Here is a 122,690-nt window from a genome sequence, read left to right on the forward strand (position 1 = left end):
TGTTGCTGAAGCGACACCGCCGGGCCCCTCTACTGCAGCTGTGACTGGGGCTCGGTGAAGATGGTGGGCCTGGCTGGCCAGGGGCTACAAAAAGCTAAGTGATTAACCGGCTAAGTAAGTAACCAGCGGCGGTTACAGTGAACACGCAGTGCTGGGACCGGTGGAGCCAGGACATTTCCGACTTCTTACCTCTTTGCTGCGCCCACCCTGAAGCATGGCCGTCGGCGCCCTGTGCGACCGCACAGGTCGAACATGCCTAAAGCCGGCCATGATTACACCTACAGATGGCCCAGCTTGGACCAATGGACGCCTCCTCTCTTCCTTCAATCGCCGTTTCATGTGGATGACGCATCCTACGTCATACACACACTGTCCCTCAATCGTGCTTCAGTGCAAGCGCACTTCTCTTTGCCCTGCTGAGGACAGTGTAAAGTACTGTAATGCACATGCACCAGGAAAGGCTAAAGAACGCCGAAGACCTGGATGTAAAGCTGGCAAATGCGTACTATAGTGTTTGTTTCTGCTCTCGGTAGGGCAGAGAGAAGTGCGTTCTCATTGCACCCATAAAGTATTAGGCCAACAAAAGTGTATGACAAACACTGTATGATGGCCCCACAGTGAATTTTTCCACAGTAGCCTCCACACGCACAGTATAATGACCCTACTGAACTAGCCTGCCAAAGTATGGTGACCCCAACACATTATAATCCCCTCTTCAACTCATGCCGATTACAACTCAAAAACATCTCCCGGATCCGTGCTTTCCTTAACCAAGAATCAGCAAAAACATTAGTGCATGCCCTCATCATCTCCCGCCTCGACTACTGCAACCTCCTGCTCTCTGGCCTCCCTTCCAACACTCTTGCACCCCTCCAATCTATCCTAAACTCTGCGGCTCGCCTAATTCACCTCTCCCCTCGCTACTCCCCAGCCTCGCCACTCTGCCAATCCCTTCACTGGCTTCCCATCACCCAACGACTCCAGTTCAAAACATTAACAATGACATACAAAGCCATGCACAACCTGTCTCCCCCCTACATCTGTGACCTAGTCTCCCGGTACCTACCTGCACGCAACCTCAGATCCTCACAAGATCTCCTTCTCTGCTCCTCTCTTATCTCCTCTTCCCAGAATCGCGTACAAGATTTCTCCCATGCATCCCCCATACTCTGGAATGCTCTACGTCAGTACATCAGACTCTCACCTACTGTGGAAAGCTTCAAGAGGAACCTCAAGACCCACCTCTTCCACCAAGCCTACAACCTACAATCCAGTAGACCACTGCGCAACCAGCTCTATCCTCACCTATTGTACCATTACCCATTCCCTGTAGACTGTGAGCCCTCGCGGGCAGGGTCCTCTCTCCTCCTATACCAGTCTGTTTTGTACTGTTAATGATTGTTGTACGTATACCCTCTTTCACTTGTAAAGCGCCATGGAATAAATGGCGCAATAATAATAAATAATAATAATAATAATAATAATAACTGTGACCTCCACACAGCCCTCCATGCAGTATAATAGGTCTACATACAGTATGACGGCCCCCATACCTCTTCACATTGTATAATCCCCCCACTAGCTCTCCAAACAGTATAATGGCTGCCGCACAGTATGATGGACCCACATCAAACCTTCATACTGTATGAGTGCCCTCAAATAGCCCTCTGTAAAGTATAAAAACTCTCTCACATCCCTCCAAATATTATAATCGCCCCTCATAGCCCTTCAAATTTTATAATGGCCCTCAAATAGACTTCCATGTAGTATGATGGCTCCTTCATAGCCTTCCATATAGTATAAATCAGCCCCCCACTGTAATATTATGGGCCCCTGCAGTAATTCTTTAAAGCCTGCTTTACATGTTACGATTCTGCATACGATATCGTATGCGATCGTAACCGCCCCCATCGTATGTGCGGCACGTTCAATTTGTTGAATGTGCCACACATACGAGTAACCCCCCGTCACACGTACTTACCCGTCCAAACGACCTCGATGTGGGCGGCGAACATCCACTTCCTGAAGTGGGAGGGACGTTCGGCGTCATAGCGACGTCACGCGGCAGCCGGCCATTAGAAGCGGAGGGGCGAAGCTGAGCGGGACGTAAACATCCCACCCACCTCCTTCATTCCGCATTACCGGCCGGGAGCAGCAGGACGCAGGTAAGATCTGTTCATCGTTCCCGGGGTGTCACACGCTGCGATGTATGCTACCCCGGGTACGATGAACAATCTGACGTTCAATCCATGAGGAATGAACGACGTGCGTGCGATGAACGTTTTACCGTTCAATCGCAATCGCACGTAGCTGTTACACACTGCAATGTACCTTACGATGCCGGATGTGTGTCACTTACGACGTGACCCCGCCGACACATTGTAAGATACATTGCAGCGTGTAAAGCGGGCTTAACACTGAATGTATAGGAGAAACTTTATAATTTCACTTTTTATATCCATACTGGAAAAACGTGCATGGCATACAGATGACACACATTTTGAAAAAGATACACTTTGGATGAAAAAATAAAAATGGATGGTTAAAATGGATTGTGCCACATGTACATGTTTTTATACTGATGTGTGAAAGGAGTCTAAGGGTGCACTTGTACTGTATGTAGTGAGTTCATGAGATGAACCTGCTCCATGCCAAGCAAATGTTAGCTGTTATACATAGCCAGTATCTACAGCAGTGATCAAAGCTCACCTCGGTTGCAGCTGTCTAAAAGGGAATGTTTGGGACTTTGTTAAAAAAAAAGAAAAAAAATTGTGCCTAAGCACCAACAAGCATGTGGGTGCTACCTACCTGTTTGTTGTGCCCGCCAGCAAAGAGTGGTCAAAGACGCCTCCTGCTGGTGATTCAGCTGCTTCTGCTGACGTCACATCAACAGAACAGTGGCTTCTATCCTCTCTGTTCTGTTGATAGGGGGACTGCAGACGTCGTGCTGATTGACAGCCGACTCTCTGCTGCCAAACTGGGGGAGCTGGCTGTCAATCAGCATGACATCGCCAGTTCTGGACTATCAACAGAGCAAAGAGGAAAAAGTGCCGCTGCTCTTTTGATGGTACTGTGATGCCCTGGGCAAGCCAGGGGTCACAGGTCATTGCACCACCACACCCTACACCCCAGTTAGGAACACCAAGGCTACCAAAATCCTTGTTGCCTTCCTCCAGGGGCTGATGTTCACACCAGGGGGTGGGCCAGGCGGTTGGCTCCGCCCACCGAGGAGTTCACAGCCCTGGAGGCAGGAGGAACCAGGCAGTTAGAGTTTGGAGGGAGAAGTGGACTGAACAGAGTTTAGCTCAGGCAGAGCTTGAGTGAGGAACAGTAGAGAACAGTGAGTGAAGTGAAGTGGAAGAAAGTAGTAGTAAAGCTAAAGAGAAAAGCTGAAGTGACAGTAGTAAAGCCTGAAGTTGGTCCGGCTGTGTGCCCGGACAGTGACAGCAAGGTCAGCAGACAGCGGTGATAGTCCGCAGGGGTGACTGCTCGGAGGTTGCTGGAAGGACCGCGGACGGGTAGTGGCCCGGCGGTCTGGAGCAGTATACGAAGAACAGTCAGCACCAGGGCAGGGGCCTCTCGGATCCCGGCAAGGCTAGGAGTCGCCATAATTTGCCAAATCCGTCAGTGAAGGGGACGTCTGTCTCCAAACAACCAAGTCCCGATTGAAGGCAACAGTCCGACCGTTACGGAGAGACACCGCCACCGCCAGGGCACCAGTTTCTCAGGGCCAGCGCCTGCGGGCAAAGTAGGGCTCCTCCGGCCCATATCCAAGCCGGGGAGCGGGTTACCGGTGGGAACCCATCGCTACCAACACAGGAACATTAGGTGCAGGAAAAGGGACATCACCGTCACCTACTGGGGAAAGCAAGTGCAGCCGTCCGTGGGAACCGTCTTTCCAGCCGTGTGTTTTACCAAGAACTGTGTCATCGTCTCAGGCTGAGTGAGTACCACAGTGCCGCAAGGCACAGCGCTGCCCCCGCGTCCCTGCGCCCACCAAGCCCTGCATCTTCCACCTCATCACTGGGCCCCGGGATCACCAACCCCTACCCACAGAGGGGCAACACAACAACTGGCTGCTCCATACCATCCCTCCCGGGATCCCCATACAGAGCAGTGGTGGTGTCAACAAATCACCACAACCGTGGGTGGCGTCACGGACAATAAACAATCCCCACACCCAAAAACCCCCTTTCACTCACGGGCGAGGAGCGCCGCTCGAGTCCCCGGGATCCGGCCCATCGCTCGAGCCACCGAGCAGCGGCAGCAGCAGCCGCAGCGGCAGCCGGACCCGAGCAGCAGTGGGAGAGCGCGGTATCCCCTCCTCCGCCCGCGACAGTACATCAGCAGAAGCAGCTGAATAGCAGTCAAGAGAGGTCTGTGACGGCTCTGTGCTGGCGAAGAACTGTGCCAGGCACAACAGGCAGGTAGGTAGCAACTTCCCGCCTGCTAGTGCTTAACCGCTTTTTCTTTTTTTTACAAAGTCCCGGATATCTCCTTTAAGTTTTTAAAACACATTGCCAGTTGCTGACAATTATTGCGATGGCCAGTGCATGCATTTATCAGCTCCCATTAGCCCCACTGTAAAGCAGTTGCAGGCTGCTGATTGTTTGCCATGTGTTGCCACCAATGTGGTCATTCTATTAAGCCCAACCGGAGGCTAGAGCTCATAGGAAGACGTCACAATCAAAGGGCTTGAACATTTTTACAGCACGCCCACTTTGTAGTGAACGCTGACTGGAACAGCCCCTAAACTGCCACTTGGTATGGAAGCGAGTAGTGGCAGGGAGATTAAAACATCATTTTCTCCCTGTAGCCAACACTTTTCCAGTAAGCCGGCTAACCAGGCTTTAAACTCTATTTACCTCTATATTGAGCTTTCATCAAGAGATAACGGTGACAAGTTAATTTTAAAGAAATGCATATAACATTTGTAGAACTTCACTCTGAATCTTAATATTGTGTAATGTACTATTAGGCTATGTGCCCACGGGGACAGTGTCCTACGGATATATCCGCAGGACATTCCGCAGGTGCTCCCAGGAAACCGCACCACAACTTTTGTCTGTTTCCATGCTGTGGAATGTCCTCCGGATATCCTGTGGGCATTCTGCATTGAGGATACAGTACCATGGCTTCGGCACTGCATCCTCAATGCGGAACAAGTGCTGCAGTGATCGGGTGTTCATACTTACCTCCATCATGCAGCACCTCGCTTTCCGGCAGCCGGGTCACTCTCTCAGCGTCTGCAGGAGAAGGTGGGCGGGCCTGAACTAGCTCCGTCTGTCACATGACCTGAGCTCGTGCAGGCTCCGCCCACCTCTTCCTTCCTGTACCTGGATTCACCGCGCTCCTGTACACCGGACGGAGAAAGTGACTCTGGTGAGGCAGGTAAGTATATGGGACCCTGCGGAGAAATCCGCAACAATAACTGACATGCTGCAGATTTTTCCGCACGAAAATCCGCACGATTTCCGCTGCGGAAAAATCCGCAGCGTGGGCACAGCATTTCCCAAATGCCATAGAAATGGCTGGGGAGTAGCTGTGCTGCAGATTTCTGGAAAATCCACGGCTTTTCCACGAGAAATCCTCGGCAAAATCCGCGCATTTTCCGCAGCGTGGGCATATAGCCTTAAAGTAGTACGAGTCTGTTTTTACACTCTTAGCGTTCCTCGCATCACCGCACCATATGCATTTTTATAGAGAAAAGCACTTGCCAAGCACTTTCTCTTCTGCTTCTCCCATTGTTCATTTGGGCTTATCAAAGAGAAAGAGGTTGGCATGTGATTGTCTCTATGCAAAATGCAGGTGGAGCAGTAATGTGATGAGCGCAGAGTATATAAACAGCCGCCTCATAACACAGAATCTGAAAATATTTTTGAAGGTGAAAATAAAAGGTATTTTCTTTTTTATAGATGGTGTTCAAATGGGCCTCACTAGGTACCTTTTTTATATTTAGTGAGCTGGGTTATTGTACTGTATCATCTATGCAGTAAGCTTGGTTATGTTCCCATATCCATATAGTAAGCTCAGTTATATTACTATATCTAAACAGTAAGCTTGGTTCTGGTACCATATCTATGCAGTAAGCTTGTCTCTCTTACCGTATCTATGAAGTATTCTGAAAAATGATACCATATGTATGCAGTAAGCTTGGTTCTGTTCCCATATCTATGTAGAAGGTTTGGTTCTGTTGCTGTATCTAGGGAGTAGACTTATTAAGAGTGATTCTGTTCCCATATTGATATAGTAAACTCAGTTCTGTTCCTGTATCTTTGTATTAAGCTTGTTTTTGTTCCCGTATCTATGTAGTAAACTTGGTTCTGCTCCCTTATCTATGTAGTAAGCTCCTATTAGTTTATGTATCTTTGTAGTATTTTTGGCTCTGTTCTCATGACGATGAAGTCAGTTAGCTTAGTTCCTATATCTATGCAGTCAGGTTGCTTCTGTTACAGTAGCTAAGTAAGCAGTAAGCTCAGTTCTGCTCCCGTATCTATTCAGCAAACTCCGTTGTATCTATTTACCAGCTTGTTTTTAAAGCCTGTTATCTTTGATGTTTTTATACATCGGCCAGAGATGAGCAGGCTAAAGATGTGCTGAAGCAACTAGAAGGCCACAGCCTTGTGATATCACCCCAGGATGAAATGTGCCAGCCATCCCCTGGTCCTCCATATAGTATAATGCAATCCATAGTTCTTCACATAGTATAAGGCGCTCCATTGTCCACCACATAGTGTAATGCACAACCAGTAGTCCTCCATATAGTATAATGAACCCCCTGCAGACATGCTAACATGCTTAGAGGGTGGACTAGTCAGGGGAAATAACGCTCTTGCGACTAGTCCCTGCGCTCATTAGCATATCATAAAGGATCTTTACAAATAGTTTTTCTAAACATCTTTTTATGTATGCGTTAGGAAGGGTTAGAGATATGCACCCAGCACTGCACATGGTTCTAGGTGGATATTGGACCTGACAGGTTCCCTTTAACAGTGAAACTGGACCATGCAAGCAAAATGAATAATAATTATTGTCTGTGACAAAATGACATTTTCATACCTTATAGCTATTGGTCCCATCTTGTCTAAAAGTGAAACTCTGACCATATCAACACCTTATATACACAGTACACACCGGCAATGGAAGAGATTTGTATTATAGAGAAGTAACATAATCTATCATTTCTGCAGGAACGAAGACTTCCTGTACAGGAACAGCAGGAAAGTTCAACCAGCCAGATGCTTTATAAGTGATGAACTAGATGATATTTCGAGTCTGCATTAAAGATGAGAAAACTGACAGCATGTCTTATTCACATTTCTTTAGTTGGCTTTAAATAGAATGTGACTTGTAACATACGGTAGGCCAATATTACATGACCATAATATGTAAGCATTGTAGCAGTCATATTTCTAAAACACACAGACCAATACTGATGCCAGTGGACCAAACTTAAACTATCATAGTGTTCTACAGAAATTTAGATGGATTGCCCACCTTCAACCAACTTTAGCCCGTAGGCTTAATGATGTGTAAAAATAAAACAACGGAACTTACCTTACCCTCCATGAGTCTAGTGCTGTGTCAGACTCAGCCCAGTGTCGACATTGCTGCAGCCAGATACATGGGAAGAGACACTGAGCCCAGGGATTGTCTTCAGTGCTGTTGAAGTGATGTCATCACTGCAACTGATCAACAAGACGGTGAGAGCGCCTGAGACAATGCTGGATCCGGGGGGGTGGGGGGGATGTGGGATTTAAATTCAATTTGTTTTTATGCACATAATTGAGTGTTACTGCTTTTTTAATTCTTCCAATGTGCGTGATACATCTGAAGGTGGGGAGAGTGAAGCAGTTTGCTTGCTGCAGAACCAGTTCTCTAGTGGTGGGTACATACCATATTTAAAAAAAGGTTTAAATTATTGCTTTAATGTATTATTTATTATTCTGTATGTATTGCTAAGTTTACACCCAAAATAAAGTAAACACCAACTAAAAGAATTATACTTTCCAGACCCCAAACAATTAGAGTTGGCAAGTGAATGGGCTCTCGAATACAAATCTTGGTCGCGGTCAGGTCCCCCTGTATTCTACATCGATTGGCTTCCCCTCTTGACATACGTGGAGTGATACTAGTACCCGATCTGTTTGTGAGAGCTGCATTGCAATGCAGCTGGAACGACGAGGGACTAGACAGTGATGCACATCTCTGTGTGAGAGCCCATCCACATCAGCACCTGCTAACAGTAATTGTTTGGGATATGATGAGTGCGTTTATTTTTTTGTGTGTGTGCTTTCTTTTGGGGGTGTCTGCTTTCTTTTGTGGGTGGCTGCTCTCTTTGATGAAGAATCCTGCTTTATTTTTTTTTAGCTGCATGCACACTTACTATAGGACCACAAACCGTGTTAGGGAAGGGATCCCTAACTGCAGATTGTCTTCCCCCCCCCCCTTTGTTTCTGTATTTACTCCCTTAGGTTGTTTTAAATAAATAAATTAATTAATTAAATGACTTATGACACGCAGGAAGAAAGGGCATGGGCCATGAAGGGTCTTGGAATAGTGTAATGGGGTTTATCCTGGAGGTTTTGTATACCGCCCTTTTGTGGCTCCTCATTGCGCCCTTCCCCTTCCACCCTGTAGGGTTTTTATAGGATGGTTCCTTCATGAGCCTTATATGCTGCAATCTGTGTGGTGCTCTCTCTTTTTACAGCACCTACTGACCGAACCTCCCGCCATCCCTCCTCTTTTAAATGTTTATATAATTTGGTTGACATGGTTTTTCTTTTCTTTAGAGTGCAAGTCACAGCTGGCGGTATTGAGCAAAAAGATGGAGAGTGTGGTTCTGGGGACGGACTTGTCCTCCTGGAGATGGGAGTGCATACCGTTCTGGACTCCGGTGTTTGCTGTTTTAAATAAAGTTAAATTGGTTAAGCTTTCATGGAGATGAAAAGCAAAATAAAGCTGTGGCCGTCTAACAAAGAATTATGGTCTCATGTCGTTTTTTGCAGGATCACCTAAGGAAAGCGAGCAATTTGGTAAAAGGTGTTTGGTATATCTGCAGTCTTAAAGACCCGCAACTAGGGCTTATTTTTGGAGAAGGCCTTTTAATTTACGCAAACTCAAAAAAGCCCCCAAAATCCTACTATATCTTATTTTCAAGGTAGATCTTATTTTCATGGAAACAGGGTAGTACATAACCCTTTTAAGGGCTACAGTTAGTTGAACCACAGGGGTACTGATTGTGCCATTGTGGTACAGAAATAAAATGTGGCTAAAATATGACCATATGTAACCGGCCATAGGTGTGTGAATTAATATTGCCTCACTGTATTCAAAACCACATATTTTTTGCAAAATCGAATAAAAAAATGTGATATTATTCCTCTGTAAACACAGACTCGAAAAGCAGGTCAATAGCAGTAGGATCCCTCCTTTGTGCCTGTAGTATGTACATGCAGGGTGCAGGAGCAGGGTTATTCCAGGCATCATCATCTCACATTTCAATGCTCTCATCTGTGCCAGTAATGATACATGTGCCAGAGTTTATGCGACTGAGTGAGCCGGGAAATTTCGCCAATATACTAGCGGCTAAAAATGTTGCTGTACCAGTGCAATACCAAATCACAGCACTAACAGTATATAGACTATAACAATAAAGTATAGTGGTTTGCATAGCTGCAGAGAACTGCAATAGATTCATATTTGGGCTTATTATCAGTCTGAACTCTGCTGTAATTTAGCAGGAAACACTTGTACAGTTTTGTTTTATAACGGATTGGACTGACCCTTTATTAGCAATGGTGTGGGGCCAAGCTTCTAATATTCATGTTGGCTAAAATTACACTCCCCTCAAAAAAACAAAAAAAAACAAAAACAAATGTGCAACTAATCAATGGTGCAATTCAAATCCCCGGCGACCATTACTGAAGCATATCATGATCCTCTCCCTTTGGAAACAGGCCTGCAGGTCAGTATTTCAACATGATAAAGACCCCAAACACACCTCCAAAATAACTACTGCCTTGCTATAGAAACTGAAGGTAAAGGTGCTGGACTGGCCAAGCAAGTTTCCAGACCTAAACCTTATTGAGCATCTGTGGGGCATCCTGAAACGGAAGGTGGAGGAGCACAAGGTCTCTAACCCACCAGATCCGTGATGCAGTCATGGAGGATAGGAGAGGATTCAGTTGCTCCTGTGAAGCTCTAGTGACCTCCATGCCCCAAGAGAGTTAAGTCAGTGCTTGAAAATAATGGTGCCCACACAAAATATTGCCAACTTGGGCCCAATTTGGAAGTCTTCACTTAGGGGTGAACTCACTTTTGTTGCCAGCGGTTTAGATATTAACCCGTACCCCAGAACATGGTTTCACCTTCATGACCATGTTATTGTTTGCAATTCTGACCAGTGTCACTTTGACAGGCTATAACTTTGGAACGCTTCAATGGATCCCGGTGATTCTGCGATTCTTTTTTCATGACATATTGTACTTCATGTTAATGGTAAACTTAAGACAATAATTTTTTCATTTATTTGTGAAAATTCTGGAAATGTTTTTAAAATTTTGAAAATTTAGCAATTTTCAAACTTTGAATTTTTATGCTCTTAAATCTAATAGTTATGTCACACAAAATAGTTAATAAATAATATTTCCCACATGCGCTTTACATCAGCATAATTTTTTAAACATAAGATTTTTGTTAGGATGTTAGAAGGGTTCAAAGTTTAGCAGCAATTTCTCATATTTCTAACAAAATTTACAAAACTATTTTGTTAGGGTCCACATCACCTTTGAAGTGACTTTGAGAAGCCAAGGTGACAGAAAATACCCAAAAGTGACACCATTCTAAAAACTGCTCAAAGTACTCAAAACCACATCCAAGAAGTTCATTAAGCCTTCACATGCATCACAGGAACTAAAGCAATGTGGAAGTAAACATGGAAATTGTTACTCTTTCCCACAAAAATGTTACTTTAGCCCCAAATTTTGGATTTTCACAAAATAATAACAAAAATGCACCATAAAATTTGTTATGCATTTTTTCTTGAGTACGCCAATACCTCACATATGGTGGAAATCTACTGTTCAGGAGCACAGCAGGGTTCAGAAGGGAAGGAGCAACATTTGAATTTTTGAAAGCAAAATTAGCTGGAACCATGTCGCGTTTGTAAAGCCCCTAATGTGCCTAAACAGTGGAGATCCCCCACAAATGACCCCAATTTGGAACAATATCCCTCAAGGAATTTATCTAGATGTTTGATGAGCACCTTGAACCCCCAGATGCTTCACAGAATTTTGCAATGTTGAGCCGTGAAAATGAAAAAAAACATTTTTACCACAGAAATGTTGCTTTAACTGCAAATCTTTAGTTTTTACAATGGCAATAGGAGAAAATGCACCATACAATTTGTTGTGCAATTTCTCTCGAGTATGCCAGTACCCCATATGTGGTTTAAAACTACTTTTGAGGGACAGTGCAAAGTGAAGAAGGGAAGGAGCTAGTGATGAGCGAGCATGCTTGTAACTACTCGGTACTCGCACGAGTATCGCTGTACTCGGGCTGCTCGGCGGGGACCGAGTAATCTCGCGATACTCGTGCTGTACTCGTGGTCTTCATTTCTGCATGTTGGCGCTCTTTTGAGAGCCAGCCCTCATGCAGGGATTGGCTGGCAGACCACTGCAATGCCACAGCCCTGTTAGTTGTGGAATTGCAGTGATTGGCCGGCCTGCACAGCGTGACCGAGCCTTTATATCGGCCGGCGCGCTGTGCTCTGCTCACAGCTATCCAGACTGTCAGTGCAGGGAGAGTGTCGCTGATTCAGGGAAAGCTTTGCGGCCCTTTATAGCTTTTTCAGTTGCAGGGCTGCAAACAGTGTGACCAAAAGTCCTTCTCAGGACTATTCTAGTTGTATACAGGCAGGCAGGGTATAGCCAGGTCGGAGTACAGTAGCAGAGTCCTTCTCAGGACTATTGTTGCTATATACAGGCAGGGTATAGCCAGGTCTGAATACAGGCTAGTGACCAAAAGAGTCCTTGTCAGGACTATTGTACCAGTATACAGGCAGGCAGGCAGGCAGGGTAGTGGTGACCGTATACCAGCCTTCATCATATCTGGGGCTGGTGTACACAGTGTAAAACAGTCCAGATAGTGTCTGACTTGTCTGTAATTGTCGCTCCCCAAAAAAACCTGTTAGGTTCTTATTGCGTCCGTGCTTGGTTTTTAAAACCGCACGTGTGTGCCTGTTGGTGGCAGCGTACAGGTGCACTTGTGTGCAATTTCCACAAACTTTGATATAACGCACAAGTAGTGAATATACACGTCAGCAGTGCACAGCATTGCAAAATGCGCAAGGGCATTGGCAAGGAACAAGGAAGTGGACGTGATGGTGGTGCAGGCAGAGGCCGAGATCGTGGGCAAGCTCTAATTTCGCCACAACAAAGGGCCACATCTAGTCGCTCGCACGTCCTGTCCCAAATTCTTGGGGACCGCAGCAGTACACCGCTCTTGAACCAAGACCAGTGTCAACAGGTTGTTAGTTGGATAGCAGATAATGCTTCCAGTCAGATTGGCACCACCACAAACACTCTGTCTTCCACACGGTCAAGTGTCAGTAGCCGTGATACTGCACCGCACATTTCTGAACCTGATCCTCCTTCCTACCACCAGGCTGAGTACACGTCCTCCTCGGACATTAATGATCCCACACTTGGACACTCGGAAGAGCTGTTCACGTTTCCATTCACACATTCTGGCCTCTCGCCAGCTCATATTGAAGTGGGTCATGAGGAGATCGTCTGTACAGATGGCCAAATATTTGAGCAGCCACGTTCTCACGAAGTTGGCAACGTGTCTCAACAAGTGGTGGACGATGATGAGACACAATTGTCAGCAAGTCAGGAGGAGGAGCAGGGTGCGGAAGAGGAAGACGACGTGGTGGATGATCCAGTAACTGACCCAACCTGGCAGGAGGATATGCAGAGCGAGGACAGCAGTGCACAGGGGGAGGGAGGCGTAGCATCACAACAGGCAGTAAGAAGCAGGGTGGTGGCCCCAGGCAGAAGTCAGGCAACCGTTCCCCAGAACAACACGACGACACAAGGTGCCTGTACAAATGTTAGGTCTTCCCGAGTCTGGCAGTTTTTTAAGTTGGATCCAGATGATTCAAAAAAGGCCATTTGCAACACCTGCCGTGCCAGCATCAGCAGGGGTACCAAAACTAGCAGCCTGACCACCACCAGCATGATCAGGCACATGTCAGCCAAGCACCCGACTTTGTGGGAAGTACAACAGAGTCGAGGAGCAGTGCTTGCTGATGTCACTGCTACGTCTTCGCTGGTTGTGCATGCGAGCCAATCCCCTGTCCATGCTGCCTGCGAACAAGCCTCCTCCACTCCTGCACCTGCAGTTGCCTACGCAGAAAGAACACCATCATCAAGCACGTCCTTGTCCCAGCGCAGCGTTCAGTTATCCATTCAGCAAACCTTTGAACGCAGGCGCAAATACACTGCCAACACCCCACATGCCACAGTTCTAAATGCTAACATTTCGCGACTGCTTGCGCTGGAAATGTTGCCTTTTAGGCTGGTGGAGACAGAAGCATTCCGTGACCTGATGGCGGCAGCTGTCCCACGTTACTCGGTCCCCAGCCGCCACTATTTCTCCCGGTGTGCCGTCCCCGCGTTGCATAACCACGTGTCACAAAACATCACACGTGCCCTGAACAACGCTGTTTCACCCAAGGTCCACCTAACCACAGACACGTGGACAAGTGCTTGTGGGCAAGGCCGCTACATCTCGTTGACGGCACACTGGGTTAATATTGTGGAAGCTGGGACCCAGTCTGAGCGAGGGACGGAACACGTCCTTCCCACACCAAGGTTTGCAGGCCCTACCTCAGTCAGTGTTTCACCCACACTCTACAGCTCCGGAATGTCATGCTCTTCAGCCTCCTCCTCCTCCTGCGCATCCTCATCCACTGTACCCTCCACACCAGTCCCAAGCTGGAAGCACTGCAGCACTGCCTCGGCGAAGCGGCAACAGGCTGTGCTGAAGCTAATCTGCATAGGTGACAAACCCCACAATGCAGAAGAGCTGTGGACAGCTCTGAAACAGCAGGCAGATCACTGGCTCACACCTCTGAACCTAAAGCCAGGAAAGGTCGTGTGTGACAATGGCCGGAACCTGGTGGCGGCTTTGAGGCGAGGCCAGCTGACACATGTTCCATGCGTGGCCCATGTGCTCAACCTCGTGGTTCAGCGGTTTCTAAAGTCATACCCAGAGCTGTCTGATCTGCTGGTAAAAGTTCGCCGCCTGTCTGCACATTTTCGAAAGTCACCTACTGCTTCAGCCGGCCTTGCCGGCTTTCAGCGCCGTTTGCATCTTCCGGCTCACAGACTGGTGTGTGATGTCCCCACGCGTTGGAATTCAACTCTGCACATGTTGGTCAGGATATGTGAGCAGAAGAGGGCAGTTGTTGAGTACCTGCATCACCTAAGCCGTCGGGAAATGGGTCAAACTCCACACATAACACCTGAGGAGTGGAGATGGATGTCAGACCTATGTACCATCCTCCAAAACTTTGAGGACTCCACCAAGATGGTGAGTGGTGATGACGCCATTATTAGCGTCACCATACCGCTACTCTGCCTTCTAAAACGGTCTCTGCTGAAAAACAAACATGATGCATTGCAGGCGGAGCGCGATGAGTTGCAGCAAGAAACAGTAGTGGGTGTGGGTGATAACACACAGCCCAGCCTCGTCTCATCACAACGTGCAGTGGAGGACTATGACGAGGAGGAGGATGAAGACATGGAGCAACTCTCCGGCCAAATTGAGGATATGACATGCACACCAGTCATATCCTCGGTTCAGCGTGGCTGGCCAGAGGACAGGGTAGATGAGGAGGAGGAGGAGGGGGAGGAGGAGGAGGAGGACAGCATGTTCAGTCATCTTGTTGGTCAGGCTACTGAAGTCCTGGCTGTTAAGAGTCTGGCGCACATGGCTGACTTTATGGTAAGCTGCCTGTCTCGTGACCCTCGCGTTAAGAACATCTTGGCCGACAATCATTACTGGTTGGTAACACTGTTAGACCCACGCTACAAGGAGAACTTTTTGTCTCTTATTCCCGTGGAGGAGAGGTCAACCAAAATGCAGCAGTTCCGGAAGGCCATAGTCACGGAAGTAGGCAAAGCATTCCCCTCACAAAACGCTAGCGGCATAGGTCAGGAATCAGTGGACAACCGAGGCGTACAGCCGAGAGAGGCACAAGTCCAATCCGCCAGAGGTAGGGGAACAGTCTTTAAGATGTGGGACAGTTTTCTCAGCCCCTCACGTACCACAGCCCCTGAGGTGCGGGGTAGTGCCACAAGAAATCCTAAGTTTGCCCAGATGCTGAAGGAGTACCTTGCAGATCGAACAACTGTACTCCGACATTCCTCTGTGCCTTACAATTATTGGGTATCCAAGCTGGACACGTGGCATGAATTGGCTCTCTACGCCTTGGAAGTCCTGGCCTGCCCTGCTGCTAGCGTTTTGTCAGAGCGTGTTTTTAGTGCCGCAGGTGGAATCATTACAGATAAACGCACCCGCCTGTCAACTGAAAATGCTGACAGGCTGACTCTGATCAAGATGAACAAGGGTTGGATTGGGCCAGACTTCACCACACCACCAGCAAATGAGAGCGGAATTTAAAGTTTGCCATGTACCTCCACTCACCCATGGGTACACACTTCTGGACTTTGGATAATAGCTGGACTGCTCCTCCTTCTCCTCATGCGCCACCATGATGATGACCGTTACAAATTGTAATACTTAGGCCTTTGTTTCAGGTATACCCCCAGTGGTAAATTTTTTCGCCCATTCTTTGCAGAATGGACATTACAACGACAGGAGACCCGCTCCTTTGCAATGGGAACAATGTTTTGAGACCCTCATGCACGTCTCTACCCAGGGACAACGTGGAGCCTCCCAATTTTTGGCTGCCCTGCCTAAGGGCTATACTATAATACACCCACTTCCTGACACTGGACACTTAATGCTTTGAGGCCCTCATGCACGTCTCTACCCAGGGACAACGTGGAGCCTCCCAATTTTTGGCTGCCCTGCCTAAGGGCTATACTATAATACACCCACTTCCTGACAATGGACACTTAATGTTTTGAGGCCCTCATGCACGTCTCTACCCAGGGACAACGTGGAGCCTCCCAATTTTTGGCTGCCCTGCCTAAGGGCTATACTATAATACACCCATTTCCTGACAATGGACACTTAATGTTTTGAGGCCCTCATGCACGTCTCTACCCAGGGACAACGTGGAGCCTCCCAATTTTTGGCTGCCCTGCCTAAGGGCTATACTATAATACACCCACTTCCTGACAATGGACACTTAATGTTTTGAGGCCCTCATGCACGTCTCTACCCAGGGACAACGTGGAGCCTCCCAATTTTTGGCTGCCCTGCCTAAGGGCTATACTATAATACACCCACTTCCTGACAATGGACACTTAATGTTTTGAGGCCCTCATGCACGTCTCTACCCAGGGACAACGTGGAGCCTCCCAATTTTTGGCTGCCCTGCCTAAGGGCTATACTATAATACACCCACTTCCTGACAATGGACACTTAATGTTTTGAGGCCCTCATGCACGTCTCTACCCAGGGACAACGTGGAGCCTCCCAATTTTTGGCTGCCCTGCCTAAGGGCTATACTATAATACACCCACTTCCTGACAATGGACACTTAATGTTTTGAGGCCCTCATGCACGTCTCTACCCAGGGACAACGTGGAGCCTCCCAATTTTTGGCTGCCCTGCCTAAGGGCTATACTATAATACACCCACTTCCTGACAATGGACACTTAATGTTTTGAGGCCCTCATGCACGTCTCTACCCAGGGACAACGTGGAGCCTCCCAATTTTTGGCTGCCCTGCCTAAGGGCTATACTATAATACACCCACTTCCTGACAATGGACACTTAATGTTTTGAGGCCCTCATGCACGTCTCTACCCAGGGACAACGTGGAGCCTCCCAATTTTTGGCTGCCCTGCCTAAGGGCTATACTATAATACACCCACTTCCTGACAATGGACACTTAATGTTTTGAGGCCCTCATGCACGTCTCTACCCAGGGACAACGTGGAGCCTCCCAATTTTTGGCTGCCCTGCCTAAGGGCTATACTATAATACACCCACTTCCTGACAATGGACACTTAATGTTTTGAGGCCCTCATGCACGTCTCTACCCAGGGACAACGTGGAGCCTCCCAATTTTTGGCTGCCCTGCCTAAGGGCTATACTATAATACACCCACTTCCTGACAATGGACACTTAATGTTTTGAGGCCCTCATGCACGTCTCTACCCAGGGACAACGTGGAGCCTCCCAATTTTTGGCTGCCCTGCCTAAGGGCTATACTATAATACACCCACTTCCTGACAATGGACACTTAATGTTTTGAGGCCCTCATGCACGTCTCTACCCAGGGACAACGTGGAGCCTCCCAATTTTTGGCTGCCCTGCCTAAGGGCTATACTATAATACACCCACTTCCTGACAATGGACACTTAATGTTTTGAGGCCCTCATGCACGTCTCTACCCAGGGACAACGTGGAGCCTCCCAATTTTTGGCTGCCCTGCCTAAGGGCTATACTATAATACACCCACTTCCTTACAATGGGCACTTCAGGTTTACAGGCCATCATGCACGTCTCTATCCAGGGACAACGTGGAGCCTCCCAATTTTTGGCTGCCCTGGCAAAGGGCTATACTAAAATAGACCCACTTCCTTACAATGGGCACTTCAGGTTTACAGGCCATCATGCACGTCTCTATCCAGGGACAATGTGGAGCCTCCCAATTTTTGGCTGCCCTGCCTAAGGGCTATACTAAAATAGACCCACTTCCTTACAATCGGCACTTCAGGTTTACAGGCCATCATGCACGTCTCTATCCAGGGACAACGTGGAGCCTCCCAATTTTTGGCTGCCCTGGCAAAGGGCTATACTAAAATAGACCCACTTCCTTACAATGGGCACTTCAGGTTTACAGGCCATCATGCACGTCTCTATCCAGGGACAATGTGGAGCCTCCCAATTTTTGGCTGCCCTGCCTAAGGGCTATACTAAAATAGACCCACTTCCTTACAATGGGCACTTCAGGTTTAGAGGCCATCATGCACGTCTCTATCCAGGGACAATGTGGAGCCTCCCAATTTTTGGCTGCCCTGCCTAAGGGCTATACTACAATAGACCCACTTCCTTACAATGGGCACTTCAGGTTTACAGGCCATCATGCACGTCTCTATCCAGGGACAACGTGGAGCCTCCCAATTTTTGGCTGCCCTGGCAAAGGGCTATACTAAAATAGACCCACTTCCTTACAATGGGCACTTCAGGTTTACAGGCCATCATGCACGTCTCTATCCAGGGACAATGTGGAGCCTCCCAATTTTTGGCTGCCCTGCCTAAGGGCTATACTAGCAAAAACTGTGGAAAGAAAGCGCACATAGGGTTTTAACCGATAGATATAGGTGCAGGGAATAGGACAGGTACTCACCTGCTTCAGTTGTGACAGGCACAACTCCTTGTCAGCATGGAATAAATGAATACAAAAGTGGTCAGCTGCAGCCCCGATATTGCAACAGGATGGGGGATGATCAAAAAGAAATCGGGTTAAATGCTGCGCTAAAAACCACAATCCAAAGATATATCGTGAATTCCTTTTCTTTATTTTCACAGGTCAACGCGTTTCAAAGGCATCTCCACCTTCTTCATCAGGACAAAAGTCAGAAAGAAAGGAACAGCATCTCAGGACAAAAGTCAGAAAGAAAGGAACAGCAACTGCAGCTGTTTCTTTCTGACTTTTGTCCTGATGAAGAAGGTGGAGATGCCTTTGAAACGCGTTGACCTGTGAAAATAAAGAAAAGGTGGTTTTTAGCGCAGCATTTAACCCGATTTCTTTTTGATCATCCCCCATCCTAAGGGCTATACTAAAATAGACCCACTTCCTTACAATGGGCACTTCAGGTTTACAGGCCCTCATGCACGTCTGTATGCAGGGGCATTGGTGAACCTCACAATTTTGGACTGCCCTGGCAAAGGAAAATACTACAAAGACTCACTTCCTCAAAATGGGCACATTAGACTCAAGAGGCCTTCATGTACGTCTCTTCTCAGGGACATCGGAGTGCCACACAATGTTTTCACGTAAAATCTTTCATGTATTAATCTCAAAAAGTAACATACACCAGCTCTATCTCACTATTGCGTATGTGCCCTTAACATTTCTGCCATGAAAAATCATTTTGGGGTCATTTTGGAAGGTTTTCTGGCGAGTCCGTAAAAATGGCGTGAAACGCGGACAAAATTGTTCACAGCTGTGACTTTTGAGTGATAAATGCTTCAAGGGGTCTTCCCCATGCTGTTGCCATGTCATTTGAGCACTCTTCTGAGACTTTTGTGACATTTTTAGGGTTTCTCCATGCTGCCGGGGGGTCATTTCACAAAAATACTCGGGTCTCCCATAGGATAACATTGGGCTCGTTGCTCGGCCCGAGTACACGAGTATCTTGGGAGGCTCGGCCCGAGCTTCGAGCACCCGAGCTTTTTAGTACTCGCTCATCACTAGAAGGAGCGCCATATTTGAGTTCAGCTTTTAGTTAGAATGGTTTGCGGGTGCCATGTCACATTGGCAGAGCCCTTGAGGTGCCTAAACAGCTAAGCGCCCCCACACATGAGCCCATTTTGGAAACTAAACCCCTCAAGGAAGTTATCTAGCTGCTTGGTGAGCACCTCGAACCCCCAGGTGATACACAAAAAGTTCGATGGTTGAGCAGTAAAAATGAAAAAATACATTTTTAACCACAAAAATGTTTTAACCACAAATTTTTCATTTTCACTAGGGTTACAGGACATATTGGACCATACAATTTGTTGTGCAAAGTCTCTTGAGTACGTCAATACCCCATATATGTCAAAAAATATTTTTGAGGCACAGTGCAAAGTGAAGAAGGGAAGGAGCATCATATTTGACATCAGATTTACAGTGCCTACAAGTAGTATTCAACCCCCTGCAGATTTAGCAGGTTTACACATTCGGAATTAACTTGGCATTGTGACATTTGGACTGTAGATCAGCCTGGAAGTGTGAAATGCACTGCAGCAAAAAAGAATGTTATTTCTTTTTTATTTTATTTTTTTTTTTAAATTGTGAAAAGTTTATTCAGAGAGTCATTTATTATTCAACCCCTCAAACCACAAGAATTCTTTTTGGTTCCCCTAAAGTATTTAGAAGTATTTCAGGCACAAAGAACAATGAGCTTCACATGTTTGGATTAATTATCTCTTTTTCCAGCCTTTTCTGACTAATTAAGACCCTCCCCAAACTTGTGAACAGCACTCATACCTGGTCAACATGGGAAAGACAAAGGAGCATTCCAAGGCCATCAGAGACAAGATCGTGGAGGGTCACAAGGCTGGCAAGGGGTACAAAACCCTTTCCAAGGAGTTGGGCCTACCTGTCTTCACTGTTGGGAGCATCATCCGGAAGTGGAAGGCTTATGGAACTACTGTTAGCCTTCCACGGCCTGGACAGCCTTTGAAAGTTTCCACCCGTGCTGAGGCCAGGCTTGTCCGAAGAGTCAAGGCTAACCCAAGGACAACAAGGAAGGAGCTCCGGGAAGATCTCATGGCAGTGGGGACATTGGTTTCAGTCAATACCATAAGTAACGTACTCCACCGCAATGGTCTCCGTTCCAGACGAGCCCGTAAGGTACCTTTACTTTCAAAGCGTCATGTCAAGGCTCGTCTACAGTTTGCTCATGATCACTTGGAGGACTCTGAGACAGACTGGTTCAAGGTTCTCTGGTCTGATGAGACTAAAATCGAGATCTTTGGTGCCAACCACACACGTGACGTTTGGAGACTGGATGGCACTGCATACGACCCCAAGAATACCATCCCTACAGTCAAGCATGATGGTGGCAGCATCATGCTGTGGGGCTGTTTCTCAGCCAAGGGGCCTGGCCATCTGGTCCACATCCATGGGAAGATGGATAGCACGGCCTACCTGGAGATTTTGGCCAAGAACCTCCGCTCCTCCATCAAGGATCTTAAGATGGGTCGTCATTTCATCTTCCAACAAGACAACGACCCAAAGCACACAGCCAAGAAAACCAAGGCCTGGTTCAAGAGGGAAAAAATCAAGGTGTTGCAGTGGCCTAGTCAGTCTCCTGACCTTAACCCAATTGAAAACTTGTGGAAAGAGCTCAAGATTAAAGTCCACATGAGACACCCAAAGAACCTAGATAACTTGGAGAAGATCTGCATGGAGGAGTGGGCGAAGATAACTCCAGAGACCTGTGCCGGCCTGATCAGGTCTTATAAAAGACGATTATTAGCTGTAATTGCAAACAAGGGTTATTCCACAAAATATTAAACCTAGGGGTTGAATAATAATTGACCCACACTTTTATGTTGAAAATTTATTAAAATTTAACTGAGCAACATAACTTGTTGGTTTGTAAGATTTATGCATCTGTTAATAAATCCTGCTCTTGTTTGAAGTTTGCAGGCTCTAACTTATTTGCATCTTATCAAACCTGCTAAATCTGCAGGGGGTTGAATGCTACTTGTAGGCACTGTAGGTGGAATGGTTTGCTGGTGCCATGTCACATTGGCAAAACCCCTGAGGTGCCTAAGCAATGGAGCTCTCCCACAAGTGACCCCATTTTACAAATTTTATCCCTCAATGAATTCATCTAGGGGTGCAGTGAGTATATTGACAATACGGGTGCATCACAAAGTGTTACACTATTGGGTGGTGAAGAAAAAAAATTACTTTTTTAACACTAAAATGTTGTTTTAACCCTAGATTTCCAATTTTCACATGGTTAATAGGTAAATTAAAAAAAGGTCCCAAAATGTACAACTTCTCCTGAACGTGCAATACCCCACACGTGACTGTTCAGTACTGTTTGGCCGCACCACAGAGGAAGGAGGGCTTGGAAGGGAAGGAGCGCTATTTTATTTTTGAAGCACAGATTTTCCTAGAATAGTTAGCAGACTCCATTTGCAGAGTTCCTAAGTGGCAGAACAGAAGAGATCCCCTTAAGGGACCAAATTTGGAAATTATACCCTTGTGGGAATTAATTTATGAGTGTAATGACAATTTAGACTCTGGAAAACACCAATGGTGTCAAACGCAGTTAATGTTGCCGAATTATAACTTGCAAATAAGCCCTTGTCATGCCCAGTACATTGTGTGCAGCTCGTGCTTCTGGAGACCTGCACTCCATAAGTTAAGCAGGCTCTCCTTACTTCAACGATGCCAAACATATGGATGTTAACTGTGGTCTAGGCACATTGTGGGGCTCAGAAGGAAGTGGGCATTTGGATTTTGGAGAGCAGATTCTGCTGGGTTTCTTTTTTGAGGTGTTATTATAGTGTTATTCCAGAGCCTTTGTGCTACCAGTAATTTGAAAGTCCCCTATATTTTCATTAACAGATGACGGCCCTGAGTGGGGACTTGTGTTTTTGTGGGTTTAGTTGAATGCTATTTGGTGGTGATTTGGGTAAAGAACATTTTGAATCAGGTCACACTTATCCCATGCCCTATGCTTAGCACTTACATCAGTTTTCCATCTACATATCCGAAATATGTGATTCAGATGAAACCCCTGACAGATCCATTCATTAGTGAGGTAGCAGAGTTACTTCGGACTCTGTTCAGCCTCTTTTCTGCAACATTCGTCGTTTCAAAGGTGAACAAAATTGTTGATGACTGCACTTTTGTGCAAGTGTCGCGGGCGGAGGGGACGCGCTCGCCACGCTCGGGTCTGGGGCTTTTACTGCTGCTGCTCGGTGGCTCGAGCGGTGGACCGGACCCGGGGACTCGAGCCGCGCTCCTCACCCGTGAGTGAAAAGGGGTAGTTTGTTTAGGGAGATTGTTCGTGATGCCACCCACGGGACGTGGTGATGATGGCACCACCGCTGCTGATAACGGGGATCCCGGGAGAGATGGTAGGGTGCAGATGAGATGTTGTCCGTGGGTAGGGGGGTTGGTGATCCCGGAGCCCAGTGGTAGTAACGGGGAGGCCGGATGGCTGGGGTGCAGGGTGCAAGGGCGCAAGGGCAGCGCGGTGCCGGATGGCTCTGGTATACTCACTCAGATAGACAATGACAGAGTCTCTGGTAAACCAAACGGCTGGATGGACGGGTCCCGCAGCCGGCTGCAGTGTTGTTGTTGTGCTCTCCCCGGACGGCTGATGGTGGCTGTCTTTTCCTGCACCTTTTAGTAAGTTCTTCACTCCTGTGGTTGCCCACCAGCAGTCTGCTCCCCGGCGTATAGGTGCCGTAGGAGCCCGTGTTGCCCGCAGGCGTTGGCCCTTGGATCTCTAGCCTGTGGCGGTGGCTGTATATCCTCTCTGGGTGGACGATTGCCTTCAATCGGGACTTGGTAGTTGGGGAACCCTTGGGGTTCCTGTCAAATTCGGATTTGACTATTGACGGCGGCTCCAAGTCTGGTCTGGGTCCGATGGCCCTGCCTGTGTGCTTAGCTTCACTCCTCTCCCCGGTCCGGTACCGGCGGGCCGACGCCCGACCCCGGTCCTTACGGCTCTGCGGAGTTCCACTAACTCCTGTAGACGGCCACCACCGTCTGCCAACCTTGCTGTTAGTGTCCGGGCTCCAACCCAGACACCCAAGTGTTCACTCCTCTCACTTCCTTCTCCAAAACTAAACTGTCACTTTTCCCGCCTCCAGGCCTGTGAACTCCTCGGTGGGTGGGGCCAACCGCCTGGCTCCGCCCCACCTGGTGTGGACATCAGACCCTGGAGGGAGGCAACAAGGGTTTTGTGTTTGGCTGGTGTATCTGCCTAGGGTGGGGGTGTGTGTGTTGGTATGTTTGTGACTACCTGGCTAGTCCAGAGCATCACACAAGCCTAAAGACACATAAAAAGATAGATGTAGCGCCCCTGAGGCCCTGAGGGCACTACAGGGAACTGCATCCTCTTGGGGATGCAGGACCTACCCCCTGGGACCTAGAGTACCAGTGCCTTTTCCACCAATACACAATCTAAATCCTAGTTCTCCTCTCCACACTGGGCATAAAGGGTTAATCATGTAAGGGGATGGTTGCCATGGGAATGAGTCCCTGGGTATGTATAATCAGCCTGGTGGGAGGGGTCAGCAGTGAGGAGAGAGTCGAGTAGCACACAGGAGAGGTGTGCGGACGTGCCTGAGCTGGGTCCGTGTAACGGTGACCCCGGGGACACAGGATAGAAGTCGCCAGGACGGCTACCGGAGATACCGCTGGGACCGGAACACACACAGGGCACAGGGCCCTAGGTCAAGAGCAAGTTTTAGACTGTTTGGCAGATACCTGCCCAGTGAGGACACCTTCACGGACTTCACCGAACCAAATAATCCGGGGGCATCAGCAGTAAACTAGGATTGGGGTTCGGTCACTAACCTCCCCGCAGGGTCCGCACTGCCCGCCGTACGGACTAGGAGACTGTACCCCACAAGGGACAGTCGGGGTCCCCAAACGCTCCACGCTATGGGGACTCAATCTACAGAGAGTGCTGTGGACAGAGCAACCTGGGTCACTACATTGGCACTGGTCCTCCGGGGACCTGAACCAGCAACCCCTGGGTCCACAGTGAGTAGAGACTGTTAAAGACAATCTGGTGTGGTCTCCATTATTGCCCCTCTACATCTCCCAGGCACAGCCCTACCTGCAGAGGGCCTACCATCACAGCTGCTACTACCACCAGCCCTGGGAGTACCTACATTATGCAGCAGTGGTTCTCCATCCCTAACCGCAACCCACAAGTGGCTTCACATGACAAAAACTCTTATCTCCCCTGTAAATACCCCCCATTAACAAAAGGGACCCAGAGCACGGGACCGGGCAACGGCCACTAGAGTGACATTCCCATTTGTTACCGCCCAGGACCGAGTACCCCCTTCTCTGGGCGCTACATAGACACCACCGGATAACAGGCCACTTAGTGATTTTTCCTTTGGGAATTATGTCTGAATCACATTTTTCAGAGATTTACATTTAATCCCCACTTTAAACCACTCAGAATAGAGCGCAGTGCAAATATGAGCCGCACCATATTGCAATCTTTGGGAGGCAGAATAAACAAATCAACAGCAGTTGAAGAATTGGCTTTGTTTATTTATGTTTTACGTGGTTACTGTGAGGTATAAAAGATTAGGTGCCTTTATTTCTCCAGTCAGTACGATTACAGCGATACCAGGTTTATATACTTTTTTTAGGTTTGGCTACTATCACACTAAAAACACGCTTTTTTACAACATAAAGGTGTTTTGCATCAGTTTTTTATTTTTCCACCGACAAAGTCATGTAAGGGCTTATTTTTGCAGGATGAGTTGGAGATGTTATTGGTACAATTTTGGACCACATAATATTTTTTGATTGCTTATTATTCCGGTTTCTGTGAGGCAGAATCATGAAGAAACAGTAATTCAGGAATCGTTTTTTGTTTGTTTTTTGTATTTTTTTTTACGCCATTCACTGTGCTATCAAGGTGATAAAACAGCATTATTCATCGGATCACTGCAATTATAGTGATACTAAATTTACTGTATATAATTTTTTTATGTTTTGCCGCTTTTACACCATAAAACTATTTTATAGAAAAAAATATATACGGTAGTTTTTACATTGCTGTATTCTGCAAGCTATAACTCTTATTTTTTGCTGACAGAACTATGTGGCAGCTCTTTTTTTGCAGGACAAGATGATGTTTTCAGCTGTACCATTTTCATTAATATATGATTTTTTGATTGTGTTTTATTCTACTCTTTTTGTTAGCTGTGTGAAGAAAAGACATACCTTTTGCTGTATTTTTGTTTGTTTTTTTAAACCGTGTTCACCTAAGGGTTTATTGCTTGGGTTATTACGAAAGTGGCAATACCAAATATGTGTACTTTTTGGTTTATTTTTTTAACATAAATATACATATTATTACATATTATTTTTTTTATTTTCAGATTTATTTTTTTTATACTTTTTCCATTTTTTTTAGTTTGTGTTTAACTTTTTTACTGAGTCCCTTTATGGGACATCATCTTTCAGTGGTCTGATCACTGATCTAATCCACTGTAGTGCTTGGTCACTGTAGTGTATTATATCTGTCAGTGCTACACTTGCCGCGCAGACACTTTGCCTCACACACCATACTCCTGGCATTGTGTGTGAGGCTCTCTGTAGCAGGGTGACCCTTCCTCTGATAAGCAGCTCACTGTCTATAGACATTGTGGTGTATATGTGCCGCCCCCGTGCTAGTAGCCAGCGCTGCTCAGATTCGGGGCCTACGGTACGGCTCGAGGGGTTCTCCGGACCCGGGGGTCTCGTGGTCACTCCGAATAAAGGGGGGGGGACGTATTTGTATGTGGTTCATTGTAGAATGTCTGTGACGCCACCCACGGTGTGTGGTGAAGTGGGACACCACCGCTGCGGTTGTGGGATACCCGGGGAAGATGTAATGGCAGCCGGATGTTACTCCCTCCGTGGATAGGGATGGTTGCCCCGGGGCCCAGTGTCTCTGTGCAGGGTATGGTGATGGCAGGGGCCCGCACACAAAGATGAACCAGGAGATAGTTGGTTACTCACTATTGAATGAATCACACGAGTCTTTTGGTAAACCAAGGTGCTGGTGGCCGGCCACCGCGGCCGGTTGTACTCTGGTTCTCTCACCTGGGCTGGTGGTCACTGTCCTTTCCTCTGCACTGTCTTTGTGTATTGTGGGCTGCCTGGTTTGGAACTCAGGAGTCCGCTCCCGGCTTGCTGTGTGCCTAAGGAGCCGTGCCCACAGACGCTGACCCATGGGATCTATGGGCCCTGGCGGTTGCCCTATCCCTATCTGTGGGTGGTTGTCTTCTTTCTGGACTTTGGTTGGGACATGACCTATAATCCTGTTCTCAATCAGTTAATTAGCTAGGCCACTGGTTTCGGTCCTGGCTTCAGGGTCCGAGTACTCCCTCTGTGCACGGTTTCCGGTGTCGGTACCAGTGGGCTCCAACCCTTCTCCGGTCCTCCTCGGATCTGCCGAGCCGTCTTCCCATCTCCTGCTGATGGAGACCACTGTCTGCCACCTAGCCAAGGTACCAGGGCTCCGACCCTGGCACCGTTCAACTTGAACTTCCTCTACTGGAGCTACACCTAGCTCCAGCCCACACTCCTCTCCACTTGAACTACAAGCTTAAACTCTTTTCTCAACTAACTGTTTTCCCGCCCCGGACTGTCTAGACCCCTAGGTGGGCGTTTCCTTACCACCTGGTCCCGCCCACTGGTGTGCCTGTCTTGCCCTAAGGGGGGGTGACTAGGGTTTCAGGTCAGCTATATGTCACCTAGGTGAGAGAAGGTGTTATGCGGGGGCCTATGTGTGACTACCTGGTTTTGCCAGGGCGTCACATATAGACAATAAGCTGTCCTGTGGGTGGAGTTAGCTTTCTGAGCTCTGTTACATACTACATCTAAAACCTCTGATTGTGTCACTACTGCTGCACCCTGTAAACTAGGTGACACATTGTTGGATTCAGGGTCTCTTTTCCTGTACTGTGCTGCTCTCAGATGAGATAGCATAAACCTGGTGACAGATTCCCTTTAAACAAGAATGTATGAATGAGGCCTAAACTATGACTGAGATTACTATCTCCTTGTGGCACCTTAGGTTGTTTTGTAATGCAATAGGTGTGTTGTGATATTTTCCCTACTCAGTCTTATTAATACTCTATCAAGCCACAGCACTGAAGGTGCATTTAAGCGAGCTGACAATTGACGAACAAGTTTGCATAAGAACGCTCTTCTTTTATTATCATCCCATATAAACAAACTAACAATCACCCAAAGAAGGAGCACAACACTCATTCGTTGGATGATTGGATTGCTTACACCAGCAAACAAATTATCTTTACCAGCAGCACATCATCCCGTGTAAACAGGAGATGGAGATATGCTGTTAATAATAGGATTCTGTATGGAGATAGAACAATCATCAATACGTTGTCTGTCTTTGTGAATATGTCAGTAAATGAGCACTGATCAATTTGTATATAGTCGATTATTGCTCATTAATGGAATAAGATTGGCTCATATAAATATACCTCTATATCCTGTTTACATCTCACTGATATGGAATCAATTGCTCAACTCTGCATTCCTGCCTGAATTAAGCTCAATACTCCCGCAGAGACTATAAAATACTGTTTCCATGCTCTCCTCTACTAATTCTACAGTTTCTCTTCTTTCCACATAGTTACGCAAGTTGAAGAGTTTTTACATTATATTACACTATATAATACAATATCCACTATAGCATCCATGTTCTATTACTGATGACTGCAGATTAGAGACTTGGTTATATTAAATAATAAACAAAGTCTATCCTATTATTCTATAGTCTTCAGAACTATATGCTTCTCAAGGGAAGATCCAAGTTAGTCATTCTGCCTACAGGCTATAGGAAATGTTGCAACCATTCTAAAGCAGCTCTCTAATAGAAGCTAGTAACCCATCAAAAAATGTAAGGAATAAGCATACTATACCTTCCAGGACAGATTTTACCATCAAATTCCTCCTCAATCCGAGATTGTGATGAACCTCCGAGCCAAATGTTGGACCAGATGGAGATTCTTACCATACACTAAAGCAAGTCTAGGGCAAACTCCTGGCAGCTAAAACAATCAGCACAACGACGCTCACTGAGATACTAGAGGAGCAAAAGGTGGACATCATTTTTTTGGGACATGATCTGAAGATTTAAGAAATAAACTGACATATTTAGGAATGAGTTTATGGTTTAGATGATCTGTGGAGTCCTTATGCTCTTTAATAGTCGTTTATACTGTATGTCACACTGGTGACTCGCACAGGTGGTAAGCGGCGCTCTACTCACTGCGGTCACCGCTCTGCTCTCCTCAACCTCAGATTGTATCTCTGAGCTGCCCCCTGTAGCATTGTCAGACTGCAGCATCCTCCAGCTGCTGGGAAGCCCCACCTGCCTATAGGCTTCAGCTGGTGTTTAACCCCCTGTGTCCTTCAGAGTAGTGATGGGCGAACCCCCCGATGTTCGGGATCGGGAGCCTAGCCCGGACCTTTTGTAAAGTCCATATTCGAGTTCGGACTTGCATCTGAACCCCGAGCTTGGACTTTACAGTTACGGGAGGGGTGTGGGGGTCTGTAAAATAAATTATATAGTTAATAATAAATATTATGATTATACTTACAAGTCCCACGACACGTCCTGCAGACTCTGTTTCCCAGCCGCTTCTGCTTCCAGGTCCGATCATTAACTTCCAATGGTATTCACTCCACTACTCATCACTTGGCAGTCTTCGACTGTTTTCGGCCACGTTCTTGGTGACATCAGGGTTCACCCGAGTCCATGGCTTAGTCATGTATTCGATTGAACGTTGATTGTCACTGTGCAAGTCTCACATCGGTATCACCCGGCACAGCGCACATTCTTCTTACAGGTTGGCTGCATGTATTTCCAAGGAGTTGAGGCGTCCTGTCAGGAGAGAGTGTGCACAGTGTCGGGTGATACCGATGTGTGACTCTTAGGAGTCATATGCAAGTGGAATCATACCCTCACTGTCAGCCTGCTTCTCGCTCTGTAGAGACACTTGTCTGTACAGAGTGATGACTCAAAACTGACATTGCTCTACCTGCTTCTTGCTCTGTATAGATGCTTGTCTGTACTGAGCGATGAAGCAGAGCTGACATTGCTCTCCCTGTGGACTACATCGGACTAAGACATTTTTTTTATTACAAATAAAACAAAATAAAATCCTGTGTTGTGTTTTTTTTACTGTTTACTAGATATTTATGGTAGCCATGTCTAATTTGGCGTGACGTCATGAATATTTGGGCTTAGTACCAGCTGAGAATACAAAGCTGGTATTAACCCTTTTATTACCCAGCGTGCCACCGCCATCAGGGCCGCTGGATGAGCCGGGTAAAGCACCTGGAAATGGCACTAAGAAACAATGCACTATTTCCAGGGGTGGCTGGGGGCTGCGATTCATAGCTTAGCGGGCCCAGAACACTTGGGGCTTACCACACTGAATACCAGCCCCCAGCTGCCTGGTTTTACCTGACTGGCGATGAAAATATGGTGGGAGCCCACACCTTTTTTTTAATAATTTTTTGCTGCCTGTCTTGACCCTGGATTGTCTGAGTATACCTTTTGCCCTCATTCTTCTGTACCTTTAACTCATGTCTCTGACCTTCTGGTCACCTGCTGCTGGTCCGGGGACTTCCCTGGAGTGGTATCTGGTGACTACTGCTGCCACTACCTATCTAACTACCAGATGCTCTAGTGAACACCAAATAGTCACTTAGTTACGCCCCTCCATGGTAAGTCCGACCCATGGAGCAGTGAATCCACACCCACTATCGTTACATTGCAATAATCAATGAATTTGTGACGCCCTGACAAAACCGGGTGGTCACAGAAGTAGTCCACCCTCCTTGATTCCACCAAAAACCCACTCCCAGGTACAACACACAGCCATTAAAGCCTAGCCACCCCCTCATGATAATAGGGACACATCAGTGGGCGGGACCAGGTGGATGGGAGCGCCCACCTAGGGGTCCTGAGGTGTCAGGGGCGGGAACACGACAGTCAAGTCAAGTCTGCAACAGAGGAACAGTGGAGGAGTTGAAGTCTGAGTAAAGTGCAGACTGTGAAGTGGAGTCAGGGGTAGGGGCCCCTGACGACCTGACTAGGTGGCAGACAGCAAACAGGGCCACAGGCGATGGAGATCCGGTCTCGGGAGACCTTAAGTGGACCGGAGCAGGGTTATAGCCCACCGGTGCCGACAGCAGGAATCCGGTCCGGAGGCCATGCACAGACGAGGTGCCTGGACCCTAGGACGAGGAAGGTTGCATGCCCCTTGTTAATTAACCAGCAGAGGACGAGGCTTCAGGCCTTGTTCTCCAGAAGCCCAGAGAGCGAAACGGAAGCCCAACGCGGGGGATAGGGTATCCGTCAGAACCCACAGAAATGCCAAGGGTCAGATTTCACGGGCCACAGCTCCCAACATACACAGTACTGGGAGTGGACTTCGCCGTTCCATGCAGAGTTGTCCCACAGAAGACACAGACGTTGAGCACAGGAGGAAGGGACCCCTGTTTGCTACACTCGGGTGTGGGACCCGAATACACCCGCCAAAGGCGACCGGTCACTGGCAACTTGGTTTACCACTGGACTTGTGTGTGATTCTTTGAACAGTGAGTACAGCATTGATCCCCGGTCTAACCCGACACGCCACCTCCAGCAGCCATTACTTCCGTGTACCTGGGCCCCGGGACCCTGCCTCCCTTACCCATGGAGGGGATCCCATCTTGCTGCACCGCTCCATCAGCCCCGGGCGCCCCATCACCAGGCAGCGGCGGTGTCACCATCTCTCACCGCAACCCATGGGTGGCGTCACCGACACATCAATCCCCTGTAAATATGCCCTTCCTATGGTTGTGAGGACGGACGGCCGTGCGAGCCCAGATCCGGGCACCACTTGAGCCGCAGCAGCGAACCCAGATCCGAGCGGCCCCTGCATCAACAGCAGCCCCCGCCCGCAACACATTATCAGAATAACATAGAGCACTGAGAGACAACATCCTGATGAATTAATTGAGAAATGGATTAAAGTTTGCTTTTGGATGCATCTGTATCCATCACATTCAGAGTAATATGCACACTGTAGGGATTTAAGCTCTTTAGTAGCAAGTAGCGCATACACAGGCAATGTCTCTGATCCACTAAGAGGAGGTTTATTAACTCCATAAACTCCCCAAGGATTCCAAGCAAAGAAAACAGCCTTTTCTCCAGCAAAATGGTTAAACAAAATAAATAGTCCCTTAGATGTACGGGCTCATCTGTTTAAAAAAGGTCTCAACTCAGGTCTGCCCAGGGTCACAAGTCTTCTCACCTTCCTTCAGACTATAAATGGTTGTGGCCAACTTTAACATTGACACCCGGCACCCCTACTGATCCTAGTGTTCTCAGTGCTGGCAGCAGCAACAGGTGGCCAAAAATGCTCAGTTCCAGGGCTGCTCTGTCAACTGACAGTGGCCGCAGCAAGGTACTGCACATCCACCTCCCATTCAAATCAATAAGAGGCGGATGTGCAGTACCAGGCCGCGAGCGCTAGCAAAAGATGGGGCAGCACCGGAACTGACCATTTCCAGCTGCCTGTTGCTGTTGCTGGCATAGAGAACAGGTGATCGGAGGGGATGCTAGGTTTCGGACCCCAGCCAATCCTAAGGATAGGCCATCATTGTTAAAGTATTGGTCAACATCTCTAAGATCAAGAGGTGTTTTCACCACCACTCCCAGACAGTAAATGTAACAGGTGAACTCCCTTTTATCACTTGTTCCAAATCCTGGAACTGTAGGTAAGGGAACGGCCAGGCCCACCTATGTGGCCATTGCTAGAACCGAAACCCAAAATCCGAGCCCGTTAAAAAACACCTCACAAAACTATGCATGCTGGAGTCTGTGTCTCCGGGAACTACATTACCGAGACTTGCCACCTCAGTGACAAATACCTCCTGTCCGGGACCTCTCCTGCTGCCACCTTACGACACACAGAGTGCTAGCAAAATCTCCTCGACTTGGATTCAGGGATACTATGGTTTCAATATTCCCTGACTAATTAAAGGAAGTACAAAAATAGAAAGTGTCATTGATCAGTTTGATAAAATGACTACAAGAACTTCCATGCCATATTCCACTAGATTGCAGGCAGTTTATGGAGAATGTGTCCACCTCGTCACATTGCTGTAGCTGATGACTGGCTGACAAAGCACAGAACTACATGGTGGATTGTGTGGTTACGTGAATGAGTTCTGAACAATAGTCTGTACATTAATAGTTAAAGGGATTTCACAAGTTCTAAACAAATTTCTAGTCACTCCATGTGACGCATGCATTGCGCATTTCATCTGTACTGTCTGCGCGAGTGAGCAGTCACATTCCAACCAGCTTCTTTCAATGTTCTATTGAAGAAAGTGGATGAATCAGACAGAATACAGGGGTATCATGACAGGGAAAAAGGGAGATTCCAGCTCACCACATGGAGATATGAGGTAGACGGTGCAAGGAGGTAGGCAGTTTTTAAACCCTCAATGTATATGATGTGAGTAGATGATTAAGAACACTCCTGCGTTCGAAACGTGTCTTTCTTGAGCATTGATCTTATGGAATTTTAAAGAAATTTTGCAATAAAGACCAAGTTTTATTTTATACTGACATGGATGCTGGGTATCATGACAGTGTGAGCATTAAGCACTATCAAGATTCATTAATTTATTGTCACGTGGAATGAGTGCAGAATTTATTTTTTTTTCGCCTGGCTAACTCTTTAAGGTAATAATAGTGATGATTCCCTGAGAAGTTAAAGAGGCATTCCCATCAAATTGGCATGGCAAATATGCACAACTGTATGACTTCCAGATGTAAATACTGAGGAGGGAGCCAATCCCCTAACACATCTGTTAAAGAAGCACTCTGTAAAATGGCTGCAGGACACATCATGGACGGGAGATATGTATCACAGAGGTGGTTATCCTCAGTGATGTAAGCTCGGAGGCATGATCTAGTTTATATAGTGCTGTGAGGATTCATCATAGTATCATAGTTTTTAAGGTTCAAGGGAGACTCTAAGTCCAACTAGTTCAACCCGTAGCCTAACATGTTGATCCAGAGGAAGGCAAAAAAAAAACAAAAAACACCAATGTGGCAAACAAGCTCAAATAGGGAAAAAAAATTCCTTCCTGACTCCACATCCGGCAATCAGACTAGTTCCCTGGATCAGCACCCTGTCATAAAATCTAATATACATAACTGGTAATATTAAATTTTTCAAGAAAGGCGTCCAGGCTCTGCTTAAATGTTAGTAGTGAATCACTCATTACAACATCATGCGGCAGAGAGCTCCATAGTCTCACTGCTCGTACAGTAAAGAATCCTCGTCTGTGATTATGATTAAACCTTCTTTCCTCAAAACGTAGCAGATGCCCCCGTGTCCCAGTCGCAGGCCTAGGTGTAAAAAGATCTTTGGAAAGGTCTCTGTACTGTCCCCTCATATATTTATACATTGTGATTAGATCCCCCCTAAGCCTTCGTTTTTCCAAACTAAATAACCCCAAGTTTAATAACCTGTCTTGGTATTGCAGCCCACCCATTCCTCTAATAATCTTGGTTGCTCTTCTCTGCACCCTCTCCAGTTCAGCTATGTCCTTCTTATATATCGGTGACCAGAATTGTACACAGTATTCTAAGTGCGGTCGCACTAGTGACTTGTACAGAGGTAGAACTATATTTTTTTCATGAACACTTATACCTCTTTTAATACATCCCATTATTTTATTAGCCCTGGCAGCAGCTGCCTGACACTGTCCACTAAAGTTAAGTTTACCATCCACCCATACACCCAAGTCTTTTTCTGTGTCTGTTTTACCCAGTGTTCTACAATTAAGTACATAATCATAAATGTTATTTCCTCTACCCAAGTGCATGACCTTACATTTATCTACATTAAACTTCAATTGCCACTTCTCAGCCCAATCCTCCAATTTACATAAATCTCCCTGTAATATAAACTTATCCTCCTCTGTATTGATTACCCTGCAGAGTTTAGTATCATCTGCAAATATTGAAATTCTACTCCGCATGCCCCCAACAAGGTCATTAATTAATGGAGCTGACAAGGTCCGGGTTTACGAGCAGTCAGAGAGAGGGGTGGGTCTAGATGCTCACATATCCCCACACCCTGGGGCGTGGGATGGTGGACATAAGGAAGTCCAGGTGATTCATTAGCGGTCTGTGTGAGGAGGTGAGAAGTCCTCCTGTGTGAAATCTCCATGCTTGTACTTGTGTGTTGAATTAACATTGTAGTGGCTTTGCTAGGACTGTGTACCCTGTTTATTTAAATTACATTTCTACTGTGAGCAATCATGGATGAAATATTTCTGCTGCAGCCAAGCACTTTATTTCATGTCATAACTGACAGATTTCAACCTTTCAGGTGTTAAGTATTGAGAAAATGAATGGACGTCCAAGAGGTGGTGATCTCAAAAGACGTTTACTAACCAGGGAAGCATTTTAGATTTTTAATTTGGACTCTAGATTCCTTAAGAGATTGAGATGACGTAAAGAAACTATGATTCATTATTACGGTTAAAGGTTAGTTTTGTATATAATGTATATGTATTTTGTATTTCCACAAGTTTTAATTATGCACAGGTGTATTTTTAAATTTTCGTTGGTTGTTTGAAATATTTAGAGATATTGGGAAATCTTCCTCCCATGAGGCTTTGATAAAGAATGCAGCCAACATTCAAAAGGCATCGCCGTATCTCCTATCCCCCATGTAGTCTCTTCATGTCATTTTAAATTAAAAATGGTCAAGGTCTCCGGCGGATGCAGCGGCTGTGCGGTGTCTGCGCGGGGTCTCCAGCGGCTGGACTGGCACTGCGGGTCTAGGGGTGACTTCAAAATAATGCCACCCAGAGTCGGCGCATGCGCAGATGGAGCTCTCGTCTGCACAGGCGCCGCCTCCGGTCCATTGATCTCCCTCCAGCAAACTTCAGGAAAATGGCGTCCGGAGGTGCCCCTTTTGGGGCGCCTCTGCAGCCTCAGGCGCCACAGGGTACTGCACCCCCATTAGGGTGTAGTAGTTATCCCGGGTCCAAGGGAGGTCGGTACCAGTTTCCACCAACATCCACACACAGTAACAGTGGTTGCCCTCCCCAATGGGGATCGGGCCAGGGTCGGGTCACAGTAGGGGGTCACTACAGTGGTGGGTTTACAGCACGCCATCGCACCAGGGGCTCCCCAATCCACTGGAACTGAGGACTCAGGGTCAGGGAGAAGCAACCACCAGGGGGGAGTGAGGAGCACACAGTGGGAAGAGCAGGTTGACTTAGTGAGAGTAGTGAACCAGCCGGTGATAGCGGCTGGGGGCAACAGCTTGGAACACACAACACAACTACAACAAGAGGAGAACAGCTTTAGACACAGAGCAGAGCGGACGTGCCTCGAGCAGCTCTGTTGGCCAAGGCGTTCAACACAGTCGCTGAGGAGAAGCAGGTGGTTGCTTCCACAGGACCAAAAAACAAAAAAAGAGGCCTAGCTCTACCGTTAGTCGGTGCTCAGGAGGAAAAAATAGAAATCACAAAAGTCCCAAACACTCCGGCACTCAAAAGGAAGAGAAACAGGATTTCTTGTGAAAAAAAAATCTTTGAGAAAAGCATATGCTACCTGGTTGATCCTGCCAGTAGCATATGCTTGTCTCAAAGATTAAGCCATGCACGTGTAAGTACACACGGACGGTACAGTGAAACTGCAAATGGCTCATTAAATCAGTTATGGTTCCTTTGACCGCTCTATAACCCAGTCCTTTGGTCTTATTTTGATTCTCTGACAAATACATCAAATTACCAAAGAGTTTTCTACAGACAGTGCATTGAAAAAGACTTATGATGTAATAAGCCGAAGCATTTGTGCAAACTGTCAGTCACTGATGACTTCAAGATTCTTTTGTTACCAATAAAAAAAAAAAATTCACAAGAAATCCTGTTTCTCTTCCTTTTTAGTGCCGGAGTGTTTGGGACTTTTGGGGCAAGACCGGCACTGTTGGGGTACAGAACCCTAGGGCAGGCATACTTCACGTTGTCTAATAACTCTGCAAGGGTCGCAGGGAACGGCTAGAACAGTCACCGGACTCATCCCACAGAGTCTGCAGCCAAATAGCATATAGGATTCGGGGCTGAGGTCCACGACCGGCCCCACATCGGACCTGCGCTATCAATACATAGAACAGGACACTTTACTGACACCGGGATCCCCAAGTGCTGCACGCCACAAGGGTCGGATACTTACCACATCAAGGAGGGAGGGCTCACAGGCTGACACACACACGCCGGACTTGAACTTTCACGGATCCGGGTTTGGCTGGAGCCCGTCGTGGTGGAGATCGGTACTCTCGGGCAACGTCTGAACTACTTGTGAGTGAAAGACCTGGAACTGCAGCCCCTGTCTCTGCCTGTCCTTTACCGGCGCTGGCGCCCAGCGCTGCGGCGCCAATGGGGACTACCACCACCCCCATCCGTACTCCATCATCCTCCCCGGGGTAATCCTGCTCCGCCTGTGGGGAGCGACACCATTCCAGCTGCGACCCTCACCATCAGCCCCGAAGAGCAGCACCTGCAGTGGTGGCCTATCCCTGGCCGCGTACCACAGGTGGCGTTACGATCTAAAAAGACTTTCCTAACCATCACTACCACCCCCAACCTCCATTCTGCCTCCTGTCCACTGGCTTTCCTCCTCTCTTGTAAGTCTCGGGGTCACGAAACCGATCCAGGCCAGCCCGTAACGACGCAGAACATCTGCATCCCGGCCCGGCGACGTGTTGGGTGACAACCTTCTTGGCCCCGGGGTGTTACACTTGCGCAATTGAGATCTCGGCTTGCCATTAAGCCTAGAGGTCAATCTGCGCTGACTCCAGGTATTATTTCTTTGAAGCACTCATCGTGCACAGCCACCGCCACAGAAGCTGCCCCAGCACGGCAGCACAAGCCTTCGCCATGGTCCCACCCTCCACCGCAATCCCAGCCTCCGCTGTGGCCCCAACACAGCCTAAAGTTTCTGGGACACCCACGATCCCTGCCTCCGGTGGCTCCTCCACCACCGCTACTGCCCCCTCCGGTAAGACACCACCGGATTACAAGACAGACCCCTTTTTTTTCACCTTATTTTGCTCTGAATATGGGGTGCGTCTTATAATCCAGTGCGTCTTATAAAATTAAAAATACGGTAGTTTATTGCAGGAAATCTATTTTCCCTGCATGAGTCATCATTAGAACTACAAGATGTTTTCAGTGACCTAGATTTGTAGTTTTAATGATGACTTATGCAGTATATATTGACTTCCTATTTCTACATAGAGCTTAGAAGGATTCAGCTATTCTATTTTTATTCATAGACCTAATCAAAAAGAGAAGAATTAAATGGGTATAAGGGCAAAATGATCAATTGTAAGTACACAGTGCTATATTACATTATGACTACAATATATTAAGAGGATAAAAACTTTGATGGGAGTGTTGCTTTAATAGCTGTGTTAGGGGATGGGCTCCCTCATCAATGTTTACATCTGGAAGTCATATAGTTGTGCATACTTTCCATGCCACATTTCCAAAGTTGCGAAATACTACTATATTCCCAAATATGTCTTTACTTTAAACTGTAGCTTGTTTGGATCCAGTATGTTTTTCTATGTTTTCTGTGAGAGCAGGTCTTGAATTATTCAACGTATTTATAGTCTTTGAGATTATGCAGTTGCCAGATGCTTCGAAATCTTGATTTTTCAGGGCACTGTATATTAGGTATAGATATTATTCAGTGTTCATTTTTATGTTGTTTACAAATGGCTAAGATACATATATTCTTTTGGAATATGAGAGCCTAAGTGCTCCATGAAAAAAACCCACAGTGTTCTCCTTTATTAAAAAAATACAACCCTCAAATCATATGCTTATAGAAGACACACAAACGAATCATCCTATAAAATGTCACTCAAGCCATGGACTCGGGAGTCCGCACATTCTTACCACCCCAATCACTTTAGAGAGGAATCTAGTGTTTATTAATATATAAAAATGTCAAGTGGGAGGTCTCCTCATTCCATTGGGTGTCTATAATCCCCCATTCTAAATGGACACACTGAAATTGGCAGTTTACACCCTTAAAGGACTTGATTTTCTAGCACAAGATGGAAAGACATTCCCAGTTGTGGAATCCTCTGCTGGCAGAGTGGCATCCTAAAAACTTCCATGGCAGGCTTTAGGCTCTGAACGCACACTTTTGACTAAATAAGAACTCTCTGCTGGAACGGACATACCATTGATGCAACCCTTCCAGTCACACAGGGCTCTGGTGGCAAGGGGACCCTTTCCACCTCCAAACCAGAAAACAGCTCATGGCACAGACACATAAATCTGTGCATTATAATTAGCTATTGGACTGCACAGGGGTCATAAACTGCCCTTGCACAGAGGCCCCGTTTGGTCTGTGCCCACCCCTGGCTCTGAGCATTATTAAAGGAGTAGTTAAGACTCGGATGAGTCGAAACGCATCAACGGTCACTCTGTGTGACATCCGATTTTACGGATTACTAAGAATAAAATGGAGGATCGAGTTTATTTTATTATTTTTTTCTATGAGTTACTGACAAGTACTGGGTATTTTATATAAGGATGAATAGCCTTCTTATTATTGTAAAAGTATCATTGTTTCTGGGAAAAAAACTCACCAGAAAATAGCCACCAGCCATACAGGTCACAATGGCAAATGCACTCGCAGGATGCAGCCGGCCCCCTATGATAAAAGGTGGGGGTAACACAGGTGCAGAATACTGATGAGACGGTCACTCTTAACCTACCAAATCATGGAGGGGTGGCTGCTGGTATTAAACATGGACACTAATGAGATTTTACATAGGTCACCAGTCACACAGGTACGTGCAATGCACAATGTCCAGCTTACAGCCTATTAATTACTCACTTCTATTAGATCAGGCGGGCTGCCCAGCACTATATAAGTGCATTTACATCTCATTAGTGTGCAGCTAAATAGGCTGCCATGTGCAGTACAAACAAGAGTTCTCTGGAATAAGAGGATCGTCCAATCACCACTGAGCATGCAAGGATGATGAGTATGATCTGTGTGTGTCTGTCTTACTGTTCCTGGCTCATATACACATCACCATAATGTATATACAGGTCTACACTATATCCTGTTATCCTGTTTTACAGTGTGTCTGTATATATTGTGGATCTGTGTATACAGTATGGTGCTGTGTATACACTATATACAATCCACAGCCTCTATTGTGTATACAGCCCATAGCCTCTATTGTATATGCAGCCTCTATTGTGTATAAAGGCCACAGCTTCCTTTGTGTATACAGCCTGTATTGTATATGCAGCCTCTATGGTGTATGCAGCCCACAGTTTTTTTGTGCATACAGCCTCTATTGTGTATACAGCCCGCAGACTCTTCTGTATGCAGCCTCTATTGTATATGCAGCCTCTATTGTATATACAGCCCACAGCTTCTATTGTGTATACATCCAGCAGACTCTATTGTGTACGCAACCTCTATTGAGTATACAGCCCACAGCCTTTGAGTATACCTTTCAGTATACAACCCACAGCTTGTATTGTGTATACAGCCTGCAGCCCCTATTGTGTATGTGACGCTCTGGGCAAGCCAGGGGTCACAGGTCACAACACCACACGCACCCCACATTCCCTGCAGGTACGCACAAGGTCTAAACTAAAATCCTTGTTGCCTTCCTCCAGGGGCTGGTGTCCACACTAGGGGGTGGGCCAGGTGGTTGGCTCCACCCACCCAGGAGTTCACAGCCCTGGAGGCGGGAAAACCAGGCAGTTGAAGTCTAGCTGAGGGCTAGAGTAGAGTTGAAGTCTAGCTGAGGGCTAGAGTAGAGTTGAGCTAGGGAAGTGAAGGAGTAAAGATAGAGTTTTGAGGAGGAGGTGGAAAGAGTTAGAAGTGGTAGAGGAGCTAAAGTAAGAGCAACAGAGAAAGTGACAGAAAGAAGCCTGAAGTTGGTCCGGGTGTGTGTCCCGGACTGAGACAGCAAGGTTGGCAGACGGCGGTGACTGTCTGCAGGCGAGACTGATTGGAGGTTGCTGAAAGGACCGTGGACGGGTGGTGACCCAACGGTACCGGAGCAGTATACGAAGAACAGTCAGCACCAGGGCAGGGGCCTTTCAGATCCCGGCAAGGCTAGGAGTCGCCATAATTTTCCAAATCCGTCAGTGAAGAGGACCTCTGTCTCCTAACAACCAAGTCCCGATTGAAGGCAACAGCCCGACCGTGAAGGGGAGACACCGCCACCGCCAGGGCACCAGTTTCCCAGGGCCAGTGCCTGCGGGCAAGAGTAGAGCTCCTTCGGCCCAGCTTGAAGCCGAGGAGTGGGTAACCAGTGGGAACCCATCGCTACCAAAAGGACTTTACATAGGTGCAGGGAAGAGACCGTCACCGCTAACTGCAGGGAACCGCAGCACCGAAACTGTCTGAGGGACCCGTCCAACCAGCCGTTTGTTTACCGAGAACTGTGTCGTGTTTACTGGCTGAGTGAGTACCTCCGTGCCGTGCGGCACAGTGCTGCCCCTGCGCCCCTGCACCTCCACAGGCCCCATACCCGCCTGTCCACCATACCAACCCCATCACTGGGCCCCGGGATCACCAAAACCCCTACCCACGGAGGGGCAAATCAACAACTGGCTGCTCCGTACCATCACTCCCGGGCTCCCCAGACAGAGCAGCGGTGGTGTCCACTTAATCACCACAACCGTGGGTGGCGTCACGGACAATAAACTATCCCAAAACCCAATCCCCTTTCACTCACGGGCGAGGAGCGCCGCTCGAGTCCCCGGGATCCGGCCCATCGCTCGAGCCACCGAGCAGCAGCAGGCCGCAGCAGCCGCGGCAGCCGGACCCGAGCAGTGGGAGAGCGCAGCGTCCCCTCCTCCGCCCGCGACATGTATACAACCCACAGACTCTGTGCGCAGTCTCAAGGGGGCCTGAAAATTTTGCTAGTATGGTGCTCTGAAACTCCTGGTGGCAGCCCTGATGCCAGGAGTTTTTATTAGTGATGAGCAAACCCGTGGAAGTTTGGGTTCGCTGTGTTCAGGCAGACTTTAGATAAAGTTTAGTTCAGACCTGAACCCCCAATGGAAGTCACTGATCGGGCAATCCGGCTCTTCGCCCACAAGCAGCCAGCCATAAACAGAGGATTTCCAGGGAAGGGCGGGGTTGTTTTTTGTTTTTTTTTTTGTACACACTACATCCAATAATGTTGTTTTTACCCTCAGTGAGAGCCATTCAGAATCTCACTGGGCAGAGCACTGAGTGTACCAGAGCAATCAAGTGTTTATCATATGTAAAGCACCAGAACTCCAAACTCTAACACTAATTTATTTGTATTTGTGTAAGTCTGTATTAGATACGATCACTTTACTGTTCGGGTTCGCTCATCTCTGCAAAGGGAGCTGCCAGCAGCGGATCCTGATGATTTCCATGCCCAAGTGCATTCAGCGTGGCAGAACATTTCACAGACAACCATTAAAACCTCAGTGATGGGTGGCCAAGACGTGTAAGTATCGGGATTTCTGCACATAGGGCTCATACTGAATACTGAATAAATTGAGATGTTTTAAAAAAAATGTTGTTCCCATTCGTCTACATTTGTATATGATTAACATGTCTATCAATCCTGTGATTTCCATAATCCCACAACTTTTCCTTCATATTGTTGTAATTTTAATGTTGAGGATTGTATCTTTAAAAAGCATCACAATGACAATGCTCCTCCTTGTGGACAGTTATAGTATTACATTTACTATGTATCATTCATTTTTTTTTAAAGTGTTCTGTTGTTGCTAAGTGTTAGATGAAAACAACAAAATGTTAGTTCAATTAAATAAACATTATGTAACTAAAGAACTTGTGTATGTGTAAAAAAATAATACTTTGTAACAAAACTATTTTTTAAAACATATCGCTCAAAACGAAAAGTAAATTTTCATTCATGTACTTGTAAAGACTTGCTTAATTAATCAAACATGCTACAATTATGAACAGTGTAAAACAATAGCTGAATTGTCTTTGAAATGCACTAAAAGGCAGGTAGTTACTAACCTACCTGACTGTTCTGCCCGCGCTGATCTCTGCCGCCACAGACCAGTCACAGATTGGTGATTCTGTGGTTTCTTGCTGACGTCACTTTGACAGAGCTGTGTCTTCGCTTCCCCTCTGCTCTGTCACAGACGGCTCCTGCTGGTGATTCTGCGGCTTCTTGCTGATGTCACTTTGACAGAGCTGCGTCTTCTCTTCCGCTATGCTCTGTCACAGACGGCTCCTGCTGGTGATTCTGCGGCTTCTTGCTGATGTCACTTTGACAGAGCTGTGTCTTCGCTTCCACTCTGCTCTGCCTCAGACCGCTCCTGCTGGTGATTCTGTGGCTTCTCACTGACATCATTTTGACAGACCTGTGTCTTCTCTTCCGCTATAGTCTGTCAGATACAGCTTCTGCTGGTGATTCTGCGGCTTCTTCCTGACATCACTTTGACAGAGCTGTGTCTTCTCTTCCGCTATGGCATGTCACAGACGGCTCCTGCTAGTGATTCTGCGGCTTCTCACTGACATCATTTTGACAGAGCTGTGTCTTCTCTTCAGCTCTGCTCGGCCTCAGACGGCTCCTGCTGGTGATTCAGCTGATTCAATGTAAAAAATTAGGAACTTTCAAACTTTCAATCTTTCTACATTTAATTCAGATAAGTTATACAGCACAAAATAGTTAATAAATAAAATTCACCTTATGTCCGTCTTACATCAACATCATTTGTCAATTGTCCTTTTATTTTGCTAGGATGGAAGAAAGTTTAAATATTTCGTATATATTTTTTTATTTTTTCAAGTAAATTTACTAAACATTTTTTTTATTTTAGATACCTATTCAGTTGTAAAGTGTCTATGGGGAACTATATATCGGAAAACCCTCAAAAGTTATACCATTTTAAAAACACTACCCCTGAGCATATTCAAAACTGCTGATGGGAAGTTTGTTAACCCTTCTGGTGCTTTTTAGTAATTAATGCAAAGTGAAATGAAGGGAATGAAAAATTATATTTTTACCTCTAAAATATTGGTAACATCTGAGCAGGCCACTTTAGATGGCAGACTGTAACGTCTTGGATTGTCATGTCAATAATAAGGAAAAGGCAATCGCGATCTCATGGTGGCAATAGGGTTAAAAAGTGCCCCCTCACTCTGTTAATCATCTAGATGCTGCTGTCACTAGCGACAGCAGCATCTAGGGGTGTTAAATGGCCATGGTTGGTGCTAACACCAATCCAGTATGATGCAGAAGGGTGTCAGCTAAAGTGTACAGCTGCTGCATTTTCACCTGTCGAAGGGATGCTATTCTCTTATTCATCAGTTTAGTAAAAAGATGTATTGGTGGCCATTAATTGAGTAAATGCTGTAGCCTCTTTATTGTATACCTTGGTTCATGGTAGAAAACTTGTAGGGGTGGCACAGGGCATTTGTAGTTATGGGCGGGGATGAATCCAGGCTGCTGCTCAGCCCTGCAATGTCAGTCCGCGCCCCAGCCACCTCCATAGTGAAAGGGGACATCTTCAGGTGTGACGCCCCTGGATTAGTCAGGTCATCACAGGGTACTGCAGGCTCTTTACTCTTAGTGCAGGACTCAAACCCCCATGGTTCTGGGTTCCCATCTGCAGTACTGCCTCCACCAGCATCTACAAATCATAGTGACACGTCGCACCACACCCTGTCAGGCACACAGTGGGCTGCTAAGATGGAATAAGGCTGCCCACCTAGGGGTCAGGCAGGGAGGTGGGAGGTGACAAGTCAGTCGGCTCCAGGGGAGCAAAGTGAGAGGAAGAACAGTGGTAGAACAGACTAGGTCGCAGATGGTGATCTGGACCCGGAGGAGTCGGAGACCCAGTCACGGGAGATTGGGACTGGGTGCTTGGCTAGTCTTGGAGGATAGCCAGCAGCCGAAGTTCAATAGCCGGGCTGGAACCGAAGGCACGTCGGGGTACATGGACACTAAATCGGGGAGAAGCTTCAAGCAACCCGGTAATTAAGCTGCGGAGGACAGAGCCGATGTGAAGCCCCACAGGTGTTGTGTCGGTGCATTACCTTCAGGGACTCCACATGGAGGAACAGTCTGGTCACAGGTAGGCTGCTTCTTTAGGAGTTTCGTGACGCCACTCTCGGTATTGCGATCATGGTGACCGCCACTGCAGATTAGGGGACGCCTGGGGCTGATGTTGGATGCAGCTAGATGTAGTGGCCTCCCGAGAGTGAGGCAGGCCCCAGGGCCCTGTGTAGGTGTGTGGAACCACAGGTCGCAGAATGACTCAGGCACAGTCCAGACAGTCTTTCAGGGTTTTTACTCACAGTAGATGGCAGGGTGAGTACCCGGGCGTAGCTGGGATTAATCAGAGGAAACCAGGCACTCCGTCAGGCTGACTTTTGAGGGTGAGTACTGACTCGCCTTCTCTGGCCCTGGTGTTTTTGGGGTAACCCCGACTTGAAGTCCCTACGGGGGTCACCCCAAAGTTGCTGCTGCCTGTTCTCCCCTCTTTTCGGCCCGTTTGCTTGTAGCCTGGACCAGGTCACTCCGGCTGATTGCCTCTTGTGAGCTATGGGCCCTCTCGTTGCTTCGTGGCTGCGGACTCTGTGGTTTGGTGGTGGGGGTCTGAAGTGCCCCCTCCGGCAGGTTTGGCAGGAGAAAACTGAATGAATCTCTGCACTGGGACCTGTTACCCTTACGGGCCTGGTACCTCCCTGGCAGTCCCCTTACTCAGCCACCGTTTGCCTCCAGCCTCGGGTGGTTTTCGGGTGGCACTCCCAGGTAACCGTTCTCCCCCGTTGGTAGCCACTGCACGTGCGCTGTCAGATTGTGCCAGACTCCAGGGTCTGCTGCATGCGTCTGCTCTTCCTGAGCTGCACTCACTAACTGGCTCACTACTTCCTCCCCACTGTGCCTGCCTACGCAACTTAGCAACCAGGCTCTCTACCACACCCCTTGAGTGGAGATGGAGGCCACGCCCCCTCCTGGATTCCCCAGGGGTCCACTCAAAGGTCCATGTGGGAGATCTGATTACTATGCGCCTGTGTAATCACACCTCGGTCAGCCTTCTGGATTACCTGTATTGTACTGCCCCCAGCATGGGTGCAGTACCCAGTGGTGCCTTACCAGGTCAGGGGCGCCACACCTATATGGACTGTTCCCACGAAGCTCAGAGATCGGGGGCACTAGCGCAACGCGGGGAATAGGGCTTTCCAAGCAAAGCAGCCAACTGAAATCCCAAGCGAGAGCTCCTAAGAGCAAGCTCCTCTGCTACTCCTAGTATGGAGCGGGGCCCGGAAAGCTCCAAGCTGACGGGCCACCTGAACACTCTAAAATTTTGTGCCAGGAGGCAGGCCACAGACTACCAAGCAGTACTGCAGGGGACGGGACCCAGACGAGCTCCCCCAAGAGGGCAGCGGCATCCAGAGACTTGGTTTCCCACGTTGTCAGCATCTGCTTCCGTTCTGATTGAGTACCTGATTAACCCCTGCTACCAGCTACCCTGCGCTCCCCCTGCACTCTATTCCACCATCCAGAGTCCCGGGACCTTCCCTACCCGTGGAAGGAAAACGTCATCCAGCTGCCCCCATTGCATCAACCCCGGTACTCCTATCGGTAGCGGTGGTACTCTCCGTTACCGCACACCACGGGTGGCGTCACAAACTATCTAACTCCCCCTGTAAATAACCCTCTTCCCACATTTAAGAGTGGCTCCAAGCCCCCGGGTCCGGAGACCCTCGAGCCACGAGTAATCACCCCCGGATCCGAGCGGTTCGACCGCTGCAGGGGCGGCACACAGGGACATGTGATGTCTGACACTCACTTGTGGGGTGGAGGCCTCCACTGTCTCAATCTTCCAGACCATTCCTAGGCTGCCAATAGCAGCTGGTTCCCAGTCCCCAGTTTCAGTACAGGTCACTCAAAATTCCACGGACACCAGAGACTTCTCTTCAATTAGAACTTTACTCAGCATTTCCAATTCAACATATATCTTCACAGTATGTGAGGCATAACATCTTTCAATAACGTTACAGTGTACATTCATATTGTTCCTGCTTTACACCTGGACTTCTCCTGCTCGCTGCTTGAGGATTTCCCTGCACAATCTCTCTCTTGCTTTGGACCCCTTGTTTCTCCCACCCGGTGACTCCTGTTCTCACTTCCCCTGTAGAGAAGGGGGCTGTCAGGTGCTCTTTTAACACCAACCCTGAGTCAGAGGATCTGTATCTTCAGAGGTCTGTACACCGTGATTTTCTGGGTCCAGCCCTCCAGAAGTGAGCACGCCTGGCCTAGCCGACCAGGTCCCTACATCCTCTCTTCACTCTGTCCTCACACTGACTGACTCTTTAAAGGGAACCTGTCACCAGGATTTTAGCTATTAAACTAAAAGTATCCCCTTTTGCAGCTCCTGGGCTGCATTCTAGAAAGGTTAATCTCGCTACTGGCTCCCCTTTAAAGCCTGCTTTACTCCTTACGATCCAGCATACGATATCGTATGCGATCGTAACCGCCCTCATCGTATGTGCGGCACGTTCAATTTGTTTCATGTGCCGCACAAACGATTAACCCCCATCACACGTACTTACCCGTCCATACAACCTCGTTGTGGGCGGCGAACGTCCACTTCCTGAAGTGGGAGGGACGTTCGGTGTCACAGCGACGTCACGCGGCAGCCGGCCAATAGAAGCGGAGGGGTGGAACTGAGCGGGACGTAAACATCCCGCCCACCTCCTTCCTTCCCCATTACCGGCCGGGAGCCGCAGGACGCTGGTAAGATCTGTTCATCGTTCCCGGGGTGTCACACAATGCGATGTGTGCTACCCCGGGTACGATGAACAATCTGACGTTCAATTCTAGAGAAATGAACGATGTGCATGCGATGAACGTTTTACCGTTCAATCGCAATCGCACGTACCTGTCACACACTGCAATGTAACTTACGATGCCGGATGTGCGTCACTTACGACGTGACCCCGTCGACACATTGTAAGATACATTGCAGCGTGTAATGCGGGCTTTAGACCTAAACAACAACTATAGAAAATATTACCTTTTGCTATGGTAATGAGGTTTGCTGGCCACGGGGACGGGCTGTATTTCATCCGTTATTCCCCCTCCTGCTGCTGTTCGCCATCCCCCAGTATTCATTTACATAGATGAGGCCGCCGCCCACATATTCCACAGTGCTCCTGAAATCTCGAGCATGCACAGTGACACTATCGCGGACTGAGCGCCGTTTTCAAATCGCGAGCGCCGGTGATGTTATTGCGCAGGCGCGAGATTATAGGCGGCACTGTGAATGTCATCACCAGCGTCATCCAAGTACCCGCCCATAATCTCGTGCCCGCGCTTTTACCTCTGCCTCTACCATTATGCGCTTCGGATGTTTAGTTTTTGTTATCCTTGCATTAGTTCTATTAGGGTAACAGGTATATTCATTTACTTGTTTGCTTGCCCAATCACCTTTAGGATTTGGCTTTAAATACTTTCCCACTGCAGGTATTTCCTGCAGGTGATATTCTCATTTTGATGTTTAGCCATATTGCTGCTTGTTTAAGGCAGTTAGTGGAAGACCAACTAGAATACCTCTCTCTGCTGTTCATGTTTTTTACTCTGCAGCTATCTTCCATTTTTTGTTAGTAAGAAGCATATTCTTTAGCAATATAGACAATCTCTTGTATTTTGTTGTTTGCCTTACTCACTCTGGGGTCACTTTCTACTTCAGTTCACCTTCCCTTCTGAAGGCAATTTACACAATGCTCTGCCCTCCAGTTCTTTAGGAGGAACGTGAAGCACACGGCAACCTATGAGGCGTAATAGGTCAGAGTTGTCATTGTTTAGTCTATGGCAACGGCTATTCTACCTCACACAAACTAGGGACTGCGGGGGTTGGAACTTCTAATCTGTACAGGAACCAGCAGGGTCAATTGTTTTATTTTTAGTGTGTTACCTATATCCCTTGCAAGTTCCTACATGACCATAACAAAAACTATGTCCAAGAAACACGGTAGTGATGAGGAGTTCTAATTACCTGCATACTAAGGTGGTACACCATTGCCTGAGCTGGCCTACAAGGCCTAAACATGTAACATTATAGGATCGCAGAGGAGTAGAGGGAGGAAGCGATGATCAGCAGTCAGGACACGTGAGTAAGAGTCACGGAATCGTTTGTTTACTGGACTTAGCTAAAGTGTTGGAGAGCCAGAACCATTGATAGGCAGAAAAGATAGGGAAGAATGCTTTATATGCAGAAAATGGTGACATAAAAGACCAAAATCTTGAGAAGCAGGAAACAGTGATAGTGCGTCATCATCACTCTTGAGACAAAACCCTTGAGAAGCAGAGAACTGTGACAATGAGACCTAACCTCACAATGCTGAGAGCTGGTATATATGCTGTAAAAGAGTAGCCTTTGAGAGCAGAATATTTAGAATACTGTTTCTAGAATAAGTATTCTTTGTCCATTGTGGACTGGCTTGAATCCAGAGCTTTCAGGCAGATCTTATCTAGGCGATCAATACTTTCCTGACATCAGAGCAGCTGCAGTCACAGTTTTCAAGGATTTATTCCAATGTTCAAAGTTCAACCAAATCTATAAAAAATGTCTATGTGTAATGTAGGTCCAATGTCCAGTTCATAAGTTACTTTTCTTCTAAACTGTAAATTGTAAATAAAGCAATTATGAACTTATTCCTAATGTGATGTCCTAAAGTTTCCAAAATTGGATGGATAAATCAAGACCAGACAGTTGTATCACAGTTGTGCCCTCTGTGTAATAATAAATGTAGTAATTTGTTGTTACTCACTAGTCATGTATACATTTCTCTTTTTCATGCCACTTTTTGGTGGATGTCACTCACCCAAATATAATTTGTGGCAGAAAAAATTGCATATAGCATTAACAAATCCAGAACACATTATGATTTCCCTCAGCAAGACCCCTTTCTGTATGCATTTTAAAATTGTCAATAAGAATTAAAAAAAAAAAAAATAAATAACAGGATAAATATTAGTGCATATTCTTCAGGTTTGTTTTCCTACCCTTTTATTTACCAAAATGGAAAACCTATCATTGAAAAATAGAGGACGATTAGGTGAACATCTAACCACCCATATCCATAATCAGGCAGCTCCTCTATACTAGGCTCTAAATTGTGTAGTAAAGTAAGCACTTGCACCAAAAGCAGAACTAGGTAGAAGGCGGCGTCTGTACTTAAACATTGACCCTGCTTCATCAAGACCCTGGGTAAAATAACAGTTCAATGTGACGTCACAAGCTACAGAAAGTCCTTCTTAGCCAATAAAAATCAAGCATTTTGGAGAAAGCGTCATCTTTTGTCAAGAATTCCGGTCACTTAGCTTATTATTTATTTATAGAGCACCATTGATTCCATGGTGCTGTACATGAGAAGGGGGTTACATACAGAATACATACACAAGTTACAGTAGACAGACTAGTACAGGGGGAAGAGGGCCCTACCCTTGCGGGCTTACATTCTATAGGATTTTGGGGAGGAGACAGTAGATGGGGTGTAGATTGGGCAGCAGCTCCGCACGGTGGTCGGGCGGCAGCTCCGCACGGTGGTCGGGTGGAAGCTCCGCGCGGTGGTCGGGCGGAAGCTCCGCGCGGTGGTCGGGCGGCAGCTCCGCACGGTGGTGAAGCAGTGAGGTCATTGTAGATTATAGGCATTTCAGAACAGATAGGTTTTCAGATTCCGTTTGAAGCTTGCAAGGGTAGCAGATAGTCTGACGTGTTGAGGCAGCGAGTTCCAGAAGACTGGGGATGCTCAGGAGAAGTCTTGGAGTCGGTTGCGTGAGGAGCGAATGAGAGAGGAGGAGAGAAGGAGATCTTGGGAGGACCGGAGGTGACGTGTTGGAGTGTAGTGGGAGATTAGTTCGGAGATATACGGAGGAGACAGACTATGCACAGCTTTGTAGGTCATTGTTAGTAGTTTGAATTGGATATGGTGGAAGATTGGGAGCCAGTGGAGGGACTTGCAAAGAGGAGAAGCGGGGTGGTATTGAGGAGAGAGGTGGATCAGTCGGGCAGCAGAATTAAGGATGAACTGGAGAGGGGTGAGCGTGTTAGCAGGGAGGCCACAGAGGAGGATGTTACAGTAATCGAGGTGAGAGATTATGAGGGCATGCACTAGCATTTTTGTAGATTGCGAGTTGAGGAAAGGACGGATTCTGGAAATATTTTTGAGTTGAAGATGGCAGGAGGTGGTGAGGGATTGGATGTGTGGTATGAAGGACAAGGCGGAGTCAAAGGTCACTCCGAGGCAGCGAACTTTGGGTACTGGCGAGAGCCTGGTGTTATTTATTGTAATAGATAGATCAGGTGGAGAGTGTAGGTGAGATGGAGGAAAGATGATCAGTTCAGTTTTGGCCACATTGAGCTTTAGGAAGCGAGAAGAGAAAAAGGAGGATATAGAAGATAGACACTTCGGGATTCTGGACAGCAGAGATGTGACATCTGGGACAGAGAAGTAGATCTGAGTGTCATCGGCATATAGGTGGTACTGGAAGCCATGGGACTTTATGAGTTGTCCCAGGCCAAATGTATAGATGGAAAAAAGTATTAGTACTATTCCAGCTTAAGCAGCCCACTGGTGTGCCAGACAGGTGTGGTGCGAGGTGTAACTAGGATTTGTGAATGCTGGTGGAGGCAGTACTGCAGGTTATTTTCCCAGAACCATGGGGTTTTAGCCCTGCACGGGGAGAGAAAGATTGTGCAGAACCCTGTGACGACCTGAATAGTCCAGGGTGTCACACATTTGCAAACATTAATCTGTTTTTTTTATGTTTCTTTTGGAGTAATGGCTTCTTCCTGGAAGAGAGGTCTTTCAGCCTATGCCAATACAATGCTCGTTTCACTGTGTATATTGACCCAATCTTACCAGCTTCCACCAGCATTCTCTCAAGGTCTTTTGCTTTTGTTCTTGAGTTCTGTTCTGGACCTTCCCAGCCTTATAATACAAGCCCGAAATTCAACAAACTTATAAATATATACAGGATGAATAATACATTTTCACATTTGGATTTCTGTTTGTAAGTGGGAAATGAATCATTTTACACCACCATTTCCCTGGAGTGAAACTGGGTTAAAATATGTCCCTTTAAAAATATATGTACAAATTTATTTTTCTGGTTTTGATCACTTATATAGCATCATTATTTTCCACAGCTCTTTACCCACACATTATCATAGTTACCATTGAGGGTCACAATCTAAATTCCCCATCATTATGTCTTTGAAATGTAGGGGGGCAACTGGAGTTCCCAGATGAAACCCTCCAAAACACACAAACTCCTTGCAGATGTTGTCCTTGGTGGGATTTGAAACCAGGACTGTAAAGCAACAGTGCTACCTACTGAGATAGGGAATAATTTAATTAACACTGGGATCTGACTTCTGTGACCCCCACTGACCCCCAAGAACTGGGGCTCTGAAGATACCTATATGAATGGAGCAATGGTCAATCATGCGCACTGCCGATACACACATTCTCTATTGGGCTGGAGGTATCTCATCTTTGGCAGTCTGATAAGAATGAAGTGGTCCTATGCATGATTAGCCTCTGCGCCTTTGACACAGGGCTCCAGGTTGTTGGGGTTCCCAGCTGTCGGACCCCCAGTGATAGGGAAGTTATTATATATCCTATGGTAAAGGGATAACTTCAAAAGTTGGTACAACCCCTTAAATAATAAGTTATCAATTTACATTATGTAGAACCCTACTCTGAGTCATGATGGGCCAAAGCAATAAAAACTGCATGAATAACTGTATGTGTTTAACAGCGAATTGCTGCAGTTTTGCAATACAAGTGAACAAAATTAACTTTACCTGTTTTATTTATAAAAAAAAAGTCATGCAGCTAAAAGCACACATTGTGAAAGCGCTGCAATTTTTGTATAGATTTATGAGACACATGGAAATACATTGGTCACTTAAAACAGCTGTGTTATATATTATCCTCCTTTTGTTAGTATAGCTTTCCTCAAAGATTACACAGCATTCCTGTCCACAAAATGGCTGCTGGTGGAGGAGCATGTGACCAGAACTGCCCGTCCGCTGCCTCCAATTGTAAACAGCTTTCCCATGTGATATGTTTTACAGTTGGTAGAAACTGATGAGAGATCTGGCCACTGCTTCTCCACCAGCAGCCATTTTGTGAACAGGAGAGCTGTGCAGTCTGTGAGGAAGGTCTGTGCTAACAAGAGTAGGAGGGGCTGTAATACTTATATATTTGCCCAAATTCACACATCCGTGAATCACAGACTGTGTTTGGATCACGATATTTGGTCCAGTTCTCCTATGAGGCAGTTAGCTCCAGTCAGGAGACATCGGGTATTGTGATCTGACCACAAACGTATGAATTCGACATTGGTAAATGTCACAAAATCATGTCCCCAATTTATCCATTAACATAAGTATAAAGTCACCGATCCCTCTAAGAGGTATCAAACATGTGGCCTGCCGGACACTTTCAGTCATACCTCCCACCCATCCCGGATTCAGCAGGACTGTCTTGATTTGAGGGCTACGTCCTACTGTCCTGACAGTCAGGTCTTTTGACCCAGCTTCCTCTCATCTCTCTCACTGACATGGTAGCTTTTTCGCCTCGGGTGGCAAGGCACTGCAAAAATTAAATGAACAATTCTCCCATCAGCTGGTTTCCCCAGACAAACCCATAAACTTGTTGGCTGTAGGCAGCAGTTTTACTAATCAGCCACTGCCCAGACAGAGAAATAGAGGAGGACTGGTAATCTTGACCTGTATTGCAGGCAAGGAAGTCAGAAGCAGATTATACAGGTACATAGAGATACACCTGTACACAGCAGTGTCTCTCTATATCCCTGCTGTCACGCTGGGTGTGGGGAGAGACACTCAGCAAGTGGACTCCGGGGAATAAGGAAGGCTGTAACATAAAGAGGGGGGGACTGGGGGGCCCTGCACTTACCCTCAAACCACAGGTACCTATAATGGTTAGGAGGTGTGGCCCACCAACATGCTCCTGTCTCCTAGCCAGACCCTAGGACTAAATCCCACCACCCACCAATCTACAGGGGGAAAACAAACACATAAATAACCAGCAAAAGGGGAAAAAGAAAAAAACAACAACTTATCTTTGAGAGGAATTCTTCAGAAAACACAGTTACAGAAGTCTGAAGCAACAAGCACACCAGAGCAAACAACTTCTCCAAGTGAATCGTATAACCCACACTGGAGACGTGAGAGGTCCAAACTTATAAAGGCCCTTAATTACCAGCTGGAGGAAAAGCTCATCCAACCTGGCAAGGAACATAAACAAAACTAAAAATCCAGCCCTTAAAGGGACATCGTCCATTAATGTCTGGACAGTCACCGGGCTGTTCTGCACCTGGTCCCAGGAGCAGGACCTGAAGCTCCAGACACATCTGTGACACCTGCATTCTAAAGGTGAAGAAAAAGTCAGAATTTTTTGCTCCTCTAAAACCACTATAAAATAATTACAAAAATATAAATTTTATTTCTTCCTCCCCAAGACTCAAATCAACAACCTTCAAACATTTCAGCAGTAGCAAAGGCTTTTGAGCCACGAGCTTTGGTGATAACACAGGGATAATTTTGTATACTTGAAGCTGCAGTGCAGCCTCTGACTCCACATGCAGTTTACACTGGTACATAGAGATACTCTCCACAGAGCAGTGCATCTCTATGTCTTGTATTCTAGAGGGACAATAAGAGAGACATTTTTTTTTCTTCCTATAAATTAACTAAAAAAATTACCATAATGTAATTTATACATTTTTACAAAAAATTATAAACAGCCCAAATCAGCAAATAACATGGACATATTTGGTGTCCCTTTAGTAGTAATGACCCGCACAACACAGAGATCAGTTTATTTATGTTGATCAGTAAGTGGCATAAAGACATGGCATGATTGATTATTTTTCTCTATTAAATCCATAAAAAATGTATTAAGAACGGAACTCTGAGGCCACGTTCATATGTAGCGTAAATGCTGCTTATTTTACTCAAGGAGTCTACACCACAAAATACAATAACTACCTTCTCTGATTATTGCATGTTTGCTGCATTTTGCATGCGCTTTCCCCCTTGTTTGATGTGTTTTTGGTGCAGATGTGAATCCGGTTTTTTAATGCTTTTTTAATATGACAGAAAATCACTACAAGATGTTGACTAGAATTACTATATGGTGCTAATTGTAAGACAATGTGTCTGTATTGGCCAAATGGGGTACAAAAAAGGAAAAAAATGTAAAAATATAAAAAAAAATTTCAAAATAAAGTATGAAAAAATATTTTGCCATAAAAAAAAATGCTGTTTTATGTACAGTACAAGCTAAAGTTAACAAAAAATCTGTGCATTTGATATCGCCATATCAGTAATGACCCAAAGTATAAAAATATTACCATAACACATACCATTAATGCGATTAAAAAAAATAAATAACACCCCAAAAATATTCACAAAAATAATCGAAAGGTGTTCGAAAAATAAAAGGTATTACTAAAAGTGTAAAGAATGCAGCCCAACAAATTCAGTTTTTTTTCTGTGCGGCCCATATACCCAGTTGAGTTTGAGACCCCTGCGCTAAGGCTAATTTCACACTTGCGTTGTGCGGCATCCGTCGCATTGCGTTGTGTGACGGATGTAACGGAAGCGTTGCATATAGGGGCACAACTGATGCGACGGATACTGCCATACAACGGAATCTTTTGTAGCTTTTTTTTCCAGCAATTTACTCAACTGAGCATGCGCAGGTGTGTAAAAACGGATCCGACGGATTCCGCCACCATAGGCTTCCATTATAAAAATGACGGACGCCGACGGAATCCAGCGCATTGCATGTTTTTGACGTTCAGGGAAGCGCAGAAAAACGCTACATGCTGCGTTCTTTCCGCATGGCGGATGCAACGCGGCGTCGGCCGGCGAATGCAACGCAGGACCATCAGTCGCAATGTGTCGTCCATACAAGTCTATGGGAAGCAGCGGAATCCGTTAATGGATTTCGCTGTTTTCCAAAATGGCGGATTGCGACAGAAGGAAAAAAAATGCAAGTGTGAAACTAGCCTAAGCTGTGTCCTGTAGTTAGGGTCCATTGACAAATAGATGGTCAACTGAGTTGATGCTAGAATTTCTGTTCTTTTCCACTAGAGGGCAGTGAGGTGCTGCCATAAACCAGCTGAGCACACAGCCTAGCTGTCACCGCTGCCTCCCATCCTGTGCTTTCTACTTCCTGCTTGTATCTGTGCATTGGTCTGTGCACACACGTCTGTACAATGGCTGCCGGCCTCAGAGTCCTTGGAAGATCCCTCCATCAGCTCAGCAATGTCTGCACAGCCAGAGTGCCTGTGTGTGCCAGCGTTAGGTAAGCCTGTGCTCGGTGCACTGGGGCGGTGTGGGGCGTGTTGTGTGCACCCCTGCGTGTCTTTTGTTATGTACATGATACCTGGCCCCAAATATCAAGGTCGCTGTCGCCAAATGTATCGTGTGTCCGTGATCTGTTACACCGTAATGTTATAGAATGGAACGTTCACCTTGATCAATATTGATTTGATTACTAGATTATCCGCCAGATGCAAAAAATTATTTACATGAATCTGTAAAATAACGCGTCTGTTTTTCCTAAAATAACGCGTCTGTTTTCTGTGTATATGACCAATGTCAAAGGTGTTTACAGAGGGACCAGGTTTTCTTTGGTGAATGCGCTGGAGTTGGCTGTGAACTTTGCTCCACTTCTGTGCTGGCAAGTAATAGGATCAGACTGTATCACGCCTTAACCCTTTACCGCCAGGTGGCTATCGATCCATGTAAACATCCAGGAATACAGTTTGATTCTGATACCCAGAATAATGCTCCGGTACATGGTGTACTGCGGCTCTGTGTGGCCCCGGGCCTTCCCCTGTCCAGGAACACTTATAACCCTGCCATACAGATGGAGAACGGAGGTGCCGCAGCACAAGGGATGGAGCAAAACCTTGGACTTTTTACATGGGGCCATACAGTAAACTTTCCTCTTATATGAAACCGTCCTGCTGAGCAGAATCGTCCTAAGCCCTCATTCAGACCTGAGTCACTGACGTGTTATAGCCATGTTTTTCACGGATAGAACACGTAGTCATTGTATACTGTGCAGCTGTTCACATGTCTGTGTGTTGTTTTTTTTTTGCAGAACGTTGGCCTGATAAATCAAGAGCGGCGCTGTTCACACTGGTCTTGATGAGGAGATGGGCTGGAGTCGGACCCTCCTGATTCATGAAGTGGCACTTGCCTGTTCATGAATCGGGAGTGCTGGATGAGTGGCGTGCGCCTCTATGTGGGCCTCACCATAAATTCTACTCCAGGCCCTGCTTGCCCTTAATTTCAGCTGATAATGACATTTAAAGGGTTTGTCCTCTTTTCAGCTGATCTGTGAGTTCCGCAGCTCTTCCTGTATAGACGACACACCCCCTTCAGAACCACTGATTGGCTGCCGCACTGTCGAAATGATGCCAGTGTTGCAGCCAATACCAAACACTGGGAGCTACGGCACAGACTCAGTAGTAGACACTGGGAAGGAGATACAGTGCAGTATGTTATGTTTTAAAAAGGGGAAAAGTTTTAAAGAGGACTTTCACTTGCTCAAAAAAACATTTGAGATAAATACCTTGTAAAAATACCTGAGCTCCCCAGATTTTCACAGTTATTGCTTTTGGATCTCAATATGTGAAATTTCTGCTTTTGGTTAAACTGGGCATTTCTTCAGAGTCTTCTCTGGGGGGGGATGCTTTTACGTCACCCACCCAGTTGCTGCCAATCACAGCTCCTCAGCCTGGAGGCTGCTACATCAGCTGGCAAGGTGTGATTGCCACCATGTGGGAGGTAAGGGTGAAAGCGCAGACCTCCAGAGAAGAAACAGCCAGTTGAATTACAGGTAGAGATTTCACATATTGACTTCCAAAAACTACATACGTGAATATCTCTGCAATGGAGTGACGCAGCCCAAAACAGAAAAAAAGCAGCAGAATCAGGGGAGCACCGGGATTTTCTTAAAGGTATTTTTTAGCAAGTGGAAGGTCTTCTTTAATAAAAGCAGGCATATTCAGTATAAGATATGCATAAAGAGTTAATGAAGCAGTGGAGCTCTCCCTAGTCACCAGAACCAGAGTGTAAGGCCCTATTCAGACAATTATGTTTCACATACTTGTTCTATCTGTTTTTCACGGATAGAACACATACCCATTAGAGTCTATGGGGCTATTTACATAATTGTTTTTTATACACTGGTTGTTTGCGAAAAAAAATTAAATCACAGAGACATGTTCAATTTTGCTAAGACTTATTGGTCAAAATCTCCCATTCAAGTTTTTGGGTCCGTGACAATCACAGACAACAATGGCTCCCAAGTAATGTCTACCCACTTGCCCTGGAGTTACAGGTCTCTTCCTATGCACACACAAGCATGGAGAGGCCTGTCAGTCACTGGCAGTGGACGGGGAGAAACTGCTGAGGAGTCGCCTGTCCGACTAGTCTCTGGTATGGCTTAGTATCAGCTGTCAGGTTCACTTTAAGGGTCTATGTGCACTGGGAAAATGTGCTTGTTAAGTAAAATACGTACCCTCTGGCAGAATTCTGCACATGCGGCAAAAAAACCACACCGAAATCTGCATGCTGTTTTATCACAGTTTGTTGCGTTTTTTCCGCGGGTTGGTCCCTGCGATTTTTAACCTTTAATGGGAAAACCGCAGGTACCTGTGGAAAAGAAGCGACATGCTACTTCTTTTTGCTGCAGAAATCCTGCAGCAAAACCTGTGTGCACACAGCATTTTGAATTTCTCATAGATTTTGCTGGGGAAGGACTGTAAGAACTTTTTTGAGCAAAAAACGCACTTTTCTGCAGCAAAAGCCACAGCAAAAAACTCAGTGTGCGCACAGGGCCTAAAAGTCAGAATGTCAAATTGAAAACTGGAGTGGCATTTCTGGTGGGTGCACTCCACAGAGAAGATGCGTCGAATTTATTAAGCAGTAGTGATGAGCGAGCATGCTTGTCACTACTCGGTACTCGCACGAGTATCGCTGTACTCGGGCTGCTCGGCGGGGACCGAGTAATCTCGCGATACTCGTGCTTTACTCGTGGTCTTCATTTCTGCATGTTGGCGCTCTTTTGAGAGCCAGCCCTCATGCAGGGATTGGCTGGCAGACCACTGCAATGCCACAGCCCTGTTAGTTGTGGAATTGCAGTGATTGGCCGGCCTGCACAGCGTGACCGAGCCTTTATATCGGCCGGCGCGCTGTGCTCTGCTCACAGCTATTCAGACAGTCAGTGTAGGGAGAGTGTCGCTGATTCAGGGAAAGCTTTGCGGCCCTTTATAGCTTTTTCAGTTGCAGGGCTGCAAACAGTGTGACCAAAAGTCCTTCTCAGGACTATTCTAGTTGTATACAGGCAGGCAGGGTATAGCCAGGTCGGAGTACAGTAGCAGAGTCCTTCTCAGGACTATTGTTGCTATATACAGGCAGGGTATAGCCAGGTCTGAATACAGGCTAGTGACCAAAAGAGTCCTTGTCAGGACTATTGTACCAGTATACAGGCAGGCAGGCAGGCAGGGTAGTGGTGACCGTATACCAGCCTTCATCATATCTGGGGCTGGTGTACACAGTGTAAAACAGTCCAGATAGTGTCTGACTTGTCTGTAATTGTCGCTCCCCAAAAAAACCTGTTAGGTTATTATTGCGTCCGTGCTTGGTTTTTAAAACCGCACGTGTGTGCCTGTTGGTGGCAGCGTACAGGTGCACTTGTGTGCAATTTCCACACACTTTGATATAACGCACAAGTAGTGAATATACACGTCAGCAGTGCACAGCATTGCAAAATGCGCAAGGGCATTGGCAAGGAACAAGGAAGTGGACGTGATGGTGGTGCAGGCAGAGGCCGAGGTCGTGGGCAAGCTCTAATTTCGCCACAAGAAAGGGCCACATCTAGTCGCTCGCACGTCCTGTCCCAAATTCTTGGGGACCGCAGCAGTACACCGCTCTTGAACCAAGACCAGTGTCAACAGGTTGTTAGTTGGATAGCGGATAATGCTTCCAGTCAGATTGGCACCACCACAAACACTCTGTCTTCCACACGGTCAAGTGTCAGTAGCCGTGATACTGCACCGCACATTTCTGAACCTGATCCTCCTTCCTACCACCAGGCTGAGTACACGTCCTCCTCGGACATTAATGATCCCACACTTGGACACTCGGAAGAGCTGTTCACGTTTCCATTCACACATTCTGGCCTCTCGCCAGCTCATATTGAAGTGGGTCATGAGGAGATCGTCTGTACAGATGGCCAAATATTTGAGCAGCCACGTTCTCACGAAGTTGGCAACGTGTCTCAACAAGTGGTGGACGATGATGAGACACAATTGTCAGGAAGTCAGGAGGAGGAGCAGGGTGCGGAAGAGGAAGACGACGTGGTGGATGATCCAGTAACTGACCCAACCTGGCAGGAGGATATGCAGAGCGAGGACAGCAGTGCACAGGGGGAGGGAGGCGTAGCATCACAACAGGCAGTAAGAAGCAGGGTGGTGGCCCCAGGCAGAAGTCAGGCAACCGTTCCCCGGAACAACACGACGACACAAGGTGCCTGTACAAATGTTAGGTCTTCCCGAGTCTGGCAGTTTTTTAAGTTGGATCCAGATGATTCAAAAAAGGCCATTTGCAACACCTGCCGTGCCAGCATCAGCAGGGGTACCAAAACTAGCAGCCTGACCACCACCAGCATGATCAGGCACATGTCAGCCAAGCACCCGACTTTGTGGGAAGTACAACAGAGTCGAGGAGCAGTGCTTGCTGATGTCACTGCTACGTCTTCGCTGGTTGTGCATGCGAGCCAATCCTCTGTCCATGCTGCCTGCGAACGAGCCTCCTCCACTCCTGCACCTGCAGTTGCCTACGCAGAAAGAACACCATCATCAAGCACGTCCTTGTCCCAGCGCAGCGTTCAGTTATCCATTCAGCAAACCTTTGAACGCAGGCGCAAATACACTGCCAACACCCCACATGCCACAGTTCTAAATGCTAACATTTCGCGACTGCTTGCGCTGGAAATGTTGCCTTTTAGGCTGGTGGAGACAGAAGCATTCCGTGACCTGATGGCGGCAGCTGTCCCACGTTACTCGGTCCCCAGCCGCCACTATTTCTCCCGGTGTGCCGTCCCCGCGTTGCATAACCACGTGTCACAAAACATCACACGTGCCCTGAACAACGCTGTTTCACCCAAGGTCCACCTAACCACAGACACGTGGACAAGTGCTTGTGGGCAAGGCCGCTACATCTCGTTGACGGCACACTGGGTTAATATTGTGGAAGCTGGGACCCAGTCTGAGCGAGGGACGGAACACGTCCTTCCCACACCAAGGTTTGCAGGCCCTACCTCAGTCAGTGTTTCACCCACACTCTACAGCTCCGGAATGTCATGCTCTTCAGCCTCCTCCTCCTCCTGCGCATCCTCATCCACTGTGCCCTCCACACCAGTCACAAGCTGGAAGCACTGCAGCACTGCCTCGGCGAAGCGGCAACAGGCTGTGCTGAAGCTAATCTGCATAGGTGACAAACCCCACAATGCAGAAGAGCTGTGGACAGCTCTGAAACAGCAGGCAGATCACTGGCTCACACCTCTGAACCTAAAGCCAGGAAAGGTCGTGTGTGACAATGGCCGGAACCTGGTGGCGGCTTTGAGGCGAGGCCAGCTGACACATGTTCCATGCGTGGCCCATGTGCTCAACCTCGTGGTTCAGCGGTTTATAAAGTCATACCCAGAGCTGTCTGATCTGCTGGTAAAAGTTCGCCGCCTGTCTGCACATTTTCGAAAGTCACCTACTGCTTCAGCCGGCCTTGCCGGCTTTCAGCGCCGTTTGCATCTTCCGGCTCACAGACTGGTGTGTGATGTCCCCACGCGTTGGAATTCAACTCTGCACATGTTGGTCAGGATATGTGAGCAGAAGAGGGCAGTTGTTGAGTACCTGCATCACCTAAGCCGTCGGGAAATGGGTCAAACTCCACACATAACACCTGAGGAGTGGAGATGGATGTCAGACCTATGTACCATCCTCCAAAACTTTGAGGACTCCACCAAGATGGTGAGTGGTGATGACGCCATTATTAGCGTCACCATACCGCTACTCTGCCTTCTAAAACGGTCTCTGCTGAAAAACAAACATGATGCATTGCAGGCGGAGCGCGATGAGTTGCAGCAAGAAACAGTAGTGGGTGTGGGTGATAACACACAGCCCAGCCTCGTCTCATCACAACGTGCAGTGGAGGACTATGACGAGGAGGAGGATGAAGACATGGAGCAACTCTCCGGCCAAATTGAGGATATGACATGCACACCAGTCATATCCTCGGTTCAGCGTGGCTGGCCAGAGGACAGGGTAGATGAGGAGGAGGAGGAGGAGGAGGAGGACAGCATGTTCAGTCATCTTGTTGGTCAGGCTACTGAAGTCCTGGCTGTTAAGAGTCTGGCGCACATGGCTGACTTTATGGTAAGCTGCCTGTCTCGTGACCCTCGCGTTAAGAACATCTTGGCCGACAATCATTACTGGTTGGTAACACTGTTAGACCCACGCTACAAGGAGAACTTTTTGTCTCTTATTCCCGTGGAGGAGAGGTCAACCAAAATGCAGCAGTTTCGGAAGGCCATACTCACGGAAGTAGGCAAAGCATTCCCCTCACAAAACGCTAGCGGCATAGGTCAGGAATCAGTGGACAACCGAGGCGTACAGCCGAGAGAGGCACAAGTCCAATCCGCCAGAGGTAGGGGAACAGTCTTTAAGATGTGGGACAGTTTTCTCAGCCCCTCACGTACCACAGCCCCTGAGGTGCGGGGTAGTGCCACAAGAAATCCTAAGTTTGCCCAGATGCTGAAGGAGTACCTTGCAGATCGAACAACTGTACTCCGACATTCCTCTGTGCCTTACAATTATTGGGTATCCAAGCTGGACACGTGGCATGAATTGGCTCTCTACGCCTTGGAAGTCCTGGCCTGCCCTGCTGCTAGCGTTTTGTCAGAGCGTGTTTTTAGTGCCGCAGGTGGAATCATTACAGATAAACGCACCCGCCTGTCAACTGAAAATGCTGACAGGCTGACTCTGATAAAGATGAACAAGGGTTGGATTGGGCCAGACTTCACCACACCACCAGCAAATGAGAGCGGAATTTAAAGTTTGCCATGTACCTCCACTCACCCATGGGTACACACTTCTCGACTTTGGATAATCGCTGGACTGCTCCTCCTTCTCCTCATGCGCCACCATGATGATGACCGTTACAAATTGCAATACTTAGGCCTTTGTTTCAGGTATACCCCCAGTGGTAAATTTTTTCGCCCATTCTTTGCAGAATGGACATTACAACGACAGGAGACCCGCTCCTTTGCAATGGGAACAATGTTTTGAGGCCCTCATGCACGTCTCTACCCAGGGACAACGTGGAGCCTCCCAATTTTTGGCTGCCCTGGCAAAGGGCTATACTGAAATACACCCACTTCCTTAAAATGGACACTTAATGTTTTGAGGCCCTCATGCACGTCTCTACCCAGGGACAACGTGGAGCCTCACAATTTTTGGCTGCCCTGGCAAAGGGCTATACTGAAATACACCCACTTCCTTAAAATGGACACTTAATGTTTTGAGGCCCTCATGCACGTCTCTACCCAGGGACAACGTGGAGCCTCACAATTTTTGGCTGCCCTGCCTAAGGGCTATTCTGAAATAGACCCACTTCCTTACAATGGGCACTTCAGGTTTACAGGCCCTCATGCACGTCTCTATCCAGGGACAACGTGGAGCCTCCCAATTTTTGGCTGCCCTGCCTAAGGGCTATACTGAAATAGACCCACTTCCTTACAATGGGCACTTCAGGTTTACAGGCCCTCATGCACGTCTCTATCCAGGGACAACGTGGAGCCTCCCAATTTTTGGCTGCCCTGGCAAAGGAAAATACTACAAAGACTCACTTCCTCAAAATGGGCACATTAGACTCAAGAGGCCTTCATGTACGTCTCTTCTCAGGGACATCGGAGTGCCACACAATGTTTTCACGTAAAATCTTTCATGTATTAATCTCAAAAAGTAACATACACCAGCTCTATCTCACTATTGGGTATGTGCCCTTAACATTTCCGCCATGAAAAATCATTTTGGGGTCATTTTGGAAGGTTTTCTGGTGAGTCCGTAAAAATGGCGTAAAACGCGGACAAAATTGTTCACAGCTGTGACTTTTGAGTGATAAATGCTTCAAGGGGTCTTCCCCATGCTGTTGCCATGTCATTTGAGCACTCTTCTGAGACTTTTGTGCCATTTTTAGGGTTTCTCCATGCTGCCGGGGGGTCATTTCACAAAAATACTCGGGTCTCCCATAGGATAACATTGGGCTCGTTGCTCGGGCCGAGTACACGAGTATCTTGGGAGGCTCGGCCCGAGCTTCGAGCACCCGAGCTTTTTAGTACTCGCTCATCACTATTAAGCAGCATTAACCGCCTTAATTATTTCAGCATATCGTACAGAAGCGAGCATTTCATTAAGATTGGCGTGTGTAACGGCAGCCTTTACGAGTCTGTCCCAATAAGTACCTTTACAAAAACATTTTCTTAAATAGCTGTTCATCTATAAAAAGACTTTCTACTGCAAAGGTGACCAGCTGCCATTTCTGAATAGGCACACTATCCTGGTGGTAACATGTCATCTGTCCTCACTCATTCTTCATTGGCGACCTTGGAGATGTTGCCAGTGGTCAAAAAGAGCAGTGTCATTACCAAGCCAAATAAAGCATTATATATACTGCAGAGCTGAACTCATATTATTCAAATGTATAGGGCAGGGAATTAAGCTGTGATAATACGGTCATTTTTTTATGTTTCGTTCAGTAGAAAACTTGAGATGTCTTACTGTGATGTCTTTGAAGAGTTGTGCCTAATATCAAAATAACAAGATCTTCCGGAAAAATGCTTGAGTTTCCCATCAACTTCCATTATACTCTGTACATGAGTCGAGCCCATTAACTGCTCGTTACGAGTACCGAGCACCTGAGCATAGAAGTGCCCACTCATCACTAGTTACGAGTACTGAGCACCCGAGCATTGTAGTACTCGCTCATCACTAGTTACAAGTACCGAGCACCTGAGCATCATAGTGCTCGCTCATTGCTAGTTACGAGTACTGAGCACCCGAGCATGGTAGTGCTCGCTCATTGCTAGTTATGAGCACCCGAGCATGGTAGTGCTCGCCCATTGCTAGTTATGAGCACCCGAGCATGGTAGTGCTCGCCCATTGCTAGTTATGAGCACCCGAGCATGGTAGTGCTCGCTCATTGCTAGTTATGAGCACCCGAGCATGGTAGTGCTCGCCCATTGCTAGTTACGAGTACTGAGCATGGTAGTGCTCACTCATCACTAGTTACTAATACCGAGCACCCGAGCATGGTAGTGCTCACTCATCACTAGTTAGTTGTACTGAACATGGTAGTTCTCTCTCATTATTATTTACGAATACAGAGCACCCGAGCATGGTAGTGCTCGCTCCTTATTAAATTATGATTACCGATCACCCGAGCATGGTAGTGCTTGCTCATTGCTAGTTACAAGTACCGAGCACCTGAGCATGGTAGTGCTTGCTCATTGCTAGTTACAAGTACCGAGCACCTGAGCAATGGTAGTGCTTGCTCATTGATAGTTACAAGTACCGAGCACCTGAGCATGGTGGAGCTCGCTCAACACTAGTTACGAGTATCAAGCACCTGAGCATGGTGGAGCTCGCTCAACACTAGTTACGAGTATCAAGCACCTGAGCATGGTGGAGCTCGCTCAACACTAGTTACGAGTATCAAGCACCTGAGCATGGTGGAGCTCGCTCAACACTAGTTACGAGTATCAAGCACCTGAGCATGGTGGAGCTCGCTCAACACTAGTTACGAGTATCAAGCACCCGAGTATGGTAGTGCTTGCTCATCACTAGTTGTAAATAGTTTTGCCCAACAGAAGACGTGCATCACATATCACTAGTATCTTGCAAATTAGGTCAGGTGGAGATCATACAGCTTAGATCCCACCAATTATGAAATGGGATATGTCATCTCTTCATAAAGGTGTTGCCTCATGAGGACAACCTATGTCCATACACGCTGTTGGGGCATTGGTACCCAACAGGTTTCTTTCTCTTAGGCCTCATTCACACTTAAGATTTTTCTACGTACAAGAAAAACTGACTGATTATTCTGATCAGTGTAGTCTCTTTCATGGAGAAATAACATTGTACAGGTTTTGAAATAAAACATACGTCTGTTTTTTGTTTTTTTTTCTAGAAATGGCACCACACAGTGAACTTCAATACCAGACGCAGCCCATGAACATGTGGGGGCACTGTTTCTATTTCTGGAAATCTAATTCTTTGCTTTCCCTGGCTGTTCCTTCCCACCATCACATCTTTTCTTTTTCAATGTCTTGGTGTCTATGGAATATTTGTTTTCAGTGTATTGTCTGCCAATCTTTTGCACTCAGTTTATATTCATTTTCTGGTAATAAGAGAATGTTTTTATTTAGTACATCCTTCACTGTGCTAGTTGCATTTAAGCAATGTATTCTGGAAATTGTTTTTATTTAGGCTTGGATTATACTCTAAATAATTAAAATGTTTTTCATTCTAGGTGCCAACAAACTCAGACCAGTTCCCATGAGCAAAGTTCCAGACTAGAAACCAGCCAGGCCAAGAGCTTAATGGACATTGGTACAAGACGCGTATTCACTTCTGACCACGACATTTTCAGAGAGAGCGTCAGACGATTCTTCCAACAAGAGGTGGCACCTTACCATGCAGAGTACGTTTTGTGTATGTTCTGTATTGGAGGAGAAAACAAGAGCCTGGATATTTTTCTATAATTATGAACCACTACTCCCATTGTTCCCTAACGGCCTGTGCTTGTCAGATTATGCTGGGAGTTGTATTTTTTCAGCAGGTGGAGGGCCAAAGGTTACTCTATATGAGGGTCATCCATTGAAAACCATTTATCATCTGTGATAACTTGTTTATCATTGGGATCCAATGGCTATTACTTGAACCAGAGTGGCAAAGCATATGCCCGACCTGTGCTCCATTCATTCCCAATGGGGTTGCCGTTCCGGGAGCTCAATAAAGACTGAATGGAGCTGTGGTCTTGGGTTCAATCTACTGTGCCATTTTATAATGGGGATAAAAGGTCTCAGTCAAGGATAAAAAAAAATGTCCTGATCTAATCATCGATGTGGATCCGAGTGGTCAGACACCCACCAATCCTCAAGTTATCACCTATCCCATGAATAGGTGATAATTTCTTCTCACTGGACTACCACTTTAAAAATATTGTATTCAATACAGTTATAGAAACATATTTTTTTTTTTTTTAAAAAAACAAACCATTTATATACAAAGGAGTTTGTAAGACTTCAGACGTCACTCATTCAATAAGATGTCAATGTATTACATGTTTTATTCCTTGTCCTGTTGCTTAGGCCAGTGTCACACTTGCAATTAACTCGCGGTGCATCACCCGGCACGGACTCACACTCTCCTCACATGAGCGGGTCGGTTGCATGCATGCATGCAGCTAAGATGCTCCTGTGAGTAGAGTGTGAGTCCGTGTCGGGTTATGCACCGCGAGACTCGGCAAGGTAAACGCGAGGCAATCGCAAGTGTGACACCCGGCCTTATATTTTTGCTTTCCCTTTTTACACCTGATAGTGTATTTTAAATTTTGGAAACACTGATTCTAGTGACCTTCTGTCCGCATGTGGCAGACAAAAATGTTCCCTCAGCAGCCATTGTTCACTGCTCCGGACAGCTTATAGGGCAGCCATCATGTCAATTTGTACTATCCAACACTGCACAATCAAGTGTTGCGTAAATGGTATGTTAAAAGGAAAAGAGTTAGCTTCTAAATGCTCTCCCGTCTATGAGCAGCTTGTATAGGGTAGCTGAACAGATTAAGCTGAACAGATTAATGTATAGAAGTCGGGAAAAGATTCAGCACGTGCACTCGTTGAGGTTTTTTACCTCAGTATTTGTAGGCAAAACCAGGAGTGGAACAATCAGAAGAAAAGTATAATAGAAACACGGCACAACTTCTGTACTTATTACTCAGCCCTGGTTTTGGCTTACGAATTCTGAGGTAAAAAACTCACCAAATACACAATGTGTGCCCATGGCCTACATCCCATCCACTTTGCTGGAACTGTAAGGCCACAGACACACGTTGAATAATTGGGGTTTTTTACCTCAGTATTTGTAAGCCTAAACAAGGAGTGGGTAATAAATGCAGAAGTGGTGACGTGTTTCTGTAAGGGCAGAGTCACGCTTGCGATATGTTAATATCCCTTAGCTCAGGCTCTACTGCGAGCGTAGTCTGAGTATCTTGCAACTCTGTTCTGATCCTGAGATTGCATCACAGCTGAGGAGTAGAGGAAGGGGTTAATCCCCCATCTCCTCCATTGTCAGCCTGTGCATACATTGCACTGCACTTGTATGACATCTGAGTGCAGTCCGATGTTTCTCTCACACCCATAGACTTTTATGGGTGTGAGTGACACTGCTCTCTCAGACAATTGCAGCATGCTGCAATTTTTTTTTTTTTTTCCGCTCGTGTAGGGCTGAGAATAAACTCGCAGATCAAGCTGCAGCATTGTCTTACATGGGGCCGAGTGCAATGCGAGATTTTCTCGCATTGCACTCGTGCGAGTCATACCCAAGTGTGACTGTGACGCCCTGGCCTATCTGGTCATCACAGGGTATTGTGCAACCTGCCCTTCTGCACAGTATCCACCCTCCTTGGTTAACGGATCCTAGTCCTCAGGTGTTGTTGACAGCTAGTCCAATAAAAATCCTAGGAACACTTCCCACTTGAATCTACCAGACACACCATTGGGGGCCTGAAGGGAATAGGGCCGCCCACATGGGGTGTTGGTGAGGAGAAAGTGAGGACAGTGACAGTTGAGCGAGGGAGTTGAGTTGAGACAGTGGAGAGTGAAGGAGGTGAAGTGACTCTCTGCGAGGGAGAGGTCACGGAGCAGGGCTCCTGAGTACTAGGTAGCAGACGTTGGTCTGGGCCTCGTAGGAGCTGGAACCCCCGTCGCAGGGGACAGTGTCAAGGGGCATGGACTGCCGAGGAGGGCAGCCGGCAGCCTTGAGCTATCACCGGGCAGGGGCCAGTGCACGACGGGGTACGTGGACCCCAGGCCGGAAAGTAGCTTCACGCGTTCCGGTAATTTACCCGACGGGGGTGAAGACTTCAAGTGTCATCCGCAACCCGCTCCAAAATTGGGGTACTAGCGCACCGATGGGATAGGACTGTCCCACTACAGTCCAAAGAAATCCTACGCGTGAACCCTGAGAGCAAGCTCACTCAGTTAGCCATACGGGTGAGCGTGACCCGGAGAGTTTCATACCAATGGGTCCAAGTGAGACTAAAGTGCCAGGGATAGGAGCACAGACCAACAACAACACCGAGGGCACGGATACAGACGTACTCCCCGTGGACTACGGTGGTGCTCGGAACTTTGGTTTACAAGCTGTTGGTGTGGTTATTCCAGCACTGAGTGAGTACATTGGAAACCCCCTCTGCACCTATCCCCCAACGTCACCCAAACCCCACCATCCAACACCAATGGGCCCCGGGACACCAACCCCCTACCCATGGAGGGGTTAAACATCAGGCTGCCACACCATAGTCACCGGGCTCCCCAATAGCAGCGGTGGTCCCTCACATTACCACGCACCGTGGGTGGCGTCACGAGCTTTCCAAAATCCCCCTGTACATATATCCCCCCTCCTTTTAATCAAGTGGCCAAGCCACCGCGGATCCGAATCCGAGCAGCGGCAGCGGACAGGCTGCTCGCCCGGGGGCGGTACATGACTATAGCCTTATAGTTTCCTCTGACTGTTCCACCCCAGGTTTTGGCTACAAATACTGAGGTAAAAAACTCACCATGTACTCAACATGTGCACGTGGCCTTAAAGTTCCAGCAAAGTGGATAAGATTTAGCAGGGCTGTGGAGTCGGAGTCGGTATAAAATGCACCGACTCCGACTCCTAAAATATATAATAAATTGGGGACAGTAATGCAACGCAGAATGTGCTGAATATTTTACTAAATAATATTTAGTATAATGCTTATATTTAAGTGAAAAATGTATTGTAGTACAATGTGAACATCAGACATTTAATCATTTTTATGATACAATAATCAAGATATTTAGATAGAACATAAAATATATTTATTGGAATACAACTTTACAACACAAAAAAATTAATAAATTGTAAATATGTAATACAATATGTAATATATATTATATATAGATATATACACACACACACAAGATATATATGTAATTTACTGTATATTACATAGTGTATTACATATTTACAATTTATTACAGTTTGTGTTCTAAAGTTGTATTCCAATAAATATATTTTATGTTCTATACAAATATCTTGATTATTGTATCATAAAAATTATTAAATGTCTGATGTTCACATACACATGTTTATGTATTACAATACATTTTTCACCTAATTATAAGCAATATATGTCGGAGTCGGTGCAAGAGAAATTGAGGAGTCGCAGTCTGAGTCGAAGGTTTGGTTTACCGACTCCACAGCCCTGAGATTTAGGCCACTTTCACTCATTGAGTATCTGATGAGGTTTTTACCCTAATATTTGTAAGCCAAAACCAGGAATGGAACATTTAGAGGAAAAGTATAATAGAAACACGGGCACCACTTCTGTATTTTATGCCCACTTCTGGTTTTGGCTACAAATACTGAGGTAAAAAACTCACCAAATACTCATCATGTGCACTTGGCCTAAATCCACATTGCTGGAAACTGTAAGGCTATATTCACACAGGGCGTTTTTGCAGTGTTTTTTTTTTCCTGACCTTGTAGCAGGATGTCTCCTGGGAGTCATCTGCGGTTTTGGTATGGTTTTTGTGGCTATTTGACAGTATTTTTCTGCATTTCTGTGATATCCAGACCAGCAGGGGTTCAAAAATACCTAAGTGTAAAAGCAAGAGCCCTATACTTACCAGTATCCGACATCGCTGTACCTGTTCAGTAGATCCTAGAGTGTATGGGCTCCTTCCAGGACGTCATTTCAACAGGCCCCTATCACATGGGAAGGCAAGGGGGGGCAAAGCATGATTGTACTGGAAGGGTGAAAGCATCACCAAGCTCACTAACCAAGCCGATCACACCCACTAACCCAGCTGGTCACACCCACTAACCTGAAAGGAGCCCATACATTCTAGGCTCAACCGTACCTGCTCTCGCGGCCCCTCTTACTTCCGGTGCCTCTCATTAGCTTCATGCATATTCACTGCTCCCCCCCCCCACAGGAGTCTGGTTGCAGTCAGATGTGCCCCCAGCCTGTGTAACAGCGTCTGACTGCAACCAATCACAGACCTGGTCTGCGGGTCTATCACACAGTAAAAAATTAGTAAAACATTTTGACTTGGGGTCCCCCCATATTATGATACCCAGCACAGATAAAGCCACGGCTGCTGGCTGCAGCCCCCAGCTTTGCACTTATCTTGGCTGTGTATCAAAACAGGGACCCCATGTTGGTTTTTATTATTTAAATAATAATAATAAAAAAAAAAAACAGCGTGCGTTCCCCAACAAATTTGATACCCAGCTATGATAAAGCCCACAGCTGGGGGCTGGTATTCTCAGGCTGGGGAGACCCAGCCTAAAAATAACAGCCTGCAGCTGCCCAGGATTGTCGCATCCATTAGATACGACAATCCCAGCACTTTACCTTACTCTTCCTGTTGCCCTGGTGCAGTGGCTATCGTGGTAATATCAGGGGTTAGTCACGGCTCACAGCTGCAACTAAGCCCTAGATTAGTAATGGCAGGCGTTTGAGACACCCCCATCACCAATCTGTAATAAGTGAAAAGAAATAAACACACTGAAAAAATACTTTATTTGAAATAAAATACAAAAAAGCACCCTCTTTCATAACTTTATTAACCCCATAATCACACCTCTGCAGGTCCGATGTAATCCACACAAGGTCCCACGATGATTCAACTTTGCTACATGTGAAGATCACAGTGAGCAGCCATACACCATGACTGCCCGCTGTGAGCTCCAGAGAATGAAAGAGCCGCGTGATCACCGGTTACTTCACTCAGATGCTTTAGAGGTCACAGTTGTGATCCTAAATAGCCTGCGTGAGGTCACGGCTGAACGCGCGGCTCAATCTTTATCTCTACAATAGAGAGCAGAGCAGAGTGGGTCTATGATTGGTTGCAGTCAGACGCAACACAGGCTGGGGGCATGTCTGACTTCAACCAATCACATATGAAAGCAGTGAATATGTAATGAAGGTAATGAGCGGCCTGGGAAGTGAAGGAGGGGTCTCTGGAACATACAGCCGTGCCGATGATTCGGTATATAGGTATATATAGCGCGCCTGCTCCAATCCCTTTATCCTTTCTACCACCATGTTTAAATTACCCTGGATCAATTCTGGGCCGGAACCGAGTTTTTTATTAACCCGTTTAGACCCACAGATCCAGGGGATCTGCGACTCCACCCGTCACTAAGTTGAAAAACCGTGAAGAATTGACATGTTCATTTTGTTCATAACGCAGCAAAAACGGAGGTGGTTCACAAAACCGTCAGGAAAATCCTGGAGGTGATATTGGTGGGTATGATATTTCAGAAATGTCATAGACTTTCCTGGGATTATAAAAAGGAGCGTTTTATTAGTATGGATTTGCATAAAACCAAGGCAAATTCACAGCTAAAAAATGCCCTGTATGAACATAGCCTAAGGCCACAGAGACACGTTGAGTATTTGCTGAGTTTTTTTTTACCTCCGAGTGGGTAATAAATACAGAAGTGGTGCTCAGGTTTCTATTATACTTTTCCTCTGATTGTTCCACTCCTGGTTTTGGCTACAAATATTGAGATAAATAGACTCACCAAACACTGAAACGTGTGCACGTGGCCTGATTTGTATTTTATTTATTCAAGTATCTGCTCATTTCTGACTTAGAAACAACAAAGAGCCAGCACCAATGTGCACCAAGGCATCAAATATTCCAAACTGCATTATAAAAATTTTTTTTGAGATTTTTGGCAAAAAATTGCAATTTCTTGAGCTGCTTCGCCACGTCACGGCAAATCTCATTTGAAGCAGTCCTACACTAAAATATTTTTATAAAATGTGCCATGCGGCCTCACATATAAATAGCAGAACTGCTCTCAGCAGCACTCACCTGGTCTATTGCAGTCCCGTACCCATGACTGAGTCATGGCTGTGGGCGGGACAGGTCCAAGCAAATGCTGCATGAAGTATATATATAGCCTGTGGACAAAGCCTGATGACCCAATGTGAACAGTCACCAAACGCCAAAATCTATAAGGATGGGTCATCAGGCTTTGTCCACAGGCTATATATATACTTCATGCAGCATTTGCTTGGACCTGTCCCGCCCACAGCCATGACTCAGTCATGGGTACGGGACTGCAATAGACCAGGTGAGTGCTGCTGAGAGCAGTTCTGCTATTTATATGTGAGGCCGCATGGCACATTTTATAAAAATATTTTAGTGTAGGACTGCTTCAAATGAGATTTGCCGTGACGTGGCGAAGCAGCTCAAGAAATTGCAATTTTTTGCCAAAAAAAAAAAAAAAATTAACGTGAGAACGGCGGCAGCTATAGGCATAGAAGTGGTGTCTAGGTATAGTAAAGTAGCCATGCGCTACGCAATGAAACCACCTATAGCACCACCTGGTGAAAAACAACGGACTTAGCATTTTTCTCTTGAAAACGGAACGAGATAGAGAAAAAAGTGAATTAAAAAATTCCGTTTTCAAGATAAAGTGCTAACTATGTTGTTTTCCACCAGGTGGCGCTATAAGTGGTTTCATTGTGTAGCGCATGGCCACTTTACTATACCTATAATGAAAAGGGGGGATGCACAGCCTGAGGTGAACAAGGGAGTGCTGCCCTATGTGTGAAAACAAAATGTGTACAATGGAGAAGAATGATATGTTAGGTCATGCAATATATATATGTGTGTGTGTATATTTTATATATATATATATATATATATATATATATATATATATATATATATATATATATATATATATATATATATATATATATATATATATATATATATATATATATATATAGCTTGACCTTTCATATCATTGTTCGATGTGCGCCCAACTTATGTGTGCCTTTCTTCTCCATTGTACACTTTACTATACCTAGACACCACTTCTATTCCTATAGCTGCCGCCGTTCTCAAGTTAATGGCGGTGGACACACTGTAGAAGTGCTTTGTTTGGAAACCATCCAAAAAAATGACTGATGTCTATTTTTTTGCAGCTTGTGTACTAACTCCTCACTGCATAAAGAATTATTCTTTTACAGGACAAAACTTTATCCATATTTATATTGTTATATTGAATTTTTCAGGTGGGAGAAAGCTGGACAGGTGAGCAAGGAGTTATGGGAGAAGGCTGGTCAGCAGGGGCTTCTAGGTGCTTCCATCCCGGAAGAACATGGGGGCATTGGTGGTGATATCTTGTCTTCCGCTGTTGTATGGGAGGAACAGTAAGTTCTTCAGTCACTAATGCTCAAGCAATTCATTACTTATTGATACAGTACATTGTGTAACTTTTATATCTTGGTCCACAGAATGTATGTGAATTGCACAGGTCCAGGATTCAGTCTTCACTCCGACATAGTGATGCCTTATATCTCAAGATATGGTAGTAAGAGCCAGATACAGAAATACATCCCTCAGATGGCAGCCGGAAAGTGCATTGGGGCCATTGCAATGACTGAACCAGGAGCTGGAAGGTATTTCCGCAGATTTGGGGTTGTATATCTTGTGCCATGTGGTTTCACATCTTGATCTCATGATTTGCTGTATCTTGTTAGTGATCTGCAGGGTGTGCGTACAAATGCAAGGAAAGATGGAAGTGACTGGATCTTAAATGGCAGCAAGGTGAGATTTTAAGTTGATATACTTAATTACTTGTGGATCACTCACATCTTAAAACTTCAGGATAGTCCATAACTCTCCAAGGACGTCATGGCAGAGTCAGAAGCTGCACAGAGATTGACAGCTGCTTCCCCTGCACCTGCGCAGAGATAGCCAAACCCTCCAGAGAGAAGCCAAAGATTTATTAGCATCTCTGCTTTCCTGATCTCTGTATTCACAATGCTGGGACAGTAATTGGGACTAATATGCCAACCTCAGTTACAGGGGAACACTGCTATAAAATGAATGTATTTTAGGCCATGTGCGCACGTCTGCGTATTGCATGCATTTAAGCTGCGTGTAGCACTGCAACGTAAACGCATGCGTTCTGCGTCCCCAGCAAAGTCTATGTAACATGTGGAAATTTCATGCGCACGTTGCGTTTTAAAATACAGCGATTTGCATGCTGAAACTTGTGGACAAATCGCTGCGTTCTATAAAGCAACATGTCACTTCTTTTGTGCGTTTTGGATGTTTTTCCCACTCTGTCTAAGGCAGAGTACGCATCCAAAACACATGAATTCTGCATCCATTCCGCATTCAAAATAACTCCAAAACGCAGCTTTTTGGCTGCGTTTTGAAACACACATGCGGTGACAAAACGCTGTGGAATATTTGTCACACAGAACGCAGACGTGCATACATGGCCTTAAAGAGTAAATCTCCCCCAAAGGTCTTTTATGATATTATGGGGGGGACAACCTGTGGAATAAATAAAGAATATGCAAGACAAATAATTAAAACAAAATAAAAAAGAGAGCTGCTTCAAGTCTTTTCCACTTTTCTAACACCACCCCTGCAAGAAAAAAAAAGTGTGATATATCTAAAGTAATTCAGACAAAAAGGGGAATATAATTGTAAGATGTTTTTAATGTCCTTTTATGGCCTTTAAAAATAAATTATAAAAAATGGGAAGAACATACAGTAGGGATGAGCAAACCTCAATAGTAAAATTCGGGGTTCACACTGGACAAAGGGTGTCCGGGTCTCAAGCTTGAACACCAACTTTTTTAAAAAATTTTTTAAAAAAAAATCAGAGTTCGATTACTCATTGTATGCAGGTAGAGCAGACATATGTGGACTGTAGCCCTCAGCTGTCAGCTTTACCTTGGCTGGTTATTAAAAATAGAGGGGATCCCTCGCCGTTTTTTAAAATTATATAAATAAATATTTTCAGACTGGAAGGCCCATGGTTATTTGACACCTCCAAGCCTAATAGCAACCCGCAGCCGCTGCAGAAGTGGTGCATCCATCAGATGCGACAATTCTATCATTTTGCTCGACTCTTCCTTTATTGCCCTGGTACCGTGGCAAACTGGCTAATACTTTTGGGATTGATGTCAGCTGTGAATTGACAGCTAGCATCAAGCCCAGGGTTAGTAATGGAGAGGCGTCTATCAGACACCTCCATTACTAACCCGGTAAGTCTAGGGTAAAAAAAAACCCCACACAAACAGGGAAAAAAATGTTATTTGAATAAAGACTTCCCCACACTCCCTCATTCACAAATTTATTAATTAAAAAGAAATCCTGGAAGTTCCGATGTAGTCCAATGGTGTAATCTCCTATGATATCTATCAATTCCTATGAACGTTCTCAGAACAAGGCTGCATAGGTTTCTGCCGGTGAGCGGTCATGAGTGTGAGAAATTCCAGGCCTTCCACTGACCAGCAGTAACCTATGGAGCCTTTTTCTGAGAATGGTATCAGAACGAAGCTCCATAAGATTCGATGGGCGTCATAAGACGTTACACCATTGGATTACTTTGGAACTTTGAGGATTTCTTTGTAATTAATAAATTGGTGAATGAGAGAATGTGGTGACGTGCTGGTTTGTTTGTTTTTTTTCAAACAAATAATCTTTTTTCGTGTGTGTGTGTGTGTTTTATTTTTTTTTTTAAAACTCTATACTTACCGGGTTAGTAATGGAGGTGTCTGATAGGCGCCTATCCATTACTAACCTCTGGGCTTGATGACAGCTGTCAATTCACAACATCAAGCTCAAACGTATTACCCCAACTGCAACCGCACCAGGACAATCAAGAAGATCCGAGTATCTAATTAATACACCACTTCTGAGGAGGCTGCTACTTTTATTTTTGGAGGGGCCAAATAACCAGCTTTTCCAGCCTGATAATACCAGCCCCAACCTGTCTGGTTTACTTTGGCTGGCTTTCAGAAATCAGGTGGAGCCCACGACATTTTTTTAAATAGTTAATATAAATAATTTTAAAAATTGTGTGGGATCCCCTCTATTTTTTTTATAAAAAGCCAAGGTAAAGGCTGACAGTTGGGGGCTGTAGCCCCCAGATGTCTGCTTTGCCTCTGCTGGTTATCAAAAATAGGTGGGATGCCACTTCATTTTTTTAATTTATTCCCTACCCACATTTGTTTGCAGGTCAGTTGCTCCCATTTTGCATCCTTTAGCACTTACTACGACTATTTTAAAGCCATTTTATAGCACAGAAGTTAGGATCTCTATTGACTTATATAGGGTCCGGGTCCCAAACCAAACTTTTAACTAAAGTCCGGGTGAACCCGAAATTCGATGGGTCCACTCATCCCTAACAGACAGCATTTCCCTTTTATTTGTTTTCTTATTTTATCAATTTAAAAAAAAGGCCCCGCTTGCCACAACAAAATGTCCCAGCCCTGAACTGGTTTAATAAATCGCATAATCAGGACTCCACTTGGCAATTTCTAGTCATAGCTGAGCCTGCAGGTTTTCACAGTAGGGTATGCACTTGTTTCTGAAATAGATATGAACGGATTTTATCGTGCAAACCTAGTTCATGGTCCAGATCAATGCTCTCTGGCCCTGGAGAGAAGCTTTTCTGATATCCTGATCTTCTGATCGCTGGTGCTGCATTTGATTCAATAGCCAGGTGTGATGTCATCTGTGAGGAGCAGAGGTTATGTCATCTGTGAGGAGCAGAGGTGATGTCATCTGTGAGGAGCAGAGGTGATGTCTCGCCATTATAAGCAGAGTTTGAGATCCTGGATGGATCGAAATTTACGCAACACTTGCCCACGGCTAGAGACTACTGATCTGGACCATGGACTAGGGTCACGCACAGCGATCTGCACATCTCTAGCCTATACGCATCATTTTTTGTTTTTGTTCCGCCTATGAGATTTTTGGTTCACTATACTGCACTTCTGCTCCATATTCAGCATTGGAGCAATCGTGCTTCTCTATAAATGTGGAATATATAGGGATATATCACATGTCCAGGAACTCAACGTATAGTTGAACCTCCTAGAAAACTTCCACTATAATAAGCGTGGAGCGCGTGGGCTGGTGGAATCTTTGCAGAAGCATGGATATCTAGGGTTAACTTCGACCCAATTAACTCTGTAGGTGAAAGGTTTACCAATATTACTGTTTTCTTTAATTTATGAATGTCATTGAAATATTGATACATATCTATAAAAATACAAATGTTATTAAAGCAGTAGTACCAGGTCTACTAATGAACTTCAGACAATGGCTGTACAGAACTTTTCTTTACTTGTAGGGAGTAAATCACCAAAGAGTGACTGAAGTAAAATATATCTTTGTACCGTGTTAGCCAGTAGAGATAAAAAAAATTGTTTAAAAGAACAGAGAGTCCTCAGTGGTTGATACCTTTTAATGGCTAACTGAAAAGATGGTAATAATTGCAAGCTTTCGAGACTACTCAGGAAGACCTGAGTAGTCTCGAAAGCTTGCAATTATTACCATCTTTTCAGTTAGCCATTAAAAGGTATCAACCACTGAGGACTCTCTGTTCTTTTAAACAAAGAGTGACTGGTAACTTTAAACTCTAAACATGTCCTCAAGGCATGAGCCAACCCTTAGTGCCCCTATCTTCCCATGTTGGTACTGTGTAATGCCCGCAGCCTTCCCGGTGTTGGAGAGTCTGGTCCAGTTCAGAGTTCAGAATTATCAATGGGTGTGAGAAGAGTTTTAATGTGAGAATCTCCTTCAAAAAGTTCAAGTATTTGGTGTTTGGGAACAGTTGTACGTGGCACAAATTACTCTTAAAGAATTTCAGTTTTCAGCCAAATCAATTTTCAATGTGACCTCCCACACAGCACGTTACAGTAACTGCCTGCTTTCTATACACCGTACTGTAGCTGACAAACCTCGCTGCCCTGTGCAATCTATTTTACACTTGTATGCAATAGCTAAAGGGAATCTGTTAGCAGGTTTTTGCCCCCTAATCTGAGAACAGCATAATGTAGAGACAGAGATCCTGATTCCAGCAATGTGTCACTTACTGGGCTGTTTAGTGTAGTTTTGATAAAATCATTGATTAATCAGCAGTAGATTATCATTACAGGACTACTTGGCGTGCTGCAGGTAGTACAGCATATTCATGAGCTAGATCTGCAGCAGAGAAAAGATTGATTTTATCATAACAGCTCAGTAAGTGACAACTTGCTGGAATCAGGGTCTCTGTCTCTACATTATGCTGCTTTCAGCTGGTTAAGCAAAAACCTGGTGACAGATTCCCTTTAATTACAAAAAAGGAGAAAAAAATTGAGTTTTTGTGCAAATTTATAAACTTTATTATAACCTTAAAAATGACATAAAAAGTGCAAGTGTATATACAGGGTTCAAATGGCAAAAGTGTGCCGGTGACTCACAGCCCCCAAGCGTAAATGAATGAAAAACAGTAGGGTATCAAAAGTAGAAACCATTCGCTATGACTACTTCTAGCAGGAACACAAGAAATAGCAGAATAACAGTAGTGCACTGAGTATGTAATGTAATTACTACCAACAAAATATGGCTGGTTGTAACCGATCCATTTTTGCTGTGCACATAAGTCGTTTAGAATAATAGTAGTGCACAGACTGTTCACTGTGCCTGTTTCTACTAGAATAAATCATTAGAATAAATTGCATATATAAGTGATCAAAAAATTGCAGAATAATGAGTATGCCTACTAGAGGGGGGCTTGTGAGGAGGAAGAAATGCCGACACAGTGCTGCAAAAACCCGACGTATGTTTCACGGGTCAGATAGCCCAGAAGTAGTCATAATAATGGTTTCTGCATTACTGACACTGTTGATATCTTATTGTTTTCCATTCATATACACATGGGGGCTGTGAGTCACCGACACACTTTTGCCATCTGAACTCTGAACATCTGCATTTGCCCTTTTTATGTCATTTTTAATGTTCTAATAGTTGATCATTTTACCCAAAAACTCAATTTTTTTAAATTTAACTTGCTAGTGGAGTGTGCCTTTCCCAAATTATAATAATTAGGGATGATCGAATACTTTGATTATCCGGCTTCGCGAATAATTTCCGAATACATCACCACTATTCCCGAATATTCGATGCGCAATGTAAGTCTATGGGAAACCCGAATAACAACTATTCGGAACTATTCGGGCTTCCCATAGACTTACATTGCGCATCGAATAGTCAAATAGCGGCGAGGTATTCAGAAAATATTCGCAAACCCGGATAATGGAAGTATTCGATCATCCCTAATAATAATATAATATTCACTTTATATAGCGCCATTAATTCCACAGCGCTTTACATACATTGGCAACACTGTCCCCATTGGGGCTCACCATCTAAATTCCCTATCTGTATGTCTTTTGGAGTATGAGAGACCAGAGAACTTGGAGGAAACCCACACAAACACGTGGAGAACATACAAACTCCTTGCAGATGTTGTCCTTGGTGGGATTTGAATCCAGGACCCCAGCGCTGCAAGATTGCAGTGCTAACCACTGAGCCACCGTGCCGCCCATATAATTGAAAACTAACGGTTGCAGTATTTCTCTTTACTTCACCATGGCTCATGAGACTCAACCCTAAAGCACCAATGGATTTTTCATTACTAATTGTATAAGTTAATGTATAAACTTTTTATTTGTAGGTATTTATTACAAATGGATGGCTGAGTGACGTTGTTATTGTGGTGGCAATGACTAACCGTGAGGCCCGCACTCCAGCTCATGGGATCAGCCTCTTCCTTGTGGACAATGGCACTAAAGGTTTCATCAAGGGAAAGAAACTTGAGAAAATTGGTCTAAAAGCACAGGTGAGTGGCCTGATAGGCTGTGCCTTTACTTTACATGTAGGGCTGTTGTACAGGATGGGATTCGGTCCCTTTTAATTGAGACCAGGAACCCCTTTTCTAAAGCAAGGACATAGTGTATAACCCTTTACTGACATATGACTTAAAGTTACGTCGTATGCCAGCTCTCTGACTTTGATACGGGCTCAGTTCCTGAGCCTGCATCTTTCCCGGCACATGATGGCTATGATATTCAGCCATCATCTGCTTCTAACAGCTGCGCATGGATCCGAGCTCCACCCATGGCGTTAACCTGATAAATCTCGATACCACTCTATGATAGGGTCATTTACAGTGTGTCGGCATGGGTGTGCATTATTCCATGTGTGATGTGACCTGAATGCGGGACGCCGATGGGTTACCATGATGGGCAAGGGTCTGCTTAAGACCCCTATGCCTATCATGGTCGTACTACGATGAGTGTCAGCTTCTGGCTAGTGTTCACAGGAAACCGTGAGGTTTGCTATATACAGCAATACAGTGGCTCTGCCATGTAGAGTACAAGCGATAAGATGATCATAGGTTCAAGTTCCCAAAGTAGACAAGTTCAGTGAAAACTGAAAAAAAAATGTTTTTTAAAAATATAAAATCAAATCAATTCCCTTTTCCTCCATTAAAAGTAGAGGAATAAGCGCATTTGGTATCACTACATATATAAAAGTTCTATCTACGTAAAAAATAAGCCTGATCAGTAAATGGCATAATGAGAAAAAAAATACCTAACTGTCAGAGTTATGTTTTTTCAGCTACTGCAACAAAAACACAATAAGAAGGGCTCAAAACATCATATCTAACCCAATGCAGTATCAATAAAAATGTTGGCTCAGGGCACAAAAACAAGCCCACACACAGCCACGTCGACCATAAATTGAAATCATCACTGCTCTTGGAAAATGGTGACACAAGTAAAATGTTTTTGTTTTTTTTTTTTTACACACTTCCACTTATTTTTTTCTCCGCGTAAATAAAAAAAAAAATATTCATGTTTGCTATCTTAGTAATCGTAATATATTGGCAGGTCATTTTAACTGTATAGTTAACATGATAAATAAAAAAAAAATGGAAAAACAATTGTGGAATTGTACTTTTTTTACAATTTTTGATGCACTTTTATTAGAAAGTGGTAAAAAGAAATTAATCACATGGTAAAATAGTGTAATTCAAAAGTAAAACTCGTCCTGTAAAAAAACAAGCCCTCATATGGCTGTGTCAGCAGAAAAATAAAACGGCTATGGCTCTTGGAAGAAGAGTAAAAAGCGAAAACCCAAAATTAGAAAATAGCCATATAATGAAGGGTTTAACTTGAGTATATACCGGTAGGTGGGCGTTAAGTTTTATCTTTTCATTAAACACTTGTTCAACAAATCTGCTATTGTTTAAGGCTATGTGCCCACAGAGCAGATTTTCTGCACACAAAACTGCATGTTTTGTCAGGAAAAACACCGCAAAAAAATACCAGATTATTTATTTATTTTTTTTAATGGCATTTGAATGTTTTTTCATATACGTTTTTCATACTTTTTTTTTCTTTAGTCATTGCAATTGCGGGGGTTCCTTTGATGTACCCCTGCGATCGCCGCCCTGTCTCCAGCTGATGTTACAGCCGGGACCTGGCTCTCGCTGCCCAAGAAGTGCCCACGCTGCTTCCAGCAGTTTCACCCACAAAATTCTGCGATCAATGTGATCGCAGTATTCAGGAGGCAGGGAGAGAAATCACTTACCTCTCCCTGGCAATCAGGTCCCTGTAATGTGACTACAGGGACCCAATCACTGCCATGGCAACCCTGGGTTGTCACAAAGACGACTTAAGCGGGCTTTACACACTGCGATATCGGTCCCAATATCGCTAGTGTGGGTACCCGCCCCCATCTGTTGCACGACACGGGCAAATCGCTGCCCGTGCCGCACAACATCGCCCAGACCCGTCACACATACTTACCTGCCCGGCGACGTTGCTGTGACCGGCGAACCGCCTCCTTTCTAAGGGGCTGTCCGTGCGGCGTCACAGCGATGTCACTGAGCGGCCGCCCAATAGCAGCGGAGGGGCGGAGCTGAGCGGGACGTAACATCCCGTCCACCTCCTTCCTTCCGCATAGCAGCCGGGAGGCAGGTAAGGAGAGCTTCCTCGTTCCTGCGGCGTCACACGGAGCGATGTATGCTGCCGCAGGAACGAGGAACAACCTCGTTGCTGCTGCAGTAACGATTTTTGAGAATGGACCCCCATGTCACCGATGAGCGATTTTGCACGTTTATGCAACGATGCAAAATCGCTCATCGGTGTCACACGCAACGACATCGCTAATGCGGCCGGATGTGCGTCACCAATTCCGTGACCCCAACGAGTTCGCATTAGCGATGTCGTAGCATGTAAAGCCCTCTTTAGGGTTACTTAGCTACGGATCGCCTCACAGACCATGTGAGATGCATGGTGTGAGGTGAAGTATCAGTGCTGCGAGTGCAACACTGAGAGATATGATCCACTACAGTGATCAAGCATTACAGGGGATTATAGAAACGCAGAAAAAAAGCAGAAAGAATTGACATGCTGCTGCTCTTTCTGCATCAAAATTTGAGGATTCTCATAGACTTCGCTGGCATACGTTTTTCCTTACAGTACTAATTAAAATCTGCAAGGAAAAACGCATGAAAAAAAGCAACGTGTGCACATAACCTAAGAATAGTTTCAGAGAAATATTATGAGCACATGTTTGAGAAACCCAGGCTGCCTGAAGGTTTTTATCCCTATGATGCCGTTAGCTCCACTTATTAAACCCAGTTATGCTATGTTCCCACATAAAGACTCCAGTGTAGACCCCCTGCAGCAATAGTCACAGCGACATTTACTGCTATGGATGTCATTATAAAGGAGCTGGGGAGCCTCATATTTCACCCTTTGGGATACAAAAAGAGAAATTTTCACCTGCATCTAGAAAATATCTCAATTCCCGCAGCTCCTTTCAATTTATGCCTAAGATGTATTTTTTCAGCACATGCATGACATTTCTTAAAATGTTATGCACTATGGCACTGTAAAACACAGAAAAGGGAAAAAGGAGCCAGCACGATCTGAAAATGGCATGCATCATATAACAAGTGCAAATTCACAGATTTATTCCAACTGTACTACAATAAAAAAATGAGATTTTTAGCAAATAATTGATCAATTCTTTGAGCCACCCCTGCCAACGTCACGGCAAATCTCAATAAGGGGGTCCTAAACTATATTATGTATTTCATGTGCCATGCAGCCTCCTAGATAAAGTTTAAAAGCAGAACCATAATGGAGCACACATACCTGTAACCTGTATATAGCCGCTTCCATGATGCAAAAGAGGCAATTATGGATAGAGGCCAGCCCAGGTCCCAGCATGTGGAGCAAGCTCTACACATACCAGGACTATATCAGAACTGACCCTCCCAGTGCCAGACAGCAACCATTGATAAAGGCGGACCAGATCCAAGTATGGTGCTTAATTAGCAATGCCTGTGGAAAGGGTGAGGCAACTGAATGTGAACAGCTACCAACAGGAGGAATACATTGCAAACCAAAATCAGGCATGACAATAAAAAAATGAGATTTCTTTGTCGCTCCATTGGGAGACCCAGACAATTGGGTGTATAGCTATGCCTCCGGAGGCCACACAAAGTATTACACTAAAAGTGTAAAGCCCCTCCCCTTCTGCCTATACACCCCCCGTGCTCACGGGCTCCTCAGTTTTTATGCTTTGTGCGAAGGAGGCACACATGCACGCATAGCTCCACAGCTTAGTCAGCAGCAGCTGCTGACTAGGTCGGATGGAAGAAAAGAGGGCCCATAACAGGGCCCCCAGCATGCTCCCTTCTCACCCCACTTTGTCGGCGGTGTTGTTAAGGTTGAGGTACCCATTGCGGGTACACAGGCAGGAGCCACATGCTGTTTTCCTTCCCCATCCCTTAATGGGCTCTGGGTGAAGTGGGATCCGGATCGGTCTCCAGGCACTGGGACCGTGCTCCCTCCGCAGCCTCTGGGAATCTGCAGGATAGGAGCTGGGTATCGTCAGGGACAAGGCCCTGCTACTATGAGGTACTCTGTGTCCCCGTGGGGACCGCGCATGGAGCGCTGGTGCCATACACATTACAGCACGGCTGGGTGTGTTAGTGCGCCGGGCATGGAGCACTTGTGCCAGACACTTTCCAGCTCTGCTGGGTGTGTTAGTGCGCCGGACATGGAGCGCTTGTGCCAGACACTTTCCAGCTCTGCTGGGTGTGTTAGTGCGCCGGACATGGAGCGCTTGTGCCAGTCACTTTCCAGCACTGCTGGGTGTGTTAGTGCGCCGGACATGGAGCGCTTGTGCCAGACACTTTCCAGCTCGGCTGGGTGTGTTAGTGCGCCGGACATGGAGCGCTTGTGCCAGACACTTTCCAGCACTGCTGGAGGTGTTAGTGCGCCGGGGGACTACGCGCGGCCGCGCTTATTGCCGGCCGCGCTTATAACTTTAGTCCCCGGCTTCTGCGGCCTAGTGTCGTTTATTCCCGCCCACAGGCCTGCCAGTCAGGGGAGGGGCGGGATGCTGCACGAATCGTCAGCGGAGGGCTGGAGCATACATTAGTATCCTCCTCCCTCCTCACTCAGTACAGTGGGGCACTGGGTTCCCGCACTTTTCTTGGGCACGCCCACGGTCTCCTCCTCCCCACAGAACGCCGGCAGCCATTCCTGTCGGCGATTCAGACGCTGGAGAGGAGAGACAACACAGGGAGACCCAGGCAGGGAATCTGGTGACCACACAACCGCTCTGAGCGGTCGGTAAGCAGCACCTGTGGTGCTGGCCCCACTGAGTACCGAAGTGTGTATATATATATATATATAGGCTTATAGGCTATACATTGCACTGTACGGTCGCTCTGTTGATTCTTGGCTATATACCCTCCTGGTTGTTCTCAGAGGAGACAACATGTCCTCTGCAAAAAGCAAGGGTGCCAAAGCACAGGCGTACTTTGCAACCTGTACCTCATGTACAGCTGTACTACCGGCAGGTTCCACTGACCCTCATTGTGTGCAATGCTCGGCACCTGTGGCACTTACTCAGCCGGAGCCTCTGCTACAGGTGGCCCAGGTGGATCCACCTGCTACCACTGTCCAGGTGACAGGGACGGAGTTTGCAGCCTTTGCTGACAAACTGTCTGAGACTATGGATAAATGGTCTGCTAAAATACTGGAAGCATTGCAGTCCAGACCGGTGATTCAGGCCCCGGGCACTGTCCAATCCTTGACCCCTGGTCCCCCTCAATTGGAACAGCAAAGTGCCCCGGGGGTAAGCCATAGGTCCCAGGGTGAGGTCTCTGACACGGACCGCAGTCCCAGGCCGCCCAAGCGGGGTCGCTGGGAAATTCCCTCCACTTCATCACACTGTTCAGGGTCCCAGCAGGGGGACTCTCTGGAGGATGAAGCGGAGGTATCAGATCAGGATTCTGATCCTGAAGCCGCTCTCAACCTAGATACACCTGAAGGTGACGCAGTAGTGAATGACCTTATAGCGACCATCAATCAGGTGTTGGATATTTCTCCCCCAGCTCCTCCAATTGAGGAGTCTGCTTCTCAGGAGAAATTCCGTTTCAGGTTTCCAAAGCATACATTGAATATGTTTCTGGATCACTCTGACTTCAGAGAGGCAATCCAGAAAAACCGAGACTGTCCAGACAAGCGTTTTTCCAAGCGCCTTAAGGACACACGTTATCCCTTCCCCCCCCCGAGGTTGTCAAGGGCTGGACTCAGTGTCCTAAGGTGGATCCTCCAATCTCCAGACTGGCGGCTAGATCCATAGTTGCAGTGGAAGATGGGGCTTCACTCAAAGATGCCACTGACAGACAGATGGAACTATGGTTGAAATCCATCTATGAAGCTATAGGCGCGTCTTTTGCCCCAGCATTCGCTGCCGTATGGGCACTCCAAGCTATCTCAGCTTGTCAGGCGCAGATTCATGCAGTAACACGTACATCTGCCCCGCTAGTGGTGTCCTTAACCAATCAGGCGTCGGCGTTCGCGTCCTACGCCATTAATGCTATCCTGGACTCTGCGAGCCGTACGGCGGTGGCATCCGCCAACTCGGTGGTACTCCGCAGGGCCATGTGGCTACGTGAATGGAAGGCAGACTCTGCTTCCAAAAAGTTCTTAACCGGTTTGCCATTGGCTGGCGACCGCTTGTTTGGTGAGCGATTGGATGAAATCATTAAACAATCCAAGGGAAAGGATTCATCCTTACCCCAGTCCAAACCAAACAGACCTCAACCACGGAAAGTACAATCGAGGTTTCGGTCCTTTCGGACCGCGGGCAGATCTCAATTTTCCTCGTCCAAAAGGCCTCAGAAAGATCAGAGGAACTCCGATGCATGGCGGTCTAAGTCACGTCCTAAAAAGACCGCCGGAGGAACCGCTCCCAGAGCGGCCTCCTCATGACTTTCGGCCTCCTCAAACCGCATCCTCGGTCGGTGGCAGGCTCTCCCGCTTTTGCGACGCCTGGCTGCCACAAGTAAAAGACCGATGGGTGAGAGACATTCTATCTCACGGTTGCAGGATAGAGTTCAACTCTCGTCCTCCGACTCGTTTCTTCAGAACATCTCCACCCCCCGACAGAGCCGAGGCTCTTATGCAGGCGGTGGGCACCCTGAAGGCGGAAGGAGTGGTGATCCCGGTTCCTCTTCAGCAACGGGGTCACGATTTTTACTCCAACTTGTTCGTGGTGCCAAAAAAGGACGGATCCTTCCGTCCCGTTCTGGACCTAAAGCTGCTCAACAAGCATGTGAAAACCAGGCGGTTCCTGATGGAATCGCTCCGCTCCGTCATCGCCTCAATGTCCCAAGGAGATTTCCTGGCATCAATAGACATCAAAGATGCTTATCTCCACGTACCGATTGCGCCAGAGCATCAGTGCTTCCTGCGCTTCGCCATAGGGGACGAACACCTTCAGTTCGTGGCACTACCTTTTGGCCTGGCGACAGCCCCACGGGTCTTCACCAAGGTCATGGCAACAGTGGTGGCAATCCTACACTCTCAGGGACACTCGGTGATCCCTTACTTAGACGATCTTCTTGTCAAGGGCACCCTCTCAAGGGGCATGCCAACACAGCCTGAACATTGCTCTGGAAACTCTCCAGAGTTTCGGGTGGATCATCAATTTTCCAAAGTCAAATCTGACACCGGCCCAATCACTAACATATCTTGGCATGGAGTTTCATACTCTCTCAGCGATAGTGAAGCTTCCGCTGAACAAACAGCGTTCACTACAGACAGGGGTGCAGTCTCTCCTTCATGGTCAGTCACACCCCCTGAGGCGCCTCATGCACTTCCTAGGGAAGATGGTGGCAGCAATGGAGGCAGTTCCTTTTGCGCAGTTTCATCTACGCCCACTTCAATGGGACATTCTCCGCAAATGGGACAGGAAGTCGACGTCCCTCGACAGGAACGTCTCCCTTTCTCGGGCAGCCAAAGCTTCCCTTCAGTGGTGGCTTCTTCCCACTTCTCTGTCGAAGGGGAAATCCTTCCTGCCCCCATCCTGGGCTGTGGTCACGACGGACGCGAGCCTGTCAGGGTGGGGAGCGGTCTTTCTCCACCACAGGGCTCAGGGGACTTGGACTCAGACAGAGTCCTCCCTTCAGATCAATGTTCTGGAGATAAGGGCAGTGTATCTTGCCCTAAAGGCGTTCCAGCCGTGGCTGGAAGGCAAACAGATCCGAATTCAGTCGGACAACTCCACAGTGGTGGCATACATCAACCACCAAGGCGGGACACGCAGTCGGCAAGCCTTCCAGGAAGTTCGGCGGATTCTCCTGTGGGTGGAAGCCACAGCCTCCACCATATCCGCAGTTCACATCCCGGGCGTAGAAAACTGGGAAGCAGACTTTCTCAGTCGCCAGGGCATGGACGCAGGGGAATGGTCTCTTCACCCGGACGTGTTTCAGGAGATCTGTCGCCGCTGGGGCATGCCGGACGTCGACCTAATGGCGTCCCGGCACAACAACAAGGTCCCGACGTTCATGGCACGGTCTCAAGATCACAGAGTTCTGGCGGCAGACGCCTTAGTTCAGGATTGGTCGCAGTTTCAACTCCCTTATGTGTTTCCTCCTCTGGCACTGTTGCCCAGAGTGTTACGCAAGATCAGGGCCGACTGCCGCCGCGCCATCCTCGTCGCTCCAGACTGGCCGAGGAGGTCGTGGTATCCGGATCTGTGGCATCTCACGGTCGGCCAACCGTGGGCACTACCAGACCGACCAGACTTGCTGTCTCAAGGGCCGTTTGTCCATCTGAATTCTGCGGCCCTGAACCTGACTGTGTGGCCATTGGGTCCTGGATCCTAGCGTCTTCAGGATTTTCTCAAGAGGTCATTGCCACCATGAGACAGGCTAGGAAACCAACGTCCGCCAAGATCTACCACAGGACGTGGAAAATATTCCTGTCGTGGTGCTCTGCTCAGGGTGTTTCTCCCTGGCCGTTTACCTTGCCCACTTTTCTGTCCTTCCTTCAATCCGGATTAGAAAAGGGTTTGTCACTAGGCTCCCTTAAGGGACAAGTCTCTGCGCTCTCTGTCTTTTTTCAGAAGCGCCTAGCCAGACTTCCACAGGTACGCACGTTCCTGCAGGGGGTTTGTCACATCGTACCTCCTTACAAGCGTCCGTTAGAACCCTGGGATCTGAACAGAGTGCTGATGGTTCTTCAGAAACCACCGTTCGAGCCAATGAGGGATATCTCTCTCTCACGCCTTTCGCAGAAGGTGGTTTTCCTAGTAGCAGTCACTTCGCTTCGGAGAGTGTCTGAGCTAGCAGCGCTGTCATGCAAAGCCCCCTTCCTGGTGTTTCACCAGGACAAGGTGGTTCTGCGTCCGGTTCCGGAATTTCTCCCTAAGGTGGTATCCCCCTTTCATCTCAATCAGGATATCTCCTTACCCTCTTTTTGTCCTCATCCAGTTCACCAATGTGAAAAGGATTTGCACTTGTTAGATCTGGTGAGAGCACTCAGATTCTACATTTCTCGTACGGCGCCCCTGCGCCGCTCGGATGCACTCTTTGTCCTTGTCGCTGGCCAGCGTAAAGGGACACAAGCTTCCAAATCAACCCTGGCTCGGTGGATCAAGGAACCAATTCTCGAGGCTTATCGTTCCTCCGGGCTTCCGGTTCCCTCAGGGCTGAAGGCCCATTCTACCAGGGCCGTGGGAGCGTCCTGGGCTTTGCGGCACCAGGCTACGGCTCAGCAGGTTTGTCAGGCGGCTACCTGGTCGAGCCTGCACACTTTCACGAAACACTATCAGGTGCATACCTATGCTTCGGCAGATGCCAGCCTAGGTAGGCGAGTCCTTCAGGCGGCGGTTGCCCACCTGTAGGACGGAGCCGGTTACGGCTCTATTATGAGGTATTATTTACCCACCCAGGGACTGCTTTTGGACGTCCCAATTGTCTGGGTCTCCCAATGGAGCGACAAAGAAGAAGGGAATTTTGTTTACTTACCGTAAATTCCTTTTCTTCTAGCTCCAATTGGGAGACCCAGCACCCGCCCCTGTTTTTTTGTGTACACATGTTGTTCATGTTGAATGGTTTCAGTTCTCCGATATTCCTTCGGATTGAATTTACTTTAAACCAATTATAATTTTTTCCTCCTTCTTGCTTTTGCACCAAAACTGAGGAGCCCGTGAGCACGGGGGGTGTATAGGCAGAAGGGGAGGGGCTTTACACTTTTAGTGTAATACTTTGTGTGGCCTCCGGAGGCATAGCTATACACCCAATTGTCTGGGTCTCCCAATTGGAGCTAGAAGAAAAGGAATTTACGGTAAGTAAACAAAATTCCCTTCTTTTAGCAAATAATTGATCAATTCTTTGAGCCACCCCTGCCAACGTCACGGCAAATCTCAATAGGGGGGTCCTACACTATACACTGTAAAACACAACAGATTTTCTGGAAGGGGATACGCACAGTTTTTGCACTGTTAGGCCCTCTTTTTAGGCTATGTGCCCACGGGACTATGTATCTGCGGATATATCCGCAGGTACATCCGCAGGTTTCCTGCACCAGCTCACCGGAATTCTCAGCTATCCGTATCTGCGGGATTCCAGCGAAATATCTGCGGAAAACCCGCGGACATACATGCAACTTACCTGCGGATGTCCCGACCTCTATCTCCATAGTGGAGGGCTGGGATTTCCGCAGGTATAATTGACATGCAGTTACGTGCGGCTGCGAGACATCCGCAGAATGTTCCGCAGCCGCATATACCGCAGCATGGACACCGCACTCCCCATGTCCCATAGGATAGCGTGGGGCGTGTCTGTACATGCTGAAACCTGCGCATTTATCTAGAAAATGCAGATAAATTCGCAAGCTTTCTGTGGCAAAATCCGCGGGTACATAGTCCCGTGGGCACATAGCCTGAAGGCTGCTTTACACACAATGTCATTGCTAACGCGATGTCGTTGGGGTCACGGAATTCGTGACACACACCCGGCCTCGTTAGCGACGTCGTTGCGTGTGAAACGTACGAGCGACCGCTAACGAGCAAAAATACTCACCTTATCGTTGATCGTTGATATGCTCCTCCTTTCCCAAATATCGTTGCTGTTGCAGGATGCAGGTTGTTCGTCGTTCCTGCGGCAGCACACATCGCTACGTGTGACACCGCAGGAACGAGGAACCTCACCTTACCTGCGGCCGCCCGCAATGAGGAAGGTAGGAGGTGGGCGGGATGTTCGGCCCGCTCATCTCTGCCCCTCCGCTTCGATTGGGCGCCCGCTTAGTGATGTCTCTGTGACGCCGAACGAACCTCCCCCTTAGAAAGGAGGCGGTTCGCCGGTCACAGCGACGTCGCTAGGCAGGTAAGTATAGTGTGACAGGTCCGAGCGATGTTATGCACCACGGGCAGCGATTTGCCCGTGACGCACAAACGACGGGTGCGGATACGCACGCTAGCGATCTCGCTAGCGAGATCGCAGTGTGTAAAGCGGCCTTTAGACTGTAAGTTGTTGGCATAGTACAAGCACAAGAATATAATACACTTACTTTATGAGCTATAATAGAACATCTGAGTAACTACGGTATATCGTCTAAAAAACAAATTTATTTTTTTTTTTTTTTCTTCCTTTAACATCCTTAAGCTTTTTACCTCCTACAGTTTGTGAAGTGTTTTGTACAACATTAAACCTGCATTTTCTCTCTGAATGTCACCTTCTTTGTGTTGGAAGATTGCATAATGCTATTCTTGTTGCTGTCATACAAATAAAGGTCTCTGCTTTCATTCTAGGACACCGCAGAATTGTTCTTTGAAGATGTCAGACTCCCTGCCGATGCTTTATTGGGAGAGGAAAATAAAGGCTTCTACTACTTGATGGCAGAACTTCCCCAGGTATGTTCTTGTGATAGATGTAAGACGATGTGCTGATGAATGGGGTCACTTTTTGTCTTGTTTTAGGAAGCGGTAGATTAATTGACGGCAATATGATTACCATTTACATGGTATCCAAAAAAGGCAAGTGTGTCAAATGGTATATTCGAAAATAAAGTTGACTTATAGGTAGGATAAATGATTGAAGGTAGTTTCAGTTGCTGTCTAGAGTAAAGACACTTATTGCCACGCAGTGACTAATAAGAAAACACTCAAGTGCCGCAACAAACGGTACACCAGGAGCATGATACAACGATGGGCCCTGATGCTAGGGAGAGGAGAGCGAGGTCACCTCCTGCACTCACCTGAAGCTGATTCCTGCACTCCCTAACGTCCCTATACGAGTCCTTCCCCTTGTTGCCGATCACGTCCCTAGGCCCTGACTTGCCCTAAACTTTCTTTGGCTAGTGAGAAGGCTGGTGAGTGCACTAGTCTTACCACTGCACTAACACAACATAGGGGTAGGGGAAAGGGGGAAATAGACACAAAAAGGAACATGCTCCAATGCAGTTAACACCATAGCTGCAATTGTCAAGAAACTCCTTACAAAGTGATCTGTATAAGAATGATGTGATTCTTTAATCAGTGCTGTACCTGAGATTAAGGCTTTAAAGGATAGCCAGATAGGAAAGAGTCCTTTACCCCTAAAGCAGCAAAAGAAAGCAAAAACATTTTAAACACAAGCTGAAGATCTGCGCACAAGAAGACGCCGTGACCCTCTGGTCCTAGACTCACCAGAGGTCCCCCCTAGAGCGAGGCACACCCATGACAGTTATACCGTTTTTTTTTTAGAAAGCATCAATAAGCTTGACAAAGCACATCGCTAACAGCTCAGATCCTACAATGCAGAAGAACAGTTACTCTACTAGGCACTGTACAGCAATATGTTAAAGGATAAAGGCCAATCGCCAGAACAAGCTCGGTGTAGAGACTTTAACGTTTTTTTTCTTTGTCGCTCCATTGGGAGACCCAGACAATTGGGTGTATAGCTTCTGCCTCCGGAGGCCACACAAAGTATTACACTTTAAAAAGTGTAACCCCTCCCCTCTGCCTATACACCCTCCCGTGCATCACGGGCTCCTCAGTTTTATGCTTTGTGTTGAAGGAGGCACACATTCACGCAAGCTCCACATTTAGTCAGCAGCAGCTGCTGATTGTATCGGATGGAAGAAAAGAGGGCCCCTAACAGGGCCCCCGGCATGCTCCCTTCTCACCCCACTAAGTCGGCGGTGCTGTTAAGGTTGAGGTACCCATTGCGGGTACAAAGGCTGGAGCCACATGCCGTTTTCCTTCCCCATCCCTTAGAGGCTCTGGGAGAAGTGGGATCCTAACCGGTCATCCAGGCACTGGGACCGGGCTCCCTCCGCAGCCCCTGTGGGATTCTGACGGACAGGAGACGGAGTATCATCAGGGACAGGCCCTGCATCATAAAGGTACTCTGTGTCCCCTTGGGGACGGTGCATGGAGCACTTGGTCTCAGACGCTGCAGCGGCTGCTGTTATTGTGTGACGACCGGGACTACCGCGCCGACCGCGCCTGCTTGCCGGCCGCGGTATTAAATTTAGTCCCCGGCTTTTGCGGCCTAGTGCATTAAACTCCCGCCCCCGGGCCTGCCAGTCAGGGGTAAGGGCGGGACGGTCGGCCTGACGCCGACTGTGAGGGCTGGAGCATACTTTAGTGTCCTCCTCCCCCCTCACTCATCACTCTGGGGCACCAGATTCCCGCACTTTATTGAACACGCCCACGGCTCCCTCCTCCCCTTAGAACGCCGGCAGCCATGTTTTAAACACATTCTGCCGGTGGAGGACTTCTGGCTGCAGCTCTGGGAGACCCAAGGCAGGGAATCTGGTGGACACACACCGCTCTGGGCGGTCGGTAAGCCACACCGGTCACACGGTGTTGGTCCCCCTAGGGTGCCGAACTGTATATATATATATTATATTTGTATACATTTTCTAGGTTCGGCCGCAGTGTTTAGCCTTTGGCTATATACCCTCAGTGATTACTCTCCTAGGCGAGAACAGCATGTCGGTCACAAGGAGCAAGGGTGCCAAGACACAGGGTTATTTTGCAACCTGTACCTCTTGTGCGGCTATGCTACCTGCAGGTTCCACCTACCCTCACTGTGAGCAATGCTCGGGCCCTGTGGCACTCGCTCAGCCGGAGCCTCGGGCACTGGTGGGACCCTCGGCCCAGGTTGAACCGCCGGCCTTCCCTGTCCAGGCGGCAGGGACAGAGTTTGCCGTTTTAGCTGAGAAACTCTCTGAGTCACTTTCACAAAGCCTTGCAGTCCAGACCGGCCCTTACACAGGCCCCAGGCACTGTGGGGTCATCGCCCCCAGGCCCCTCTCGGTCTGCGCCGCAGCATGCTCCTGGGGTGGCCCCTAGGTATCACGTGGAGGACTCCGGCACGGACCGCAGTCCCAGACCGGCTAAGCGGGCTCGCTGGGAATCTTCCCCGACTTCATCACGCTGTTCGGGGTCTCACCTTGAGGACTCTCTGGAGGATGAGGCAGAGGTCGCAGCCCAGGGCTCTGACCCTGACGTTGCTCTCAATCTTGATACACCTGAAGGGGACGCCATAGTAAATGACCTTATAGCGTCAATCAACCAGGTGCTAGATCTATCTCCCCCGCCTCTACCTGTGGAGGAGTCGGCTTCACAGCAGGAGAAACACCAGTTTAGGTTTCCCAAACGTACACGGAGTGCGTTTTTCGATCACTCTAACTTCAGAGATGCTGTCCAGAAGCACAGAGCTTTTCCGGACAAGCGCTTTTCTAAGCGCCTTAATGACACACGTTACCCCTTCCCCTCTGACGTAGTCAAGAGTTGGGCTCAATGTCCCAAAGTGGATCCTCCAGTCTCTAGACTGGCGGCTAGATCCGTAGTAGCAGTGGCTGACGCTTCATCGCTCAAGGATGCCACTGACAGGCAGATAGAGCTCCTAATGAAATCCATCTTTGAAGCCACAGGCGCGTCTTTCGCCCCGGCCTTTGCAGCCGTGTGGGCACTCCAAGCTATCTCAGCTTGTCTGTCGGAGATTAATGCGGTCACACGTACCTCTGCTCCGCAAGTAGCGTCTTTGACTTCTCAGGCGTCAGCTTTTTCGTCCTACGCCATGAATGCCGTCCTGGACTCTGCTAGCCGTACAGCGGTAGCATCCGCCAATTCGGTGGCAGTCCGCAGGGCCATGTGGCTACGCGAATGGAAGGCAGACTCTACTTCCAAAAAGTTCTTGACCGGTTTGCCTTTTTCTGGCGACCGATTGTTTGGCGAGCAATTGGATGAAATTATTAAGCAATCTAAGGGAAAGGACTCGTCCTTACCCCAATCCAAGCCAAAAAGACCTCAGCAACGGAAAATTCAGGCGAGGTTTCGGTCCTTTCGGCCCTCAGCCAGATCCCAATCATCCTTGTCCATCAGGCCACAGAAGAGCCAGAGGAACTCTTCTGCATGGCGGTCTAAGTCACGTCCTCCAAAGACCGCTGGAGGCACCGTCTCCAAGGCGGCCTCCTCATGACTTTCGGCCTCCACAAACCGCATCCTCGGTTGGTGGCAGGCTCTCCCGCTTTGGCGACGCCTGGTGGCCACATGTCCAAGACCGATGGGTGAGAGGCATTCTGTCTCACGGTTACAGGATAGAGTTCTGCTCTCGTCCTCCGACTCGTTTCTTCAGAACATCTCCGCCCCCCGAGCGAGCCGAGGCAGGCCTGGCGACAGCCCCACGGGTCCTCACCAAGGTCATGGCATCCGTTGTGGCGGTCCTACACTCTCAGGGCCACTCGGTGATCCCTTACTTAGACGATCTCCTAGTCAAGGCACCCTCCCGGTGCACACAGCCTGACCGTCGCTCTGGAGACTCTCCAGAGGTTCGGGTGGATCATCAATTTCCCAAAGTCCAAATTGACACCGACCCAATCACTGACTTACCTCGGGATGGAGTTTCATACTCTCTCAGCGATAGTCAAGCTACCGCTGGACAAACAGCGTTCGCTGCAGACAGGGGTGCACTCTCTTCTTCGGGGCCAGTCACACCCCTTGAGGCGCCTCATGCACTTCCTGGGGAAGATGGTGGCAGCAATGGAGGCAGTCCCCTTTGCGCAGTTTCATCTGCGTCCACTCCAATGGGACATTCTCCGCAAATGGGACAGGAGGTCGACGTCCCTAGACAGGATCGTCTCTCTTTCCCTGGCAGCCAAAACCTCTCTTCAGTGGTGGCTTCTCCCCACTTCTCTGTCGCAGGGAAAATCCTTCCTGCCCCCATCCTGGGCTGTGGTCACGACGGACGCGAGTCTGTCAGGGTGGGGAGCGGTCTTTCTCCACCACAGGGCTCAGGGAACCTGGACTCCGACAGAGTCCTCCCTTCAGATCAATGTTCTGGAGATAAGGGCAGTGTATCTAGCCCTAAAGGCGTTCCATCGGTGGCTGGAGGGCAGGCAGATCCGCATACAGTCGGACAACGCCACGGCGGTCGCGTACATCAACCACCAGGGCGGCACGCGCAGCCGTCAAGCCTTCCAGGAAGTTCGGCGGATTCTCCTGTGGGCGGAGGCCACAGCCTCCACCATCTCCGCAGTTCACATCCCGGGCGTAGAAAACTGGGAAGCAGACTTTCTCAGTCGCCAGGGCATGGACGCGGGGGAATGGTCTCTTCACCCGGACGTGTTTCGAGAGATCTGTCGCCGCTGGGGAACGCCGGACGTCGATCTCATGGCGTCACGGCACAACAACAAAATCCCGGCATTCATGGCACGGTCTCAAGATCACAGAGCTCTGGCGGCGGACGCATTAGTTCAGGATTGGTCGCAGTTTCAACTTCCCTATGTGTTTCCTCCTCTGGCGATGCTGCCCAGAGTGTTACGCAAGATCAGGTCCGACTGCCGCCGCGCCATCCTCGTCGCTCCAGACTGGCCGAGGAGGTCGTGGTACCCGGATCTGTGGCACCTCACGGTAGGTCAACCGTGGGCACTCCCAGACCGTCCAGACTTGCTGTCTCAAGGGCCATTTTTCCATCTGAATTCTGCGGCCCTCAACCTGACTGTGTGGCCATTGAGTCCTGGCTCCTAGCGTCCTCAGGGTTATCTCAAGATGTCGTTGCCACTATGAGACAGGCCAGGAAACCAACGTCCGCCAAGATCTTTCACAGAACTTGGAGGATCTTCTTATCCTGGTGCTCTGACAAGGGTTTTACTCCCTGGCCCTTTGCCTTACCCACTTTTCTTTCCTTCCTTCAATCCGGAATGGACAAGGGTTTGTCTCTCGGCTCTCTCAAGGGACAAGTATCGGCGCTTTCCGTGTTTTTTCAAAGCGTCTAGCCAGGCTTCCGCAGGTCCGCACGTTCCTGCAGGGAGTTTGCCACATAGTCCCACCTTACAAGCGGCCGCTGGAACCCTGGGATCTTAACAGGGTGCTAAGGGCTCTTCAGAAACCACCTTTCGAGCCGCTACGGGATATCTCTTTATCACGTCTTTCGCAGAAGGTGGCTTTTCTAGTGGCAGTTACATCGCTCCGTAGAGTGTCGGAGCTAGCAGCGTTGTCATGCAAAGCCCCCTTCCTGGTTTTTCACCAGGATAAGGTGGTGCTGCGTCCGGTCCCGGAATTTCTCCCTAAGGTGGTATCCCCTTTTCATCTCAATCAGGATATCTCCTTACCTTCTTTTTGTCCTCATCCAGTTCACCAATGTGAAAAGGAGTTGCATTTGTTAGATCTAGAGAGAGCACTCCGGCTCTACATTTCTCGCACGGCGCCCCTGCGCCGTTCTGATGCGCTCTTTGTCCTTGTCGCTGGCCAGCGTAAGGGGTCGCAGGCTTCCAAGTCAACCTTGGCTCGGTGGATCAAGGAACCGATTCTTGAAGCCTACCGTTCTTCTGGGCTTCCGATTCCTGCAGGGCTGAAAGCCCATTCTACCAGAGCCGTGGGTGCATCCTGGGCATTGCGGCACCAGGCTACGGCTCAGCAGGTGTGTCAGGCGGCTACCTGGTCGAGTCTGCACACTTTCACGAAACACTATCAGGTGCATACCTATGCTTCGGCAGACGCCAGCCTAGGTAGGCGAGTCCTTCAGGCGGCGGTGGCCCACCTGTAAGAGGGAGCCGTTGTCGGCTCTTTTTATTGGGGTATTCTTTTACCCACCCAGGGACTGCTTTTGGACGTCCCAATTGTCTGGGTCTCCCAATGGAGCGACAAAGAAGAAGGGAATTTTGTTTACTTACCGTAAATTCCTTTTCTTCTAGCTCCTATTGGGAGACCCAGCACCCGCCCCTGTTCCCTTCGGGCTGTTGTTCTTTGTGTTCACATGTTGTTCATGTTGAATTGTTCTTTTGGTTCATGGTTTCAGTTCTCCGAACATCCTTCGGATTGAATTTACCTTAGACCAATTTATAAGTTTCCTCCTTCCTGCTTTTGCACCAAAACTGAGGAGCCCGTGATGCACGGGAGGGTGTATAGGCAGAGGGGAGGGGTTACACTTTTTAAAGTGTAATACTTTGTGTGGCCTCCGGAGGCAGAAGCTATACACCCAATTGTCTGGGTCTCCCAATAGGAGCTAGAAGAAAAGGAATTTACGGTAAGTAAACAAAATTCCCTTCTTCCAGGACTATTGATTACCTAGCCTTATGACGAGGCTCCTGCCAGAAGCTTGCTCTCTCTCCACTCTGAGAATACATGCTTGGTCAAGTATGTGTGCGTAGAGGGTCAGGGGCACAGGCGTCTGCCAAGCTAGTGTTCACTAAACAGCCATCTGAAGTGTGTAGCCAGCTTTAGCCAGCGAGAAATTTCAGCTCAGCAAGCACAGGATTGGGACGAATGCTCATCAGGACTATAACGTCTTGAAATCTACAGGGGTATGTGTGAGTGTACTGTGTACTCTGTGTGTGTGTGTGTGTGTGTGTGTGTGTGTGTGTGTGTGTGTGTGTGTACTGTGTGTGTGTATTAATTGAGTAGTTTATAAGAAGATCTCTTCTAAAAACATAAACAGAAGTGAAATCCTTAAGAAAGAGAAAGTTTTGGAATGTATTTCCTCTACTGAAATCTTAAGCCCCCGTCACATTTAACGACTTTCCAGCGAACCCTACAACGATACGACCTGATAAGGATCGCTGGTAAGTCACTACGTGGTCGCTGGTGAGATATCAAACAGTCCGATCTTCCCAACGACGCAGCAACGATACAGCGACCGTAGCGACCTATATAACGATATCGGTGGTCGTTGGGACCCTGAGCTGTGAGCCGTCAACGAGGTCGTTGGTAAGGCGTCAAACACACCAATGCATCCTGCCCAGTAGGACCTCGACGATCAAAAAATGGCCCAAGCCATTCCGACACGACCAGCGATCTCACACCAGGGGCCAGGTCGCTGCTATGTGTCGAACATAGCGAGATCGCTGGCGAGGTGGTTATTGCGCCACAGAATCTGTGACTCAGCAGCGATCTCGCTATCGTTATCGCTATGTGTGAAGGTACCTTTAGGCTTTTCCCACCAAAGCTGTGTACGACATATCTACTAGATATGCCTATAAAGCCCAATAAGAGGCAGTCCTCGAAACTAGTTGGACGTCAGTCATGTTGTTTTTTTTTTCTCTGTCATATTTCAGGAGAGGCTGCTGATTGCAGACATGGCAGTTGCTAGCTGTGAATTTATGTTTGAAGAAACCAGGAATTATGTCAAGCAGCGGAAAGCCTTCGGAAAAACGATTGCACACTTACAGGTAATATAAAGACACCGAAACATAATAATGAATAGTAATGTATGATGGCGGTAACATTCTGGGACTCTATCATATATACTATGCTCAAATTATACCAAACATTGGCATACAACAAACATACATTTAAATGCAGAGTTACAGTTGAAAGCAGAAGTTTACATACTCTCTCTAAACAGACACATATGCAGGTTTTTCTCACTATCTGACATGAAATCAGAATAAGCCTTTCCTGTTTTAGGTCAATTAGGAACCAAAATTATTTATATTTGCCAAATGCCAGAATAATGAAAGAAAGAGAATGTTTTAAGACACTTTGATCACTTTCTGCAAAGTCAAAAGTTTACCTAAATTTAATTAGTATTTGGCACCATTGCCCTTAAACTGTATGACTTGGGGCAAATGTTGTGGATCTCCTTCCACAAGCTTCTCACATTAGTTGGTAGGAATTTGGGCCCATTCCTCCTGACAGAACTGATGTAACTGAGCCTTGTTTGTAGGTCGCTTTGCTCGCATCGGCCTTTTCAGCTTTGCCCATATATTTTTAATAGGATTGAGATCATGACTTTGTGATGGCCACTCCAAAACATTGACTTTGTTATCCTTAAGCCACTTTGTAACCAGTTTTCCAGTATGCTTTGGGTATTTGTCCATTTCGGAGACCCATTTCCACCCAAGCTTTAAGTTCCTGGCTGATGTCTTCAGATGTTGCTTCAATATTGCCACACAATCTTCTGTCCTCAGGATGCCATCTATTTTCTGAAGTGCACCAGTCCCTCCTGCAGCAAAACAACCCCACAACATGATGCTGCCACCCCTGTGTTTCACAGTTGGGATGGTGTTCTTAGGCTTTAACGCTCCTCCCTTTTTCCTCCAAATGTAACGATGGTCATTATGGCCAAACAGTTCAATGTTAGTTTCCTCAGATCACAGGACATGTCTCCAAAACTTAAGGTCTTTGTTTCTGTGTGCATTTACAAACATTAATCTGGCTTTTTTTATGTTTCTTTTGGAGTAATGGCTTCTTCCTGGCAGAGTGATCTTTCAGGCCATGTTGATACAGTACTTGTTTCACTGTATATAATGACATAATTTTATCAGCTTCCGCCAGCATTTTTCCAAGGTCTTTTGCTTTTGTTCTTGGGTTGATATGCACATGTCTGACCAAAGCCTGTTCATCTCCGGTACACAGAACACATCTCCTTGCTGAGTGGTATGATAGCTGGACATTCCCATCTTGTTTGTACTTGCGTAAAATTGTTTGTACAGATGAACAAGGCACCTTCAGGCATCTGGAAATTGCACCCAAGGATGAACCTGTCTTATTTCTTTTGACTTTCCCATGATGCTTCATAATCAGGTGTGCATTAAATACATCCACAGGTGTCTCTATTTAACTCAGATGTTGCCAATAAACCTATAAGAAGCTTCCAAAGACATGACATCATCATATGGGCTGTCCCATATTGTTTAAAGGCATTGTGTTCTGAGTGTATGTAAACTTTTGAGTTTGCAGAAAGTAATAAAATGCCTTAAAACATTCTCTCTCTCGTTATTCTGGCATTTGGCAAATATAAATAATTTTGGTTCCCAATTGACCTAAAACGGAAAACTTTTATTTTGATTTCATGTCAGATAATGAGTAAAACATGCATATGTGTCTTTTTAGATAGTGTATGTAAACTTCTGGTTTCAACTGTAATTACTAGTATTTATTATTATAGCCCCATTTATTCCATGGAGCTTTACATGTAAAAAGGGGTAAACATAATAAAAAAAAGTACAATACTCATGAACAATACAAGGCACAGACATGTGTAGGAAGAGAGAGGACCCTACCCGCGAGGGCTCAAAGTCTACAGGGGATGGGTGAGGATACAGTAGGTGAGGTTGGAGATGGTCATGCTGCAGTCTAGTGGACTGGGGGTTACTGCAGGTTGTAGGGTAGTTGGTAGAGGTGGGTCTTCAGGTTCCGTTTGAAGGTTTCCACGGTAGGTGAAAGTCTGATATCATGGGGAAGAGAGTTCCAAAGTACGGGGAATATATGTAGAGAAATATTGTATGCGATAGTGGGAAGAGGAGAAAAGAGACGAGGAGACCTTGTGAGGATTGGACGTTGCGTGCAGGTAGGTACCGGGAGACTAGGTCACAGATGTATGGAGGAGACAGGTTGTGGATGGCTTTTTGTGTCATGGTTAGGGTGTTCAACTGGAGTCTTTGGGCGAAGCCAGTGAAGGGTTTGGCAGAGAGGGGAGGCCGGGGAATAGCAGGGGGACAAGTTTTATGTTAATAGTGATCTGAATTGTGTGCAAGGTACTTTGCTGTTCCCTTCATTTAATTCTTTATATTTGATCTCATGTACATTGTTTTTTTTTTCTTCTTAGACCGTACAACACAAGCTGGCAGAGATGAAAACGCAGATCTGTGTGGGCCGCACATTCTTAGACAACTGCCTCCAGCTTCACACAGATAGACGTTTGGATTCTGGAACTGCTTCCATGGCAAAATATTGGTATGCATGAGAAAAACGCGTTCCACAGGACCCTTCTTTAACACACGAGCCTATTTTATTAGTTGTGTATTGTACTGATGTCAATGTAAACCAGCATCAGGATTCCTTAATATGTGCTTGAAAGTTAGTCTTTTTTTTAGTTTCTATCCATTTCTTGGGGAAATCTACCCATGTCTTCTGAATTAAGCTTGTTGACTGCGGTTCCAGTCTCCATGGAGCTGTCCTTTTAGCTCTTTCACAAATCCGGCATTTGTTTTCACTTGCTCTTTTCACAGTATTGTCTGGTTGAAGGAAAGCAGGCATTACATTGCCCTTTTTACAAGCACATAAAGTACACTGATATTTAACACTGGAGGTATGTCAGCTGACAAATTGGTCTGTTTCGTGGCAGACACTTGATTTTATGGCACTTTCTTTTGACTACCTGTCTACACTTATGGTGGTCACCACATATATACTCTCTTGACGTAAGAATTTACATTTTCTTTATGTGATAACAATAGGCTCCCTCTTTAGTTTCTTTTCTCTGCTGAATGGTTTGTTTAATGGATTTTTTATCTGAAGTGCTGCACACAATACTGTGCACTTTTATTGCAGCTACTATAGAGTATACACAATGCTGGTGTATAGATTCACATTGAATGTCCCAAGGAGGGGAACATATGTGTAAGGGAAGTACATGTAGCATGGCTTTGTTAGAGCAGCGATGCAATCTATCATATAAAGCGGAGTGTATGTGTGTATGTATGGTCGCTAAAGAAATCTACCGTCGCATTTACAATCACAAAATATTTCAAAGCCACCTCATTTGACTCAGGGAATGTCATAAACTATATTTTGAGGTGAAAATGTAACCCCACTCTTTAGTTGTTCACCAAAAAACCTGATTACATTCAAGTCAATTGAGCTGGGAACGGGTCAGTTTTTATTGACTCCTATTATGGAGAGAGAAAGAGACCCACAGAGAGAGAGACCCACATACACAGAGAGAGAGACCCACATACACAGAGAGAGAGACCCACATACACAGAGAGAGAGACCCACATACACAGAGAGAGAGACCCACACACACAGAGAGAGAGACCCACACACACAGAGAGAGAGACCCACACACACAGAGAGAGAGACCCACACACACAGAGAGAGAGACCCACACACACAGAGAGAGAGACCCACACACACAGAGAGAGAGACCCACACACACAGAGAGAGAGACCCACACACACACAGAGAGAGAGACCCACACACACAGAGAGAGAGACCCACACACACAGAGAGAGAGAGACCCACACACACAGAGAGAGAGACCCACATACACAGAGAGAGAGACCCACATACACAGAGAGAGAGACCCACATACACAGAGAGAGAGACCCACATACACAGAGAGAGAGACCCACACACACAGAGAGAGAGACCCACATACACAGAGAGAGAGACCCACATACACAGAGAGAGAGACCCACATACACAGAGAGAGAGACCCACATACACAGAGAGAGAGACCCACATACACAGAGAGAGAGACCCACACACACAGAGAGAGAGAGACCCACACACACAGAGAGAGAGAGACCCACACACACAGAGAGAGAGACCCACACACACAGAGAGAGAGACCCACACACACAGAGAGAGAGACCCACACACACACAGAGAGAGAGAGACCCACACACACAGAGAGAGAGAGACCCACACACACAGAGAGAGAGAGAGACCCACACACAGAGAGAGAGAGAGACCCACACACAGAGAGAGAGAGAGACCCACACACAGAGAGAGAGAGAGACCCACACACAGAGAGAGAGAGAGACCCACACACAGAGAGAGAGAGAGACCCACACACAGAGAGAGAGAGAGACCCACACACAGAGAGAGAGACAGACCCACACACAGGGAGCAACACACCCTGACAAAAGCCCAAATAAAATAGATCTCAGAGAGCTGCAAGATGCAATACATAGAGGACTGGAAGAGTGAATTAGAGAACTCCCAGAAACTCACCATCTACCGGTCACTGCGGAGGGACTACACTCTGGCCCCATATCTGGAAAGGTTACACCACCCCAAAGACAGGCAGACCCTGAGCCTGTACAGACTGAGTGCCCACAGCCTAGAGGTGGAAACAGGGCGGCACCGACAGACATACAAGCCGCGGGAGAACAGACTGTGCCAGCACTGCCAGCAGGGGGCTCTGGAGGACGAGGCGCATTTCCTGCTGCACTGTGATAAATACTCAGCAGTGAGGGCTTCCCACTTCCAGAAACTTACCGCTCATACCCCAGACTTTCCATTCATGGACAAGGAGAGGAAACTCTGCATCCTACTGGGGGAAGAAGAATCAATGGTGGAGATCGCCGCCCAATATGTCACCACATGTCATAAGCTGACGGGTACTAAAGACCTCCAAATGGACCATCATTCCCAATATTGTGGCCCCAACACCCTATCCCCACAACCCTAACCCACTCCACTGTCACATTTCTTTTCTTGCTTTGGCAATACTGATTGTTTTTTGGTCCTGACAATGAAGCCTATTTGATTTGATTTGATTTGAAAGAGACCAACACACACACACACAGAGACCAACACACTCAGAGAGAGGCCACACACACAGAGAGAGGCAACGCACACAGAGAGAGACCAACAGACACACACACACAGAGAAAGGCCTGCACACAGAGAGAGACCAACACACACACAGAGACCAACACACACACAGAGAGAGGCCCTAACACAGAGAGAGGCCCACACACACACAGAGACACACGCGCACACACACACACACTCACACACAGAGAGAGAGACACGCGCACACACACAGAGAGAGACACACACGCACACACATGCACACAGAGAGACCGAGAGAGAGGCCCTAACACAGAGAGGCCCACAGACACACAGAAAGAGACGCACGCACGCGCACACACACACACACACACACACACAGAGACAGAGACACACACGCATGCACACACAGAGAGACACACGCACACACATGCACACAGGGATACCGAGAGAGAGACATAGTTTCTATCCCGGGCGGTGCTGAGCACTACAGCTAGTAGATTATAAACCCGAATAGAATTTTTTCTTTCAGACACAAGCTATGCATAGTCTGCTCATCTGCATTGGACTGAGAAAATATATTTAAAGATATTGGGGCATATTTATCAAAACTGTCTAATTCTTAAACTTAGGGGTACTTTGCACACTACGACATCGCAAGCCGATGGTAGCAATGCCGAGTTCGATAGTCCCCACCCCCGTCGCAGCTGCGATATCATGGTGATAGCTGCCGTAGCAAACATTATCACTACGGCAGCTTCACATGCACTCACCTGCCCTGCGACATCGCTCTGGCCGGTGACCCGCCTCCTTCCTAAGGGGGCGGGTCGTGCAGCGTCATAGCGACGTCACACGGCAGGCGGCCAATAGAAGCGAAGGGGTGGAGATGAGCGGGACGTAAACATCCCGCCCATCTCCTTCCTTCCGCATAGTCGGCCGGGACGCAGGTAGGAGATGTTTCTTGCTCCTGCGGCTTCACACACAGCGATGTGTGCTGCCGCAGGAACGAGGAACAACATCGTAACATCGGTCTTTCCCAATTCATGGAAATGACCGACGCTACACCGATCATACGATTACAACGCTTTTGTGCTCGTTAATCGTATCAAAAATGCTTTACACACTATGATATCGCCTGCGACGCCGGATGTGCATCACTTTCGATTTGACCCCATCGACATCGCACCTGCGATGTCGTAGTGTGCAAAGTACCCCTTAGACTATACAATCTTAACATGCCTCAGATCTATCAAAGGTTCATGCAGTTTGACATATCTGGCGTACTTTAAAACAATCCAAGTTTCCAGGACTTATTAGTTGGCTTACTTTATACCTGAAATGTGTGCTGCCATTGTGGCTCCCGATGTTACATGTTAAGCCCATTTTCACCAATCTACATCGAGTTTCAGTGAGGCAAAGTCCCCCTTGTCGGCCAAGGTGCCTAAAGTGTCCAGAGTAAATATAGTGGATATAGCCATAATTCATCATTGGTCATTTTTAGTCATTTTCTTTTTTGTCTTTTGTTGTTCCTTTTCGTTTTTTGCACCAAATTCTTTAAAAGGACACGCTCTGTCCATGAATTTTGTTGCAGATTAAAAAATCGTCTTTATTATTGTTTTTGCATGTTTTGAAAAGTTACAATTAATGAATCAGCCGAAAACATACAGAAATCGTAAACTCTGCCCACAATGGCAACTAAAGGAACAAAACAAAAGAAAAAATACATTAAATTGTGACTTTAAAAAAGGCACAAATGAGATGAAAATATGGAGCAAACAAAAACAAAGCGCTAAAGCAATGATGAAGCAACCCCAAAGTCTGTTGGCAAATTGAGCCATAATTCTGAGGCATTTATCTTGATTAATATCATTAACTTATAGGGTTTTCTGTCATTTTACAGGGCATCTGACCTCCAGAATGCAGTGGCTACTCAAGGTGTTCAACTCCACGGAGGATGGGGCTATATGTGGGAATATCCCATTGCAAAGTAAGCAGCGTTTTAAAGTACACCGTCTATATGAGATATAATGTATAGAACAGGGGTCTCAAACTGAGCTGGGTATATGGGCCGCACATCGAAAAAATTAGAATATGACTGGCCGCATTCCTTGCAGGATGAGATGACATTTTTAGTAACACTATTTTTTTTTTTTCTCTACACCATCTCATCTTTTTTCTACATTTTGGCATGTTACTAATTAAAATTTTTAAAAATAATATTAATGGTATGTGCTATAATACAATTTTATAGCTTGGGTCTTTACAGTAGTGGCAATACCAAACGTGCATGTATTTTGTTTTGTTTTTTTTATAACTAGTACATAAAACAGCATTTTTAACAGGAAAATATTTTTTCATACTTTATATTTTTAACTTTTTTCACATTTTTAATTTTTTCCCTTTTTTTTGTCCCCCATTTGCCCTCATACATTAATATTGTCTTACAATTAGCACCTGATAGTGATTCTTGACAACATCTTGTAGTAATGTCCCCCATCCTGGTCCGAATATTGCAGTAATGTCCCCCATCCTGGTCCGAATATTGCAGTAATGTCCCCCATCCTGGTCTCCATATTGCAGTAATGCCCCTCATCCTGGTCTCCATATTGCAGTAATGCCCCTCATCCTGGTTCCCATATTGCAGTAATGCCCCTCATCCTGGTTCCCATATTGCAGTAATGCTCCCCATCCTGGTCCCCATATTGCAGTAAAGCACCCTATCCTGGTCCCCATATTGCAGTAATGTCCCCTATCCTGGTCCCCATATTGCAATAATGTGCCCCATCCTGGTCCCCATATTGCAGTAATGTAGCCTATCCTGGTTCCCATACTGCAGTAATGTCCCCCATCCTGGTTCCCATATTGCAGTAATGTAGCCTATCCTGGTTCCCATATTGCAGTAATGTCCCCCATCCTGGTTCCCATATTGCAGTAATGTTCCCCCCATCCTGGTTCCCATATTGCAGTAATGTCCCCCATCCTGGTTCCCATATTGCAGTAATGTCCCCCATCCTGGTTCCCATATTGCAGTAATGCCCCCCATCCTGGTTCCCATATTGCAATAATGTGCCCCATCCTGGTTCTCATACTGCAGTAATGTCCCCCATCCTGGTTCCCATATTGCAGTAATGTAGCCTATCCTGGTTCCCATATTGCAGTAATGTCCCCCATCCTGGCTCCCATATTGCAGTAATGCCCCCCCCATCCTGGTTCCCATATTGCAGTAATGCCCCCCATCCTGGTTCCCATATTGCAATAATGTGCCCCATCCTGGTTCTCATATTACAGCCATGTCCCCCATCCTGGTTCCCATATTGCAATAATGTGCCCCATCCTGGTTCTCATATTACAGCCATGTCCCCCATCCTGGCCCCATATTGCAGCCCTGTCCCCCATCCTGGTCCCCATATTGCAGCCATGTCCCCCATCCTTGTCCCCATATTGCAGCCATGTCCCCCATCCTGGTCCCCATATTGCAGCCATGTCCCCCATATTGCAGCCATGTCCCCCAATCCTGGTCCCCATATTGCAGCCATGTCCCCCATCCTGGTCCCCATATTGCAGCCATGTCCCCCATTGCACCTCTCTTCACATACATATTTTTTTAAAAAATTCTTCTCACCTGACCTCGCTCCCTCTGCAAACAGCAATGGCACGTCGATGTCTGCTGCCGACCACTGATGGCCAGTGGCTGCTATTGATATTGTGGTGCAGAGAGATGATCTCTGTGCCACAATGTATTTCAATTAAATGCGCGTACAAGGACACACATCCCGTTGAAAAGGTTGACATCCCCCTGGAATGGTCCACATCATTATGGGATATATACACTGTAACGCTGATTCATCAAAGCATTTACTCTAGCCGTATGAGCCTGCAGGCTGTATGGAGCCTCAGGGGCTGTGTGTTTGAGACTCCTGATATAGAACATACAAGGATTTACTGAACTGGTTTTTTTTATGGCTGAAATATCAGCGTAAAGAAGAAAACTGTGACCATACCCTCAGAATTTTATATTTTCAGTATTTCATGAAAAATCTTTTTAGTACAACTCATATTTCCCATGAAACAAAGCATTCTCATCTTGCCATTCCTTAGAGTTGTCCCCTTTCAAAAAACTTCTGTCCGCAGCCTCAGTTACCTGTAAAAAAAAAAATCAAATTTATCTTTACCGCTGAGGTCAGTGATTGGCAGCAGCGATGTCTGAGTGATGTCACCGCTGCACCAAAGAAACAGAGACCGGAACAGAGATAGTGGGTAAAGCTCAGTTTGTTTTTTTAACAATTTGTGTCTATGGGCAGATTTTGCAAAGGGGAATTTTTTTTAAGTAGAAAGTGGCTTTTAAGGGACTCTGTCACCAGTTTTTTGCCACTTAATCTGAGAGCAGCATGATGAAGGAAAAGAGATCCTGATCCCAGTGATGTGTCACTTACTGGGCTGCTTAGTTTAGTTATGATAAAATCACTGTTTAATTAGCAGGAGATAATCATTAGAGGACTACTCGGCCTGCTGGCAAGTAGTCCTGCAGCTGCATTAGCTCATTATAACCTGGCTCTACATTCAAATAATGCTAGAACTGCAGAAGCGAAAACAGTGATTTTATCAAAATGATAGCAAACAGCTCAGTAAGTGACACGTCGCTGGAATCAGGGTCTCTGTCTCTACATTATTCTGCTCTTAGATGAGGTAGCAAAATCCTGGTGACAGATTCCTTTTAATTATAGCTGCTGGGACCCAAAGTAAGTCCCCACCTACCATGCACCATTTACACCGTGTGCAGAATTATTAGGCAAGTTGTATTTTAGCGGATTTGTTTTATTATTGATCAACAACTATGTTCTCAATTAACCCAAAAGACTCATAAATATCAAAGCTTAATATTTTTGGAAGTTGGAGTGGGGGTTTTTTTAGATTTGGCTATCTTAGGAGGATATCTGTTTGTGCAGGTAATTATTAGTGTGCAGAATTATTAGGCAACTTAATAAAAACAAATATATTCCCATCTCACTTGCTTATTTTCACCAGGTAAAACAATATAACTGCACAATGTTTAGAAATAAACATTTCTGACATGCAAAAACAAAACCCCAAAAAATTAGTGACCAATATAGCCCCCTTTCTTTATGATGACACTCAACAGCCTACCATCCATAGATTCTGTCAGTTGCTTGATCTGTTTACAATCAACATTGCGTGCAGCAGCCACCACAGCCTCCCAGACACTGTTCCGAGAGGTGTACTGTTTTCCATCCCTGTAGATGTTTCATTTTATGAGGGACCACAGGTCTCTATGGGGTTCATATCAGGTGAACAAGGGGGCCATGTCATTATTTTTTTTAACCTTTTAGGCCTTTACTGGCTAGCCACGCAGTGGAGTAGTTGGATGCATGTGATGGAGCATTGTCCTGCATGAAAATCATATTTTTCTTGAACGATACCGACTTCTTCCTGCACCACTGCTTGAAAAAGTTGTCTTCCAGAAACTGGCAGTAGGTCTGGGAGTTGAGCTTCACTCCATCCTCAACCCGAAAAGGTCCCACAAGTTCATCTTTGATGATACCACCCCATACCAGTACCCCACCTCCACCTTGCTGGCGTCTGAGTCGGAGTGGAGCTCTCTGCCCTTTACTGATCCAGCCTCTGGCCCATCCATCTGGCCCATCAAGAGTCACTCTCATTTCATCAGTCCATAAAACCTTTGAAAAATCAGTCTTAAGATATTTCTTGGCCCAATCTTGAAGTTTTATCTTATGTTTCTTGTTCAAAGGTGGTCATTTTTCAGCCTTCCTTACCTGGGCCATGTCCCTGAGTATGGCACACCTTGTGCTTTTTGATACTCCAGTAACATTGCAGCTCTGAAATATGACCAAACTGGTGGCAAGTGGCATCTTGGCAGCTTCACGCTTGATTTTCCTCAATTCATGGGCAGTTATTTTGCGCCTTTTTTGCCCAACACGCTTCTTGCGACCCTGTTGGCTATTTGCCATGAAACGCTTGTTTATTCGGTGATCACGTTTCAAAAGTTTGGCAATTTCAAGACTGCTGCATCCCTCTGCAAGACATCTCACAATTTTGGACTTTTCAGAGCCCGTCAAATCTCTCTTCTGACCCATTTTGCCAAAGGAAAGGAAGTTGCCTAATAATTAAGCACCCCTTATATAGGGTGTTGATGTCATTACACCGCACCACTCCTCATTACAGAGATGCACATCACCTGATTTACTTAATTGGTAGTTGGCTCTCAAGCCTATACAGCTTGGAGCAGGACAATATGTATAATTATTATCATGTGATCAAAATACTCATTTGCCTAATAATTCTGCACACAGTGTATAATTCTGGTGTCTGCTGTGGCTGAGGGGCCTTTGGCCTATAGGAAAGTCATGAGTACAAGGCGCTGCAGGAAGAGGTGTCAGTCAGTATAGGTAAGGCGGTGCTGGTATGGCTGATACTCCAGGGCTGGAGAGAGAACTCTTATTAATAAATAGAATATTTCTCTCACCATCCATGTACAGATTATCTCCTTTCAATAAAGAAGGAAAAAAGGAGCAGCCACGTTCTAGAAAATGTCACTTTCGGTGTCTTCCACGTAATCATTTCTCATTTCTCCCCTTTTCTATGCAGGGCTTATGTAGATTCCCGTGTTCAGCCCATCTATGGTGGCACAAATGAGATCATGAAGGAACTCATTGCAAGAGATATTGTGAAAGACAAGTGAGGATGTTCTGTAGATGACACAAAGTGCCTGCAATTCACAATAATGTTCCATCCAAGGACTAATATTTGAGCTGAGGACTAATTTGACACTTGGAAAAGTGTAACCTGTGAATCTATTTACCTATGCCTGTAAACACTGACATCTGATTTGTAGCCAATTTTGTTGTTTGTTATTTGAAAATCAAATAAAAAATTTAATATGGTATCCTTAATGGAGCTTAGATGTTATAATTCTGAAGGCTTCTACAGTCTACTTGCTTTTGATTTTTTTTATTTCATCCACTTCTATTACATATTTTTCTATCCCATTCTATTTCCAATTATAAAACTACACAGGTGGATGAAATACAGGATACATACACTGTAGGACTGATTCATCAAAATATTTACTCTCGTTTTCTGGCATAAAACAGTTTGAAAACTCGCAACATTTTTTGTACAACACACGATTCCCAAAACTTGTGTTAAATTTTTTTTTTCACCCCAGTCCTGAAAATTGGGCAGAGCACAGACTGGACCGAATCCATCCGATATTGCTCCATTCAATTCATGTAATTGACTCCCGGTATGTTACACATTTCTGGTGCGGCGCATGCTCCTAAGAAGATGTGCAAAATGCAGTAAATGATATGCGGCTTTTAAAGGGGTTGTCCAATACTTGAACGACCCCTTCTCATTCCCCATGTTCGCCCGTATAAAAATAACAAAGCTTAAACTCACCTCCCGTGCTCCAGTTTCAGCAATGTCGGAACTCATGATCCTTGGGCCCTTGTGATATTATGATTAATAACCAAGCCTAAACTCACCTCCCGTGCTCTAGTTCTGGCGATGTCAGAACTCACGTTCCCGAGGCCTATGTGACATTATGATATGTTAGCCTGTGACCAATCATTCTCCCCGCCTCCAGACCTTTACTTAACATGAAGTGTGCGCTGTGGCTGACACTCACTTCCTGTTACTTAACCATACAAACGTGGGGAGAAGGAAGCCGGTACTGATTGGTCATGGGCTCATGGGTCATAATGTCACGTGGGCCCCAGGAACATGAGTGGTGACATTGCTGGAACTGGAGCACTGGAGGTGAGTATAGGCTTTATTTTAGTAGGGGTGAAAATGGAGAATGAGAAGGGGTCGTCCACCACACTCTCCTGCCGCGATTGTCGGGGCTGATGTCTCCTATGTCACCCACAGTCTGTCATGTCTGCACAGTTTCTGTTTTATACTGTGCAAGTGCAACAGTTGAATGGATTGGACAATATTAGTGACATCTGCCACTTCATTCATGGCATGAGACCTGGCGATTTGTGGAGATAGAAGAGATGCTGAGCAAAGACCAGAGACATACATCACACTGGACTGTGCCGATTAGCATACAGTGCGGGAAGTTTATAAAATATAATTTCCTGCGGGGAGCTGAGCACTGATGATTAGTTTACCAGACTGCTGTTCAAAACATCATAAAGGTGGTGCACTTAGTTTATATAGGGCAAATATGACAATAGGTTCCCTTTTAAATTCACGATTTTTAATTAAAATTACCTAAGCTACTGTAATGCCATGCACATAAGGTAAAAGACATAGCTAATCAGGAGAACTATACTACATTTCTAATTGGAAGTATTTTCTAATATTTTTATTATTACTCCTACTACTTATTGGGATTGGATCATGGGGATGGGAATACCCCTTTACTGTTCTTATAACAGTAAGTGACTTTCATTTACTGTGTGACTCGCTGAACCCCTGATTTAGAGGGGGCATAAATAGTGCAATCACCACATATTAAACCATTTTTTGGAAATCTGGTTGCAGTAGGCAACATGACTGACACCAACACACTTTTTACTTGTACTGAGGTCACTTTACGCTCTTATCCAGGTTTCATGATACAATGTGATCAATGGGTCTAACAGCATATTACAGACACTCTGATCTTATAAGATCTCTCAAAACATTAAACTATCAGGGGTGAGTATGTTTAACCCAAACATTGTTCCTTCTTCGAGTCTTTCTCACGAGGGTCTAGGAGGCACCAGTAATTAAACCCAAATTGGTACATTGTCCTGATGGTATACATTTAGCATCATGGTTGTGTGATTTAAATATCTGCTTTTAAATCAGCTTTCATATAATAATTATTAAAAATGTGGCATTAAGTATAGCGCGCCCACACCCGGGACCTGTATGGCCTGCAGTCATAGATGTGTATGCACAGGTTTTGGCAGTTGAAAGCACGTGGCTATGTAGGTTATTAAAACTGTCATGGTCTTTCCTTCACAGATAATATGGGATTCCATTAAAATAATTTCATGATTAATTTTCTGATATATTTTTTAGGTGCTGAATGTAAAATATAAACTTCTTCTTATAAATGCATAGGGGAAAGTTGTTCATATTTGCAAAATTTGGATAAACGTTTGGCTAAGGTCACCTTTTGAAAGTATATGAGAATAATCCGTACATCCACATTAGCAAATGTAGATTCAGTGGGCGGTGAGTTTCCTTGTAGAAAAGTGTATTTGTTTGTGGTTTCCCAAGGGGAACAGCTGTTGGAACTCGAGTTTCCTGAAAAGACAACCCCTGCAACCTGTCTCATTAAGTGCTTGACTATGAGCGTACGCTATACCATTATTATGCTCTAATAGAGCATATGGAGGATTGTCTTTATGGAAAACTACCGTTGATGCCGCAGGTTTAATATTACCAAGGTGGCACAGACTGTCTGCTAAGGGGCATTTTGGCATGCAAAAATATGACACAACTTTTCCTTTATGCTCTGATGAGGAAGATTATTATTTTTCATAAGACGTGTGCAGATTAACTTAATTTATGCATCACAGAATTCACCAAATTAAGTCCAGTGATAATGTCACCTCTCCTATATCTGCATGTTCCTTAGGCCTCTTTCACACGTATGTGCCTCCGGTACGTGTTTGGCAGTTTTCTCACGTACACACGTAGACCTATGTATTCCTATGGTTTTGGACACACAAGTATTTTCGCACGGAACGTGTGTCCGTTCCGTACTTACGTATGTCCGTTTTCTCTCCAACATCACGGGTGTCACAAGGAACGCAAACGTGTCACACGAAATGCAAACGGACCACACGGATGTGTTCCGTGTGACACGCACCGGAGAAAAGATGTGTGTGTGAGAAAAAAAAACACAAAACGTTAATCACCTTCTCCAGCCCTGCAGTCTCTGCCGCTGCTGTCACTTGCTGCCGACTGCCGCTCATTATGCTCATTGCATATTCACTTCACTGCGGCCGGAAGCAGCAGCAGCGGGGAGTCGGCAGGACCGGAGACCGAAGATCAGCACCACGGACAGCGACACCAGGGACAGGTGAGCAGAAAGTTCCCGTTCTCCGTGTGTTATCACAGAGAACACACGTGTGCCATAAACACTGCTCACGGAGGGCAAAACGCACCTCTGACACGTCCGTGACAAAACGTGCGTGATTTTTCACGAACGTGTGAAAGAGGCCTTAGGGTAAGTTCACACATTACGTAGTTGTGAATTTATCTGCAGGAAAATATACAGATTTTTGTTGCAATACTTTCATCTGCCCTCAACATGGTAGATCAAAGTGCGAATGCGCAGGCCCGCAATGCCGGCTTGTGTGGATAACGTAGGGTGCGTCATCCACATTGGGCTGGGTAGAAGGCGGACGGCGCCGGACCGGAGAGCAGCGGCATCTATCGAACCGGACATCCTCCTAGGTGAGTATAAGTGTTTTTTTATGTTCTACAGATCAGCCTAGGGTCTTATGTACAGCATTCTAAAATGCTGTATATAAGAGCTCACTGGTGGTGGCCGCAGATTATAGGGGACAAATGTAGTGACAGATTCCCTTTAAGATTCTGAAACTGCGTGTAAATTACAAAGGACTCAGCAGTATATTTGCTACTTGTTTCTATTCACTGCAGGGTAGGTGAGGAAGCATGAATGCTCCATGTAGAACGATTATTTGCATTTTTCTCTCTCCATTACCATCGTGCATTAGGAACAGTGTGTGTCCCTGTGACTGCGCATTTAGCACACACATTATCACTTTGTGGCTGTTTATTTACTAAACCGCCATACTACTGTGCTTCACTTTATCCTGCATTCATTTATTTATTCTTGTCAACAGATCTCACAATATATGGCAACAAAGATGTCTTTAGGTAAATTATCACAGGACCTTGAAGGGGAACCGGTCTCCTAATTCATGCAGCCCAAACCACAGGCATCATGAATCAGAGCCTGGCTTCACTATTGCAGCCAGGTATATTTTGCACTAAAATGCTCCATCGTTTCAGGCAAAATATATTGTGAAGATCCAGCTGAGCACCATAGCCAGACCCTAGACCAGTCCAATGCTGCCCCCAGCCAGCACCTCCCAGCGTCACTCTAAGTGACAGGTGTCTAACAATACAACAAAGAAAAAAATCTAGGACCCGCACAGCCAGTATACAGATATATACATACATGATGCCACATAGTGGATTTGTGCACCTGCACATTAATGCAATACTAAAGCTGTGTGGGCCCTATATATTTTGTTTTCCGTAGTAGTCATTTGGGGGTGAGGCCCCCCTAAGGTTCAGCCCCCTTATCCACCCATCTTTCCCACACAAACCTTCAATTGTGAGCTATACCTGGTTCACTTTTCACTCCACATGCAGATGAGGCTGCTCTTGGCACATGGAGGGTTAGGACAATAGTGTTTTGGGACCATCAGTATTGAAGGTACACCTTGACGTGGTTGGAGGCTTTGCGCTCTTAAATAAAAAAAATCTTGACCAAGTTCCTTACGATTTTAATGTTTATAGCAGTATTGGAGTTCATGTATTCATTAATCGCAGTGTACGGATGCATTGTGTATGTACAGGTCTCTTGCACGTTCAATGTCACCCACAGCTGTCTTCTTCCAGCACCGCTCTATATGATTGACAGGTCCCTCACAATAGTCCGACACAGTTCCTGGCCGACTTCTCCAAGTGCCACTCTAGGTGATGCCAAGGTCTTTTGCTATGGGAGAGACCTGTCAATCACCTACAGTGCCTACAAGTAGTATTCAACCCCTGCAGATTTAGCAGGTTTACACATTCGGAATTAACTCCGTAATCGACAGACCGCTGTATCTCATCTTTTTAGACTCGCTTGTAACAGGGTTGGTGCCTCAGGATTGGAGGATTGCTGATGTGGTACCGATATTTAAGAAAGGTAAGAGGGTAGATCCAGGCAACTACCGTCCAGTAAGCCTGACATCGGTAGTATGCAAAGTTTTTGAGGGCATTTTAAGGGATGACATGCAAAAATATATTGCAGAAAATAATATGATAACTGACAGACAGCATGGATTCATGAAAGATAAGTCGTGTCTAACCAACCTGTTGGGGTTCTATGAGGGGGTAAGTGCAAACCTGGATATTGGTAATGCAGCTGATGTGATTTATTTGGACTTTGCAAAGGCATTTGATACTGTACCACATAATAGCCTTATACTAAAGCTCCAGAAGCAAGGACTAGGGGACACAATATGCAACTGGGTAAGGAATTGGCTAAAAGATAGGAAACAAAGAGTAGTCATAAATGGTACATTCTCTAAATGGGCTATAGTCAGCAGTGGGGTGCCGCAGGGATCTGTGCTAGGACCAATTCTTTTTAATCTCTTTATTAATGACCTTGTGGATGGGATTGATAGTACAGTGTCAGTCTTTGCCGATGACACCAAACTATGTAGGATATTAAAAACTGACCTGGATAGTACAATATTACAAAAAGATCTGGATAAGATGTCAGAATGGGCAGATACTTGGCAAATGAGATTTAATGTTGATAAATGTAAAGTAATGCACCTAGGACGGAGTAATCCTATAGCTACGTATACATTAAATGGAAGTAAACTCGGGACTACAGAACAGGAGAAGGACTTGGGTATTCTCATTACAAATAAGCTGAGCAGCAGCACTCAATGTCAGGCAGCAGCTGCTAAAGCAAACAGGATTTTGGGGTGTATAAGGGGAGAGATTGGATCCCGTGATCCCAACGTGTTGTTGCCCCTCTATAGATCACTTGTGGGGCCACATCTGGAATGCGGGATCCAGTTTTGGGCTCCACATTTTGAAGGGGACATTCAGAAGTTGGAGTCGGTTCAAAGGCGGGCAACTAGACTATTACAAGGGATGGAAGGCCTCCCATATGATGACAGGTTGAAAAAGTTAGATATGTTTAGCTTAGAAAAAAGACGTCTCAGAGGAGATCTCATTTATATGTATAAATACATGTGTGGTCAATATAAAGGACTGGCACATGACTTATTTCTTCCAAAGACAGTACTAAGAACAAGGGGGCACTCACTGCGAGTGGAAGAAAAGCGATTCCAACAGCTAAATAGGAAAGGGTTCTTTACAGTTAGAGCAGTCAGACTGTGGAATGCCCTACCACAAGAGGTAGTAATGGCAGATACTATAACAGCTTTTAAAAAAGGGCTGGATGATTTCCTCAGTACACACAACATTGTTGGTTATAAATGACTTAGTGACTAAATGTAGAACAGGTGGAGGAAGGTTGAACTACCGTGTTTCCCCGAAAGTAAGACAGTGTCTTACTTTCTTTTTACCCCCAAAAGTGCCACTATGTCTTACTTTCGGGGTATGTCTTATATTGGAAAAAATCCCACAGCAATCGCAGCAAGTCTCCATGCAATGTACCGTATGGGGACTTGCTGCGATTGCGCCCTAAGTGTACCGCAAGTTAAGGAAACTTAACCACCAGCGGCTGCACATGAGGGCACTGAGGCTGTGTGATTTTGTATGTTGTCCATGGTCCTGATGGACCACGGACAACATTACTGCAACATTTCAACATTTCTCGGTAGCCGAGCGTTCAGCTGAGCGCCCGACCGCCGGCATGTGTCAGCTCTCAGCTGAGCGCTAAGCCGCCGGCATGTCAGTGCGCTCAGCTGAGCGCTTTGCCGCCGGCATGTCAGGGCTCTCAGAGCTGTCACATGCCGGCGGCATGTCAGGGTGCTCAGCTGAGCGCTCGGCCGCCGGCATGTTAGGGCGCTCAGCTGAGCGCTTTGCCGGCGGCATGTCAGTGCGCTCAGCTGAGCGCTTTGCCGCCGGCATGTCAGGGCTCTCAGAGCTAGAAGGCCTGCGGAGACACCATCACATGTTTCTCAACGCTGGCAGGAAACTAGCCAGGTCTTTCACCGGGAAGGAACAACCACGGGAAGGGCAGTCTCCAGTCAAGGAGACCACCTATGCCAAACATGGTATCCATCCACAGACAGCCGTTTCGGGGTATTTGCCCCTCATCAGTGTGGAGTAGGAATCTGGCTAGTGGGACATTGCCTAGTAAAAGATGGTTGACCTTAGGGAGATCAACATCCACCACTGCGGAGACACCATCACGTGTTTCTCAACGCAGTGATTCTAGAGCAATGCCCCCTGGGAAATATTCAAAGCAAGAAGGCCTGCGGAGACACCATCCCATGTTAGGGCGCTCAGCTGAGCGCTTTGCCGGCGGCATGTCAGTGTGCTCAGCTGAGCGCTTTGCCGCCGGCATGTCAGGGCTCTCAGAGCTGTCACATGCCGGCGGCATGTCAGGGTGCTCAGCTGAGCGTTCGGCCGCCGGCATGTTAGGGCGCTCAGTTGAGCGCTTTGCTGGCGGCATGTCAGTGCGCTCAGCTGAGCGCTTTGCCGCCGGCATGTCAGGGCTCTCAGAGCTGTCACATGCCGGCGGCATGTCAGGGTGCTCAGCTGAGCGCTCGGCCGCCGGCATGTTAGGGCGCTCAGCTGAGCGCTTTGCCGGCGGCATGTCAGTGCGCTCAGCTGAGCGCTTTGCTGCCGGCATGTCAGGGCTCTCAGAGCTGTCACATGCCGGCGGCATGTTAGGGCGCTCAGCTGAGCGCTTTGCCGGCGGCATGTCAGTGCGCTCAGCTGAGCGCTTTGCCGCCGGCATGTCAGGGCTCTCAGAGCTGTCACATGCCGGCGGCATGTCAGGGTGCTCAGCTGAGCGCTTGGCCGCTGTAACTGTACTGTAAAGAATAAAAAAAATAAATAAATAAATTTTTACTACGTCTTACTTTCGGGGTACGTCTTACATTAGCCGACCCCCCCAAAACCCCCACTACGTCTTACTATCGGGGGTGTCTTACTATCGGGGAAACACGGTAGATGGACCTAGGTCTTTTTTCAACCTAAGTAACTATGTAACTATATGTAACTTGGCATTGTGACATTTGGACTGTAGATCAGCCTGGAAGTGTGAAATGCACTGCAGCAAAAAAGAATGTTAATTCTTTTTTTTTTTTTTTAAATTGTGAAAAGTTTATTCAGAGGGTCATTTATTATTCAACCCCTCAATCCACCAGAATTCTGTTTGGTTCCCCTAAAGTATTAAGAAGTATTTCAGGCACAAAGAACAATGAGCTTCACATGTTTGGATTAATAATCTCTTTTTCCAGCCATTTCTGACTAATTAAGACCCTCCCCAAACTTGTGAACAGCACTCATACTTGGTCAACATGGGAAAGACAAAGGAGCATTCCAAGGCCATCAGAGACAAGATCGTGGAGGGTCACAAGGCTGGCAAGGGGTACAAAACCCTTTCCAAGGAGTTGGGCCTACCTGTCTCCACTGTTGGGAGCATCATCCGGAAGTGGAAGGCTTATGGAACTACTGTTAACCTTCCACGGCCTGGACAGCCTTTGAAAGTTTCTACCCGTGCCGAGGCCAGGCTTGTCCGAAGAGTCAAGGCTAACCCAAGGACAACAAGGAAGGAGCTCCGGGAAGATCTCATGGCAGTTTCAGTCAATACCATAAGTAACGTACTCCACCGCAATGGTCTCCGTTCCAGACGAGCCCGTAAGGTACCTTTACTTTCAAAGCGTCATGTCAAGGCTCGTCTACAGTTTGCTCATTATCACTTGGAGGACTCTGAGACAGACTGGTTCAAGGTTCTCTGGTCTGATGAGACCAAGATCGAGATCTTTGGTGCCAACCACACACGTGACGTTTGGAGACTGGATGGCACTGCATACGACCCCAAGAATACCATCCCTACAGTCAAGTATGGTGGTGGCAGCATCATGCTGTGGGGCTGTTTCTCAGCCAAGGTGCCTGGCCATCTGGTCCGCATCCATGGGAAGATGGATAGCACGGCCTACCTGGAGATTTTGGCCAAGAACCTCCGCTCCTCCATCAAGGATCTTAAGATGGGTCGTCATTTCATCTTCCAACAAGACAACAACCCAAAGCACACAGCCAAGAAAACCAAGGCCTGGTTCAAGAGGGAAAAAATCAAGGTGTTGCAGTGGCCTAGTCAGTCTCCTGACCTTAAGCCAATTGAAAACTTGTGGAAGGAGCTCAAGATTAAAGTCCACATGAGACACCCAAAGAACCTAGATAAATTGGAGAAGATCTGCATGGAGGAGTGGGCCAAGATAACTCCAGAGACCTGTGCCGGCCTGATCAGGTCTTATAAAAGACGATTATTAGCTGTAATTGCAAACAAGGGTTATTCCACAAAATATTAAACCTAGGGGTTGAATAATAATTGACCCACACTTTTATGTTGAAAATGTATTAAAATTTAACTGAGCAACATAACTTGTTGGTTTGTAAGATTTATGCATCTGTTAATAAATCCTGCTCTTGTTTGAAGTTTGCAGGCTCTAACTTATTTGCATCTTATCAAACCTGCTAAATCTGCAGGGGAACAACTCAGAACTAGTCTCCCCAATCAGGAAACACACCAGTGGTTCATGTTAAAATTTTTTAAATTTTATTACATTCAATTTAAAAACATTAAAAAACAGAGATATCCTGCAAGGAACCGATTTATACTCAGATGTCACAGTTATTAATTAGCCTGGAAGCTAAATTACCAAAAGTAACCTATCCTACTATAGCTATTCTGGACAAAAATACTTGGACAGGTGCTGCTGGTAAATACCTATACAGACACCATATAAACCAATGCTAATTGTGCCATAATGATGTTATTTGTTGCTAATAACTGGTTATAAACATGCTATACAATATTCAGCACCAAGGTAACAATAAACAGTGAAATACCTGAAAGTACAATACTGATCCAGGGTCTGAGTGAACGGTCCCTCCACCCCAACACCGTTTCGCCCTAGCTTCTTCCGGGGGCGTGGCATGAAGTATATCAGGTGGTTGTGGATTAAATCTGCAGGGGGTTGAATACTACTTGTAGGCACTATAGAGCGGCGCTTAGAGAAGCTGCCAGGGGCGGCTCTGGAATGGTGTTTTTTTGCCAGAAGATGCAGATTTGGTACAGGAATTTCATGTATAAATTTCTGCCCCAAATCTGCATCTCTTCGCAAAATAAACGCGGTTTTCTGCCAGGAGATGCAGGGCTGATTGAACTCACTTCACCTGAGGTGAGGTCATGGAATTCAATCAGTTCACTTGGGGTGAGTTTATCTGCAGTTACAGACCTGAGGTGAGTTTACCTACAGTCACAGGTGGGAACCTCTACCTGTGACTGCAGTTAAACTCAGTGACATCACCACTCATAACTGCGTCTCAGTCAGTCTCTGCCTGAACCTGCAGCGTGCAGTCATAGTCTGTAATTTGCACACACGCTGCAATTACAGTATGTATCAAGAGTCGGGATTGTCATGTCACAGGGCCGTGTGTGGATTACATCAGACCTGCAGGGGTGTTTTGGAGATTAATAAAGTGGTGAAAGAGGGTGGGGTTTTTGATTTTTTTTTTTTTTTTTTACAAATAAAGGATTTTTTCGGTGTTCGTGTTTCTTTCTTTTCATTTACAGATTAGTAATGGGGGGGTCTAATAAACACCTTCCATTACCAATCTAGGGCTTAGCGGCAGCTGTGAGCTATCATTAACCCCCTATATAAACTCAATTGCCAT

The 122,690-nt window shown here is 46.6% G+C and overlaps 1 protein-coding gene across 1 annotated transcript; it reads left to right on the forward strand.

Annotated features, from left to right (window-relative positions):
* Positions 1-55,897: 55,897 nt before the first annotated feature.
* Positions 55,898-112,003, forward strand: ACADL (acyl-CoA dehydrogenase long chain). The gene is made up of 11 exons (XM_075318954.1): positions 55,898-56,111; positions 66,410-66,580; positions 74,234-74,371; positions 74,456-74,620; positions 74,702-74,768; positions 80,692-80,856; positions 92,151-92,252; positions 99,884-99,997; positions 102,379-102,506; positions 106,975-107,061; positions 111,699-112,003. Exons 1-11 carry the CDS (start codon positions 56,023-56,025, stop codon positions 111,790-111,792), a joined length of 1,320 nt encoding a protein of 439 aa, XP_075175069.1. The 5' UTR covers positions 55,898-56,022; the 3' UTR covers positions 111,793-112,003.
* Positions 112,004-122,690: the final 10,687 nt, after the last annotated feature.

This window comes from Anomaloglossus baeobatrachus, chromosome 7 (genome assembly GCF_048569485.1).
Source record: "Anomaloglossus baeobatrachus isolate aAnoBae1 chromosome 7, aAnoBae1.hap1, whole genome shotgun sequence".
Lineage (NCBI taxonomy): Eukaryota > Metazoa > Chordata > Amphibia > Anura > Aromobatidae > Anomaloglossus > Anomaloglossus baeobatrachus.

Excerpts from the sequence above, each read along its gene's own strand:
- ACADL (XM_075318954.1), top strand. The coding sequence starts at position 56,023 with ATGGCTGCCGGCCTCAGAGTCCTTGGAAGATCCCTCCATCAGCTCAGC. Across the intron at positions 56,112-66,409 it reads CCTGTGTGTGCCAGCGTTAG|GTGCCAACAAACTCAGACCA; the intron begins GTAAGCCTGTGC and ends TTTTCATTCTAG. Across the intron at positions 74,621-74,701 it reads ACTGAACCAGGAGCTGGAAG|TGATCTGCAGGGTGTGCGTA; the intron begins GTATTTCCGCAG and ends GTATCTTGTTAG.